The sequence below is a fragment of the Chlorocebus sabaeus genome, chromosome 4, assembly GCF_047675955.1.
Source record: "Chlorocebus sabaeus isolate Y175 chromosome 4, mChlSab1.0.hap1, whole genome shotgun sequence".
NCBI classification, from domain to species: Eukaryota; Metazoa; Chordata; class Mammalia; order Primates; family Cercopithecidae; genus Chlorocebus; species Chlorocebus sabaeus.
Window position 1 is genome coordinate 5,112,951 of NC_132907.1, and position 144,179 is coordinate 5,257,129.

At 34.8% G+C, this 144,179-nt stretch overlaps 1 non-coding gene and 1 pseudogene across 1 annotated transcript; one reads left to right on the forward strand and one right to left on the reverse strand.

Moving 5' to 3' along the window:
• Positions 1–55,756: 55,756 nt before the first annotated feature.
• LOC119618367 (U6 spliceosomal RNA) lies at positions 55,757–55,863 on the forward strand. Its single transcript, XR_005234682.1, has one exon. It is a non-coding gene; the product is annotated as a U6 spliceosomal RNA (small nuclear RNA).
• Positions 55,864–61,802: 5,939 nt separating this feature from the next.
• Positions 61,803–108,276, reverse strand: LOC140711610 (uncharacterized; annotated as a pseudogene).
• Positions 108,277–144,179: the final 35,903 nt, after the last annotated feature.

Here is a 144,179-nt window from a genome sequence, read left to right on the forward strand (position 1 = left end):
CTGTCATTACCTTACAAACACACTTTGAAAACTGTATTTAATATTTACATGGTCCTGGTACTTTTATCTTTTTTTAAGAGTAATAGCTGCCTATTAAAATACAAGAGTATAAACATACTAACAACCCCGGGAAAAGTAAGTGGAAAAAAAAAAAAAAAACAGATAAAGACTTTGATAGTATGACTAAAGAAAGAAGGAAAATGTATACTTCATTTTAAGAAAAATCTTTAAGTAAGAAAATGTTTAAAGCTAGGAATTAAAATGGATGGGTATACTCTATGCTTTAAGTTTTAAATTGTTAACTAAAACTGAGACTTTAAAAACACTATATACAGATAGGCCAGACCCGTGTCTTAGCTTTCTCAAAGAACTCTGATGAACTCGTGGCTTCTTGAAGAATAAGCTGATCTGGATCTAAAACAGATATTTCATAACAGAAATATTATGGACCACTATGTGAGGAGACCCACAAACCTCACTCACAGACCTCAGCTATTATTCTGGACCAAAAAGTGCTTGTCCAATATGGAAAGAAAGTGTTAAGAAGAGCCGTGTGAATTGTCCCTGACTTCTCCTTATCCTGTACCTCCTGGGTACTTGAAACCTTGATTCCTAAGTAAGATATGTAACTCTTCCGAGGTGATTTGAACAATCTGAACCTCTTGCTTAATTCAACCCTAACAAATCCTTGTCCTTATTTCTGTTTCCTTCCCCTTTTAATACAAAGTTAACGAACGTCTATTGAATAAATTAATGTAATTTGCTTTATTCATGGGATAAAAATATCATCTGTCATTTATTAATCTTTTAAATTAATGAGCACAAGAAGGCAAATTTTTCAAAATATTTTCCAATTGTGTTTACATTTGAGCCAGCTCACATATTTTTTAAATGCTTAACATGTTCAAAGATTTCAGGACTCTCTTAATAAATTGATTTCTTTATTCAACTTCTAAGCCTTTAAAGGATATTTATGAGAAGAATAAAATATTCAGTAACAAATACATGATGCAATTCAGGAATCTGAAACCATAAACAAGTTCTTCCATATTCAGAGGTGAATTGAATCAAACAGTTCTCATTATTCCAAAATGGGATTTCTCTTCTCTCTCTCAGACTTGATACTACTTAAGATGACTTTTTGTAGGTTTGTGGAAAAACAGAGTGCACTAGTATGGGCTAAGACAAAAGTAAATGCATTATTCTTCTGTGGAGCGCCACAGATTTACATTTTAAAACTGGCTCTATCCCTTCCTTTATAGACTATTCAGTGAAGCTTAAAGGCAAAATAAAAATTCTCCTTTCTTCATAGTGATGTTGCTAAAAATGCTGGAACCTCAAGAAGAAGTGTCAAAAGAGGCCCTTTTCACCCTAGCACAATACATACAGTTCATTTGCCCCTGGCGTTGCAAGGAGTACCTGAGGTACATGAACAAAGAGAAGTGATAGCTTGGAAAAGTAAGTAAAGCAATGAGAAAAATGTGGATAATATTTTATTAAACTAATATAAAGTCATAAAAATCTCAGCATCTCAGGTCTAGAAGGAACTTTCAAGCCAAAATGATCCAATCTACCATCAAAGCTTAAATCCCTTTTGTACCATTCTTTCTCAGCAGCTATCCAGAGCATATTTATCCAGAAATTAGTTGTGATAATGCATTTATTTCATTCATATTAACTCTTTATCTCTTTGAATAATTTTATTAGAAATTCTTCCTTTAAGTATATACATTCCTCAATCCTCCACTAATGAAAGTGTGATTGTTACACTAAGATTTCTGAAATTGCTCTCTGGGCTGAAACACTGGTTCTTCTGCTCTCTAGCTAAGCATCACTGAGCAAGTTACCAATGAGTAAAATGGGAAAATAATAGCATTTACCACTTAGAGATCTTGCTTTTCTTCTCTTTAAATGGAGATAATAACACCTTCTTTTTAAGACTGTAGGGAAGAATGAATAAATTTGATAAAGTATCTGTTACAAGTTAGTACTCAATATGACACCTATTTTTATTATCAAATTATTTCATTATATTATCTTCATTTTTCTGACTTCAGAAAAATGACAAACCATTTCGAAGTATACCTAGTTTATTCTTCTAATGAGTGTGCTGAGTATTGGACACAAAGCTTCATGTATTGACAGACCATCCCAGTGCAAAGTAAAACAAAATGATATCACTCTCTTTATGTGAAATATAAAAATTATATTAACACCCACAAATTTATGTTTGTTGCTTGAGTTGTTATTTATACCATTATCACATTTCTTGCTGAAAACTGTTTTGAAGACTTTAAGTAAACTTTTTATTTGATGTGTCATTTGTCCACCCTCTGATGAAGTCTCACACATCTTCCAAAATACCTATTATGACCCAGCAAACTTTGTGAAACATATGACTAGAAACAAGAACTAGAAACAGAGCTGATGTCCAATCTACCAGAATTTCAGATGTTCACAAAGATTTCCATTAATTATGAACAAAATAAAATTCATTTATGTTTGGACCCACTGAACAAAAATAGAAATATCCTTTCTCCCTGCCGCAACACCCTTTGGTTCAGAAGTACAAAATAATTGTCAACCAGAATACGATGTCTCTATCGTATTGTTGCAATGTTTTTTGGAAAAAAAACAAAAAACAAAAAAACTGCTGACAGTTACTCGTAGTCTAAATTATACAATGTCCCTTTATTAGAGGTATCTCTATTTCAATATAAGTTTGAAGATTAGGACACACGAATATTATTAGATCCAATGTGGATACTTGTACTGATGGTATCATAAGAAGTGTTACCCACTCAAGTAAAGATATATGAGCACTGTGAGCAGTAGTCAGACTTGGGACTGTAGCCGTTTTATTGCCATTGTTTCCCATTGGTAGGAAGAAATTGCCTAGCAAAACATTACCTGATGAAAGCCCATTAGAAGCTGGGAATTGAACATGAAACTTCTAATCAAACTGACAGAGAAAAACCAAGAAAAATTATTATATTACCCTGTGCTTATCTGAGTGTGAATATAGATTAATATAGATGGTTACGTGGCCCACATTAAGAAACAAACACAACTTTCAGAAAAAGGAAAAAAGAAGACTCTGTGAAAGATGAATTTTTGAAGAAGAGTTATAGGAACTGAAAAAAAATTTAGAAAATTATTTTGCATTTTCAGTAGGATGAGGAAAGTATGCCATCTTTGAAATAGAAGCAAAAATCCATTAGGAGATAGAAGATTAAGAAGAAAATGCAATAGGATATTATTTTTAAAAGAGGGAGATAAAATACAAAAGAATCTGAAAAAAATTAAAAACAATAATAAAAATTTTAAAACACAACCAAGATTTACAAATGACTCTGCAAAGAATTAAATCAGTACTGCACATGAAACATATTCATCTTCTCAGAATGCAAAGGAAAAGCAACAATGACTAAACAATAATGAAGAAATAGGTCAGGCCTGGAGGATCAAAAATAGAAATGCAATTTAAAAATTATTTCCATTCTGAAAAGAATTTAAATATTACAGAAGATAATATTCCTGAACTGCAACTATACATATTTAATGCAATTTCTGAATGACAGCCAAAATTAATGAAGAGTAACTTATTCTATGAATCCTACTGGTAATCTAGCTTGAATTACAAAACTAAAGGAGAATCTATCACACATTCAGGAAACAATAGTAGTCCTAAGTTTCAAGCATGTGAATAAAATCTATCTGGTATTAGATTTGTCTCTTGTAGTATACAATTCCAGAAGTCAATTAAGAAATCTATAATGAATTTTGAAATGATTTTCATAAAGATTGTGAACTAAGAATTTTACTCCACCAAAATTTTATTTCATGTGTGATGTTCACAGAAATATAAACAACTAGAAAAATGTAACATACATGTAAACAATGTTGGCACATGATGTAATTTGCCCTGAATACATAAGTGAAAATTAAGAACCTGATGTTTCATAAGTTATATTATAAAAGTAGTATTAAGAATAAAATATTTTATCAATTAAATAATACTCAAGTACCATAAAAATATTAAATATTACCATTAGTTCAGCAAACCACATCTTACTATTCTAATATACTTATAGAAATTCAGAGAATATTGTATCTTTTCTAATGGTACTTCTCTGTTGTTAAAAAAACAATTATTATCCCTTATGATGGAAGCTAATATTCAATAATTCTACTGATGAAATTCTCCTGTAAGCATACATAAACATTCAGAGTTTAGTATTGTTCAGTATCACACATAGTATTCTTCTGGGGAACTATAAATATTTATACACACACATGCATATACATATAAAAATTATAATTTATAATTTAATTCCTCAGGGGAACTATATGTATATATAATTTATATTCTACAAATTATACATACTATACCATGTATATGATATATCATATATCATAATTATTATATATAATAATAATATATGATTTGATATATAATAATATAATACTTACTATAATAATCATATAGTTTACATAAAATTTTAAACAACTGAGAAAATGCATTCCACACATAAAAATGAAAATGTTAATGGATGATGGAGGAAAATATAAATTTGTATGTAAAGCCAGAAAATAAAATGCATGAAAATGTTTGAGTCATTTTTATTGGTTTCTTTTTAACATTTGCTAAATTTTCTTTTATAAACATGTACTAATTTAAAATCAAAAAATATAATAATTTATAACGAATTGGTTTTGACTAGTCACTTTTGTTAATCCATACAACCTTATCCTTGCCTATTTTGTTTTTAAGAACTAATGTATGACATGTTGATTTTTATTCTATTAAATTGATTCACTGCTCTAATCAGTGCAACTCTTTTCAAAATGGACCTTGTTATTTAATGTGTATACTACTTGATCCAGCTTTGCATCATACACTAATTTAATGAACACGTCCTCAATATTTTCATACAACTCCTACTTTGGAGCCAAGGACATAGCTGAGACAATTACTTTCTAACTTGATATATATCCTTTCATTAGTATCCTTTGGTTTTCATGTACAACCAGTGACTTATTCACCTAATTGCCCTTGGTTCACAGTCATATTTTTTCCTCTTGCTCACAAGGCAATCATTAATTTAATATGATACATCTTGCTGAATTTCACATAGGTCCTGAGGATTGCTTTGCTCCGATCTACTTAGCTGATAATTTTGATAGCCTATCAAGAAAAAGACTAGGGAATACTCAGATATCTTGTTCAGACCTGAATATCTAAATGAAAACTTTGCTGATGGTTGTAACAAAATTTCAAAAATATGTTAAACTATCAGCTTATTCTTAATACTCATTATCGTTAAAATATAAACATTTTAATTATGTCAAAATATTGAAAACGTCAGCATATTACTGGTTGACTAAATATTAGGGGACAGATAAGGATATGAAATAAAACTATAATTAGCCCACAAAATACTTAACTTTTAAAATTTCAATATAGTGGAAAATTATGATGAAAAGGCATTTCAAAAAGTTCAGAGTAAACCTACAGAACCACAGAAATATGTAAATTATTGCCACTATGAACATATTCTGGAAAACACTTCTTTAAAAAAAGCCAAAGGGTTTGGTTTTAAATTGACACAAGAAATGGCAACATACAAGTATGAGAGCCAGCAGAAAATGAGTGAGGGAGTTGGAACCTTAAAGCAAGGAAGCGTGTCAAATCAGTTTAGTAAAAGACATTTAATTGTAATAAGCTGACTTGTCAAGGGACTCACAAAAAATGTTAGCAATAAACAAATACCACAGGCTGTAGTCTCATTAAAGAACATAAAACGTAAAGTGACCACTGCATGCATCATTCCTATTATTTTATTGCACATATTATAAACCTTAAATAAATAGAAATTATCATAATTTGAAAACAAAGTTTTAAGAATAAAATTGTGATCTCATTTTTGATATATTTTAACACTATCATCAAATAACTCCCCACTAAATATATACATGATAGCAGTAATTGTGTTTCCATAAGACTAAAGAATAGCAAATCAATTCTACTTTTTTAGTTTTACAATGTTTAGTGTTGCCCAAACTTAATGTTTTCCTGTGATGAATTTCAAGAGAAGAGCTAAATTTTTTGATCCCTGGATAACTTACAAATATGTACAGTCTTATCTCTGCCTGATGAGTTATAGAAATTAATGGAAAATAAGTGAATGATAAATTTCTCATTAAGAGTTAAGGAAAAAGATGAAGAGTAAAAGTGGGAGAAGTATACTATTCTAGAAAAAAATGTTTAAATCAACTGTTTATTAATATTGCAACTATAATTAATATAGCTAGGTAAGTTCCTGAGTAGATTTATCCGCCCTTAGATTAAAAAAATATGAAAATCCTGAGGCAAAAATGCAAGTGATATCTGTTTGGTCTAATCTTGAGCTATTTGCAATGGTTCAATTAAAAAGAAAACAAAAAAAGCTAAAATAGTCACAGCTAATCCTGCTGTAGCATCACCTCTGTGACAAATGAAGAGCTGTGACACTCCAGGAATTCTAACATTCAAAATCATCCTATCCAACTTAATCTTCAATCTGCGTATGTGGTTTGGATTGCCTTGGTGTCATTCCTGAACTATGTCACCTCTAACTGCAGGAAAAGTAGATTGTCTATCCATAAATTTCACTTGGTTATTTAAATAAAGTCCTTTGGTTCTGCTTTTCATTTGTCTTTACAAGGGAAGGAGAATAGGATTAGATCCAGGTGACTTCTGATTTTATCAAGCAAACAGTTCTTAATCAGGGGTGATTTTGCCACATTCTTTCCTCCTGGTAATATCTGGCAATGTATGGATAAATCTTTGCTTATCACAACCTGGAGAAGGGGGTGCTACTGACATGAAAAGGCAGAGACCACGGATGCTGCTAAAGATCCTGCAACACACAGGACAGCCCTCTCACCCAAACAAAGTTTTATCCAGCTCAAAATGTCAACAGTGTTGAAGTTTAAATATATATATTTATATGTATATATACTGAGAGTCATCAAGTACTATTCTAGGTGGTAACAACAGAGTGAACAAGACAGAGAAAGTCCTTGTTCTCTTGTAACTTAAATTTTAATAAGAATATTGAAAATAAACAGAAACAAACACCTAATTTGGTTTTAGAAGAGAAAAGTGCCATAAAAATAGAGGAAATAAATAAAATGGAAATGGTGGAAGAGGTAGGGGTGGACATAGGAGCTAGAACATTATTTTTTGTAGAAGACAAACAATTGACCATGTGATTTCTTTCCCATCCATCTTTTCTCACTGACCTTACTTGCCTTCATACAATTACTTTAGTCATAATTTAAGCCCTAAAAAAGTCTAAGGAAAAAATAAAACAAAACAAAGACAGCAAAGAATAATATTCACTGAACTTGTGCAGCTGTTGGCCTCCAGGCTATGATTTGGTAAATTTTGATCATATAATGCTTGATTTCATAAAGATTGAAAATAATATTTTTTAATTTAAACAGTTATCTATGTAGATTAAAACATCGAGCTTTTCTTTAAAGGGTCTTATTTTCTTGAAATTTCAAATGTAAGTATTATGCAAAAAGTATGTCATTGAATGTAAACAAAGAATAAAAACTGAAAAGAAATGTTATCTAAAAAACTTAGGATAAAACACAGTTAAAACAAGGGTGAGGAAAATATAGAAACACTCAGGGCAAAATGGTCCAATCCAGGTAATCATTGTTGATCAAAATCCACATAATAGAGATGGAGCGAGAAAACCTTTCATAAAGTAACTCAGCCTGCATTGTGATTTAGAAACAGGTAATTCATAAGATTAAGGTGCCCTTTATATATCATCAGGAAGCAGTCAACCTAAAATGTAATCAATGTAAGATAAGCTATAAATTTAGAAAAGTTATGAAAGTGTATTGAAAAAGAATGAATGAGGCTGTAAAGATGAGTTCAAATGGACAATGGTCAGCAAGGAGTCTGCCCAGAGATATGCTGGGGGGAAAGGATATGTCAGTGTGTCTCCCTCACTGTGGAGATGTATCTCCTACCTCTCTGTGGAGTAGGGTATCAACTCAGCCAGCAGATCCTTTACAAACTTTCCCCCAGCATTTACTAAAAAGAGAAGAAATAGCTCTTTTTGCACAATCCTGCCTGCACTGCACCTCTTTGTCTGGCTTGAAGCTTCCTACAAAATAATTTGTGTGCGTGTTTCATCTAAAAATGCCTACTTGCATTTTGCGTTCCTCTGCATATTCTATAGCATAATTGTGTTTGTTTTAATATAAATATCCTTAAATGTCAACAATTCCCGATAAAAATAAATACAATCTTGTAGTAAAATTGGCACTCTAAGGCAATGCACCATGTTTATCTCATGGTTTTGCCACATACTGACACATACTCCCAAAGTACTCTGGTTTGGAAATCCTACTTTAGGCTGCCAGCTGTAGTAAAAATAGATGTTCTCCTAGTGCCACATATGCTGAGTATGTTTTTCACTATTAATTAAGTTTTTCAGTTGCCTCAATTCTTGGAACAGGATCCCCTGTCCACTGGACACCAATGTTTTATCATTATAGCAGGCTGATTACCAATACAAATCAGTAAATTGGCATTTTCATTTACACACCAATCTGAGAATTTTGTTTATATGAATTGCATATTTGCCTGTATTAATTGTAACAATTTCAGTCTTTTGAGCCTCTGAAGTACCAGATGCTATATCCCACAGTTCTGATTTAAGAACACCATGTCGTGCCGTTCATCTTAACAGGTTAATAGGTTGCATACGCCTTTGTTAGTTTCAGCCTCACGTGGAAAAGGAAATCCAGTGAAAGATAAAAAGAAAAGGGAGTTAATGCATTTTCGCCTCTTCCTGACAACCCTCACTTCATAACTTTACATTCTAAACTACTTCATTTCTTCCCTTATCCAAACAAAATTGTATTTATCTAATCTCAGCACCTCATGCTTAATGTTGGAAAGTATAGTCTATAACCAAAAGATGTTAATAAAATATCAATCCTGTGTGTGAAAACCAAATGAATGCATAAAGCAATGTGTAATTATGGGCTTGTATCATGACTTCCAAGCTATAAAGTCACATTAAGTAAAGATCTAGGGGTAGTGTCTCAATTGCATTCCATGGACTCTCTCTGCTCTCCCTCCCTCCCTCTCTCACTTCTCTGAAGAGTAATCCATTCCTTTACCTCTATTCACTCCCTTTCCTTTCATCTTACCCTCAGGCACAGTGATTTTATTTCATTGTATGCATGGTTCTCAGAATAGGCGGATGTCCTTCAAGGCCTTAGGTTTTGTTGCTAGAGGAGAGAATAGGGCTCTGAATCCTAGCGGCAGAGACAAATTTAAAAAAAGTCCTGTCTTTATTATCTTTAACAAAGGTCTCTTTCTAGAATGGTTTTTAATGTTTACATGTGCCAAGGAAGTTCAGGAATGGGTTGGAAATGAGTAAGTATCCAATTACATACCTTCATAAGGTAGACTTTTAAAAATATTTATTTTTTAAGACCAGCCTGACCAACATGGAGAAACCCCGTCTCTACTAAAAAAATACAAAATTAGCCAGGCATGGTGGCGAGCGCCTGTAATCCCAGCTACTCTGGAGGCTGAGGCAGGAGAATCCCTTGAACCCGGGAGGCGGAGGTTGCAGTGAGCTGAGCTCGTGCCATTGCACTCCAGCCTGGGCAACAAGAGTAAAACTCCATCTTAAAAAAAAATTATTTGACTGATAATCTTTAAAACCAAAAAGCAAACAAATAAAAAATCTGAGACAGGAGCACTAGAATTAGCCTCTATGAATACAGAGAAAATATTTGTTAATGTGTTTTATTTTTACTCCATCATCTGCAATGCATTTTAAGATGTATAGCCAGCAACCATTTCAAGATGCAATACTTCCATTGCTAAAAAAAAAATTCCAGAACCAAGGTTGACTGTTTTATTTTAAATCAAGGAACTCAGTAGAAAGGTGGTTGAGGGAAGCTTGTTTTCTGGCTAGAAGATGAATGGGGAAACTTCCAGTTTTATGATTTGCTGGCATCTCATCTTGAACATCCCAGTAATGCACAGGTTGCTTACTTCACTGCTATTGGATACCTCTCACCTGCCTGAAACTCAATACTAGCATGTCTGGTGACTAAATAGCATTCTGTTTATCATAAGATTAAAAACTAGAATGGTGGCTTAAAAATGAAGTATGGCTTGGAATCTATTCTAATAGAACACAGTATTCCCTATATAGATAGATATGTTTGGCTTTGTTGGAGCAACCAGAATTCAAGTATAATATTCCATGTTAGGAGTTTAACATTTCCCAACTATAAATGAACAGTATTCAATACAACATAAAGTCTTCCATTTAATTCACCAGATTGACTTTGTTTATAATTACATTAGTGTCTTATTTGATAGCAAACATATTTGATTATTTATTTATAACTGATAGTGTGATAACACAAAAAAGGAAAGATATGGACCTATAATGCATGCTTTATATAAGATGGTCAAATTGCACCAAGGCAAAAGATCATTTAAGGCAATCATCTTCTTCACTGACGAGCATTAGATTCTTATGCTCTGCAAGCAGATTATCTCTTGATACCTCATCAATAGCTAACCACATGGCTGTTTATCCCAGAAAGTCTTGCTTTCATGTTTTCCGATTATTTGTAGATACTTTTCTTAATTACTTGCATCTAGGACGCATGGAAAAAACTATTAACAGCACATACTTCAATTGATCACTTTGCTTTGTTTTCACTTCAGTGGTTTTTCATTTCCTTGGCATAAAATCTGTAAGACTCTCTTGACATACGAATACTTAATCAACTTTCCAAAGTGTGAGGAAAAAGAGATCACTCTGCCTGTTCTCACCACTGAGGAGGCCATGAGCAAAGGTGTCTTAGGAGCCCCCAGAACTGCTCTGCTGAGTCAGGTCTTTAAAATGGATCATTCCACAACTATGCAAAAGCCCCAAACAGGAGCTCCTCATTTCTTATTAGTTAATTTACAATGAATTCTAAAGACACAGGATACATATGTATCATGTATTAATCAGTTAATATGTTAAAGTTAAAAAACAGCCCAAACCAAGTTTTGATATCTTACCTTTGCTGGTCTCCATTAGAATATGATGTCACTTATTTCTCCCTTTTAAAATGGGTCCTTCTCCCTACCTCTTCCCTTCCTTCTCTCTATACAAATATGTATTTATGTCTGAATTTCCTTATATGATCACATTTTTCTTAAGAGCTTTTGAAGACAGTGAAGGTAATCTAGTGAAACTATGCCTCTTTATATTCTAAAATGTTAATGATAATAAAGAAAATAATTATACTACATAATGGAAAATAAAAAATTTGTCTAACTGTATCTAAATTTCAGAAAATAAGACAGCACCTGAAAATTGAAATATCACTGTTAGTTTTCCATATCCATTTTAAAATAAATGTATAATTTACACTGCTACTTAAAGGCATTACTTTTTTTAATTAAATTTTATCCTAATAAAATTTTAGTTAAATGTAACCAGCAGTTATAAGTTTCCAAAAAAAATTTAAAAATAGAATTATCTGTTGGTATTCTGTTCAATTTGACGTCCTGAATAACTGAGCATTGCCACAGGCTTCTAAATTTCATAACTTAGAAGAAAATAAAACAAAATAAATTAATATTCTTTAATTATTAGCAAGGAACTTCAGGACGCTGAACCTTAGCCTTTTTCTTATATGCTAATTTTCTGATGGTTCTTTAACTTTGGTAGTTTAGGTACTAGACAAATAAGTTACTATGACACCAATTTGAAAGAGGTATGCAAACTGTTTTATATATAGATATATATATGTATATATACACACACACGCATATATATATACACACACACACATACCAGTTTTCTTAAAATTAGGGGAATATCTTCATTAGCTACAATAGGGAGGAGGAGACTGTTAAGGTTAATTGGAAGATTTTTCTTTAATAAATGGAAGAAATGTCAACTTGGTTCAAACTGTCATTTAAAAAAAATTTGCACTTCTGCATATCATTTTTGGAACCTCCTAAATTGTCTTTTGAAAAATATTCTGGCTGGCATACAGCATCTTTTATTTTTATGTTATCTCACGTGATTTTTTTGTTAAGAGACACTTCAGGATATTTTTCATAAAGTATGTTCAGTTTGGAGCCTCAGGTTTATTGTATTTTTTACACTAATGCAGCATTATGCTGCTCTCCTTATAAGAACAAAAATATCTCAAAAGAGGAAAGCTTCCCAAGGTCACTGGCCTGTGTCTTTCTGACTCCTCAACCAGGTATTCATTTTTCTTAGTTTCTTGTCAGTGCGCCGTGATATCCTTCACATCTGTCTGTGCCTTTGCTTTTATTAGCAGAAAATACAGCTATAGCTTTAGTGTCATGTGTACTATAAAGACAGGATTTTCAAGACATTTGACAACTCTCATATTTCCCGAAGTATTCTCCATGTAACACAGAAACAGTTTATTACTGTTAAGTAGTGACTGTCTCTCCAGCTTGAATAATGAAGTTCTCTAGGTCAATATTTTATACAATGATACATTTAAGGAAGCATTCCTCTTCCGCTTGGCACTAAAACAATGGCTGTCATAACACAGATCTATGTATTATCAATCTCACATGCCACCATAATCAATCTAATCCGTGGGGCAGGGAAAGTATCATATGTTATTGAGTTAAACCAAGAATTTTCTTCTACCAAAATGTTTATAAAGGAACATAATAAAATTATTTACAGAGATGAGCTTGTACTCTACAATGTGGAATAAATTTAACCTTCTGTGCGGAGTGTTCATAGCTGCAGGTGATTTACCTATGTTACTAGAAAAACACAGTCCTATTAGGAATGAAAGCCCCAAGCCTGAGCTTCACAAAGCCACTCAGAGTAGTGAGACAGGAAAAAGAGAGACATGAATTAGAAGGTCTAGCTCTTGAAGGCAACGACTACAACACAAAAAAATACAAAACACAGCACCAAGTGTGCTTTATAGAATCGTTAAAAATCAAAACCTTGCCCGTCTTTTGTTTGAATATTTCATGACAAGAGACCATTTCTAAGGGAGAAATGCTTTTCTTGCTGGTCAGATAACAGTAGGCTTTAACATGGAATAAATTCACAAACTTTTCTCAAGAAAGAGAATTTAGGCCATTTCAGTCTAAACAAGCCAAAGCGTACATCTGCATCGATCCTCTTGGCAGCCAAAAGCAAGCCCCTTTGAAGCGTTACGTTTGTACCGACACCTGTTAAGACTCTGCCTGCCCTCGATTCCATTTTGTATCTGGCAGTATTGCAAGTGTACTCAACTGAAGATGATTCCACAGAATAAAGAAAATGTACCTTGGCTAGAGATGTACATTTATTTTTTCTTTCTCATATTTTTCTTCTTCCCACATACTCTGCTCTTATTGCTGTGAATGAGGAAAACCTCACTGGGGTAAGTTTTTTAAGCTCTATGAATTGGTTGGTAAATTCATCTCAATGGAAAAACCATTTTGATTTAGGTTTTGACCTGTATTTTCTAATGCAGCTTTACGCTTGATCAAGCTGACTTCTGCATATCTTTTTCATTTGATTGAGAACTGGTAGGAGGAGAGTTTGGATTGGCACCGCAGGGTAAAGCACAATGATCATCTCTTCATTTCTCATCATTATCTTTAGTTCTCTTATGTGGTAGATTGCATTGAACCAAGATGGGTGCACCTATACATATTTTATCCCACGTACTTTTTTAATGTGACAGTAGTAACACATTTTCATCAAGGGATGGGGTTCACGTTCTTTCCTCTTGAACTTGTGGGAATCTTTGTAACTGGCTTAAGTAGAATTTGGTAGAAGTAACTCTCCATAACTTTCATGGCTAGATTATAAAAGGTGATATGGTTCTCTCTCTTTCTCTCTCAGTGCTGGCCTTTGTAGTCAAGCTATCATATTGTGAGGACAACCACACCACATGGTAAAAACATTAATGAGTTCTAGGCAATAGTTCCAGCTAAGGTCTCAGCTGACAGCCATCATCAACTACCAAATATGTAAGTGATCTGTCTTCAGATTATTCCAACTTTTCCAGCTGAAGCCAACAAAGTTCTGAAAGAAACAAGCCATCTTTACTATGACCTATACAAATTTTTGACCCACGGAAACCATGAGAGATAAGACATGAAAAAAAAAAAAATATATATATATATATATATATTTTTTTTTTTTTTTTTTTTTTGAGACGGAGTCTCGCTGTGTCACCCAGGCTGGAGTGCAGTGGCGCAATCTCGGCTCACTGCAAGCTCTGCCTCCCGGGTTCACTCCACTGCCTCACTCCTGGTTCACTCCTGCCTCAGCCTCCTGAGTAGCTGGGACTACAGGCGCCCATCACCATGCCTGGCTAATTTTTTATATTTTTAGTAGGGACGGGGTTTCACCATGTTAGCCAGGATGGTCTCGATCTCCTGACCTCGAAAAGTATTGTGTTTTAAGCCACTAAATGTTAGGGTAATTTGTTATGTAGCAATAGATAACTAATATAGAACATCACTTCTTTTAATATCTTATCTCAAAGTCATTCAGGTATTTATTAGAAACTGTAAAATTGTAACTACTGAAGTGTTACACCAGTCTCTATACTCTACATCTTTTTCACAACCACGGAACGTTTTTCCTTGACAAAATCTTTCTCAGGACTGACCATCTCAATGTCAAAGGAAAATGTCTCTTATTCCTGAATTTTCCCATTGCAGTGTTTCCAGAAACTGTAATGAAGTAATGGTGTGCTTCAAGATACACTGGCTTGAGACCTGAGAGAATAAAGATATGCCTCAGATGCTTCCAGAACAATCAAGTCTATGGAAATGCCATGGGCCAATTGACCTTGCCCAGAGCATAAGTAACTCACCAAAGCAGAAGCCTGGGGAATTTGGAGGCTTGATGAGACCTCCTACTTTTCCATTTGCTTTGGTTTCTGGAAGCCTGAATCCAATTGTCCCCACACACCATTAAATCCAAATACCATTCAAATCAATATCCAAATGAAGTTATTTGCAGAAATTTCTATAAAACGAAATAACTCATGCTAGGAGAAGGATTATTGTTATATAGTTAACGTTAACATAAATTGTATGCAAGAATTACAGATACCAAAAAGCCATCATTTCTTATTCTTTAGTCAGGAGACTATTTCTTCAAACAGAAACTTACAATGGAGACCCTTCAAAATAAAACAGATGAATGGCTTAGCTCTACAGAGGCAATTAGCAATCTAGAGCCCTACCTGTTCGTCCCTAACCTAGTCCCACTTCAGAGGTCTCGAGGAATAGATGCAGAAACCCCACTGAGATCTAAAAGAGGCTTGAAAACCAATCCTATTAGTCCTCTTTGACACAAAACTAACACAAAAATATACAAGTTTAGTGCAACTGGGTATGAATATTGTCTGTCAGACCTTGGGGGGATTTCTCCTATGTTCTTCAAATTCTCCCCACTTTTTGGGTTTTCACACAGGCATAAGATGAGGAACTCACATGGTAATACTAAGGACCTTATTATTAATTTCATAGAACTCTTTTCATCTCTGTAATTGCTCAAACTATGAAGTTTAAATCAGAATTATCTGCATAGCTGAGAATGCATTGATGTGCCTTTAGTAAGCTCTCCAAAAATGCTTGCTTGTCTTTGTTACTGGAAAAAGTATTCTATCTCATGTTTGACCACCCTCATTTCTTTGTCTCAACTATTCAATCATTTTTCCCAATTCCTATCAGTTTCATCTCATCATATTTACCACCTTCTCCTTACTCTTATAAAACTTCCATAAACTAGTCTTTCGTTACTTCAGACCCAGTCTTTTACATACTAACTGGTCTCTCTGCTTCCAGTCCCTTGCCCTTTCTACTTCTTACATATAATGCCAGAATAATTTTCCAAAATCATTATGACCACCTGCTCTTCAGATATTTTCACTAGCACTTAACCCCATTGTGTTTGTTTCTTTTGCTTGATTGGCAAAGCTTTTTAATTTTCTCAAGTTCTGTCTCTAATACCTAAGTATGTTTTCACTGTGACCACTACCAACCTTATACACCAGCCAAAACCAATATGACCTTATTCCCCAAAAATTCTTTGAAGAAGCTTAAAGAAATGAATTATCTAACAGGAAGACTATATCAGTGAAGAATGCAGTGAAGAAATATAAGAATTATAATTTAAAATGAGTAATTGTATTAAGAATATGTTGTATCAATTCCAATAAATATTCCCTGAGATTCCCAAACTCAAAATCAAAATAGAAACATGATCAATATTGATATTCATAGCATCCACGTGATAAAAATAGATCTGTACTAAAGGGTGTATATCTACCCATTTCATGTTTTATTCCTTCTGGAGAAGTGGCCTTTATAATAAAAGTAGTATGAGTACCTGCAGCACATACTACTTATTATATACCCAGCAGTGTGTTGATGTTATTTAATAATCACACCAACCTAGGGGATAGGTACCACTTTATTATCATCATTTAATAGATAAGGGGATTGATGCAGAGCAAATTTAATTAACTCGCCCCAAGGCCCCACAGCTGGTTAGTGGTTCGGGGATATCAAACCAGGCAACCTGCCTTCAGAGCCAAAATTCTGAACTATTACTCCAAACCACATTAATAGGCTCTATAGATATGTGCTGAAATAATGGACAAGTAAACCATACATCACTTTTCTTCCAGCTCTCCCACATAGAATGCTCTAAATGGGATGACATGTGTCCACATTACCCTCTCGTTTGTCACTGATTCCTTTTGTTCCCTCTTCTTTCTCCTTTGCTGTGACTCCTGTGTCTGTCTCTGAACATTTTTGCTAAATCTGGTGAAGTATTGTGAACAATTGAGGTGGGTTCGTGCTGCCCTAACTAGCCGACCCTAACCCCATTCTCTATTGTGCTACCTCCCTCAATTCCAGTGGTACCCAGGAGCTCTGATAAGAAGGCCTCATACAGACTTCCTCAGCCAAACCCAAACATTCATCCCTCATCCTACCTTAGCCTCTCTGACTCCATCTTTTCACAAAGCCTTTCAGCTATGGAGAGTTTCTATGTCTCCGTCACTACACGCTACTTCACTTAGGCCCTCAGACATTCATTGACCCGAGGAGATCTGGGAAGGCGGGAAGTGAGTTTTTGCCCCTGACCCTCAATAGCCATCCCTGATTCTCTTTACAAATAAAAAGTTTTCCAAATCAATATGAACATTCTCATGTCTTCGGTTTGATGATCATGTTAAAATGAAAACCAGATTTTAATCATCTTTCTACTCAGAAGGAAAAGAATCACTAATTTTATGTAAAACTTCTAAATGTGTGAAATCTCACAAATGTTCCATGTTCAATTTTTTTTTTTTTTTTTTTTTTGCTCTATTTCCAAAGTCCCCGAGGGCACAAAAGTGTTGAACCCCATATTTTTCTAGATATTTTTCTAATTCTATTTTACACAATTCCCCTATTCCAATTTATACAAATTTTAATTTTCTCAGGTTCTGTCTTCCTTCATGTACTATAACTGAGCCCAATAATATAATGTCTGAGATAGAGCCCTGATACCATATGTGCACAGGCTTCATATTTTAACATTATTTTGTGAATTATTTCCATGTAGGGATTTAATATTAAAGTGCAACTAGGAGGCATGCAATATATGGGTACTTAAATTAAGCCATCTAGATAGAAAGTACTAAAAAGCATATGTGTTTATATTAAAGTAATAATGCTGTGTAGCTTTATATGTAGGATAATGATCTTATTGAGAATTTGCTATAGCGCTCAGTTTCTGGGTTTAGTGTCAAAAACTCAAGAGTAAAACTCTGGGGAAAGCTTCATTACTGAAAAGAAAACACTGAGATAACATCATGTTTCCCATCTTTAGTTTTATAGGTATGTTGCTGCAAAAGAATACAGTAATTGCTGGTGAGAAGGAGTTACTTTGGTTTGAAAACAGCTATATTAATATGAGAATTGTACTTAATAGAAATATGAGAACAAGGTAATAAAAATATACTGAGTGAAATGAATACTAAATATTATAAAATGCAGGTGAAGATAACCCCAAAAATTCTCTAAATCAATATAATTTTATACATTTCATATAAAGCATATATAAAATATATAGAAGTATATTGTGTAACACAATCACACTTTAATTCTGGGGCCTCATTTTTTAAAATTTTACTTTAAGTTCTGGGATACATGTGCTGAACGTGCAGGTTTGTTACATAGGTATACATGTGCCATGGTGGTTGGCTGCACCTATCAATGCATCATCTAGATTTTAAGCCCTGCGTGCATTAGGTATTTGTCCTAATGCTCGCCCTCCCCTTCCCCCCAACCCCTGACATGGGGCTTCATTTTTAAAAATAAAAAAAAACATAACATTGTATTAATGGATAGTGTTAAAATAGTATCAATAATGTTGCAAGTGTATGAGTCAGGATATGCTACTGTATGCTGTAATCAGAACCCAAAATCGCCGGGCGCGGTGGCTCACGCCTGTAATCCCAGCACTTTGGGAGGCCGAGGCGGGCGGATCACAAGGTCAGGAGATCGAGACCATGGTGAAACCCCGTCTCTACTAAAAAAATAGAAAAAATTAGCCGGGCGCAGTGGCAGGCGCCTGTAGTCCCAGCTACTCGGGAGGCTGAGGCAGGAGAATGGCGTGAACCCGGGAGGCGGAGCTTGCAGTGAGCCGAGATTGCGCCACTGCACTCCAGCCTGGGCGACAGAGCGAGACTCCGTCTCAAAAAAAAAAAAATAAATAAAAAAATAAAACAGAACCCAAAATCTCAGTGGCATATCATAAGAGTTCATTTCTCACATAAATTCCAACATGGTCTAGGTATCTCTCCAAGTCAGCATCTAGCATTCCAGGCCACTCTAAACTTATGGCACTTTCCATATCAACACATGCTTTCCCCAATTGCCTTAGCTAAATGCAAATCATATATCACTTCGACTCAAATTTAACTGGCCAAAGCAAGCCACATGACTGTTTGTAACATCAAAGGAGGCAGAGAAGTACAATTCTTTCTGTATCCGGAAAGAAATTTTGCTGAGTGGCCATAATATCTACCATACTAGTCAATTGGATTTTCATCATTGCTGCCAATGAACTTTTTGTATCTATTAGCAAAGTCAAATTGTAATCAAGTTACTTTGTTCATATAGAATGAGAACGACGACGGTAGTTAGATGACTTTCTAATGTCATCAAGTAATTATTGGCTTAATCAAGTATACATGCAACATAGATCAAATATTCATATAAAGAATATGTGTTTATAAGCAGCTTCTAAAAACATTGAATAAATTGCATTAGCCAATCAAAAAAGCTTATCTGACAGCTCATATAAAATTTAGCTGTTTTTAACATGCTTGGGACATGAAGAAAACCAAAAACCAAACTATTATAGGCCAGGAATGAAAATCTGGGCACAGATTACATAGTAAACCAGAAATGGGTTAACAGTGGAAAGAAATGTAGACAGCATCTTGTCCAATTTCTTCATTTGAACAAAACGTTGTTACATAATTAAAGGAAACCCCAACAGTAATGTGTTAAATGTAGTCCAAAAATCTCAATTGTATAATATATAGACTTGCTTTATTTCAAGTTTACCAAAATGCGTCAACACAACTAACCAGCTGGGTGTTGGTAGGGTCAACCTGGGCCTACTATTTCTGTCCTGATCCAAAATCCAACTTTGCACTACATAGCAGTCGTGCATTTTAATTCAAGACATGGAGACAAATGAAGTCCTGTGACTCTGTGATTTCTAGGACAGTGAACATCATTTTAAAAAATCTTATGGCTAGTATGTGTACATTTTCTACATCCCTGGAGTTTGATCCAAGGGAACATGAGGGTTAAGGAGAACTGCCATTTTCTTCTTCCTTCCCCAAAAGGGGCTGCTTGCTGTTTTCCTATCTGGAGTCACTTTCCATGCACTTATTTCCCACATTTAATAGTTAAAAAATTTAGCCCACTCTTATTTGAGAAAGGGGACAGGTGATTAATGGAAACCCATGGAAAAAAATCACATGATTATCATTCTAAATTTTTAATATTGCTGGGGTTTGCTATATTTGCTATGTTGTTCGAGCAATTCTGAAAGTTGTAAAGTAAAAGTAAAATCTCTCTTGTTTTTACCCTAATCATACTCCCCAGAGTAAATACTTCATTCTAGAAATTCAGATATGGTGGCATGGAGGGTTTAAATGTGCCATTCAAAGGTATAAAAGTATTAGGAGACGAAAACAGAATCTGTTACCTTTGCATGGTGTAGTACTAAAGATAGAGGGAATTTTGCTTTAATGTTTTGAAACTATAATATATGAAAACTATGATATAAAGCATATAAAGTTTGGAAAATGGTGTGTTAACATAATTAATGATAATCAACATTAATTCAGAATGAAAATACCTTAATAAAATACATTTGAATACCCAGACTTCCACTTTAATATTCTAAAATAACCAATTGCCAAAACTTCATTGTCCTTTGAACTTTAATATTTTTTTTAACTTGATGAAGATTTTATTACTACAGATCTCACTAGACTGCTATTAATTTAGCAACTCAATTGGGCTTAATCATTCCTAATTTTAATACTCTTAAAGTTGGACACCACCCATAGGAGTTTCCAGAGAATTAGTCCCAGTAGCTTAACCAGTGATTTTATAGGTATAACTAGCTTTAAGCAATTATTGCAGTTTTATAACCCACAGGCATTTTATTAGATTTTTCTCCTGCTCAATAAATTTAGTTCTACTAGTTTGTCATGCATTTTTCAAAGGGTTAAATTCAGCAGCCCGGTATTAAAACTTGATTCCTCTTTACTTGTCCACTTTGCATTATTGATTCTGTATTGCAGAAAGATGAATCCTCCAAATCCAATTCAGTCATGTTATTCCACCAATAAAATCATTTTTTTTTTTTGCTTCTCTTTATATGTAGAATAAGGCCCACTCTCCTCATCATTGTCTATAAAGCCTTTTTTGCCTCCTCACCAGCTAGATCCAGCCCCACTTTCCCACTCTTTTCACAGACTCTACCCACAGTGATACTCTTTCAAACAAAATATATGGGACACGCCAACATATCGTACTACATGGAACAGATATTTTCTAAATAGTACTCCAGTGGCTACATATAGCTCTTGTCACTTCAAAAGCTACACATCTTATTCTTCACTGTTTACTACATGAAGCATCAGCAGCAACTTAATACTGGACATTACAGCATCATATATTTTAGTCATTTTTATGGTCTTTCTAGAGGCATCTGCTATAATGCTTAAGTGGAAAAGGATTCAGTTTCTACCCTACAGCTTATACTATAAGCATATGTAGGCATTTATTTAATATCAAGAAGAAATTTAAAATATCCATTTCTCAGATTACCAGCTTTTAAAGTTTAGAGTTCACAGATATAAGGCTATACAAATAGAATTGATTTGAGTTCTGTAAAACTAGAAATCTGTACCATTATTTTGCAATTAACTATTCGGAGATATTAGCCTTAATTATTTAAACCAATTTACTTGTTAACCCTATATCCTTTTAATAATGTTCTTTATATGAGAGAAAGCTGTAACCCAGAATGATAGTTAACTGATACTCTCACTTCTCCTCAGGGCCCCAAGAGATTTAATGTGTCAGTCTAGCTCTTGTAAATGCCCTAGCTACAGCTCTTTTTATTATGTTCTCATATAATCTTCTCATGTCAAGGGTCTTCACTCACTTGGAGCGTACTTTTGGGCTTAGACGGAGACTCTACAAACTCAGCACATTTCTGTATTGTGTCTTTGAGACCTATTACTGGGAGAGACTTGAAGAACTGACACAAAACAGCTATTAGATGGCACACAAAGGATTTCATGAAATGGTTTGATGCCCTTTCAAGTAAATTTTTAAAATCAGAATTCAAACTCTACTTGTAAATGAATTAGGGAAATATAGGTTCTCTTTTTAATGCTTTTATTACATTATATATTTGTTTGATTTCAATAGGTCCTGACGAGACCTGAGTAGTAACATTTTCTACCATGATTTAAATCTATTTGTAGGTGACATGATTGTATATACAGAAAATCTGAAAGAATGCTTAAAAGCAAAACAAAACTAAAATCTACTAGATAAATAGGTGAATTCAGCAGTAGCTCCCAGAAAAAGGGTCAATATAGAAAACTAAATCTAACAACCATAGAGTAGCAACAAATAGAAAATTATCAAATATTAATGCTAGAGTTTTCCAAAATTAAAACTCTATCCATAAAAAGACACTGTTAAATTCAAAACACAAGCCACTAAATAGGAGAAAATCTTTTACATTACACATATTAGAGAAAAATATGTCAACCTAGACATGTATTGTCCCTGTAGCCACTAGCAATGTACTAATTTATATTAAAATTTAAATAAATTAAAATTAAATAAAATTAAAAATTTAGTTCCTCAGTCATACTACCCTCATCTCCAGTGCTGAATAATCGTGTGTGACTAGTGGCCACCATATTGGACAACATATAAAGTTCTATTGGACAGAGTTAATCTAGATACAATAAAGAACTCCTACGAAGAAATTGTTGTAAACATAATGGCCACAAATTGGGAACAACACAAATTTATAATCAATAGGTGAATAGATAAATAATGGTAACAAGTAATAGGTAAACAAATAATGGACATACTAAAATACTCCTCACCAATAAAAATGAACACATTTCTCACAAATATCAACATGAAAGAATTGCAAGAGTCATATGTTGAGCCAAATAAGTCAAATATATATACCATACGATTCTTTTTAGAGCAAGGTTAAGAATTTATAAAAGTAACCTATGGAGATAAAAATCAGAATGGTTACCTCTAAGAGAGCTAGGGAGGAATCAACTGGAACAAGGTATGGGGGAACTTTTGAGGACCTTAATAACCACCACACACACACACTACACACACACACACACACTACACACACACACACAGACAATATATAAGAGAAGGTGATCAACTTCATATAATATCAAAGAATTGCACATTAATAACACAAATAAATACAAGTACGTACTAACACAAATGACTAAAGTAAAAAATATGAATATTACCAAATATTAATGAAGAATCAGGAGCAACTAGAACATACACACACAGTTTCGAGGATTGTAAATTGGTACAACCACTTTGGAAAATAGTTTAGCAGTATCTAATAAAATTGAATATAGTCATACATTGTGAACTGGCAATTCCACTCACAGGTATATGCCCCAGAGAGATTCACACATTATTTCTCCAACAGACATGTATAAGAAAGTTCATAGCAGCACTATTTATATTAGTTCTAACCTGGAACCAACCTAAATGTTATTTGACAATATAGGGGGTAGAAAATATAATATTGACATAAATGTTTATAAAATAAAAATGAATAAAAGTAACGAAGTGAACAATCAAGCCATAAAACTGAATAAATTACAAGTACATGCATCAAAATGTTTGAAACACAAAAATATTGAGTGAAAGAATACAGGCAGAAAATAAGTACCTATATTATGATGTCATTTACATAAAGTTTAAAATCAGATAAAACTGTTTTATGATGTTAGGATTCAGGATAATGATTATGTTTTGAGGGCAGTGAGAGCAAGAAGTGGAATGAGGGGTCCGCGTTCAGGCCTGTAATCCCAGAACTTTGGGAGGCTGAGGCAGGCAGATCACGAGGTCAGGAGTTTGAGCCCAGCCTGGCCAACATGGTGAATCCCCGTCTCTACTGAAAATACAAAAATTAGCTGGGCTTGGTGGTGCACGCCTATAGTCCCAGCTACTAGGGAGGCTGAGACAGGAGAATCGCTTGAACCTAGGAGGTGGAGGTTGCAGTGAGCAAGGCTCCATCTAAAAAAGAAAAAGTGGAATGAGGGAGACTTTGAGGTGCTGATTATATTCTATTTTTAGATCTAAATGCAAGTTATGTGATGAGTTCCTTTTAAGAAAACTCTTTGTTCCTGTAAAGTTCTGGTATGTGTTCTTTTCTCGGTATGAATTATTGGACACTAGCTCTTGCTCTGTTGCCCAGGTTGGAGTGCAGTGGCACAATAGCTCACTGCAGCCTCCAACTCCTGGGCTCAGGTGATACTCCCTTCTCAGCCTCCCAGGTAGAATAGCTGAGACTACAGGTGCACACCACCATGCCTTACAGCTTTGTAATTGTTTTGTAGAGACTAGGTTTCACTATGTTCGCCCAGGCTCATTCTGAACTGGCCTCAATCGATCCTCCCACTTTGGCCTCACCTGGGATTACAGGTGTGAGCAATCATGCCCAGCCCCTCTATATGTTTCATACTCAAAATGTCTTTTTAAAAAATTAAGAGGCGTTGTTTATCAAAAAAAGACCATTAAGAAAGTAAAAACAAAAAGAACGAGAGAATATATTTACAGCACATATAACAGACAATTTGTAACAGAGATCATTTATTAAAAATGTTTAGGTGTTATTAAATGGCTCCTTTAACATTCGTTATCTCAGATAATCTTCACAACAACTCCATGACTAAGCTCATTTTAACTTAAGAAGAAACCAAGGCTTAGAGAGTTGGACTCTCCTCAGGTCACAAAGACAGGATGACTCCAAATCAATTCTCTTATGCTTTTAAACGGTGTAGTAAACTGTTATAAGAATTTGACAAGTCACTCCTCCAGCAATGTACATATTTTTGTTTCCCAAAACTTTATAATATACATAAAAAACAAGAAATATTGCTTTAATATTTTATTTTTATTTTTCCAACTTTTATTTTAGATCAGGGAGTAAAGTGCAGGTTTTTTACCTGGATATATTGTATGATGCTGAGGCTTTGGATATGAACGATCCCATCTGAACTCAGTACCCAGGTACTGAGCATAGTATCCAATAGTTAATTTTTCAACCCTTGTCTCCCTCCCACCTCCCCACCTAGTAGTCCCCAGTTTCTACTGTTGCCATCTTTATGTCCATGAGTACCCCCTGTTTAGTACACACTTTTAAGTGAGAACACATGGTAGTTTTCTGTTCCCAAGTTAATTTGCTTAGGATAATGGCTTCCAGTTGCATCCATTTTACTGCAATGGACATTATTTCATTCTTTTTATGGCTGCATAGTATTCCATGGTCCCAAACAGACTTAAAAGTACAAATGTGCATACAAGTAATATACTCATTGAAGTACATAGACAATGTGGTATATCAGAAAGCACAAGCTTTGGAATCCTGGGTCCGTCATTTACTGTGTAGTCTTAGAAAGGAACCCCAAATCTTGACTTCCTTGTTGGTAAGATGGCAGTACTTTAGTATATAACAAGAACAGTGCCTGGTAATGTGGAATGAATGAATGCTTTTTAATATGGCAAAAATTGGTAAGTTCTTACAATGAATATTCTTTCAAATATGTTAAAACATCTAAAATGTTTATAATTATTTTACCTTTATAGTCACAATTTACTATGTAATATTATCTGATATAATCAGTTAATTGTAGTCTGGTACACAATTTAAGTTGAAACTGAGGAATAGTCTTGTGCTTTAATACATTCCATAATATATGGAAAAGGTCTACTGTACAAAAATAACTGAAATGCACCATGGGTAAGAAAAACAACTGCTGGCAATATAAACAAATCTTAGTTTAATTAAACGATTACATAAATGTGTATCATAGTGTATAAATTGTTTTAATTGAATATTGTATTTTCATTTCAAAATAAAAACTATAACATTTAAAAGGAATAAATATCCCTGTCATGGCTTATATTTCACTTTGATATGCAACTGATCCTGGTATCCTTTAACCATAAAGGCAAATTGAAAAGTGTCAGTTCATGTCCATAGTATTTAAAATAGAAGTTAAAAATTATATTTTATATATATATAGAGAGAGAGATAGGAGTTCCTTATTCAAAGCTTCGACGTTTGGAAAGTAATTCAGGCCATCACTCTCATTTCTGGAATCTGGTTTCAGTGTAGAAATTTGGACAGGCTATTCCTTTCCAAATGAATTAAAGTACATATTTGTGTAACTACTTTTGAATGCATTCGCAGAGAATTATTCAAAGTGTTTATTCAGATGAATTATAATGCCAATAAAAAAAGCCAATTTTTGATCCAGTTTTTTCTAGTGAGCTGAGACGTGGATTTTCTCTCAAATGGTATTAACAGGTTGGTGTCTTTCATTACATAAAAGCATCTTTTGTTGTACCATGCCAACACTGTCATCACACCTTCTAAGACTACACCAGACTACTACCTTCTCCAAGCAAAGGCTTGAACTCACTATGACCTACATCATAGAAGGCTATTTGGTTCATGATGATAATGACCATGTGCCCATTACGTATTCCATTTTTAATATCTAGCTCCCAAAAGTGATACCTGGTGAACAATGCAATAAAGACACCTGTATTCAAAATATAGCACCATGAATTTAATTGCAATAACCAGACCAACCACAATAGCAACCAATGACAAGTAACCATCTGTTGTAGTTGTGCTTCTTAATTTTGACTGGCCTACATTGACTTTTCAATGCATTTCTTAACACATAAGAATAAATGGTTTCATTTAGTATACTCATGAGAGTCACTAGATCAAAAACGTTCTTCAATCACATTATTACCAGTTGGATCATGTACCCCAAATTTATATGTTGAAGTCCTAGCCACTAGTATCTCAGAATTAGTCCTTGTTTAGAAATAGGGTCACAGCTGAAATAACTAGTTAATTTGAGATGAGGTCATACTGGAATAGGAGAGGACCCAAATTCAATATGGCTGGTGACCTTATAAAGAGAAATTTGGACACAGAAAACCATACAAAGAGAACACCATGTAAAGATTGGAGTTATGCTGTCACAAGCCAAGGAACTACCAGAAGTTAGGAGACAGATTTGAAACAGACCCCTCCCTAGTGCCTTCAGAGTAAGTATGGCCCTGTTGACTTTCAAACTTTTGGCCTCCAGAACTGTGGTACAGTAAACTTCTGTTTTTTAAGCCATCCAATTTGAAGTACTTTGTTAGAGCAGCCCTAGCAAACTATTACACACATAATATACTTACTGACACTATTAGTAAAATTAGATAACAAGAATTACTGAAATGGGAGGCATCAAAAAATGTTTGTCTTTTTTCCTTAACTTCTCTAAGTTCATCTGTAAAAGCAAAATTAAGTGCCCCAATAATAGTTGTTAGATTATTTTTGGAATTGTTTCTTTATGTTTGGGATACACAATTCTTTGTTGTAAAGGATTTTTACATTGCTAACTAGACAATATTTCTCAAATTTCCCACCTAAAAATATGGTGTTGTTTATGTTTTCAATTATTAAATAATTTTATTTCACAGTATTGTCATTGTTTCATTTGTATTCTAAAATAAACACTGTTGAAATATTATTTGTTCAATTATCATATATCTTTTCTGAAGTGCAGTTAGCATTTTTACCATAAATTTGTTCTTCACAATGACATATTTTCAATAAAGATACACTCTGCACATTAAACAAGTAGGAATATTCTACACTCCCATTGAGAAAACACTTACTCCAATTTTTCTCGAAACATGTAGCCCACTTGGACTATCTATTATATACCAAGTGTTGTCAAATATAATTTTTAAGATTTATATAAGAAAGTGAAAACATGTAATGAAAAAGATATCCAGCCCCAGTGTTGGGAGAATATAGGGTATGATAGAGGCTCCAGACATCATGTCCTGTATAAAAAAAATGTCAGACATTGAAATCCAATGACTTCTTCCTAGCATGTTGCCAGATGTGCCAACTTTTAAATAATGGCATATATCTTTGGTTCACTTTTGGCTTCTGGTTAGACACTTTGATTTGTTGACCAGTTCTACCAGGTACTAATTCAAACTAAAAATAACCAAGAGTTTGTTTTGTTTTCTTTGTTTGAGCCCGTGGCATTTACTCATGCCTCTCAGCAACCACAGTCAGAAAGAAGGACCTTGCTTTAAACAGAAAAACCAAAGGCTGGAATTCTGGATTATATCCTCCCAGTCCTTTCCCAGAAACATCTTCAGATGTGTATAAAGTGTCTGTGGATGATGATGCTCTGGGGAGGGACAAAAGGTGCAAAAGCACCACACCTGGACCAAGGCAGCAGGAGAAAGGCCTCTGCTCAGGAAGAGCAAGGCCCAAGCCTAAGACCTGGGGTACTAGAGGGGAAGAAGAGCCCCTCCACCACCACCATTTGACTTGGGGAGTCTCTATGCAGTCCTAGACTAGAAGGAACTAAAAAGGGAAGCCTTCAGCATGAAATCCCAGAAGGTAGGAAAGGGAGGGTGGGTAAATTTTGCACCCCTATGCAAAGAAGTGGCAAGGGGGAGATATATTGGAGACCTTAGATAATGGAAGACCTCTCCAGTGATGATTCTGGTGCACCTGGAGGCCCACCCAAGTGGTCATCTCAAATACCTCCTGTTTTCCACACCATGGTCTTAACTGAGCATAGGTGGTAGCCAAGGTACTGATCCCAAGGCTTCTTTTGATACAACTGGTTCTTACTTCATCTTAGCCAGCCCTCTCCGGGTATGTTAATCTTTCATCAGGTCCTTCTCTGAGCCACTAGAATTATGAGCATGTGGGAGCATACATGTCCACTAAACTAGGGCTTGTTTTTATCATTTCTGCCTCAGTGATTGAATGGCGCCATCATTATTTTACCTAGATACCCACAGCAGAAATCCTGCCATCATTATAATTTTACACATCCAAAATCTATTTTTCTGTTCCTATAATACTTCTTCAAACTTTTAAATCTCCCCCTCCTTGAAATCCTCTAACCTTTCTACAGATTATCATGAATTTTCATTCCGGACTATTTTTCAAAGTATTTTTAATTTACTTCCCTTAGAACATGTGTTAGAACACAAGAGTCTCCTTTCTGAAACACAGATTTTATGTGTGTGTGTGTGTGTGTGTGTGTGTGTGTGTGTGTAACATATAGAATGCATAATATATAAAAATAGTTTTAACTAGAGATATTTTAATTCCAAAACAAAATGCATAAAATAAAAAAAAATTAAACCAATAAATCAAAGAATAATAGCAGGTAATTTTTTTTTGTACTGGTTTGACTTAGTACCAGATTCTGATACTTTTTTCATTTATTTCAAGATTTCAGTGTCAGAGCTTGCATTTTTCAAGACCTACAGTATATGAAGGTCATTGCAAAATGGTGACTGAGTTAAATTAGGTGGATAACACTGATAAGCCTTCTAAAAGCTTATATTTTGTTACAATAAATTTGTTTATTTAGATAGGAGATATATGTACTATTAAGAGGCATAGGGCTGGGTGCAGCGGCTCACGCCTGTAATCCCAGCCCATTGGGGAGGCTGAGGCAGGCAGATCACGAGGTCAGGAGTTCAAGACCAGCCTGGCCAACATGGTTAAACCCAGTCTCTACTAAAAATACAAAAAATTATGTGGGCGTGGTGGCAGGCACCTGTAATCCCAGCGACTTGGGAGGCTGAGGCAGGAGAGTCGCTTGAACCCGGGAGGTGGAGGTTGCAGTGAGCAGAGATGATGCCACTGCATTGTATCCTGGGCAACAGTGCAAAACTCCGTCTCAAAAAAAAAAAAAAAAAAAGGTTCATGATTGGTACAGAAACTCTAAATTCCTAAGCTTTCTTTGTCTTTTATGGTTTGGCACCTACTGTGCCTTTCAAACATTATTTTGTCTCCTCGCATAACTACACTGTGAGTTCCTTGAGGGTAGAGTTTGCATTCTTCTTTGTATCCCCACTTTCTTGAATAAGCCTGAGACATTATCAGTAGTCAAAATTGATCAAAAATGATTACATTTATTATTGTTCTTTAATCATTTTTATCCCGACCCATAAATTCCTAAGAATGAGGACTGTACCATCTTCTTGGTTTATGGTTTGTGGCTTATTTAATAACCACATTGACTACAATAAATGACTAATTTGCAAAATTATGTACAAGGTACAAAACAAGGAAGATGGATAAATTATCCCCAAATGGTCAATATTAATATAGTCATATACTAAGTAACTTTTATATGAGAAGAATTTGATTTAGTTTATGACTTGAATCATCTACCCCTTCATTTAAAAAACTCTGCAAAGACATAGTCCCTGACAACAATTTCATGTTGAAGATGCCAAAAGCAATGGCAAAAAAAAGGGACCTAACTAAAATAAAGAGCTTCTGCACAGCAAAATAAACTATCAACAGAGTGAGCAGACAGTCTACAGAATAAGAGAAAATATTTGCAAACTATGCATCTTACAAAGGTCTAATATCCAGAATCTATAAGCAGCATAAAAAATTAACAAGCAAAAAACAAACCACCCCATTAAAAAGTGGGCAAAGATCAGAGACACTTTTGAAAAGAAGACATACACATGGCTATCAAGCACATAAAAAAAAAAAAAACTCAACATTACTAATCATCAGAGAAGTGCAAATTAAAATCACAATGAAATACCATTTTACATCAGTTAGTATGGCTACTGTTAAAAGTCAAAAAGTAGCAGATGCTAGCAAGGTTGCAGAGAAAAGAGAATGCTTATACACTGCTGGTAGTAGCGTAAATTAGCTCAGCCATTATGGAAAGCAATATAACAATTTTGCAAAAACATCACACCTATATACCATTTGACCCAGAAATACCATTGTTGGGTATATACCCAATGGAATATAAATCATTTTACATAAAGACATGTGCACGTGTAATTTCACTGCAGTATTATTCACAATTACAAAGACATGGAATAACCTAAATGCTCATCAAAAGTTGATTGGATAAAGAAAATATGGTACATACACACCATGGAATACTACACATCCATTAAAAAGAATGAGATTATGTCTTTTGTGGGAACATGGATGGAGCTAGTGGCCGTTATCCTAAGCAAACTAACACAGGAACAGACAACCAAATACTGCATATTCTCACTTATAAGTGGAAGTTAAGCATGAAATAGACATGGACGCCAAGAAAAGAACAGCAAACACTGGGGCCTACACGAGGACAGAGGGTGGGAGGAGGAAGAGAATCAAAAATCTATCTATCAGGTACTGTGGGCAGTACCTGGGTGACAAAATGACCTGTGCAATCAACTCCCATGACACACAATTTACCTACATAACAAACCTGCACATGTACGCCTGAACATAAAATAATATGTTAATGTGGTTGAAATTTAATCAATTCAAATAAAGTAAAAGCTGGTATACCCACTGGGAAATCAGTCTGTAATTCATCCTCTCCCAAGAGGTAACCTCTGTTAAGAGTTTGATTTATAACCTACCAGAATTTTTACTTATATTTATCATGTTGGTCTTGTATGTGTTTCAAAATAAGTTATGTCAACAGCATCCTTGTAGGATTTAATGTTTTAACCTATAATATTCGAGTCAGTTTGTGCAGATTGACCTCATTTGTACAACAGATATTCCATAGTTTTAATAACTATTTGATAATTCCCCTTGCTGTCATTATTAAAGTCCAAACAGTGCAAAAAAAAAACCTCTGCATATTTACTATAACAAGAATATTGGGTATTTTTTTCTACATTTTTAATTCAAATAATTCATGTTCCTAATTTCCAAGTGAGAGAAATAACCTAAGTTATATAAAAAGTCTGTTTGTATTATCAAGTGTAAAACTGGAATGAGATTAAGACATTCTTAGATCTGTCCCACATCTTTTCTTACACTATTATGTTACATAAACTTCAGAAATATCTTCATTTCTATTATCAATTAAAATTTGGTATTGTACTTTGACAGATAGATAGTAGATTGATACGTACTAAAATGCAATGAATTTGTAAGACAAAATACTACGTAACATCGGTAATATAGCACATTGGCTTATATAAAGTTATATTACAGGCCTTTTAGAAATTACAGATTTAGAATAAGTGTGCACCAAAAGGAAATAATGAGAAAAATGATAGTCTCCTATTGATCTTCTTGATAAAATTTATATATTTTTATAAATCTAAGGAGTATCTCTCTCTATATTATATTCTATAAATAATTATGCTCAAGTTTCATATCTTTTTCTATTATTTTTAATAGTATTGCTGGTTTATATTTATTTAATCAGAAACAGAACTGACATGAATTTAAACCCACTTAAAACATTTAGTATTTTTTGAAGGAGAATTAGAGAAAATATCAACACAATTAAATGATATGGACATTTTAACAATGCTGTCATTATATATCATAAGAAGAAAGAAAAAGCAACCAAATAATATCACAGAAAGTAAGCCATTTTACAGGAACATTCTAGATATAGCACATACTAGCAAATTGCAAGAGTTCTAGAGATGTACCTACTTCCCCAAACCACCTAGAAATATGCAAATAGTGTTATCTACTAAAAGTTTAACTTGAAAATCAACATATTGTATCTGTTCAAAAACTTGACCACACCCTGACTGAAATTCTTAACATAAAGGAAGAAAGTGACAGTTAAAAGGAGAATGTGACATAAATGGAAGCATAGATATAACCTGTAACTCCTTTTATAAGCATTTTCCAGAAAGAAGGTATCTTAAAGCAAATGTGAACGTATCTCTAAAAGAGGTTGATACCTCAGGATGACAGAGCTTAGTGCCGTTATATATCCAAACAAATGCTTGTTTTGAATACAGTCTATAAATAATACCCTAATTATAATTTAGCTGACCTAAATTACAATTGGCCTACAAAGACAGAGTACACCAAGACGAAATAAATATATGTTTGTAGGTAACATCATATTGTATTTAACAAATTGGAATTTTAAGATATAATAATAAGTGCCAAATAGTATTCCTGAGGCCAGTTCACACTGAGTGATCGTAAGTACTAATGACGGTACTAGGAGGATCATGAAAAACTAAAATTAATTGAATGTTTATCATGGACCAGGCACAATATTAAGCATTTTAACAGCTTAAATGTGCTGCCACATTTAATCTACAAACACACCAACCCTGTAAAGTAGGTCGTATTATTATATCCATTTTACTGATGGGCAAATCAAGTTCCAAAGTGGTTAGGCCAATTGCTCAGGGTTCCCAGGAAGCAGTATGGCACAAATGCAATTACAGGTCTGTCTGGCTTTAGACTCTGTGCTTTCAGACTTTACGGTACTCCTCCCAGAGCAAGGCTACTATAGGGATGACATCTTGGCCTGACTGACCAAGGCTGTTTTAGAGTTCTACAACTCATATATTTGAGAAAATGAAGTATGGCAGAAATTATATTTGGAATTTGGTGTGCCAATAAATTTTCAGTATAAAACAACTAAATCATAGTGCTATTGATAAGCATCTTAGCAAAGAGATTGAAAAATCAAAAGGGACAAGAACATTGATAAATCTTTCGTTAGGTATTAGTGTAGTAAAATACCAAAGGCTCTGACTGCCCCTTCTGAGTTGTAGTTACTTTCTGTAACTGAAGCACTTTAGTCTTCATGGATGTCAGTCTTCACAAGCATTAATTCAGCTTAAAAGAAAAATGTGGCAGCTTCATTTGTCTCCTGAGACACTGTATCATGACTTGCTACAGAAACACTTTGCATTTAAAATGTTGAAAATGTTCAGAAACATTATACTTTGAATATAAGAGTTAAAGGCTTCAAATACTAGGCTATGGTAAGTAAGGTAAGTCATTGAACATAGAAATATAGTAGCAGTACCATATGCAATGTTGAAGGATGATCCCTGAATCACAATATTTTGCTAACAAATGTACTACACAAAATCCTATTTTGAGAATCTACTAATAAATACCCAGTAAAGAACAGTGGTAAATGAATAAATGCATGTCATTAGTCTCCTATTCTCTCAAACTCATAGCTCATTGGATGTCATTATTCACATCAGCTATAACTCCACCATAGATTTTCAAAATATTTCAATGGTCTCCTACTATTTGAGCAGAAGTATTGAAAGAAATAATTGTAGGTAAACTGTGTCTTCTCATTTAACCATTGGTAGGTAACAATATATCTTTCTTTTTTTTTTTTTTTTTTTTTTTTTTTTGGAGACGGAGTCTCGCTCTGTCGCCCAGGCTGGAGTGCAGTGGCCGGATCTCAGCTCACTGCAAGCTCCGCCTCCTGGGTTTTCGCCATTCTCCTGCCTCAGCCTCCCGAGTAGCTGGGACTATAGGCGCCCGCCACCTCGCCCGGCTATTTTTTTTGTATTTTTTAGTAGAGACGGGGTTTCACTGTGTTAGCCAGGATGGTCTCGATCTCCTGACCTCGTGATCCACCCGTCTCGGCCTCCCAAAGTGCTGGGATTACAGGCTTGAGCCACCGCGCCCGGCCAACAATATATCTTTCAATAGACAAAAATCAGAACAAAAAATGTTAAATAAATATTATTTTAAAGTAGAGAACAGAGAAATATTAAAAGTCAAGAGCTACTTCCCTACACACCTGACAGAACCTGTTTCCTAAATTCACTGATGTACTTTGAGCTGCGTTACGAAACTGCCACAATCATGCAGCAAGGAACAGTAGTGACTTGACATTAATGACGTGTCATGTTAGCATATTCAGGATTCCAAGAGTAACAGTGTTTGATAAATATGATGTAACATAAATGATATATTTCCACTAGCAGATCCAAACAGAATCTACTTATTTATAAAAATCAGCAGCAGCATCAGATAGACTTACGACGAATGAAGAAATGCAGATGTGCTAGGTCCTGTCTTAGGAAATTCAGAAATTCCTTGGAAATAAGGCACATGTATGTAACAGAAAATTAAAACACATATATTAAGCAAAATAATATCAGTATTCAAATAAAGGTCAACAAATGGTTTAGAAGAAACAGAATTTGAGACAGGACTAAAAATCAGTAATACAGTTGTCCCCACTTATCCATGATCCACATTGGACACCTGAAATCATGGATAGTACCAAACACTATATACACTATGTTTTTTCTATATGTAAATAACTCTGACAAAGTTTAATACATACATTAGGTATGTATTAAACTTAGTAAGAGATTAAACTTAGAGATTAATGTATGTTTAATACATACATTAGGTATGTATTAAACTTAGTAAGATCTTAAACTATTAAACATAGTAAGAGATTAACAACTAATAATAAAGCAGAACAATAACAATATAATGAAACAAAATCATGTGAATATGGCCTCTCTCTCTTTTCCTCTCTTTATACCCATCTCAAAATATCTTATTGTAGTGTACTTACTTTATTTCAGACCACAGTTGACTGTGGCTAATTGAAACGCAGAAAACAAAACCACAGATAAGGTGGAGACTACTATCAATTTTATAACCAAAGAGATTCAGAAAGGTCAATCTGAGAATAATGATTGAAGTGAAGTATAAAGGAAAACATCAGTTAACGTTTCTCAATTGCCACTATGCATCAGGAACTAAACTAGGTATGTATGTTTGCATTACTGTACTTAGTTCTTATAAACAGCTGTGAAGCAGACAGTATTAGGCTCATTGTATAACTGAGGAAACTGAGGTTCCTAGAGAATAAGTTAACTTGCCTAAGTCACTTAAGTAGCATGTAATCAATGGTAATAAATTGTATTCATAGAGATACAATGATTATTAGAATAAGAAGATATATAAGGCAAAGTAGTAAAGAGTCTCAAAAGAAGGTGGTGTAGCAAGGACGGCAAAGTTGTGGGTCTGTGCTCAGACACACTTGATCTCAAATTTTGGCTGCAGTAAATATCAGCTGTGTGAGTTCAAGATGGTTTATTGATTTTATATATATATATAAAGTTACATATATAAATTTTAAAATTTATCTTAGATATATAAATTTTATATATTTAATATGCATTTTAATATAAATAAATGAGTTTCATATATTTATATATACTTTATATATAAATTTTAATGTACTGTTTTATTGAGATGAAGAAAATATGAAATTTTATTAAAATATTTCAATTGAAGATATTTAATAAAATATTATCTCAGAAGAAGCTGAGGATAATTATACAGTATAAGAATTATAGTGAAAAGACTGGCACTACACAATTCTTCCTCTGACATTGATAAAAACAAAGAGAAAGTAGCTGGGAATACAGGCGCCCACCACCACACCTGGCTAATTTTTGTGTTTTTAGTAGAGACGGGGTTTCACCATGTTGACCAGGCTGGTCTCAAATTCCTGACCTCAGATGGTCCACTCGCCTCGGCCTCCCAAAGTACTGGTATTACATGCATGAACCACTGCGCCTGGCCAGAAATATTTTTATTTTAAAATGTATAAATACCATTATATTATGGTAGGAACACAATGTGTTGGATTTTCTCAAAGCTCTCAGTATCAGGGAAAACAAACTCATCTCCTAAATGTAAAGATGTCAGGACATCTTTGGATAGTCTGGAAAATAAACATCCCCAACATCTCAGCTGGCTTGAAACTATTGTTCATGAAAATTTGACCTGCTGACTCTCCATGGCAACTGCCTCCACACCTCCATGACTATTCGAGTTGACAGACGCCCCCACCACCTTGTAGCTTCGTAATTTCAATCATAAGGTCTCTGGTTCAAAAGGCAGGGAAGAAAAATACAAGATGTCTTCCACTGAGAGTCATTCAGAATCCATTTCTACTCAGAACCTTCTGGTCCTATATAACACTAAGGACATCAGGAGTAAAATCTTCTTAATGGGGGAAAGGAGAACCCAATGGTAACTGGCACTAGAAGTCTACCACAGAACATGAGGAGGTGGGATTTTAAATTTGGTAAGTGTAGACAATGTTTGAAATAGTCACTGAGGAATATGAAAGAGTCATGAAAAGTTTAATGAAAGCATGGCCAAGCATCACTGAAAGTTCATCCAGAAATTATAGATTTATGATAGTTTGAGTCCTCATACTATTTTGATTTTCTGAGACTATAAGGAGAAAGACTATAGATTGATATAGTTGGAAGTCAATGGGGGGAAATTATATTGCAATCATGGAGAGAATTTGAATAATTTTATTATAAAATATTAAGTCTGGGCAAAAAGCCAAGTGAAGCCAAAAGGGGCTAAAAGCCTGAGCCAAATATATTTCAGATGTGACTGATGCTGAAGGTGCCTAGACATATGAGTAGGTAAATTACAATAAGGCAATAAGAAGAGCCATCGTTAGCATCAGCATCTTTTCTGACCAAGGGTCAATAGCATCTCTGATCTCTTAAATTTAGAAATAAAATTGTTCCATTGAATGAATGGACAGTGATAAAGAAACTGTGTACTCATTGCCTACTCATATGAACCTAACAATGACCTTTTGTAAAAACGACCCCTCTTGACTAATGCCTTACTTTTTGCTTGACAGGCTGCCTCAAATTTCACTGCTGATGCTTTTCATATTGGGGATGAATTTATGGTACTATTTCACAGGCCACTAAAAAGGAACAGATCACACTTGAAGTTGATGTTCCTATGAACAGAGTATTGCGCCAGAAAAAAATATATATATCTTCTAAGTTAATGTATATAATAGTATATCTAAAATTATTTTCTCTGGTGTATTTCTGGCCTGTAATGTACAGCAATAACAATCACATAGGCGGGAAAAAAAAAAAGAGCAAGACTAACTTGACAGCCTCACACTCAATTATGAGGACGTTAAGGAACAGCAGTAAATTAGAATCAGTAATGGGGTTGTTTTGCCTCCATTTTATTGAAAGGAGTGGCATCCATATTTTCCCTGAATTTCTATCTACAGTTAATTATGTGAACCATTTATAATGTTGACTGCCTGTTGTCAGCTGATTATCACTGCCATTTGTTGACAAATAAATAAATAGGAGAGAGTACTCATCAAAAATACTGACTCGTCCTGACGCAAGGGCTCAACCCTGTAATCCCAGCACTTTGGGAGGCCAAGGTGGGTGGATCACCTGAGGTCAGGCATTCAAGACCAGCCTGACCAACATGATGAAATGCCATCTCTTCTAAAAATACAAAAAAAAAAAAAAAATTAGCTGGGTATGGTGACCAGCACCTGTAGTCCCAGCTGCTCACGAGGCTGAGGGAGGGAGAACTGCTTGAACCTGGGGAGGCAGAGGTTGCAGTGAGCCAAGATCCCACCACTGCATTCCATACTGGGTGACAGAGCAAGACCCTGTCTCAAAAAAAAAAAAAAATACTGACTCATGTTCATTTATACTTTCAGATGAAAGAAAAACTACTCAGAAAGCCATTTACTTTAAAATGTTAAGCATTTAAAGAAAACATTCATGGTGCCAAATCACAAATATATCATTGAAAATGTACTTTTGTGATTTCATAAGTCAGAAACATTTAATCTTGAATTTTTAAGCTTTGATTTTTGGGTGCCTATCCTACTTAAAACTTCCCCAACAGATGTCTCATCAGTATCTATCTTGGCAGTTAAGCAGCTATGCCTATTGTAGGCATGTTTCAGAATTGGTATCTAATTTCACTTGTAGGTATTTGGTGATGTAAGGCAAATGCAGTGTCACTAATTTGTTAGTGTCTCCGGTTGCTCTCTGAACTAGCCTTAACCTGTTCAATATTTATCATTATTAAAACTAGTAGAAGCCTCTAGATCATATCTACAACATTTTATCTAGGTGATACCTATGTGAACCTACCTGTAACATGTAAAAATATCTATAACATGTAAAATGTCTTATGTACAACATTTTACATAGGTGATACCAAAAATAAAATAAATCAAAATTATCACATTATTCTCACTATTTAATATTGAACTGAATATCAGTTCTCATTATTTGATTGTGAACATGATAGATATAGATATAGAAAGTAAAACTTTCCCTTTGATGGTTGACTAAAAAGTCTACAGTGAAGAGACATTTTAAGGACTGAGTGCACTTTTAGACTTTGTATGTCTTCTTCTGTAATCTGTTAGCGTGCAAGAGCTAGAAATTCACCTTGTTTTCTCTATCTTTCTAGCTCCTATCATAAAATTGATACTAAGTAAATGTTGGTTGAATAAGTAATCATATAAATTGAGAAATTCTGCTGGACATGGTTATACATATTACAAATCAAAAGGTACTTTTTAAACATTAAAATTATACTGAAAATTAGTTTCTTTGAATTTCATATTTTAGTGTATCCTCATAATATGGGAAATTATTTTTACTTCTAACGTAAAATAAATTTGCTTTATCCTGACTTTGTGTTCAATTCCTACTATAATTAAGCTTTTATAAAATCAAAGACTTGGACTCCTTCTTTTCCTCTTTTTTATATTTCTATTATGAATCTTTTAAAAAATATTTTTAGCATCTAGTACACTTAACACATAATAGACAATATATTTCTATTTAGTGAAAAACATGACTGAATAAAGGAATTTACTAAGGGCACTTATGTAAGGGTTCCTCTGGAGCAGTTGCAAATAGGAGATAATTAGAACTGGTGAATTTCAAACTAAAATATGATGCTAAAGAGGGAGAAAAACAAATGTCATATATCCTTTTCATTCCATACAATAGTCCTTGAACAAATTAGGGTAACAAGAATTTTTTTGACAAATATTTCGTATTGGGTTGCCAATTGTTTTCATGTGATATGACTGTTGGCAATATAATCCCCTTTCATTATTTAAGTTGATTAATTTCAAATTAGAAATAGATTTTGCTCTTTTACATTTGTTATTAAATAAAAAAATAAATAAAAAATAGGAAATAAAAAATAAAAATCCATTTTAAAAACTGGCCTTTACCTTAAATAAACAAAGCAAAATAATTTTCTAAATGTTTCCAATTACTTTGGCTGTGTAGAAATACTATTTCTCTGAAAATAATGGAGGCATCTGAAGGAAAAAAAAGAACGAGGTTTTGAGAAATTGTGTGCAATTAAGCCTTAGCGATAAACATGAGGGCATGGAAAGGTGATTGCTGGGGAGCCCACAAAGAGTGTGTCTTTGTAACACTGTCAGTCTTATGGGAACACCAATGTCAATAATGGGTTCTCAGGGTCCCCTCAGTCAAGAGATCATGCACCCTAGAATGCCACATAAGCCTGGACTTCATTTTGAATTTTAGATTCCTCCAGGTGAAGAGCTTCCCCATACATTTTTATGTTCTTTTATTTTTTAACAGTCCTAAGGCTGCTTCAAGAAACTGCCTATGGACAATGTTCAAGAAAAATAAATTAAAAATCACTAAGATTCCCTCTGCGCAAAAAACACACACATTGCATATTATATGCCATACACACTTGGGTACGTGCTTAGGATATTTTTAAGGGTACAAGTAAATGTTCTTCTCTTATTTCCATTTTTAAGACATCAGAAAATTACAAATATGACTAAAGCTAAGTTCAGATTCTAATAACATACAGCAAGATCATTTGGGTACTCAATGTTTAGACATGCTGTACAGATACTGATAAATATTTATTGTGAACACAGTATAATTTATTATTGAAATCACAAAATACGTAACATGTTAACACATACAATATTCAGACCATTAGGAGTTAATAGCTCTAGGCCAGGTCTAAGTTAGTATTATATTCACACATCTTAGCTTTTCTTTTTTCCAAAATCAATATCTGCAAATAATAAATGAGATCCCAGAGGGTTGAGTTAAGCTCCAACCACCACAGAGCAACTCTGCAATTGGTCATTGACTCAATAATGCAGGTGAGTGCCACACTATAGAACATCTGTAGCACACTGTGATAGAAAATTAATAGCTTTCAAATCAGCAGTAGAGTTACTCTAAGGATTACATAATAACTTGGGTTAGAACAATCACCCAAGTCCAAGTATACAAGTCATAAAACCTGAGTAAGATACAGAAGCTCCAACATTTTGCTCAATTTGTTCCATGTATTCTGTATTCTGCTCAGACAACAAAAGGCGCATGATATAAAAGCATCATACAGACAACAACGTGCTAAAAGCCGCATTGCAGCAGTATCCATGGTGTTCATACAATGTTTATATATGACAGCACAGTGATTTACATATCAGAATCAGAAACCTGTGCATAGGGAATATTTTTCCTTCAAATTAGTAATAAGTTAAACATCCTCTACAGATCTGCATGCTATGTTAACATTTATCAAGGTCACAACATTTCTCCATGAGAAACACAAGCTTTGTTTATTTCCTCTGTCATGTGAACCTCCTTTCAACCATGGACTCTCAGATGATAGCCTGACTGTAGAATCTCAAACTAAATTCCAGAATGAGAACGTAAAAAGTAAAGAAAGGATAACTTATTTATAAATAGATTAGCTTACAGAGCTGGGAGCCAATGGCACCAATAACTTATAAGCACATCAGAGTCAAGAAACTGGATCCCTACCATCCTAAAGTGAGGTCAGAAAACTTGCAAGCTGCCCAGCATAAAATATCTATCGGTAAAGAGACAATAGCATGTGACAGAATATCAATTATTCATTTATCCATTTTTCAATGCCAGACAAATCTGTGGATACAGAAGGGCCCAAAAATAAAACTTGGAGGGTTTTCATTTTTACAATGAACATGTTAAAGACAGGCAGGGAGAAAACAAAGTATTTCTAAGCTGTACAAAGTTATCCTATTGCTTTCTATTACTTGACACCTTAGATCCATTCACATCTTTACAAAAACATTTCTTTTCACCTCAAAGAAGAGCCACAAATCAGTCAGATTGTTAAAGCAGCAAATGTATCTCCTAATGCTTCTTGTGAAGACATGTGGCTTAAATGCATATTTCTAAGTGTTGGATTCAGAATCCAAATTATAACTATTTCGCAAACGCTAAGATTAACAATTTAACAATTAGCCTTAAGTAAAAAATTAAACCAAAAAAACCCACAAAAATCATAATAACAAATATTCCTTTGAAAGCATAGATGCTGAAGGATAGTAGACACTTACCCACAGGCTGCCAACATCCAGTCATTTGCCAAAGCTAAAAGCATATGGCATTTTCCCGCAGGCTACTTGTCTTTTACTTTTCAAAGGAGTTTCATCACCTAATGTAGCACTATCTGCAAAGATTTGGGATAGCAAATAAAATCGTCCGTCCTGTTTTTTTTTTCTTTTTTTTTTTTTCTTTTGGTTCTTTCTTCTAGTGGCTTGTGCCATGCACGCAAAATGGCACCTCTCTTTCAATGCAGAAGCAGGCTTTATATACCAAGCATGTGCATGTGAGTATACCACAAAACACCGGTTCCTTATCATGCGCTTGTTAGCTTGTCCAATCTATGGCAATCACTTCAGTCCCAGGGGTTGAAAGACACAAGACGCAGGGAAAAGGGGAAGCAAAAGCTGAAGAAAGATCAATACTGCACTGTGAAACAAGAAGTGTAGGCTATTTACTTTTCATTGATCTGATGATGCAGGAGAAACACCTCAAACTGGCATTAAATTGAAGGAATACATCTTCTGTGTTTTTTCACCTCAAGGTCAGGAAGGGGCTAAAAAGAAATTAGAACAAACAGAAACTAATCACAGGCATACAATAAAACTATTAATCCACATTACAAACCCTCATGGTAACCTAATTAAATTTCAGGTTGAATGAGGTTCACAACAAAACAGATACTGCCAAGGTTTTTGTTTTGTTTGGTTTTGTTTGGTAAGTTGTTTTCACTTGTACCTGGAACAACTACAAAACAATGGCATATGAAGTCTGAATTGAACCAACATTTAATGCCTTGCTAGAGGCCTGGCATTATTTTGCAAAAATCCTCAAGCAAAGTAAAGTCCCAGAAAATAATTAGATGTAGATTTTATTCCAGCCACCGAGAAAAGTACCCCACCCCAAGAGATTGGAAATAGTTTTCTAAAGAATTTGTCATAGAATTCTGTGTCATTTTTCCTTCAAATTAGAAAATCCTAATGTGTTTAGATAAAAGAGATTTAAATATTTTCAATAGAATAAGGCATTTGAGACCCCGTACAATGACATATGACTGGATTTTTCAAAAAATTATATACCTCTTTGACATCAATATTATACAAAGAAAGTTTTTGTTCATTTATCTATTCATTCATTCATTCACATGAGTTTCTATGGGCATTTCTGCATGCATATATATAAATATATATATATATATATATATATATATCCAGACACATAGTTTTAATATGATTTTCAAATAGATAGTGGTTTTATTTGGGTCAGAATTTCAAAATTCAAGAAACCAAAGCCTTGAAATTAAATTTAAAGTTTATTAAGTGCACCAAAATTATCCAAGAGAGATATTTGTTCTCTGTATTCTGAATTTATGAATATTTAGTCACAATTATGACTCATTCTATTTAAAAGACTTGCTTTGAATTTGTTAAATGAGGATCTTCACCATTTTAGGAAAAATCAACGACAAGAGTACACCCAGCTAGCCATGACCACTGTAAAACTTTGCCAATAAGACATAAGCATTTTTTCCTGCTACAACAGTCTTGCTCTTTTCCCGTTACGTTTGCCTCAAAATTCAAAACAAAAAAGCCCAACATTTTTAAATACAATGGCCTTTTCTTTTCCTTTGATCCATAACTAAAGATACTACATTCCTTACAGTTGATTTTATAAAACAAAACTATAGTTATATATAGACAATTTAATTTCCCAGTTCATTTATTTTACGGATATTACGTGTGTCTATTTTAAACATGAATCAAATGAATTTTTTAAAAAATTTAAATAATTTTTGTTATTGTTGAGTATTCAAAATCTGAGCAAGTCTAGAATCGTATAATTTTATATATATATATGTATATGAAAAACACATTTTGTAAACGCTCAAAACTCTTTAAACTGGCTATTAATTAAATTTAATTTAAATTTTTAAAATGTATACAAATTTATAGAAATAATTAAACTAATCTGAAGATAAACCTTTATGAAAATTTTTTATTGAAGCTATGAAAATTAAATTCATTCTAAAGCTCCAATTACCTGTAAACTAATTATGAACTGACCTTTTAAACAAACAGCACTCAATTTTATTTTTTTACACAACATCATTTGGAATTGAGTGGCTTCATGCACATCACCATTTTGCCTATTTGGCAGAAGTCCAGAAGCTTCTCTGCTAGGTCAATCTGCTAAGAGCATGCCTGGCCAGGAAGCAATTTTTGGTATGGAGCAAACCTGATTCGGGAAGTGAAACAAGGATGATACTGTCAGAAGAAGCTAAGTCCAGACTCATCCAAAGAAATTAATGCCAATCATGGTTGCAGAAAGGGCAAAGTGGCAGTACAGTGTTTACAATGATTTCTTAGGTGAAATGTGATAAGAAGTTGGTGTTTCACCATATATTCTACATGTTATTATAATCCACTTGAAAGGGTGATAACTGACAAGATTTTATTTGGTTGCATAATCAAAAATTGTTCAGTGAGAGTCACAAGAGAGATGAGGGAAAAATTATCATTTAATCTATGCATTCTAGATCACTCATTCCCATCTTTATTTCTGAAATATTATTCCTACAATTTGAAGACTTTTAAAGAATCTGCATAACTTATATAGTTTTCCTATAAAACATTTAAAAAGTTTAAGCATTTGATTTTGAATACATTTTTTAAAAATATAATAAGCCTCTTATTTAAAAATGATCTAGATTCATTTGTAAATCCAAATATTTAAATATTTTAGGGTATGTTTATTAATCTCAATACACACATGCTTTTTAAGGTTTCTTGATTAATGGTGACCTGCTTTGGGTTACTAAAATATTTAAAAACCTGTAAGAATTTAATTATTTCTTTTAACAAAGTTACGGGAAATATAAGTTGAAATTAATTATAGATTAGTATTTTGGGCCAAGATGAGTATCATTTCTATATTACATTTCCTAACATGACATAGACTATAATACTGACTCTTGGTCAAATTTAATCACCTAACTGAAGTACTGTATATATAAATTAATTTCACATCCATTGCATGATCTTTAGACAGTAGGAGTTACTGCAGGTCACTTTGCTGATGGTCAGATACTCCAGGCAATAAAGACTCAGGAGGCATCTTAGAGAAAGGACAATTAGGAAACAACTTTATTAAATTTAACATTTTGCCTCATAGTATATATTATCTGTTTGTCAGTCTTATCCTCCTTTGGACACTAACAATATCTTTAATGGAGTACTTTTCTATAAATTTCTGCTTTTTATTTTTAATCCACTGCCCTAAACTCCCTAAGCCTTATCTACATCTGCCCATAATCGTGTCATAAATTGCTGTTTATGATATTCGTTAAGCACTTACAAGCAATATGTATTTAAACAAACGAGACATTCTGTGGTATTAAAATGCGGAATGACATAATGAAAACAAGAAGCTATATTTTTGAAAGATGAGAAAAAAAGCAAAAAGAATCCATATAGCTACAGAGAAGTTAAATGTTATGTAATTATTTTTTATTTATTATACAGTTTTCAAAGTGTTTATAGCCTCCTCGCTTAACCTGTCTATATAAGTTCATCCAAATCTACTAGTCAGATTGTTGGGGAAAGGGAAAATGGTACTCATAACTCATCACTAGATTGCTGTTCAAATTTCAGAAAATTTCTCCTTGTCTTTCATTGCCTAAAATCTCTGTGTAAAGAATAAAGATGCACTTTTTGTAATTTAGTATTTCCATGATTTTTTTTTTATTTCAACGTTGACATGTTATCTTTTTGAGGGATTCATCTTGACATGCCTGTCAGCTTGCCTTTTCCATTTTTAATAGGGTGAATAATAGGTGATAAAGGTTGATTAGAAATGAACTTGGAAATGCATTTTTATTAAGATTTTTGCTTCCATTTATACATAAGCATGCAATCTAAATTTTTTCCTGAAGAAGTCTCATGAAAGAAATATATTTCCTTTAGAATTTTAAATATACTTTAAAATTTGTCACATTTGATCAAATATAGAATGATCATGAAAGTAAGGTGGTCTTCCTTTTAAAAATAATACATATTGAAAATTGTAAAATTATTCTCTGTTAAACATTTCTTTCTTTACAATTAGGAAATTGATTCTGCCTTTGAGGTAAATGTCTTAATTTTAACTGTTCTCATATAACAAGCTGGGTGTGTATAAACCCTGAAGACTCATTCTATTCCATGATTTCAGAATATATCATAATTTATAATTTACTTATAATTCTTGGGTATTTATTAATAAAACCCTATGTGTTTATTGATAAAATATTTAAATTGTCTTAAGAACAGAATTTTTTAAGTATATCAGTGAAATTCAATTCCTCCTCCTATAAGCTTTCTATCTAATCTTTTTATTGAAACAGGCTTTGTTATTTCTAGAAGCCAAGTCTACGTGATGTCTTCCTTAGTACCTAAGTGGAAAACAGTAATCAAGTTGGTGAGGGCTAAATGTCAACTCCACAAGAAATGTTTCTTTATTCTGGTATAAATCAAACAGTAGAACTCTACTCCTACTACCAGAGAATGAGGAATAACATGGTCCTAAATTTGGAGTTAGGTACTGCAGAGGCTAATTGTATTGTACAAGAAAATAAAAGACAGAGAGAGAATGTTCTTGCTCCTGAGAGAAAAGGCCAGCAATGCGAAAGATGTAATAGAATGATGGTAGGAGAAGGAGAGAGCAGAAAAATGAGCAAACCGAAGAACTTATTAAAAGAGACTGTTTTTAATAGAGATAACAAATATTAAAATTGAGTTGAGGTTTGTACTGTTGCAATATATAATTCCATTGTGTCCCCCATATAATGTTCAACAAGAATGCACAAGAAGGATAGAAAAATAAAACAAAAAATAAATTCATAAAGAAATTCTAGGCCAGGTGCAGTGGCTCACTCCTGTAATCCCAACACTTTGGGAGGTCAAGGTGGGTAGATCACCTGAGGTCAGGAGTTTGAGACCAGCCTGAACAGTATGGTGAAACCCTGATTCTACTAAAAATATACAAAATAGCTGGGCATGGTGGTGCATGCCTGTAATTCCCGCTATTCGGGAGGCTGAGACAGGAGAATCGCTTGAACCTGGGAGGCAGAGGTTGTAGTGAGCCGAGATTGCACCACCGCACTTCAGGCTGGGCGACAAAGTGAGACTTCAACTCAAAAAAATTAAAAAAATTTAAAAAGAAAGAAATTCTAAAGAAGTTCTACTGCAGGAGTTCAGAACCTTAGGCACAAAGTTTCAAGACTATCAAGACTTAATAAGCTAACTGATAGCAACTAACATCTAAATTATAAACAAATAACTTGAATCTCTATAGATCAAGAGGCATAGATATAATTGGCTGTATTTGATTTTAATTTAATTCATATGAGAAGAATATACTTACAGTGTGACCTCTGCCGCTGCTTTCCCATGATTTCACTTTCTAGGTTAAGAGGCAGAAATCTGTAGAGGTAGGACTTGGGAGTATAGGAGAGATTTCTAGTGCCCATTCACATCTGATTCTTCTCCCTTGTGGGTACAAGAGAGAACTATACTTTCTTGTGCCTTACAGACAGTCTGATCTGTGACACGTGATCTATTCTGGCCAATGGGCTGTGAGAGGAAGTTGTGTGCTTCAGCTAAGAGGAGAAGCATTTAATGGCTGAGTGAGATCCTTCAGTTCTGTCTTTCCTGCAGTGGACTCTGCAGAAACAAACAAGGATGGATTTTTGTTCTCTTAGACCACTAATATTTTAGGGTGGTTTGTTATAATGACATATTTCAGCTTCTTCTATTACAAAAATAATTATCCCAGAAGTTGGGAGTTTCTGAAACATAAAACATAAAGTATGTATTCTTGCTTTATTGATATGCTGAGGAAGCCATTAATTATTGTAATCTTGAAAGATGGTAATCTGTCTATTGCTTGCAGTAAGGAAGCATGGTTTTGAAAATAGATCATTAATCTTATAAATCTGCAGTACTAGGAAGAGTTTGAAAAACTGAACGTTAGTCTTCTGAGTTGATTGCTGTTACCTGCTTTTGACAGAATGTTACTAAAAACCTGGTAACCTCAGATAAGAATTGGCAAATTTGCAGACTCAAATTAAAGAAAACGGAGAGATTCAAGAAATTTCAGAATTTGCAAAGTGGGGCAAATCAACTACTCTGAGATCACAAATACTAGGAAATATGATTGAGAAAGTATTTTAAGTGACAAAGGTAATTAAAACTCTGCTTTCTAATAAAAAGAAAAATAAAGATATGGCTTTTATATCTATTACTAAAACTTTCAAAAAATTAAGGAAACTCAGAATAAAATTGACTTTGAGAAAACATTCCTCAAGGTTCAATATTTATTAAACAAGAAGTCTACTGAGTTTTTGAAAGCGCCGAGTAGCCAAACGAACTATAAGACTGAACTAAAATTGTCTGGACTTAAAGTTTGATCACCCAAACTTTTTTTTTTTTTCTTTTTTTTTTTCTGAAACAGGGTCTCACTCTGTCACTCAGGCTGGAGTGCACTGACATGAACATGCTCACTGCAGCCTTGATCTCCCTGGCTCAAGCTTAGCTGGGCCCACCACAGTCTTCCTTAACCCTACCTGAGAACTCAGGTGTATACCACCATGCTTGGATATTTTTTTTATAATTTTTGGAGAGACAGGGTATCCCTAATGTTGCCTAGGCTGGTATTGAACTCCTGGGCTTAAGCGATCCTCCCTCCTTGGCCTCCCCAAATGTTGGGGTTACAGGCATGAGCCATCATGCCTGGCCATGGCCCAAACTTCTAAGGGTAGGAACAGTTTGAGAAAGTTGCTCAACCCCGGAGTACATGTTCTTGATCCTCAACTTGAAGATGTGGCAAAAAAGTATGATGGAAAAGGAAAATATCAGAGGAAGATAATGGTCATAGACAAAAATAGACAAGGGAGTTAATCACAGAAGAATTATGATTGTTTTGAGTATGCCCAACCTGCAACATCCAACTTTTTTTCACACCCTAATCCCCACCCTAGTCACTGAATTCCTGCAGAGTAAAAGTGAAGCTATCTAGATAATTGATAATGAATATTAGGGTTTTCATAAAGGTGAGCCCTTTGAAAAATGACCAAAGGGGTTATGGAGATTGAGGGCAAAGAGGGGAAGGGCAGAAAAAAAGCAGAAACGTTTCAACAAGTTGAGTGACTCCAAGACCGTAGATAAAACAAAACAAAACTAAAACTAAAACAGTGGAAAAGTTTGACTTGTGTTGCGTGCAATTAAAGAAAATTCCTGGAATCCTAATTCTATGAGCACTCTGTATGGTATGGAATTTCTAAATTTCTTATGGATTCTCAGTGGATGTAATAAGAATTTTCAATATACATTACAGTTTGTTTCCAATGTAAGGACAAAATACTTGTGTAACAAAAGCAGAGGAAAGCAATAGAAAGGCATTCTGTGATGTGATTTGGAAATTTAAGATTAGATGACAAATGAAGCTGCTGATTTGAAATAATGAGTCATAATTCTCAGGTTAGTTTTAGCTTTAAAGTTACGAAGCTTATGGAATGGTGGGGAAAATGGCTGTTGAAGTTTGTTTTCTCTCCTTATACTCTATGGTTGAGCATAGAAGCCACATTCATATTCCAGACTTTTGTAAGTGGCCCATTTCCTCTTCTAGCTTCCCACTCTTTTTCAATCTAGTCATCCACTTTGACTAAACTCTTATTTCTATTTCCTGCACTAAGCCCTACCAAGATTCATGCTAGCTTTGATATGCAAAAATACTCTCTTAAAATTGAGAAATAAAATTACACTTAAAATAATGCTATTTAATTTACATGCACAAAGATTTGGCTCCTGTTGTTTATTTTGTAACAGTCAAAATTTGAATTGTTCAACTTGTTCCAGTGTATTCAATCTACAAAATAGCAAGGTTTCCATAACAAACGGTGCTTATCTAAATAGCACTTATTATATGCAGCGTAATTCTCTGTGTTCTTCTGAGTCTTCCACTAAGTTTGAAGACCGGAACTAATTTGTCTTCCTCTCTCAAGAGTCTAGCCCAGCACCTAGCAAATTGCAGTAAGTTGGTAAGTTTTTGAGATTTTTTTAAAGTAATGAATCCTTAAATTTACAGATATGATATCTGTCATTTAACTTTGGTTGGGCTGTAGAACACAACTTCAGTCAGCCATCTTGTTCATTATACGTAACCGTGTTCATTAAAAAAGACAAGAAATTGATTTAAAATGTTTAGAAGACAATTAGCAACGTATATTATATTGATAATAGATACTTTGGTATTAAAATGCACATAACTTGACAAAGTGAAGATTGGTTTACTAATCTGAGTCAGTAAATTTTAAAAAGACTGCAATTAACCCTTATTAGCCTTCTATCCATTGCAATAATTTCTGTATTTGGTATTAGGGTATTTTCAAACCAATATACTATTAAATATTTTTCTCTAAGAAAATTGAAAACAACACTCAAATTAAAAATCAAGGCAAAAATATTTGGCAGGGAGTGAGTTTTTAAACCAGAACTAGTTATGATATCCATCAGCTCACTTTCCCATTCAGTTAGTGGGCTTTTAGTGCTTTTAGTTACTGTGAACTGCTAATTTAATATATATTTATAAGAGAAAAGTTAGCATGTTTATTTTTAAGAAGTTAATAAGATATGAACTGACTGGATACTTATAAAAACTTTCTATTTTCAATATGTGACTAATTCTATAGGTAATATCTGAATATATCATTATTAATCAACTAATAAAATATTTTGCTTGATTATGCAACGCAGTTAAGGAAACACAGATATCAAATATTTTACATTTTTGTCTCCTTCTTGGTGATTGGGCAGCCATAAAACAAAGAAAACTGGAACCATTACTTTGAAATTAAATTTATCACAAGGAGGGCATAAATGCAGACAGAATGATAAACAACTTACTTCAAGTATGGTCCAGACTAGAATACAATTATCTCTAGCCCTAGAAAGCAAGGAATTGATTTAGAAGCTGTGTAGCAGATAAAATTGTGTGGAAAACCAAGGCTCAAAGCTTTAAAAGAATTTTAAGGTAGGCTTAGAGAATACTGAGCGTGGTTTGTATGAATACTTACCTACATAATATACATTTTAATGTGCCTTAATAATAAAACCACATTTTTGAGTATCTGTTTGCCCAGTGAAATAATACTTGCTTCCCCAGATTCTCTTTCAGCTAGGTTATCCATTGATACATTTTTGGATTCTGTGACACAGAATTTTCCCTTTGGTCTTCCCTTTCAATTTGATTTCCACTTTGCCTATGGATAGAATGCTTAGACATGAAGCAGCCATCTTTTGCCCAACCTAACAGAGGCCCCAGTTCTATAAACCACCAAATTTGTGAGTAGAAAGGTCTTCAGACACTTTTAACAGTCTTTGAGACGTCCAGCTGAGGCTAGAGACATTATGAAGCAGAGATAAGCCTGACTTTCTATGCCCTGTCTGATTTCCTGGCCCACAAAAGACATGATCAAAACCCATTGATGTTTTTTACAATGAAGTTTTGGAATAACGTTTCATGCAGCCACAGTAACTGGAACGATAAGTCATTGAATTAAATATTGGGTAAATAGAAATAATGTAGGTTCAGAAGAAATCAATAAACAAATTCCAAATATTTAATATGTCTTTAGAAAACTTGTTCAGAAGAAAAATTCTTATCCAGATTAAACTACATTTGAAAGTTTTGTCTTAGTACATTAGAAACAGTTATTGGAGGCATAGTTAAATTTCCTTGAAATTTCATGATATTATCTAGATTTAAAACCTACAATTTTGGAAAAGAGCCTGATTTCATTAAATTAAAAGTGTTTCCAGGTAGTCACTCATTTGAACACACCCTTTTGAGAACAAAAGAGAAAACCTGCAGAACTGTGTAAACATATAAAACCTATGAAACAAGTTTATACAAATACCTTCCCAATATCATTGGGAAATATTTGGGGAAAAAATGATTTTTGTTACACAGTTTGAAAATAAATCTCCATATGAGATCTTATAATTAACTTGCCAAGTAAGATGGATAAAGAAGTAGCATTTTCAAAAGCTTTGAAGAGTGCAGTTTTGCTACATTGAATATTACCACCAATTAAGAATGATACAGAAAAGAAACCGAAGATAGGAAAGGGTGTTCCTGGGTAGGTACTTCTTCCCTGAGGAGATCACTTGTTATCCTTTTGCCCTCACTTTTCCTATGAGAACCTGTTCCCTCTAGTTAGTAGCCAAGTGCATCTTTCAAAGATGTTTCTGGACCATCTCTACTATATAATCATGTAAAAACCCACATGAAGTAAACTTGAAAGTTTTTAACCCCATAAGGGAGAAAAACCTTATTTCCTAAATAAAGATAAACATAAACCTTTTCTAAAAATAATCACTTAAATCTGTAGATTATTTGATTTACTTTTTCACTAAAGAAATCTAAACAAAACAATGAAAACACCACATTTTGAAAAGAAACGAAGCATAAATCAATTAAGCATGCTACTTTTAAATAAATCTTTGAATGATATGAATACACACAAAAATTAAGAAAAAGTCAAAATTTTATCTCTAAACACCAAATGTGGCTGGCACCAATGATCAATAAGGACCACTTTTTATAATAATAAGAAAGGATACAAAACTTAAATGATCATCACATTGGGCTTATATATAAAAAACTAACAACATTATATAAATTTAATTTTACAAAAGATTTTAACTTGAATAATATATTCCCTGCTTAATAATGCTTTCAACTCATGAGTAATGAATATGACAAAGTTTAGAAATTTAAGACTGAAATGTTTGTCCCCTGCTATGTCTTAACTATTAGAGTAACACTCTATTAGAGGGGAAAGAAAGAAAACAGAACAATAGTCTAACCTCCTGATGAAAGGTAACTTCTAGTTTTCTTGTTTCCTACAAATGAATATTACCAGGGATCTCAAACATATCTAATTTCTAATGTCATAATCCATATTTAAATGGTGACACTAAGCAACACAGAAAAGCAGATTGCATTTGGTAAGGCAGTATTAAAATATTAATCTAGGAACACGAGTTAAAATTTCACTGGGTTAGGATATAGAGATTCTTATCTTTGTAGTAACTTTCAGAGGCACTTAAAAAAGGAAAGACTCACTCAGTAACTTTGACTTCTATAACTTTCAATTTTATTAGTTTCATTAACTCAGATATAAGTCAGAATCACTGAGAATTTCTTGAAAATATATCATTACGTGGAGAAATGCTTGTTGAAATGGAAATAAGTGCACAAAATACTAATGAGGCTGGAACAAAATTTTGTGTTTTTCTTTTCAGAAAAGCAAAACAAAAAAGACAGAATAATACAAAAATAGAGATAATGAAATTACTACAATAAGGTAAAACTAAATGTTATTACTTTCTGCCTCCAAAACACTATTATAAATAAAGGAATAATATATTTGAAACTTTAGGCAGAAATAAAAAAGCCAAATAACTTCAACCACCAGGATTTAGGAAATTTGACTGGCAAGATTCACAATGACAATTTACTGAAAATAAGAGATGAAAACTTTCTTCATTCACTGTGAAGTGGTTCTGACAAACGATCCAATACTATTTAATCTGTACAGAAAACAATGAGCCAAAAAGCTTAGCTGTAGCAAAAATTAATGAAGTGACTATTGGCTGTTTCCACCCATATTTAAATGTTATTTACTTCAACTCTGGCATTCTTTTGTTCATCATTATACTTGACATGGGTTGATCAACATGATGGTATGTGGAATATAAGCAGTTTGAAAATCTATGCCATATATTCTTAAAAATCTGAGATTCACTTGGACAAACTGATAAGGAATAAAATTGGAAGTTATGCATTGGACATAATTAGTGTCTGAAGATACTCTAGGCACTTTAGTGAAGAGTCTTGTGTGTCCTTAGGATTTCGATTGGAATGGCTAACCCAGAAAGATTTAGAAGCATTTTTCAGATAGAAAATAAAATGAGTCAACTCAATGGGAAAAAGTACCCACCTGGAAAAGACATTGGTTAGATACAATTTTAAAAGTATATATATATACTTTTAATATGTATATTTCCAAATATACATATATGTGTGTGTGTGTGTGTGTGTGTGTGTGTTATGTATACATAACTCTGTTACCCAAGCTGGAGTACAATGGCACAATCTTGCTCACTGCAACCTCCGCCTCCTAGGTTCAAGCAATTCTCCTGCCTTGGCATCCCAAGTAGCTGGGATTACAGGTGCCCACCACCGTGCCTGTCTAATTTTTTTCTGTATTTTTGGTAGAGATGAGGTTTTACCATGTTGGCCAGGCTGGTCTCAAACTCTTGACCTCAGGTGATCCAGCCACCTCAGCCTCCCAAAGTGCTAGGATTACAGGCATAAGCCACCACACTTGGCGTTAAAAGTATATTTCTTAGTCAAATTCACCTTCATGAACTTAAAATGGAGGGATTAGTGCATTATTTGATTAATTAATGGATTTATTCTGTCTTTTGTTGTATTAAATCGTTTACTTTTGAGACTTCTGGTTTCTGGACCAGCATGAAAGGAGCTTAGAAGTGTACTCTAAAAATAAAAAAAAAATTAAAAATTAGGAAAAAAAGTTAAATGAGCTGAAAAATCAACAACTCCTTCTCTTTTTGAAGTGAGATCACAGGGCAAGCCCCTGCTCCCAAAATTGGAGAGACAGGCAAATATAGAGAATCCCATCTTTCTAGAGCAGAAATATCTGTGAGATTCAGTGCCAGGTTAGGAAAATATAAACTGTAACTGATGAAATGCTGGAGGCTCAGTGTAGACAATTTTGAGAGTTAAAAATTCCAGGGGACCCAGTCATGGGGAAGCCCTCACACATGTGTAGGTGTTACTTCCAGGAGCTCTACCAGGTGCTCACAGTGAATATCTGAGAAAAATCCCTTCCCACCTCAGGCAAGGAGTGTGCAACACTGAACATTTTGAAATATGCTGGGCCAGAAACCAGAAATCAACATGAGATTTGAAGAAGACAAATATGTAAACCATGTAATTCTGCCTCTATCTCCTAAAAATCTTATGTCTTTCTCACATTGCAAAATATAATTATCCTGTGCCAATAGTCTTTAAAAAGCTTTAACTCATTCCAACATCAAGGACAAAGTTCTAACTCTCATCTGAGACTCATCTCTTTCCACTTATGAGCCTGTAAAATTAAAACAAATTATTTACTTTCAAGATACAATGGAGGTATAGGCATTGGGTAGACATTCCAATTCCAAAAGGGAGAGGTCAGCAAAAAGAAAGAGGCTACAGTTTCCATGCAAGTCTGAAACACAGGAGCTAGTCATTATATCTCAGAGCTCCAAAATAATCTCCTTTTACTCCATGTACCACATCCAGAGCACACTGGTACAAAGGGTGGACTTCCAAGGCCTTGGATGACTCTGCCCCTGTGGCACTGCAGGGAGCAGCCCCTGTGACTGCTTTTACAAGTTGGAGTTGAGCAGCTGTGTCTTTTCCAGGTTCAGAATATAAGCTCGTGGTGGATCTACCATTATAGTTTCTGGAAGGTGGCAGCCCTATTCCCACAGCTGCAATAGGCAGTGCCCTGGTGTGGACTTTATGTGGGGGCTCCACATCCACATTCCCCTCCTCACTGCACTAGTACAGCTTCTCCGCAGAGGCTGTGCCCCTACAGCAATGTTTTGCATCCTCCAAAATCTAGGGGGAAGTTGCCAAGTCTCCTTCCTTTTTGCACTCTTGCATGCCTGTGGGCTTAACGACAAGTAGAAATTACCAAGTCTTGTGCTCACTTCGGCAGCACATATACTAAAATTGGAATGATACAGAGAAGATTAGCACGGCCCCTGCGCAAGGATGACACACAAATTCGTGAAGCGTTCCATATTTTTAAACCATCAGAGATCAAAAGAGACAAAGAAGGCCATTACATAATGGTAAAGGGATCAATTCATCAGGAAGAGCTAACTATCCTAAATATATATGCACCCAATACAGGAGCACCCAGATTCATAATGCAAGTCCTCAGAGATTTACAAAGAGATGTAGACTCCCATACAATAATAAAGGGAGACTTTAACACCCCACTGTCAACATTAGACAGGTCTATGAGACAGAATGTTAACAAGGATATCCAGGAATTGAACTCAACTCTGCACTGAGCAGACCTAACAGACATCTACAGAACTCTCCACCCCGAATCAACAGAATATACATTCTTCTCAGCACCACATCGCACTTATTCCAAGAGTGACACATAGTTGGAAGTAAAGCACACCTCAGCAAATGTAAAAGAACAGAAATTATAACAAACTGTCTCTCAGGCCACAGTACAATCAAACTAGAACTCAGGATTAAGAAATTCAATCAAAATTGCTCAACTACATGGAAACTGAACAACCTGCTCCTGAATGGCTACTGGGTACATAAGGAAATGAAGGCAGAAGTAAAGATGTTCTTTGAAACCAATGAGAACAAAGATACAACATACTAGAATCCCTGGGACACATTTAAAGCAGTATGTAGAGGGAAATTTACAGTACTAAATGCCCACAAGAGAAAGCTAGAAAGATCTAAAATTGACACCCTAACATCACAATTAAAAGAACTAGAGAAGCAAGAGCAAACACATTCAAAAGCTAGCAGAAGGCAAGAAATAACTAAGACCAGAGCAGAACTGAAAGAGATAGAGACATAAAAAAAACCCTCCAAAAAATCAATTAATCCAGGAGCTGTCTTTTTGAAAAGATCAACAAAATTGATAGACTGCTAGCAAGACTAACAAAGAAGAAAAGAGAGAAGAATCAAATAGAAGCAATAAAAAATGATAAAGGGGATATCACCACCGACCCTACAGAAATACAAACTACCATCACAGAATACTATAAACACCTCTATGCAAATAAACTAGAAAACCTAGAAGAAACGGATAATTCCCTGGACGCTTACACTCTCCCAAGACTAAACCAGGAAGAAGTTGAATCCCTGAATACAACAATAGCAGGCTCTGATATTAAGGCAATAATTAATAGCCTATCAAACAAAAAAGTCCAGGACCAGACGGATTCACACTGAATTCTACCAGAGGTACAAGGAGGAGCTGGTACCATTGCTTCTGAAACTATTCCAATCAATAGAAAAAGAGGGACTCCTCCCTAACTCATTTTATGAGGCCAACATCATCCTGATACCAAAGCCTGGCAGAGACACAACAAAAAAAGAGAATTTTAGACCAATATCCCTGATGAACATCGATGCAAAAATCCTCAATAAAATACTGGCAAACCGAATCCAGCAGCACATCAAAAAGCTTATCCACCATGATCAAGTGGGCTTCATCCCTGGGATGCAAGGCTGGTTCAACATATGCAAATCAATAAACGTAATCCAGCATATAAACAGAAGCAAAGACAAAAACCACATGATTATCTCAATAGATGCAGAAAAGGCCTTTGACTAAATTCAGCAACCCTTCATGCTAAAAACTTTCAATAAATTCGGTATTGATAGAACGTATCTCAAAATAATAAGAGCTGTTTATGAGAAACCCACAGTGAATATCATACTGAATGGACAAAAACTGGAAGCATTCCCTTTGAAAACTGGCACGAGACATGGATGCCATCTCTCACCACTCCTATTCAACATAGTGTTGGAAGTTCTGGCTAGGGCAATCAGGCAAGAGAAAGAAATCAAGGGTATTCTGTTAGAAAAGCAGAAGTCAAATTGTCACTGTTTGCAGATGACATGATTGTAAATGTAGAAAACCCCATCATCTCAGCCCAAAATCTCCTTAAGCTGATAAGCAACTTCAGTAAAGTCTCAGGATACAAAATCAATGTGCAAAAATCACAAGTATTCTTATACACCAGTAACAAAAAAACAGAGAGCCAAATCATGAACGAACTTCCATTCACAATTGCTTCAAAGATAATAAAATACCTAGGAATCCAACTTACAAGGGATGTAAAGGACCTCTTCAAGGAGAACTACAAACCACCGCTCAGTGAAATAAAAGAGGACACAAACAAATGGAAGAACATACCGTGCTCATGGATAGAAAGAATCAATATTGTGAAAATGGCCATACTGCCCAAGGTTATTTATAGATTCAATGCCATCCCCATCAAGCTACCAATGACTTTCTTCATAGAATTGGAAAAAACTGCTTTAAAGTTCATATGGAACCAAAAAAGACCCCACATTGCCAAGACAATCCTAAGCCAAAAGAACAAAGCTGGAGGCATCATGCTATCTGACTTCAAACTATACTACAAGGCTACAGTAACCAAAATAGAATGGTACTGGTACCAAAACAGAGATATAGACCAATGGAACAGAACAGAGTCCTCAGAAATAATACCCCACATCTACAGCCATCTGATCTTTGACAAACCTGAGATAAACTAGATATGGGGAAAGGATTCCCTATTTAGTAAATGGTGCTGGGAAAATTGACTAGCCATAAGTAGAAAGCTGAAATTGGATCCTTTCCTTACTCCTTACAAAAATTAATTCAAGATGCATTAGAGACTTAAATGTTAGACCTAAACCATAAAAACCCTAGAAGAAAACCTAGGTAATACCATTCAGGACATAGGCATGGGCAAGGACTTCATGTCTAAAACACCAAAAGCAACGGCAACAAAAGCCAAAATTGACCAATGGGATCTAATTAAACTAAAGAGCTTCTGCACAGCAAAAGAAACTACCTTCAGAGTGAACAGGGAACCTACAGAATGGGAGAAAATGTTTGCAATCTAGTCATCTGACAAAGGGCTAATATCCAGAACCTACAAAGAACTCAACCTAATTTACAAGAAAAAAGCAAACAACCCCACCAAAAAGTGAGCAAAGGATATTAACAGACACTTCTCTAAAGAAGACATTCATACAGCCAACAGACACATGAAAAAATGCTCATCATCACTGGCCATCAGAGAAATGCAAATCAAAACCACAATGAGATACCATCTCACACCAGTTAGAATGGCAATCATTAAAAAATCAGCAAACAACAGGTGCTGGAGAGGATGTGGAGAAATAGGAACACTTTTACACTGTTGGTGGGACTGTAAACTAGTTCAACCATTGTGGAAAACAGTGTGGTGATTCCTCAAGGATCTAGAACTAGAAATACTATTTGACCCAGCCATCCCATTACTGGGTATATACCCAAAGGATTATAAATCATGCTGCTATAAAGACATATGAACATGTATGTTTATTGCAGGACTATTGACAATAGCAAAGACTTGGAATCAACCCAAATGTCCACCAGTGACAGACTGGATTAAGAAAATTTGGCACATATGCACCATGGAATACTATGCAGCCATAAAAAAGGATGAGTTTATGTCCTTTGTAGGGACATGGATGCAGCTGGAAACCATCATTCTCAGCAAACTATCGCAAGAACAGAAAACCAAACATTGCAAGTTCTCACTCATAGATGGTAACTGAACAATGAGATCACTTGGACATAGGAAGGGGAACATCACACACTGGGGCCTATTGTGGGGAGGGGACGGGGGTAGGGATAGCATTAGGAGATATACCTAATGTAAATGACGAGTTAATGGGTGCAGCACACCAACATGGCACATATATACACATGTAACAAACCTGCACGTTGTGCACATGTACCCTAGAACTTGAAGTATAATAATAAAAAAAATTAAAAAAAAAAAAAGAAATTACCAAGTCTTATGGCTTCCACCTTCCAAAGCTGTGGCCTGAGCTTGATCTGGGGCCCTTTGAGCTGAGGCTGGAGTCAAAGTAGCCTGGATTCAGGGTGCACTGTCCCAAGGCTGCACTGGGGAGCAGATCACTGAGCCTAGCCTCTGAAACCATTCTTTCCTCCTAAGCCTCTGAGCCTGCGATGAGAGGGGCTGCCTCAAAGATCTCTGAAATGTCTTTGAGGCCTCCTTTCACGGTCTTGGATATTAGCACTTTAATCCCTTTTAGTCGTGCTAATCTCTCAAGCAAGTGATTTCTCCACAGCCTGCTTGGATTCTTCACCAGAAAATGAGCTTTTCTTTTATACAACATGACTAGACTGTAACTTTTCCAAAGTTTTACACTCTCCTTTTAAATATAAGTTACAACTATAAGCCATTTCTTTGCTCCCACTATGAATTAGTTTGTTAGAAGCATCTAGGCAACATCTTGAACACTTTGCTGCTTAGAAATTTCTTCTGCCAGATACCCTAGGTCATCACTCTTAAGTTCAAACTTTCACAGATCCATAAGGCATGAACACAATGAAGCCAAGCTCTTTGCTAAGGCATAACATATGTGACCTTTGTTCCAGTTCCAATAAGTTAATTTTCATCTGAGACCTCATAAGCCTGAACTTCACTGTCTGTATCACTAACGGTGTTTTGGTCAAAACCATTTAACAAGTCTCAGAAGATCCAAACTTTCCCTTACCTTTCTGTCTTCTGAGACCTCCAAGCTCTTTCAACATCTGCCTACTGTCCAGTTCCAAATCTGCTTGCACATTTTCAGTTATCTGTGTAGCAACTCTCCACTGCCCAGTATCGATTTTCTGTATAAGGCCATTCTTACATTTCTATAAAGAAATAACAGAGGCTGTGTGATCTGTAAAGAAAAGAGGTTTAATTGGCTTACCATTCTGTAAGCTGTAACAACATGGTTTCAGTATTTGCTTCTGGGAAGGGCCTCAGGAATCTTACAATCACGGAGGAAGGCAAAGAGAGAATGGACAAATCACATAGTGAGAGTGGAAGCAAGAGAGGGAGCATGGAGGTGCCACACACTTTTAAATGATGTGATCTTTTATGAACTCATTCATCACCAAGGGGATGGTACTAAGCCATTAATGAGATATCTGCCCACATGATCTAAGCATCTCCACCAGGACCCACCTCCAACAATGGGAATTATATTTCAACATGAGATTTGGAGGGAACAAATATCCAAACTGTATTAGTCATGGTTCTCTAAAGGGACAATACTAATAGGATAGATGTATATGTAAAGAGGAGTTTATTAAGGAGTATTGACTCACACAATCACAAGGTGAAGTGTCACAATAGGTCGTCTGCAAGCAGAGTAACAAGGAAGCCAGTCTGAGTCCCAAAACCTCAAAAGCAGGGAAGTTGACAGTGCAGCCTCCAGTCTGTGACCAAAGGCACAAGAGCCCTTGGCAAGTCACTAGTGTATGTACAAGAGACAAAAGGCCTAAGAACTTGGAGTTCAATATTTGAGGGCACCAAACGTCCACCACAGGAGAGAGATGAAGGCCAGAAGACTCAACAAGTCTGCTCTTTCCATCTTCTGCTCGCTTTATTCTAGCTGCACAGGCAGCTTATTAGATGGTGCCCACCCAGATTGAGAGTGGGTCTGCCTCTCGCCGTCCACTCACTTAAATGTCAGTCTCCTTTGGCAACACCCTCATAGACACATGAAGGAACAATACATTGCATCTTTCAATCCAATCAACTTGACGCTTAATATTAATCATCACAAGTCCACCCATTGTCAACTTAAGCCCATACACATCTCCTGAAATCATATATAATCTTCAAATAAAGATAATAGTAAGGTCATAATTATGCCTAACATAATACAGCTTTCCCTTTTACTACTGGAAGCACACTGATCCTTAACTTAAATGCTATTACACAAAGTTAACACTTAAATGCTGATATGAAGTCAATAAATCTTAAGTCACATGATAAAGGAAAAAAAAGGAAATAAAATAAAGATGTTCTCTTAGTACAGGTGTTTACATGCACAAACATGTTCTTAACCAAAATAAGGAGGAAATAATCATGAAAATTACAGTCTTCATTTCTGCAACTGGTTACAGTTGTAGCTGGTATTGATGACTACCTTCTTCTACTACACATTCTGTATTTCCTTTGCCTACAGTAAACACCTCCTCAGCTGGTCATGGCTTTTTATCTGGTGGGGTGACCCAAACCTTCATTCCTGAAGGGTGTGGTCATTTTTAATTCTGCCTGGGTTGGGTTGTTTTAGTTTCTTATTGACCTTAATCCCAGGACGTGGTAATACTAAGAGATGCCCTAAGGCATCTCCTGTGTTCCGTACATACTCTTCCTTACCTCCATTGTGGAGTAGTAGATTCATTTTATCTTGATAGTCTAGGTCAATCATCTCAGCCAACACTGTAACTCTCTTCTTAGCCTGTTGACTTAGAGGTAAGAGGAGCCCAAAGTGACCAAGTGGCAATTTTAACTTCCAGTTAAATGGAATCATTGTTGTGTCTACTGGTGGCAGCATTCTTCCCTCTGGAACTAAGACTCTAGGTAAGTAGAATGTAATGTTGTGGGAACAGGAAGCAAAAATTTTGCTGGTGGGTCACTAGGGGTGATGATGAGTGGTGTCACTTCCACTACCATCCTTTGATTCCTGGATCCATGGTAGAAACAGTACCATATATTGGACACTGATTCAGAGCATACATGGTCTTCTGGAGAACTTAACCTTAGCCCTGCTAACTATTGTCAACTAGTTGGCATTGTAATTGTAACTTCAAGAAGCCATTTCACAAGTCTATCAATCCAGCTGCTTCAGGATGATGGGGAACATGGTAAGACCTGGGAATTCCATGAGCATGAGCTCACCACTGCACTTCTTTAGCCATAATGTGAGTGCCTTGGTCAGAGGTAATGCTATGTGGAATACCATGCTAATGGATAAGGCATTCTGTGCATCCACGGATGGTAGTCTTGGCAGAAGCATTGTGTGCAGGATAGACAAAACCATATCCAGAGTAAGTGTCTATTCCAGTGAAGACAAACCACTGCCCTTTCCATGATGGAAGCGGTCCAATATACCCAACCTGCCAGCAAGTATTTAGTTGATCACCCTGAGGAATGGTGTCATATTGAGGGCTCAGTGTTGGTTTCTGCTGCTGGTAAATTGGGCATTCAGATGTGGTCGTAGCCAGATCAGCCTTGGTGAGTGAAAGTCCATGTTGCTAAGCCCATGTGTAACCTCCATCCCTGCCACCATGGCCACTTTGTTCATGAGCCCATTAGGTGATGACAGGGTTGGCTGAGGAAAGAGGCTGAGTGGTGTCCACAGAATGAATCATTCTATCCACTTGATTATTAAAATCCTCCTCTGCTGAGGTTACTCTTTGGTGAGCACTCACAAGAGATACAAATATCTTCGCAGTTTTTGGACACTCAGAGAGGTCCACTCGTATAACTCTTCCCCAAATTTCTTTGTCACCAATTTTCAACTCATGGTTCTTCCATGTCCCTGACCATACAGCAAAACAATTGGCTCCAGTCCATGAATCAGTACGTAACCACACATCTGACCATTTCTCCTTCCAAGCAAAGTGTACAACCAGGTGCACAGCTCAAAGTTCTGCCCACTGAGAAGATTTTGCTTTGTCACTGTCCCTCAGGAATGCCCTAGAAAGGGACTGTAGTGCTACAGCTGTCCACTGTCACATGGTGCCTGCAGATCATGCAGAGCCATCTGTAAACCAGGCTCTAGTCTTCTCTTTTTCTGTCAGCTGATCCTAGGGAATTCTCCATGAGGCCATTCATGCAGACTGGAGGAGAGAAGGTATGATAGCAGGAGTGGGGACCATGGACATTTGAGTCACTTCCTTATGTAACTTACTAGTGCCCTCAGGACCTACTCGAGCCAGATAATATGTATACCACTTCCATTTGATGATGGAATGCTGCTGTGCTTGGCCAACGTTATGGCTGGGTGGGTCAGAAAGCACCAAGTTCATGACACGCAGTTCATGTCACATGGTCACTTGATGACCCGTAGTCAAACGTTCATTCCACCAAAGCCCAGTAACAAGTCAAAAGCTGAGAGTAGTTATCTGCAGAAGATGGCAGGGCCTTGCTCCCAATTCCTAGAGGCCCCCACTGTGATTCACCTATGGGGGCCTGTCAAAGGCTCCAAACAGCATCCCTATGTGCCACTGACACATCAAGCACCATTGGATCTGCTGAGTTATATGGCCCCAGTGGCAGAGCAGCTTGCACAGCAGCCTGGACCTGTTGCAGAGCCTTCTCCTGTTCTGGACCCCACTCAAAACTGGTAGCCTTTTGGGTCACTTGACATATGGGCTGGAGTAACACACCCAAATGAGGAATGTGTGGCCTCCAAAATCCACATAGGTCCACTCGGCATTGTGCCTCTTTCTTGGTTGTAGGAGGGGCCAAATGCAGCAATTTATCCTTCACCTTAGAAGGAATATCTTGACAGGTCCCACATCTCTGGACTCCCAGAAATTTTACTGAGGCAGAAGGTCCCTGAATTTTAGTTGAAATTATTTCCAGTCCCCTGGCGTGCAAATGTGTCACCAACAAGTCCAGTGTGTTTGCTACTTCTCACTTACTGGATCCAATGAGCATAATGTCATCAGTGTAATGAACCAGTGTGATATCTTGTGGGAAGGAAAAGTGATCAAAATCTCTGCAAACAAGATTATGAGGCAAAGTCAGAGAGTTGATATACCCCTAAGGTAGGACAGTGAAGGTATATTTCTGGCCTTGTCATCTGAAGGCAAATTGCTTATGGTGGGCCTTAGGGACAGGAATGGAGAAAAAGGCATTCACCAAATCGATGGTTATAAACCAGGTACCAGCAGATAATTTGCTCAAGCAATGAAACCGCATCTGGTACAGCAGCTACAATTGGAGTCACCACTTGGTTTGGCTTACAATAATCCAGTGTCATTCTCCAAGGTCTGTCTGTCTTCTGCACAGGCCAAATAGGAGAGTTGAACAGGGATGTGGTGGGAATCACCACCTGTGTGTCTTTCAAGTCTTTTATGGTGGCACTAATCTCTGCAATCCCTCCATAGATGTGATACTGTTTTTGATTTACTATTTTTCCAGGTACAGGCAGTACTGATGGCTTCCATTTGGCTTTTTCCACAATAATAACCATGACCTTACCAGTCACGGAGCCAATGTGGGATTCTGCCAGCTGCTAAGTATGTCTATGCCAATTATGCATTCTGGCACTAGAGGAAATGACCACAGCATGAGCCTAGGGACCCACTGGCCCCAGTGTAACTTGGACCTGAGTTGAAACTCAATTACCTTACTTCCAAAAGTCCCTACTTTAACTAGAGGACCACAGTGATGTTTTGAGTCCCTTAGAATCCAACATCACCTCAGAGTCAGTGTCCAGTAGTCCCTGAAAGGTCTGATTATTTCCCTTTCCCCAGTGCACAGTTACCCTGGTTGAGGCCAGAGGTCTCCTTTGGGAAGGATGAGGGGAGGATTAACAACACAAACTGTTGGTAGTGAGATCCTTCCTCAAGGGGACCTAGCCTCCCTTTGTTACAGGAAAGCAGTCCCAATTCAGACTTCAAGAGAGGGTTCTTGGGTCTCAAGCAAGAAAGAATTTAGGGTAAGTCCACTGTGCAAAGAAAAAGCAAGTTTATTAAGAAAGTAAAGGAATAAAAGAATGGCTACTCCATAGACAGAGCACCCCTGAAGCCTGCTGGTTGCCCATTTTTATGGTTATTTCTTGATATGCTAAACAAGGGGTAGATTATTCATGCCTCCCCTTTTTACACCATATAGGGTAACTTCTTGACATTGCTATGGCATTTGTAAACTGTCATGGCGCTGGTAGGACTGTAGCAGTGATGATGACCAGAGGTCACTCTTGTCACCCTTTTGGTTTTGGTGGGTTTTGGCTGTCCCCATTACTGCAAGCTGTTTTATCAGCAAGGTCTTCATGACCTTTACTTTGTGCTGACCTCCTATCTCATCCTGTTCCTTCGAATGCCTTAACCATCTGAGAATGCTGCCCAGTACGTTTCAGTCTCATTTTACCCAGATCCTATTTAAGATGGAGTTGCTCTGGTTCACACATCTCTGACACCTTCACGCAAGGGGTTCTGAGTCTGTAAACTGTAAACTGATTCAAGTATGGAAATTGATTGAGGGCTCATGATTCTATATTTTTATAATTCAAATTAGTATTTTGTCCACTCGACCTAGAAGTTTTCTGCTTATACAAATTAAGAATGCAGTAGGCTTCCTATCTATTTCAGTTCTAGAAATACCATGATTAATTTGCCAATGCCAGAGCTCTAGACAAAGAATCTATGCAATTCACAAAAATTCAAAAAATTGGTGTCTAAGAAAGCTAAAAACACAAAAAGAAAACAAAATAAAAATGGACAAATGAGATCATATTAAGGTAACAAATTTCTGTACCGCAAAGGAAAAAAATCAACAAAGTGAAGAGACAACCCACAGAAGAGACAACCCACAGAATGGGAGAAAATATTTACAAACTACCCATCTGACAAGGGATTAATAACCAGAATATATAAGAAGTTCAAACAACTCTGTAGGAAAAAATTGAATAATCCGATCCGAAAATGGGCAAAAGACTTGGACATTTCTCAAAAGATGATGTACAAATGGCAACCAGAGATATGAAAAGGTGCTCAACATCATTAATCATCAAAGAAATGCAAATCAAAACTACAATGACATATTATCTCACCCCAGTTAAAATGACTTTTATCCAAATGTCAGGCACTAGCAAATGTTGGTGAGGATGTGGAGAAAGCAGAATCTTCATACACTCTTGGTCAGAATGTAAATTAGTGCAGCCACTATGGAGAACAGTTTGGAGGTTCCTCCGAAAGCTAAAAATAGAGGTACCATATGATCCAGCAATACCATTCCTGGATATATACCCAAAAGTACAAAACTCAGTATATTGAAGAGATATCTGCACTCCATATTTGTTGTAGCACTGTTCACAATAGCCAAGATGTGGAAGCAACCTAAGTGTGCACCAACAGATAAATGGATAAATAAAATGTAGTACACATACACAGTGGAGTACTATTCAGCCATAAAAAAGAATGAGATATTGTCATTTGCAACAACATGGATGAAAATGGAAGACATTATGTTAAGTAAAATACCCCAGTCACAGAAAGACAGACATGTCATAGTTTCACTTATTTGTAGGAGATAAAAATCAAAACAATTGAACTCATGGAGATATAGAGTAAAAAGTTGGTTACCAAAGGCTACAAAGGGTGGGAATATCAGTAGAGGTGGGGATGGTTAATGGGAAAAAAAAAAGTTAGAAAGAATAAGACCTAGTATTTGATAGCATAACAGTATGACTATAGTTAATAATAACTGTACATTTTAAAGTAACTGAAAGAGTATAATTTGATTGTAACACAAAGCATAAATTCTTGAGAAGATGGATACCCAACTTTCCATGATTTGATTATTGCATATTGCATGCCTGTGCCAAAATATCTAATATATCCCATAAATAAATACACCTACTATGTGCCCACAAAAATTAAAGATTAAAACAAAACAAAAAAACCTACAAACCATTCCTCTCTGAAATTCATCACCTCCAAAGGGTTTGAATATCAACAGGGAATTAGCATTTATTTTTTAATTTAACAAAAGTATCTTGTTAAAATGCTAATATCCAGTTTTGAGCTAAAAGTGATTGTTTAAAGTCAATTAATGTAATCTACCATGTCCACAGATTAAGAGAAAAATCACATGACTATATCAATAGATGCAGAAAAAGCATTTGATAAAATCTAACACCAATTTATTATCATAACCAGGAATAGAAGGGAACTTCCTCAACTTGGAGAATATCTTCAAATTACCTATAGCTAGCATCATATTTAATGGTGAAAACTTGGAGCTTTCCCACTAATATCAGGATCAAGGTATCTCCTCTCATCTAACTAATTCAATAAGACCTAACTAATTCAATAAGACCAAAAAGGAAAGTTATACTGATTGGGAAGGAAGAAATCATTATCTTTTTCTCTCACATGACATGAACATGAATGTAAAAATTCAAAATAATCAACAAAACACCTTCTGAAACTAATAAGTCATTATAGCAAGTTTGCAAAATACACACTTAATATATAAAAGCCAATCACTTTCCTACATGTCAGTAATGGCCAAGTGCAAATTGAAATTAAAAACACTATACTATTTACATTAGCACCCAAAATATGTAATAATTTGATATCAATCTAAAAATATAGTATAAGAGCTATACGAGGAAAACTACAAAATCTGATGAAAATGGTAGAACTAAATAAATAGAAATTATTCCATGTTGAAGGACAATAAGACTCAAAATTGTCCAGATGTCAGTGTTTTCCATCTATCTCTCTTGATTCTATTCAATTCCAATCAAACTCTTAGCAGGTTATTTTGTGGATATCAAAAGCTGATTCTAAAATGTATATAAAGAGGCAAACGATCAGAATAGCATATTCAATGTTGAAAGAGACGAACAGATGACTGACTGACTTCAATACATAGTGTAAAACTACAGTATTCAAGGAAATGGCGTTCTGGCAAATAAATGAACACATAGATCCATGAAGAGTAGAGACCTCAGAAATACACCCACATGTAGTCTACTGATCTTTGACAAAAGAGCAAAGGCAGTATGATGGAGCAAAGGTAATCTTTTCAATAAATGGTGCTAAAACAACTTAAAATTTACATTCACAAAAATGTAGACAAAGGAGCTACACCATTCACAAATATTAATTCAAAATGGGTTACAGATCAAAATGTAAAATGCAAAGCTGTAAAACTCCTAGAATATAATATAGGAGACAATCTATATGATCTCAGGTATGACTATGACATTTTAGATATACATTAAAGGCACAATCCATGAAAGAAAGAAGAAGTTGGACCTTCTTAAAACTGAAAACGTCTGCTGTGCAAAAGGTATTTTGAAGAGAATTGAAGGATAAACCAGACTGAGAAAATATTTTCAAGAGACCCACAAAAGACTATTATCCAAAATATGCAAAAAAAAAAAACACTTAAAACTTAATAAGAAAATGAGCAACTTATTAATAAAATAACCAAAGACCTGAACAGACAGCTCACCAAAGAAGGTATAGAGATGGCAAATAAGTATATAAAAAGATGTTCCACATCTTATGTCATCTGGGAAATGCAAATTAAAACAATAATGAAATGTCACTATTCACCTTTTAGAATGGCCAAAATCCAGAAGGCTGACAAGACCAAATGCTGGAAAGGATGTGGTACAGCAAGAACCCTCATTTACTTCTTGTGGGAATGCAAAATGATACGACCACTTTGGAAAAGAGTTTGGCAGTTTCTTACAAAACTAAACATAGTCTTACAGTATGATTCAACAATTGCACTCTTTGCTGTTTACCCAAATGAATTGAAAATTTATGGCCCATAAAAACTTGCACATGAATGTTTATAGCAGCCTTATGTATAATTGACAAAACTTGGAAGGAATCAGAATGTTCTTCAGAAGGTGAAAGGATAAACTGTGGTACATCTGACAATGGAATATTATTCAGTACTAAAAAACTATGAGCTATGAAGCTATGGAAGACATGAAAGAAACTTAAATGCATCTTGTAAGTGAAAGAAGCCGAAGTGAAAAACTTACATATATATGATTCCACCTATATGAGCTTATGGAAAAGGAAAAATTACGGAGACAGTAAAAAGGTCAGTGGTTTTTAGCAATTAGCAGGGAAGGAATGATGAACAGGGAAACCACAGAGGATTTAAAGCAGTGAATCTATTCTGTATGCTATCACAGTGGTGAACACATGTTATTATACATTTATCACAACCCACAGGATTTATAGCACCAACAGTGAACTCTAATGTAATGTATGGAGATGAATCAATGTAGGTTCGTCTATTACAAAATATGTACCACTGTGGTGCAGGATGTTGATATGCACAACTGGGGAGGCTGTGCATGTGTGGGGACAGGAGCTATATTTGCCTCCATGTGTTTCCTGCCCAATTTTACTGTGAACCTTAAACTTCTTTTTACAAAGTTTATTAATTTAAAAATTGTAGTTTTAAAATTCTTGATCTATTATCGTGTGGCTGCTTATGCTTCTATAGTGCAAAAATTCAGAAGTCAACAGATACAGATTTAATTTCTGCCTGTGTGACTTTAGGCAAGTTATTTCACCTCTTTTATACTCAGATTTCTGATCTATTAAATGGGGTTAAAAAGTCTGTTTCTGGGCTCTTTGTAAGTTGTCAGTTGAAATATTATCACTGTAATAACATTATTCTTACTGAAAATAATCCCTCTTATTTAAATCGAATTCATTCTAATTAAATAATGTTGGACTACAAGAAAATTGTGTGAGTTGTCATTGTTTTTAAAATTTCATTTTTCTTTTGCAATGTATTATGCAGCTATTTTTTAGAAATACTATATAGTTGCTTAAAAGTAATATACTGTCTCAGTTTGGTGAAGAGTTTTCCATTTTTTTCTCCTCTTTCTGTTTCTAATGGTTTTGCTCAAATATTCTCTACTTTTTAATTTTTTAATTTTTTTAGACGTGGGATCTTGCTATGTTGTCCAGACTGGCCTTGAAGTCCTGTGCTAAAGTGATCCTCCTACCTTGGCTGGCCTCCAAAACTGCTGGGATTATAGGTGTGAGTTACCATGCCCACATCTCTAGCCTTTCTGGTTTTATATGCTTGATCTGTCCATTTCTAATATATGTAAGTTAAAGTTATCCTTTTTATTTTGAATGCATTTTTTACTGTTAATTCTGTTTTCTTTTTTAATCTGTAATTCTGCTTATGGTTTTGTTTGATAGATACTGAGCATTTCTAATTTGAAAATCAAAAGGCCAAAATGCTCCACAGTCTGAAACATTTTGAGCACTGACATCACATAACAAATAGAAAATTCCACACCTGACTTCATGTTACAGGTGGCAGTCAGAATGCATGCACACAACAAACAGTTTATTCAACATTCCCAAGGGGAAAAAAGACTTTTCTCAGACCCCTTAAGCTGTGATGTATCTTTTACTTGAATGCCAAGATTCCTCCACATGAGCACTCTCACAAAAGGTAATAATAGGGCAGATGTCCAGGGTAGATATGCCAACAGATGGTTCCCATGATGCCCTCCGTGGGGCTAAGTCCTACACGAGTTGTTTAATGCATTTTTTTTTTTTTTTTGCTTGTGATGTAAAGATATTGTTGAAAATATCAAAAAGGCCCACAGATACCCTTATGGGTAACAATGATAAGAAAAAGAGGAAGCATTTATATTCATCTATAGCACAGAAAATCAAGGTGTTGGAGACACTGGACTGGGGTGTAAGTATGAAATGTTGTAAGGAAAAGTATTGTGTTAGAATGACCAACATGTATGACCAGAAGAAACAGAAGGATAAATTCTTGAAGTTCTATCATGACAGTGATAATCAGAAGTTAGTTAAAAAAAAGAAAAAAAAAGAAAAAAAAAAAGAAAAACACTGCATAATGCTAAAAATGAAGACTTTGATTGTGTATTAAAATAGTGAATCTCTTACTGTCACAGTGAACACATGACACTTAATGGTATGCAGATTATAAAAAAAGCAAACATTTATCACAACAAACCAAAAGTTGAAAAGAACTGTGAATATTCAACAGAATAGTTGTAGAAATTTAAGAAATAATAGCATTACATTTTTTAAAATTTGTGGTGATAATGCATCTGCTGATCATAAAGGAGCAGATTCATTGACAAGTTTGCCCAGGTCATCGCTGATAAAAGCCTGATGCCATAACAAGTTTATACAGTTGAAAAAGCATCTTTGTTTCTGTATTATTGCCCCTGAAAGACACTGACTAGCAGCTTATGAGAGAGCCTTTTTAGGAATTAAGAATGCCAAGATTAGAATAATTGCTGGGATGTGCTAATGCAACAGACATGCATAAGCATAAACTTGCTGTAATAGGAATAAGCTTGTGTCCTCATTGTGTTAAAGGAGTAAATTTTTTACCAGTTTATAATTATGCTAAAAAAGGCATGAATCTCCACAGCCATCTTTTCTGATAGGTTTCACAAATGTGTTGTACCAACAGCTCATGCTCGCTGCAGGGAAGCCAGACTGGATGATGACTATAAGATTTTATAATTCCTTGACAACTGTTCTGCTCATTCTCCAGGTAAAATTTTTATCAAAAATAATATTTATGCCATGTACCTTCACCAAATATGACTTCATTAATTCCATGTCACCAGGATATCCTTAGACTAATGAAAGGTAAATTTAAAAATACTTTCTTGAATGCCTGCTAGCAGCAGTAAACAAAGGCATGGGTGTGAAAGGTTCTCAAAGGAGTTTAGCATGAAGGATGCTATATATGCTGTTGCCAATGCTTGGAACACAGTGACTAAAAACAGAGTTGTGCATGCCTGGCACAATCTCAAGCCTGTGACTATGTTCAGTGATAATGATAAACAAGGTGGTGACTTTAGAGGATTCCATATGTCAAGTGAGAAAAAAATGATGTCTAACATCCTTAAATATGTAAAAATGTATCTTTGGAGTCTCTCAATAAACTGGAAGAAGTGAATACCAAAAAAATGTGGAGTGGATACATAATATTTGTACACTTATGTACATTTAATAGCTACATGTCCTATTTTGATAAAAGCATTCGATATGTAATGATAAAATCAGGATATTTTTGTTTCTAAAAGTAATCAGATGGCTGCCCCTTGCAAACCAAATTATATCAGATAGCCAACTGTATTCCTACCAGTAAGGGTCTCTTTAAGTAGTAAATAATTTGACTTACGAAATTAAATTTTTGTAAACATTGTTGAAAGAGTAAAGATATATGTTTAAGTCTATAAATGATTTCTAAAATAATACTCAACTGACCCACTCTTGATAAGAGCTATTATCTCTGGGGGTATGTTGGAATGGAAAAGCTATCATACGCAGGGGGGGCCTTTAATCTCCACATCCAGGCAGATCTCTAAGCAGCTGGAGCTCCCACTCACCTGGATCAATGGCCTTAGCTGCCCTACTCTTTTTTTTTTTTTTTTTTTTTTTTGAGACGGAGTCTCGCTCTGTCACCCAGGCTGGAGTGCAGTGGTTGGATCTTGGCTCACTGCAAGCTCCGCCTCCCGGGTTCACGCCATTCTCCTGCCTCAGCCTCCCGAGTAGCTGGGACTATAGGCGCCCGCCACTGCGCCCGGCTAATTTTTTTCTATTTTTTAGTAGAGATGGGGTTTCACCATGGTCTCGATCTCCTGACCTTGTGATCCGCCCACCTCGGCCTCCCAAAGTGCTGGGATTACAGGCGTGAGCCACTGCGCCCGGCCCAGCCCTACTCTTTGTATGAAGTGACCATGGTGAAGCCGGGCCATCTCAGCTCCTAACACAGGCATAACTCTAGGCATTCGGGTCACTCACTCAACTGAATCAGCAGCCTGAGCCACACCATCATGTTTGTGCAGAGACTGTGATGCAGTGGTGCTCCCTATGCTCCATGCCCAGAAAGCTCTCTGGGCATCTAGAACACCCATTGCCCAGAAGCAGGAATTTAGACCACCTCCCCTCCTCATGCAGAGAACTTGAGGCTAAGGTGGTTTCCCATCTCTACACCTAGGAACGCTTCTGGGTGCTTGGGCCACCAGGTGGGATCCACTCAACATTGGTGCTTGTACTTGCCACTGGGGGACCCATAGGTGGGTCTGCCCTGTGTGGCCCCACCTATCGTGTTCCCTTCCTTCCAGGCCTGACTAGGGAGCTCAGATCACTGTGTGCTCCACAGATTAGCCCATTAGCTGAGGCAACAGAGAGCTCCTTCCAGTAAACAAGGATGAAGTAGATATCCATCTGTGTTGGTCTCAGCTTGCTCTTTCCCATAAGTGCCATCTACGCCACTTGAAAAGGTTCAAACACATAGCCTGATAACAGAAGGACATAGGACAATAGAAGTGAAGCCAAAGACCCTACCTAATATTCTCTACAGTCAAAGACCCTATTGAGGTGGGAAAGGAAAAGAAAAAAACATGCTATCCACATGAAAATTAGTACAAAAATTAGAAGTGCCAGTGTCTTAAGCCAAAAAGGAACCAGAACAGGAATTCTGGCACCATGAAAAATCTGATGTGACACCAACAAGGATCACACTAACTCTCCAGCAATGGTCCCTAACAAAAATGGAAGCTAAGAAATGACAGATAAAGAATGTAAAATATGGATGGCAAACAAGCCAAACAAGATCCAAGACAAGTTTGAAAATCAACAAACAAAAAACTTCTAAATCAATCCAGAAAATGAGAGAAGAGATAAGCATCTTAAAAAGAAATCAATCAGGGCTTCCGGAATTGAAAAACACACTTAAAGAATTTTAAAATACAATTCAAAGCTTTTATTTATTTATTTATTTAGTGCATTCTCAAAGAAAAGACATCCCCATGAAGAATTTCATATCCCAAGCAAAGCACTAGCAAAGGAGAAATAAAATATTTTCCAGACAAGCAATTACTAAGCGAATTTGTTACCATTAGACCAGACCTACAACAGATCATTATGGGTCTTCTAAACTTGAAAATGAAAGAAAAATACCTGCTACTAAAAAAACACACTTAAGTACATAGCCCATAGACCCTATAAAGCAACTATGCAATAGAAACTACAAAGCAACAGGCTAACAACTTCATGATAGGATCAAAACCTCACATATCAATAGTAATATTCTATGTAAATAGTCTAAACCTCCCACTTAAAAGGCATAGAGTGGCAAGTGGAATAAAAAAAAAGCAAGATCCTTCTACTCCTATCTTCAGGAGACCCATCTCACTTTTAATGACACTCATAGACTCAATGTAAGGGGTTGTAGAATAATCTTCATGCAAATGGAAAACAGAAAAGAGCAGGATTACTATTTTTATATCAGATAGAACAGATGTTAAACCAACAAGAGTAAAAAGGGACAAAGAAGGGCATTACATAATGATAAAAGGATCACTTCAACTAGACCACTTAGCTATTTTAAATATATATCCACCCAACATTGGAGCACTCAGATTCCTAAAACAAGCATTTCCAGATGTACAAAAAGAATTAGCCACACAATAATAGTGGGTGACTTCAACACCTCACTGATGTAGCTTTAGACAGACCATGAAGGTAGAAAACTAACAAAGAAATTCTGAACTTAAATTCACCACTTGACCAATTGGACCTAATAGACGTCTGCAGAATACCCAACAAACAACAGAATATATTTTCTTCTCATGTGCACACAGAACATACTCTAAGATTGACCACACGCTTGGGCATAAAGCGAGTCTCAATAAACTAAAAAAATTGAAATCATGCCAACCATACTCTTGGACCACAGTAGAATGAAAATAGAGATCAATACCAAAAGATCTCCTCAAACCATACAATTACATGGAAATCGAACAACTTGCCCCTGAATCACTTTTGCATAAACAATAAAATTTAGGAGGAAATAAAAAAACTCCTTGAAACAAATGAAAATAGAGACACAACATACCAAAAGCCAGAGGTGTTGGTGTGCGGCAAAAGCAGTGTTAAAAGGAAAGTTTATAGTGATAAACATCTACATCAAGAAGTTAGAAAGGTTGTAAATTAAAGATAAAACACCACATCTAGAAAATAAACAACTAAAATCAGAAGAGAATTAACAAAATTAAAACTGAAAATTTCATACAAAGAATCAACAAACTTTAAAGGGATAAAAAAGATCAATAGACTAAACAAAGAGAAATAGATAAACAAAGAGAAAAAGGGAGAAGATCCAAATGAGCATAATCCAAACAACAAAGGTGACATTACAAGTGATATCACAGAAATACAAAAGATCCTCAGAGAATGATATGAACACATTTATGCATACAAAGTAGAAAATCTAGAGAAAATTGATAAATTACTGGAAACACGCAACCTCACAAGATTGAATCAGGAAGAAATTGAAACCCTGAAAAGACAGATATTGAGTTCTGAAATTAAATAAAAAGAAAAAAAGCTTACCAACCAAATAGCCCAAACAAACAAAACAAACAAACAAACAAAAACCCAAAGCCTGGATCACAGGGATTCAAATTCTACCAGCTGTACAAAGAAGAACTGCAACCACTTCTAATGAAACTATTCCAAAAGGTTGAAAAACGGATTCTCCCTAATTCCTTCCACAAAGTCAACATCACCTTGATACCAAAACCTGGCAAAGACACAGCAACAAAAAAAAAACTACAGGCCAATACTCCTAATGAATATAGATGCAAAAGTCGTCAACGAAATTCAAGCCAACGAAACCCAATAGCACATCTACGAGGTAATCAGGCTAGGCACAGTGGCTCACACCTGTAATCCCAACATTTTGGGAGGCTGAGGCAGGTGGATCACCTGAGGTCAGGAGTTGGAGACCAGCCTGGCCAACATGGCAATACCTTGTCTCTATCAAAAATACAAAAATTAATCATTCATCTGTAAACCCAGCTACATGGGAGGCTGAGACATGAGAATTGCTTGAACCTGGGAAGTGGGGGTTGCAGTGAACTGAAATAGCACTGCTGCACTCCAGCCTGGGCAACAGAGTGAGACTCTGTCTCTAAATAAATAAAGAGTAATTCATCACAATCAAGTAGGCTTTATTCCTGGGATGCAATGTTGGTTCAACATATGCAAATCAATAAATGTGATTCACCACATAAACCAAAAGAAAAACAAAATCCATATGATCATCTTAAGAGACACAGATAAAGCTTTCAATAAAATCAAACATCCTTTTATGATAAAAACCCTCAACAAACTAAGCATTGAAGGAACACACTTCAGAATAATAAAAGCCATCTATGACAAGCCTAACAGCCAACATCATGCTGAATAAGCAAAAACTGGAGGAATTCCTCTTAAAAACAGGAACAAGACAAAGATGTCTATGATTGTAACTCCTATTCAGCATGGTACTGGAAGTCTCAGAGTAATCAGGCAAGAGAAAGAAATAAAAGGCATCCAATTAGAAAAAGAAGTCAAATTATCTCTCTTTACTGACAATATGACTCTACCGATACAATATCCTAGACACTCTGCCAAAAGACTTTTAGAACTGATGAATTATTTCAGTAAAGTTTCAGGATACAAAATCAATGTACAAAAATCAGTAGCATTTCTATAAACCAAAACTGTTCAAATTGAGAGACAAATCAAGAATGAAATCCAATTCAAAATAGCCACACAACAAAATAAAATACCTGGAAATACATCTAACCAAGGAGGTAAAAGATCTCTACAAGGAGATCCACAAAATAGTGCTAAGAGAAGTCATAGATGACACAAATAGAAAAACATTCCATGCTCATGGATCAAAAGAATCAATAGCATTAAAGTGATCATACTGCCCAAAGCAATTTACAGATTCAGCACTGTTCCTATACAACTACTAAGGTCATTTTTCATATTCTAAAATTCATATGGAATCCAAAAAGAACCCCAAATAGCCAAAGCAATCCTAGGCAAAAAGAACAAAGCCAGAGACATGACATTACTCACATTACCTGACTTCAAACTGTACTGTAAGGCTGCAGCAACCAAAGCAGCTTGCTACTGGCACAAAAGCAGACACACAGACTGATGAAACAGAATAGATAACCCAGACATAAAGCTTCACACAACAAATTGATCTTTGAAAAGGTCAACGAAGATAAACAATGGGGAAAAGAGTTCCTATTCAATAAATGGTGCTTGGATAACTGGTTAGCCATATGCAGAAGAATAAAACTGGACCCCTACTTTTCATGACATACAAAAATTGACTCAAGATATGTTAAGGGTTTAAATGTAAGACCTCAAACTATAAAAATTATACAAGAAAACCTGGGAAATACCCTTCTCGCCATCAGCCTTGACCAAGAATTTATGGCTAATTCCTGAAAAGCAACTGCAACAAAGAAAAATTGACAAATGGAACCTAATTAAACTTAGGAGCTTTTGCACAGCAAAAGAACCCATCAACAGAGTAAACAGACAATCTACAGAATAGGAAAGAATATTCCCAAACTATGCATCTGACAAAGGTCTAATATGCAGAATATATAAGAAAGTTAAATCAACAAGTGAGAAACAAACAACGCCATTAAAAATAGACAAAGGATATGAACAGAAGCTGCTCAAAAGAAAGCATATAAGCAGCCAACAAGCCTATGAAAAAATGCTCCACATCACTAATTATCAGGAAGATGCAAATCAAAACCACAATGAGATACCTACCATCTCACACTATTCACAATGGCTATTATTAAGAAGTCAAAAAGTAACAGATGTTTACAGGGCTGCAGAGAAAGGGCAATCCTTATACACTGTTGATGGGAATGTAAATTAGTTCAGCCATTGTGGAAACCAGTGTGGAGATTTTTCAAGGGATGTAAAACAGACCTACTATTTGACCCAGCAATCACGTTACTGCATATATACCCAAAGGAAAGTAAATCATTCTACCAAAAAGACACACGCACTTGTATGTTCATTCACAATAGCAGAGACTTGGAATCAATCTAGATTCTCATCAACAGTGGACTGGACAAGGAAAAATGTGGTACATATATACCATGGAATACTATGCAGCTATAAAAAGAATATAAAATCATGCCCTTTGTAGCAACGTGGATGCAGCTAAAGGCCATTATCCTAAGCAAGTGATGAAGGAACAGAAAACCAAACACCATGTGTTCTCACTTATAAGCAGGAGCTAAACATTTAGTATACATGGGCATAAAGATGGGAGCAATGGACATTGGAGACTGCTAGAGAGAGGAAGGAGGAGGGAGAGGGCTGAGGGTCTGCCTATTGGGTGCTAGGCTCATTGCCTGGGTGACTGGATCATCTGGACCCCAAACCTCAGTGTCATGTGTTGTTCCCATATGACAGAACTGCACATGTACCCTCAGATTTAAAGTAAAATTTGAAATTATTAGAAAAAAAAGACCCATATGGATATGAAGCTGAATTTTTTAATTCAGGAAGAGCAAAATAGTAGGGCTAATAAATAAATTCAAAATCTTGTGCTTTCTTATGATTAGAAGGTATTCACTCTGATATTTTTTCCAAAGCCTATACTCCCAGTCTAATTAAGTGAAAAGATCAGATAAATCCAAATTGACGGTCATTTTATAAAGTATTTATAAAGTCAGTGCTTTTCAAAATTGTCAAGATCATGAACAAGGAAAGATAGTCAACTGTTCTACATCAGAGGACACTTGGGAGACATGCTGACTAAATGCAATGGAGAATCCTGGAATGGATCCTAGAATAGAAAAGGGATATTAGTGGAAAAATAGACAAAATTCCAACATAGTTTGTGGTTTAGTTAATAAAACTGTACTAATGTTAGTTTCTTAGTTTTGAAAAATGTACCTTGGTTATCTAAGATGTTAGTTGACATTGAGGGGAACTAGAGAATATATGAGAATTTTCTGTACTGTCTTTGCAGCTTTCCTGTAGATCAAAAATTATTTCAAAATAAAAAGATTGTATTAAAAAAATAAAGAAGATCTAGAAAATCTAAATAGAGCAATTAAAATGGAAGGAATAAAATAACTATCATAGGGCTACCTTTCCCAAAAAGAAAACAGAAAAGCAACCACAACTTCCGTCAGTGTAACTCCTTCTGGATACCTAGAAAGTTGGGGGAAAAAAATCTTTTATCCTGGAATGCCAGATCAGAATTATTTCTCTGCTATTGCTGCTGCCTTAATGATGTCTCAAATTCTTGGAAGCTAAAGAATTGGTAACGGAACGCTGTTGTGAAGAAAGTTCATGTTCTTCAACTATTCTAGTTTTATTGCTACTTGTATTGCTTTCTAATTCCTTAGGGGAAAAAAATGTGTGCAGATAGATAGATAGATAGATAGATAGATAGATAGATAGATGATACATACATAGTTTAGATGGATTCCCATACACTTTTCAATTTTTAGTTTCTTCCACATTTTTATTTTTTCTGTAGCTATTAACCTCTCAATTATTGATTGCCTATAATAATTTTCCTAGAGATTTACTAATATGTTTTTTTAATTTTGATTTAGAGGCTTCTTTTGAGCCAGGCATGTACTTTTAAGTTTTGTTCCTCCCTCGTCTTTTCTTCTGTGTTCACTTATCTCTGTGGAAGGACTTTTCATTTTTCCTTCACACGTACTTTTCGTCTCCTTGTCCAGAAGTAGGTCAGCTTGGTTCTTAGGGGCTTCTACCCTGAGTGGATATTGAGAACATACTCAGTATCTATTTCCCACAGAGTAGTAGAATATCTTGATGCCCTCTGCTGCTGTACTATGAGCTCAGCAGATTTAAAGCTTTAGCCCCATTCATTGCATTTTGTATTTTTAATTTTGATTCACAGCAATTCATGTGTTTTTTAATTGCTATCACTTTTTAATAGTATTAATATTTTGCATTTTTCTTTTGATTCGCAGCAATTCATGTGTTTTTTAAATTGCTATCACTTTTTAATAGTATTAATACTTTAAACATATTTTCCTTATCACTGCTGACTTTGATATTGTGGAATGGCCTCACATGTAAACTTTTATTGACATCTTTTGGATGTCTTTATTTTCATATCTTCTAGATATGTAGAATCTGTAAATTGTAAACTGCCACTTAAAAGTTTGGTAGGAAATGATCAGAGGCTGACCCCTTTATGTGACATGTGAGCACTCATGAGTGTCGGCTAGAGATGGAAGTTTTTCTCATACTACATGTGGGAGTCACAGAACAGGCATTGAAAATACATTATTTCAAGTGTAGCAAAGCCACAGTGGGCAATTGCTTGCTAGATACTGACAGTCAGGAAAGGGTTTATACATAATAATGTAATCTTTAGATAAAGATCTAACTATTACCCCATTAGATAGTGTATGTAGTTAAGGGAAAGTCAGGCACACTTTTTAAACTCTGTGTGTACTGAATGCTTTTCATTTTAAAATGAGGAAAGGGACAAATGGAATGAAGGAGGAAAGGAAGTAACCAGGGAAGAAATGAGGCAGAGAGGGAGGGAAAAAAGAAAAGAAGAAAGGGAGACAAACACAAGATTTATGTATACAGGATTATTGCAGAAGACCTAATGAAGTTCTACTCCATGATCTAGAAGAAGAAAATATCTCCAAACATTATTTGCTGTTGGAAAGAGAAAAAAGGTTTAGAAAACACTTGGAGGCTTTAGAGTTAAAATGGTGGTAGATAACATATGTATGATATTGTTCCTTCCAATCACCAATTAGAGAACTCATGGAGATTCAGCAATAACCTGAAGTGAACCAAACAAAAGACTACAGACCTAAATCTGGGTAAGCATTCTGCTTGATAAGTCATGACACATTCTTATAATATATACAAAACAATCCACATTCTGGACCAAAATAAATCCCCTAAATAAGGTAGGACATAAAAAAAAAAAAAATCAGAACACAGTGAACAGCCTTATCTCCAACATGCATTGGCTTCTCTCCCTCTTATACCTAAGCAGAATAAGGTTGATCCAAATGTTATGTTCAGAAGTATAGAATTGAAAAAGCAAGCAGCAGCACTGGGGAAGAAGTAAAGGAATTAGATAGGATATAGCTTTTTATGTTCTAAGAAAATTCCAACAGTAAGTGAATGTTGGAACAAAAGAATCTTAGCGTTGAGGCAGCAGATGATCCAAGTACAGTTTACAGAACTACTCTACGAATTGCAAATCAAGCTTAGGCTGGTGCTTCAGGCTGAGATTTAAGAGGATAAACCACCTACTACTCAAATAGTGACAGGAGCTGTGAGACCTGGTATCTACCCTAAGGGCAAATACTCTACCCATTCAAGGCAAATAAAAATACATCTGTGAATTACCAAAAGAACATAAAGAAAAAGAAAATTATACCTAATAGTCATAAGAAAAATATAACTTTCAAAATAACCTTCATAAGAAAAATAGATAGACTTTTTAAAGCAAGCAGCAGCTTGTTGTCTTCGAAATAATGCAAGAGGAAATGAGTTACGTGAAGCAGAAACAAGAAGCCTTAAGGAGAAAACTGACTGAGTTAAGACGAAAGGCGGAGTGGAGGGGCCTGGCACCATCAGAGTGGCATAATAAAAATCCACATTGGAGGTAGTCCCAATTGGATTTGATTATAGAAAATCAAGTTAGTCGTATGGAGTATAAATTTGAGAGGCTTACCCAGAATGCAGAGAAAGGGGAATGATTAAAAACTAGTTAAATAACATGTGAAAAGATAAAGAACAGAAATCCAATCCAGTAATTAAGAATTATTAATTTTCCGGAGAAGAAACAAAAGCAAGTATAAACAGAATTATTTCTTGATCTAAAAACAAATGAACAAGCAAATAAACAACACCTGAAATCATATAAATAAGCTAATCAATTTAAGAGCGGGGTAGGCTAAATAATGCCCCCCCCCAACATATTTACATCCCAATCTCTGAAATCTACGAATGTCACCCTGTACAGAAAAGGGACTTTGCAGATATTATTAAATTAAGGATTTTAACATGGAAAGATGATCCTGGATTATCTGGGTGGGCTCTAAATGTAATGACAAGTGTCCTTAGGAAAGGAGAGTGCGGGATATTTTACCACAGAGGTGGGGAAGTCAGTTTGACCAGGAAAGCAGAGATTGGAGTGATGCAGCCACAACCCAAGAAATGCCAGCAGCCGCCAGAAACTGGAAGAGGCAAAGAACAGATTCTCCCCTGGAGCTTCCAAGAAGGAGCCAAGCCCTCCCAACAAACCTTTATTTCAGCCCAGTGAGATTTATTTTGGATTTCTGCTTTCCAGAATTGTAAAAGAAAACATATGTGTTGTTTCAAGCTGTTATATTTTTGGCAATTCATGACAGTAATAGGAAACAAATACAGATTAAGATATTAATCTATTTAGGATTCTTGAAAAATATTTGTAACTCAAGAGAGAAATTAGGTCTAAAAACATCCAAGAAGAAAAGCAAACAAAAATTAGCAAATAAACTTTTAAAAAAATATGTGACTGATCCCATGATTCTCCTGCACAAACTAAACTTCAGAATACAATTAACAAAGTTTCAAAGAACTCAAAGAATTTCACTTATAGCCAAGTCAACATTCAAATTGTTCATATGAAAACTTTAACTGAGACTTGGTAGATCTCAAAAGATATATTTCCAAAAATAATTAAAAACTACCCTGTCTTTACTAAAACAAACAAACAAAGAAACAGCCTGGCATGGTGGCAGGAGCCTGAAATCCCAGCTAGTCAGGAGGCTGAGGCAGGAGAATCGCTTGAACCCGAGAGGTGGAAGTTGCAGTGAGTTGACTTCGCGCCACTGCACTCCAGCCTGGGCGACATTGCAAGACTCCGTCTCAAAAAAAAAAAAAAAACTACTCAAAACCTGAAACCATAGTATAAAGTGCTTTCACAAGATCATTGAAACTGGTAAACCAAACAATGTATATAAATAATCACAATTGAGATTATTGACAATAGGAATGAAAATATAAAACTTAATGTAAATTTTAATCTAAATAAAAATCTAAGATCCAAAATTTACATTATGGTTTTATGATTGGGAAAACAAAGGCAGATTATAAACACATGCTAAATTTTTTATCTTGAATGTGCAAAAACCAAATGCCATCCTTACCACATTTGTTTTTTTCCCTTTTTTGATTTATGGAAATTTTCAAATATAGAAACAGCAGAAGACAAATACAATGTATATCTACATTTATACCACCCAGATTGATAACATTTTCTCATATTTGCTTTACCTTAAATTTGTTTCACGTTTTCAGAGACACACACCACAAAAGCACAGTTATGTGTCATATGTTTCAGTCAAGACTGGAGTGCATACACAACAGTGGTCTCATAAGATCATAATAATCCATTTTCACTGCACCTCTTCTATGTTTAGATATGCAAATACCATTTTGTTACAATTGTCTACAGTGTTCAGTACAGTAACGTGCTGCACAGGTTTGTAGCCTAGGAGCAATAGGCTAGACCACATAGCCCAGGTGTGTAGTAGTATAGCATCTAGGTTTGTATAAGTATACACTATGATGTTTGTATAATGGTATTGCCTAATGATACATTTCTCAGAACATATCCACATCATTAAGCAACATACCTGTGTGTGTAACGTATAAAATTTGCTTCCTTCATATTTTTTACCCAAAAAGTAAAATTCCACTATCTTTTGAAAAGAAAAAGTATTTAATGGCCAATTGGTAGTACTACAGAGGAACTTCCAACTACATCACACAAAATGAAACACTGTAATACTTCATTTTGTACCTTGCTTGCTCCTGTTGATGGGCATTTAGCTGGTGTTTTGCTCTTATAAATAAGCTACATAAAAAACCTTGTGCATATGTTGTTTTATATTTGTGGAGGTCTATCTTAAAGGTGGATTTCATGAAGTGAAATTCCTAGGTTAAAGGGAGAATGTATAGGTAATTTTTCTTGATAGTGCCAAGTAATTCTCCAGTGGATTTGCACAATTTTTCATGCTTATCAGCAATACATAATAACTATTCTCCAAACCTTTGCCAGCTAAGTGTGTGAACAAACTTTTGAATTTTTGCCAACCTGCTAGTAAGAAGTGGTATTTCAGGGTAATTTTGATTTACACTTCTGTTTGTGTAAGTGACACTGAGCATGTGTTCATGTTTTTAAGGATCATTTGTCTTTTTTTTCTTTGAATTATTCTCATATTTATTATCATTTTATTTAATTTTTATGAGCTCTTTATTTACTTGGGGATTATTCCTTTGTTTATGTGAGAAGTTGGAAATATTTTCTCCTAGTTGATCATATCAATTTTGCTTACAGAACTTCTCCTCCAACCCTGACCTAAGCATCCCCCACCACACAGGCTTTTTATTCTTCAGGTATTTGAATTTATCAGGCCTCTTACTACTTCTGAGTTTTGAGTCAGCAATTATCAGAAAGGTCTTCCATGTTCCCAGATTACAAAGGAATTAATGCATGCTTCACTCCAGTGAATCTATGGTTTCATTTATCTTACACATAGATTTCTGACCCACTTATGTTTTTCTAAATGCTTATCTAGTTATCTCAACAAATGTTTTAAAGTCTCTATTTTCCCCCACATATTTTAGGAGTCAATTTTACCATATACTACATTTTATTTTATATTTACCCTTTGCCTGCTTTTTCTCCTTTTAGGAAGTTTTTACCTGCCTGTTCTGCATTACTTGTTTTTCACACACACACAAAACAATTATTCAGATTGCATTTAATTTATATATTCACATGGATGAATTGGCATATTTATGTTGAATTATGCTGCCTAAAAATAAAAATGTCTTTCCATGTATTCAAACCTCTCATTGTGATATTCATGTTTAGTCTAATTCTTTCTAAATTTTGTACTTTTCTTCTTTGTGTTTCTGGGCATTTTATCTTTTCCTCCTGCCTAAATCCTCTCCTCCATTATATCTTCTAATGGGTTATCATTTGTTAAATGAAATTTATTTTTGTATATTAATTCTTATTCTGCCACCCCACTGAATATTCTTACAGTTATTTATTATATTGATTTTCTTAGGTACATTATTCTATCATATGGCAATAGACATAATCTTATCTATTCTTTTCCAGTGCTTACATGTCTCAATATCTCTTACCTAATAGCATTTACCAGCACTTAAAATAAACCTCCAAAAAAATCACATGGGTAATAGTATTCAAATCTTCAATCTTTTTGACCTTGGTGCTAAAGTGTCCACTGTTTATACAATTTTTTTTAAAACAAAAGCTGACTTTTGAAATAAGGTATATGTATTTTACAATATTAATAAAGTATCCATTGATTTTTCTTACATTAACCGTTTTGGTCTGTTTATATTAAATGAGTAGTTGGTATTGAATTTTATTGAATGCCTTTTCAACATTAGTAGAGGTGATCGGAACAGTGCTTTCATGAATATGTGAAGTATATTAATATTGAATTATCCTCATATTACTATAATAAATTTGGTCATGATTTATTCTTTAATATGCTAAAATTATGTTTGCTAATATTTTATTTAGGATTTTTCTCTAATTTTTATTCTTTGTGCAATATAAACATTGTACCTAGCTATCAATGTTTCCTTTATTCAAACTATATTTGGAGGTGGCTTTTTTCTCATGTGCTAAAAAGGTAGTATTGGAATTATGTGTTTTGGGTTAAATGTGTAGAATTTGCCTTGATGATATTTTACTATATTGCTTTTTTTGTGGGATGTGGGGCTGCGATAACATGTCATACATTTTAGATAAATTTATCTGTTGATTCAATGGAAGTTCGTCAATTTAGTTTTCTTTGTCCACTTGAGTTGATTTGGGTTATCACATTTTTGCTAGGATGTTATGTAATTATTTTATTATTTAAAGGTATTTATAAAATATGTGCAAAATAGCCTGATTTTTTTAAATTTTCTGAATTTAAATGTTTGTTTTCTTGTAATATCTCATTTTGTGTATTTTTACTTTTATCCTTTTAATTTTCTTGGTTAAATTAGCTAATAATTGTTCTATTTTGTCTATTCTTTTTAAATAATCCATATTTGATTCATTTATTTCTGTTATTTTTCTGTTTTCTATATTTTTGTTTTAACCTTTGTTGTATTCTTTCTTTTCACAATATTTTATTATCAAAAATGTGATGACCAGCCGGGCGTGGTGGCTCACGCCTGTAATCCCAGCACTTTGGGAAGCCAAGGTGGGCAGATCACGAGGTCAGGAGATGGAGACCATCCCGGCTAACACGGTGAAATCCTGTCTCTACTAAAAAAAAGTACCAAAAAATTAGCCAGGCGTGGTGTCGGGCACCTGTAGTCCCAGCTACTGGGGCGGCTGAGGCAGAAGAATGGCGTGAACCCGGAGGGGGAGCTTGCAGTGAGCCAAGATGTCACCACTGAACTCCAGCCTGGAGACGGAGCAAGACTCTGTCTCTCAAAAAAAAAAAAAAAAAAAAAAAAAAGAGATGGCCTTATTGCAGTCTTCTACTTATATTAATTTAGCATTTACTTACAAATAATATTCCTGTTAGTATTTTAATTGTATTGCACAGGGGCTAATATGTAGTGCTTTTCTTATCTTTTTTTAAAGAAATACTGCAATATCATATTCAAAAGCTTTTTAACTGTGTGTTTTAAAATTTGTATTATGCATTTTTAACTTTAATATTTTATAGTGAATAGACATCATTTTTAATAATTTTATCTTATTGAACCTACTGAGATTTTCCTTTGTGAGCTAATATTCACTCATTTAAAAATTTCTGTGTGCACTCTCATTGGTGCAAGATCAATATATATTTTTAATTTTTTTTACTCATTATATGTCTTAGATTTTCAATATTTTTACTTACATTTTAGTTACTTAATTTTTCCATAAAAGCTGTGTTCAATTTTTGGTATCTGTTTAAGTCCATTTCTTTTGTATCTTCTGAAGTTCCTGCTTCATGACGATTACCGTATCTGGATGCATAGATGTTTATAATTATTTATCTTCATTTTAAATTGTGACATTCAGCATTATAAATCTTTCTTTGTGTTAGTCAAAGTCGTTTATATTTTCTCTGAATTCTATCTTGGCAAATGTCAATCACAAGCTATGCTTTCTTGGTTTGTATTTTTTTTTTTTTTTTTTCCATTTCCCTAGTGTAGCTTTGCTTATTCCTTTACTTTTATTTATGTTGAAACTTGTGTTTGGCTTATAGTTTGGCTTTGCTCTGGAAACCAATCTGAAACATGTTTATCATACTAGATGAGTTTAATTCTACTTAATAATTTTAAATATTTAAGAAACACAGTTATAAGAATGTTTAAAAAATAGAGTAACAGTTAATAAAATAAACAAAAAAATAGCTTATTAGTCATGGGAGAGTCTGCAATAAATCAATCCACAATCTCTGTGTAACAACAACAAAAAAAATTTAAGCTCCTAAATTTAAACAGACTAGAATTCCAATCTACTGCTTACTGTCCAAGTACTTAGTAACTTAATTATGTCTTAAAATCCTTATCTCTAAATGAAGGCAACAATAGCATACACATTAATGTTGTGTAAAGGTTTAAATGAGATAATAATGTAATAGTGTTTGGCACATAGTATTTGTTATTATTTCTAGCAAAGTATAATAATAAATGTAGAGAACAGAATAACAGATACACAAATTAATCAGTTGTAATAAATGAAAATGAGTACTACATGAGTATTTAGACTGATACATGAGTATTTAGACTGAATTAAAAAGTACTATGTAATTATATGCTGTTTACATCATATCCAAATAATGTAATAGACAAAGAAAGCATAATAGCGATTACCCACAAATTTATTACTTATTCTAAAAAACCGTTTAAGCCTATAAGAAGATAATCACAAGAAACTCCACTAATATAAGTGAGATTAACAGTCTTCTTGTTCTTTAGTACACTAGATAGATATGAATATGGAAATAGAGGGATTGAGACTAAAATTAACAAATGGCAAAATGACAAAACTCTTCATTTAAAAATAATACTGTTTTACAATGTGTACTTGTGTAAAAAGTGGGGCATATAAGATGTAAAAGAAAAACTTTAAGAAATTCTCCAAACCAACACTTTACAAGTATTTTTTGATATAATGCTTTAAATTTTAATAATGGAATTTCAAATAAGCCAAAACATCTGAACTACTTTTTAATTTTTATAAAAATATCCTAATCACCCTTAAATCCACAGTTAAATCATGAAAATATTTTTTTCTCAATATAGTAAACATTGGGAAGTGTTTAGCCAAACCTGAAGTATGAGAGACATTCATAACATTTATGAATAAATGTGAAAGTCAAAATAAAAACACCACATAACTATACACTAGAAATTAGGAAAGAGGTAGGAGGTACTGAGAAAGAACAGGGAAAACTTTTAAAAATTAAAAAAATATAGAGTAAGCACAATGTATTAGTCTGTTCTCATGCTGCTAATAAAGACATACTGAAGACTGGGTAATTTATAAAGAAAAAGAGGTTTAATGGACTCACAGTTCCACATGGCTGAGGGTGCCTCACAATCACAAAGGAGAAGCAAAGTCACTTCTTACATGGCAGCAGGTAAAAGAGCTTGTTCAGGGGAACTCTCATTTATAAAACCATCAGATCTCATGAGACTCACTCACTTTTACGAGAACAGTATGGGAGAAACCGCCCCCATGATTCAATTATCTCCACCTGGCCCCATCCTTGACACGTGGGGATTATTACAATTCAAGGTGAGAGTTGTGTGGGGAAACAGAGCCAAGCCATATCACACAACAGTACTTTTTATCACTAAATCTTTTACTTTTAGATAAAACAAAATAAAATATAAACCAGTGCAAGTAACTTTTTCAGGAGCAAATTAAGTTAAGAATAAAAGATGGAAAGCAATCTAAAAAGGAACTTGAAAGGAAAAATAACCACATGTTGAGTGGATTTATAATGTTTTAAGAATATGTTAGCTATAAGTCTTTTCTAATAAACTTGGCCCTTTCAAAAGAATGGAAAAATATAAATTATCTTCATTGAAGCTTGTTGTTTCTATTTTAATCTTTAGTGTTTAATTTTGTTTCAATTTTAATCTTTAACGTGTAAATATTAGGTTTAAAGATATGATTAATCATGAAAAAACTTTGAAAGTTAACAAAATCTATCTAAAAGGGTGCAGCAGGCAGTATTATGCCCTACTCAAGATGTCCACATCGGAATCCTCAGAGCCTGTGAATATGTCATGCTACATAACAAGGTGAAATTTAGGTTACAAATGGAAGTAAGGTTGCTAATCGCTGACTTGAGATAATGTTATATTACTCTCTGGACCTCCTGTAACATAAAGACCCTTGTAAGTGACAAAGGAAGGCAGGAGCATCAAAAATCAGAAAAGGAGATGTGTTAACAATGGAAGCAGAGGTCTGATGTGTTCCTTGCTTGGAGCATGAAAAGGGATTGTCACAAGCTAAAGAATGTGGGCAGTCTCTATAAGCTGGAAAAATCAAGAAAAGGGATTCTCCCTTAGAGACTCCAGATGGAATGAAGCACTGCCAATATCTTGATTGTAGCTGAGTGAGACCTATTTCAGACTTCTAACCTCTGGGAGAATAAGATAATACATGCATGTGGTTTGCAACCACTAAGATTATAATAATTTGTTACAGCAGCAGTATGAAACTAGTACAAATGAAGAGACAATACATTTGTGTTGTTTGCAACCACTGTCTATGATAACTTGTTACAAGAGCAATATGAAAGTAGTACAAATGACTTCAAGTCCAGATGTCAGACAGATAGATGATAGAAAAGTAGATAGATAAATGAAAAAATCTAGTAACAATATTAGTAATACATACATAAAACAAAACATCAACAAACATATGTATACCTATTAATTGAGAACATGCTAAATGTAGCATGTAAAACAAATGGGAAAGGAGAAAGGGCATTGCACTATACTGTACTGTGTTATTTTATATGTGTTTATAGAGTCTGAAACTTTTTACAATGTAGTGAAATTTTTCCTACCTACACGATACTTGAAATTAAATCCCAGAAGGATTAAAAATGTGAAAGTTTTTTTAAAAATCGAACCATAAAAATACTAAGAGAAAAATATTTGTAAATATACGTGAAGTTGGAGGTGAAGAGAGGCTTTTCACTTTGAACAATGTATTACAAGCCATTGAAAATTTTCTATATATGAAAAGACAAGTTAGAAGCAAGAAAAAAATACTTCCTTCATAGGTAATGTTACTAAATATAAAGCTCTCTTACAAGTCCATTTATTTGCTCAAAAATTTAAAATAAAGTAGTTTTAAAAGGACAACTTTCAACAAATTAAATTTAGCAGAGTTTAATTGAGCAAAGCACAATTCATGAATCAGAGCCCTTAGAACCAGGGGAGGTTCAGAGAACTCCAGTATCCAATAATGGGTAGGGAGTATTTACAGACAGAAAATAAAAGTGAAGTACAGCTTAATTGGTACAGCTTAGAGTTTGATTTATTAGACATAATCTGATCTGTTGGCAGCCTGTGATTGGCTCGGACTCGGCTATTTGTTATGTTACTAAAATAGGTTTTCAGTTCGTTTATATAGTAAGGTAGGTTGCAGCTCGTTATGTAGGAACTCAAAGTGTGAAGACTGCCTCAGTCCAATGGCTTCCTGCTTATTTAATTTTATAATAGCAATTCACAAATGAAGTATATGCATGTTTAATAAATGCATACTTGAATTTTTTAATGTTACTTCGTAGTAAGAGAGGTGCCAATTTAAGACACAATAAAGCATACTTTTTCTCTACTAAACTAGCAATGATTATAACATAGGAAATTGGGCATTGTTGACTAGAAAACGAGAATCTCATAAAACTGCTGGTGGAGGTATACATTCATATGAGCAATCTTGACAAGAAATGGCAGTATTTAAATATGTAAACATATACCTATGCTTTGACTTGAAAATTAGCATTTACGAATTTATCTCAAGACAGTTATGGATACGAACAGTTCATCTGTGATCTATGGTAAAACTAAGTCAAGATTTTCAAAATAGCAAAAACTGGAAAAGAAGGAAAATAATAAGAGGGGATAACTACAATAAGTTATGGTACAATATTTCTTGGTATACTATATAGTCATAAAAATACGTTACAGAGAAGTGTTTAATAACACTTGGATATCTCTGAATATGTGGGGAAATTAATTTTTATTTAAAAAATCTTAAAAACTACACGCCGGGCCGGGCACGGTGGCTCAAGCCTGTAATCCCAGCACTTTGGGAGGCCGAGATGGGTGGATCACGAGGTCAGGAGATCGAGACCATCCTGGCTAACACGGTGAAACCCCATCTCTACCAAAAAATACAAAAAAACTAGCCGGGCGAGGTGGCGGGTGCCTGTAGTCCCAGCTACTCGGGAGGCTGAGGCAGGAGAATGGCGTGAACCCTGGAGGCGGAGCTTGCAGTGAGCTGAGATCCGGCCACTGCACCCCAGCCTGGGCGACAGAGCGAGACTCCGTCTCAAACAAACAAACAAACAAACAAACAAAAAAACTACACGCCAAAGTGGCCATGCTCCAAAGTGTTAGCAATGGTTATCTCTGGCTTATGGGTCACTTTATTTTCTTCTTATTGTTTACTCCTCATTTTTTTTTTTTTTTTTTTTTTTTTTTTTTTTTTTTTTTTTTTTGAGACGGAGTCTCACTCTGTCACCCAGGCTGGAGTGCAGTGGCCGGATCTCAGCTCACTGCAAGCTCCGCCTCCCGGGTTCACGCCATTCTCCCGCCTCAGCCTCCCCAGTAGCTGGTCTCCACCTCCTGACCTCATGATCCGCCCGCCTCGGCCTCCCAAACTGCTGGGATTGCAGGCGTGAGCCACTGCGCCTGGTCTGATTTCTACTTTTAAAAAGATGTATGCCTAAGTTTATAATGAAAGCAAAACATGATGAAGAAATAAAGACCTAAGGCAGTAATAGCTAAAAACACTTTATTGAGATGGAAATAAATGGCTGATTTTAGAATAAACTGGGAGAGTAACATTCTGGTTCTGCATTGCTACTCATGTGGGGAAAAAATAATACCATCCAATGATGAAATGTGTAACACAGAGTGCTTTGCCTTGGCGATTAATTGTTAAGAGACAAACTCCACACTTTACATTACACTTTCAAGTAAATTGTTTTGAACCTGCCATACATAGATATTTCTTAGAAATATGAGGCAGCCTTGTAACTATTCCCATAACCTGTTTTACTACCACACAGCCTCTTTCAACAGTTTGAACTATTCTGTTCTAAAAGTTCTTAGAGAGACCCTAGAGCTTTCTTTTGGATTCATGGTACCCAAAATTGGGTTGTCATTTCAAGTCAAATGAGCTAAGCAATATTTGCTTCAAGTGTGTGTTTTACTTTATATATATGTAATTCTCATATTAGAAAGTTATTTTCCCAGTAACAGAAGTAGCAGAACTGGTGCCAATTACCTTTGAGCTGATCAGTGACAGTCTAGTGTGTTTCCAGTCCAATGAATGAAAGACACACATCCAATAGGATTAAGGTTCAAATTATTTTGAGATCAGTGTGTTATTAAATCATTGGAGAGTAGTTATCTTTCTGGATGTGCATGCTTTACAAATAAATATTCTGTCAGAAAGCACTTACTAAATTTGTCCTAAATGTTAAATAATGAACAATTTATGTTTTTCCCTCCTGTAGAACATATTGTTCCATTGGCAGTGATATTTAGGCTCTATGCACAGAACTTGTCACGTGCAAATTTGTCATGTGAATTTTGCTGTTTCTTCATCATTGCTTCACCAATTCTTCTGAGTCTTTTTATGTCCATGCCCTCTTTCTCTTGTGCCTTTATATTTTTGTTGCCCACTTACCCAGTTGCCAAAATCTCATTCTACATCATTTTCTTTGGATCTCAGCTAATTGGAGCCTTTGAAAAATGCAGTCCAGCTGCCAATGATTAATCAGGTAAACTGCCAAAGCCTGGTACAACCTGATTTGGCTTCAAAGCCTCTGCCTTCACTGCCTTCTTTCAGCTCTAAATTGTGATTTTAAAACATGTTGTAGTCTGCATCTATCCTCAAATTATTTTAGTCTGAGGTAGACATTTTAAATAAATTTAATTCAGTTGTAATTACATAAAGGAAGCTCTCACAATGTGTTAACACATTTATTCATCATTCTATAGGTAAGAAATGTGTTAATCATTCTATGGGTAAAAAATTGGTCCATCCAGGAAAGGGTAACAAATTATTCAAGTAAGACATTAACAAGGATTAATGCCTCAACCAAGCAACAAGGGATACCAGGAGTGATGCTTGTCTTACGAAATTCAGTAATGAAAAGGATCAATGCAAAGCAAATTGTGGAAGGGTTTACTTGTTCATTTTAATGAAGAGGAGACTATTGGAGACCCTTAACTCATATTAAATAAGCAGCTTCATAGAATGTCTATATCTAATATTAGTCTGATGTGGGCTAGCTCTACATTTTTTGGTTTTTTGTTTCCCTCCACTTACTTTCTAGTTAAAATTCTGAGCTTTCAAGTCTCTCACAATGAAAATACATTAGTTGAATCGTCTGTCTTCTAATAGTATTATTTTGTAGTTTCTATAATCCAAATAATTATAAAATCATATTTTTTCAAAATATAAACATAGAAGACTTAGCTTTTTAACTTTCATAGTATAAATTTATTTTAGATTTTATTAACTATTCATTTACTAGAGGTTATACTTACAAAAAGTTAGATAATCAATACCTCATCACTAATTTACTTAGTCTATTTAAAATGTTCTCTACAATTGTAAGAAAAAAATGTCATTTTTATAAAGCTAGTAAATAGCAAATGCAGATAAGAGTAATGATTACTTTAGTAATTGATTTTTCATTAACAAACGTGAATATGTTTAGATTCAACATAAGATACTAGTGAACTGAAGTAGCAATTTTTTAAATTGACTCCCTAAATATTAGTAACTAATGATTTACTTGTCCAGATGTTTCTATACTTGCGCGTTATATATGTTCCAAGGCTATGGTGTTCCTTTAAATTAACCAGATTTATTTATTTATTTATTTATTTATTTATTTATTTATTATACTTTAATATCTGGGATTCATGGGCTGAAAGTACAGGTTTGTCACACAGGTATACGTGTGCCATGGTGGTTTGCTGCACCCATCAGCCTGTCATCTACATTAGGTATTTCTCCTAATGCTATCCCTCCCCTTGCCCCCAACCCTCTGACAGGCCCCAGTGTGTGATGTTTCCCTCTAGTCCCCATGTGTTCTCATTGTTCAACTCCCACTCATGAGTGAGAACATGTGGTGTTTGGTTTTCTGTTCCTGTGTTAGTTTGCTGAGTATGATGGTTTCCAGCTTCATCCATGTCCCTGCAAAGGACATGAACTCATCCTTTTTTATGGCTGCACAGTATTCCATGGTGTATATGTGCCACATTTTCTTTATCCAGTCTATCATTGATGTGCATTTGAGTTGGTTCCAAGTCTTTGCTATTGTGAATAGTGCTGCAATAAATATACCTGTGCATGTGTCTTAATAGTAGAATGATTTATAATCCTTTGGATATAGACTCGGTAATGGGATTGCTAGGTCAAATGGTATTTCTAGTTCTAGATCCGTGAGGAATCGCCACACTGTCTTTCACAATGGTTGAACTAATTTATACTCCCACCAACAGTGTAAAAGCATTCCCATTTCTCCACATCCTCTTCAACATCTGTTGTTTCCTGACTTTTAAGTGATTGCCACTCTAACTGGCGTGAGATGTTCTCATTGTGGTTTTGATTTGCATTTCCCTAATGACGAGTGGTGATGAGCTTTTTTTCATGTGATTGGTGGCCACATAAATGTCTTCTTTTGAAAAGTGTCTGTTAATATCCTTTGCCCATTTTTTGTTGGGGTTGTTTGTTTTTTTCTTGTAAATTTGTTTAAATTGCTTATAGATTCTGGATATTAGCCCTTTGTCAGATAGATAGATTGCAAAAATTTTCTCCCATTCTGTAGGTTGGCTATTCACCCTGATGATAGTTTCTTTTACTGTGCAGAAGCTCTTTAGTTTATCTAGATCCCATTTGTTAATTTGGCTTTTCTTGCAATTGCTTTTTGTGTTTTAGTCATTACGTCTTGCCCGTGCATATGTCCTGAATGATATTGCCTAGGTTTTCTTCTAGAGTTTTTATGGTTTTAGATCTTATGTTAAATTAACAAGATTTTTTACAGTATAATATGAAGTTTGAAAATTTTCAAACCATTTTGTGAACAGAACCAGTGTTCATTAAAAGTTGAGTCAATTGAATTTTAAAATAGTAATGATAATGTGATTACATGTTATAAGAGTTTCAAAGTACAGTTTCAAAGTACCAGATATAGAATGGAATTTAGAAATTGCTTGAAAATTCATATTAAGTGAATTTTAAGGGTATATAATTTTTATTTTCAAAATCACTTAGACATTTTAAGTTTTATATGAATTGGCATACAATAGATTTGTCTAAATTAAAAATAATTCCTACTTCATTTTTGAATAACGTCTTATTGAATATTATTACTATTTAGAATATATCTCCAATCATGACAATGGCAGCAAAAACTCACATCAAAGTATATTTGGTTGCATTTTGGCATTAACACTGAACATGGTTTGAATGATGATCCCTTTTAAAGTAATACTTATAAATATGCATATATTACAGATATGTAAATGATTGGATGGATAGGATAGAGATAGACCGAGATTTGATAAGTTCTGATTTAACAATCACTATGCTAAATGTTTCATGCATTATCTTACTTATTCATATGTTTAGTAAAGATACAATTTATAAAACTTATTAACATTATTGGCAAAACTGTAGGCATATTAACACTTAATACTCCTAGCATATAATAGTATATTCTTCATCTGAGTATAGGAAAACTCTACAACTGGTACATCATGGTTTCGGTTTTATGTTTGATTTTGTTATGATTTGATTAGCATCTATATTTCCTGCTAGACCATAAACTCCATGAGGGTAGCAGAGACTATGTCTGATTTTGTTTAGCATCGTAGCACGTGTGCCTTGCCTAGTTATTTAGCAGATGGTAGGAAATCAGTAAATTCTGATTTCATAAATGAATAAATCAACACATGAATAATCAATAGCTATAGTGTGCTCTCATTATCAAAACATTTTTAATTTTATTTAAAATACATATAGTTTTTCATGTATATGTTCTTTAAATATTTGTTATCCTTATTTTTTGTTAATTACTTAATAAAGATAAAACATTAAAAGAAATACAGAAAATAAAATCCAAGTTAAGAATATATTACTTTAAAGGAAATTTGGTTATGTAAGAATAGCTATAATTTATTGAGTGACTTTTATAATCTAGGCATTGCGTTGACTGTTTTTCATAGGTTGTTCATTTTATCTGCACAAAAATTACTGCTAATATATTACTCCTTGTATAATAGATATTGTTATCATTCCTATTTTACCAGTGACTACAGAGTCTTAGAGAAGTTGTCACTTTCTAAAAAACATTCCCTAGCTACAAAAAATCCCTAAGCAATAAAAACAGAATTCAACCCATGAAGTTTAACTCTAGTCCTAGATTAGGCTCTATAATATAAATCTTTTTTATTTTTCCATGCAAAACTATAAAACATGTAACCACATATGCCTGCCATTTGTTTGATTAAATATCTAGAAGCTTTCAGTTTCTCCTGAAGAATATAAAGAAGGAAATATCTCAATGTTTAATAACTAGTATATTTCAGATTTTTACAATTTTCTTAGTCTATGGTGTGATTGAAGACTTTTTGTGAATTCAATGTAAATATGCAGATAATTGCTAGATTAATTGTTAAGCTGATCCTATTAGTCTGCATATCATTTTCAATATGCATGTTAAAAAGCTGCTTTAGTAATATACTTCAAAACCAAAGGTTTAACAGTTCTGGGTTGATATAGGGTTATCATTTAAAATATTTTTTGTAGGAAGATAATACATCCTTCTTTGAGGGTTACATTCTCCGATATCTAACAGAGAATGTTAGTAAAATGCCAAAATATTCTGAAAAATATACAAAACAATGGATGTGTGTTCTTATAAAGGAACAAAGGTTGGAGATCAATTTGGTTATTAGCCTTACTTGACAATATAGCCTCACTTTGCTGTAACTCTATTACAGGCACTATTTAAGGTTAAGATATACTGACTAAAGGCACAATTTAACAATGAATTTAGTAATTGCCTGGATATGTCTATTATATGTGTTATTTCTAGATTTGGATAACCTAAGTTAACACAACCTAGTTGGGTGTGTTTTGGTTTCTCTCAATCCAAGATTCTTTATGTGTGCTTGAATCTTTTAATCAGAGTTACCAACATTTGAGACCTGGATGCTCGTCCAAGGTTAAGGTCCTTGGAATCCTGCCTGATCCTTTCACATTTATATTTTCATATTATGAACTTGGCTAAATTTACTATATTTTCTATAGATCACAGGAATATAAAGATGTGTAAAGAATACAAAATGTACCCACTGTTTAACATTGTTTAGAATAAGAGTGTGCATTGTACTGATTATCCAGCTTCTGATACCTTAGTATTAATAGAAGCTTATCTTTATAGTAGAAAATGTTTTACTATACATTTGTCCTTTCATGACCTTTTGCAATATTTAGGCTTCTTTTTTTGTGAACATCCAAGCGCTAAGCCATGATAACTATATTAATTAAACACTGTATCGGCCGGTGCGGTGGCTCAAGCCTGTGATCCCAGCACTTTGGGAGGCCGAGACGGGCGGATCACGAGGTCAGGAAATCGCAACCATCCTGGCTAACACGGTGAAACCCCGTCTCTACTAAAAAATACAAAAAACTAGCCGGGCGAGGGGGCGGGCGCCTGTAGTCCCAGCTACTTGGGAGGCTGAGGCAGGAGAATGGCCTAAACCCGGGAGGCAGCCTGGGCGACAGAGCGAGACTCCGTCTCAAAAAAAAAAAAAAAATTAAACACTGTATCAAATAATCATAATTTTACTTTCTTTTTCTAATACTCAAATCCTTTCTCTGAACATACCACATTACTATGTCTTATTACCGACACGTTCCCTGGATCTCTCCCTCCTGCTTCCTATGCAATCAGTAGTGTTGCTTTTGTTTACCTTCCTACTTGCTGCATTTCATGTCCTCCTCTTTATTACTACTACTATAGCCTTAGTTCATTTTCATCACTTCTCTCCTCTACAATAGTCTTCTAACCAGTCCCTATACCTCCAATTTATGTTCTGCATTGTTGCCAAAGGCGTCTTTCTAAATACAAAGTTGATCAGGCTTATAATTATCAACGCAGTCCCAAATTTTAGGATGAAGTTCAAACTCCAAGTTTTACTTGTAAAATTGTTGGCTTACCAGTAAAAGTTCAAGTTTTACTTGTAAGATTATTACTACCTATACAAGCATCAATTCCCACTATTGGCTACTACCTATATAAGCATCAATTCCCACCCTTTCTCAGATTATAGACTCTCTTCTAGCTATAGCAACTTATAGTTTACTTCCAAGTCCTCCACAGCTGTTCACATATCCACTCTAACCGAATTGCTTTTGTCTGTCACTCCTACATATCCTGCTGACTACCACTACACTTTTTTGGATCATCCTTTCTACTGGAAAGCCTACCTGAAACACTGTGTTGATATCCATTGCCCTCATTTGAGCATATTCTATGCACAATTTAATTGTGATTATGACATGACATCTGTTATCTGTTATAATAGTTGTTCATTTGTCTCTTTGATGGGCCATAAGCTTGGTGGTAGGCAGCCCCTAAAAGGGCCCACAACAACCTCTGCCTCCAGCTGTGCATAACATTGTGAATCTTCTCCCCTGGGTGTGTCTGAACTTAACTGTCTTACTCCTAACAAAAGAATACAGTAAAGTAATGGGATGTCATTTCTGACAATAGGTTATAAAAAGACTTCCATATTGAGTTTTCTCTCGCTTTCTTGGTTTGAGGGAAGCCAGATGCCACTTTGTGAGTTACTTTTTGGAGAGGTTCATGTGGCAAGAAACTGAGGGAGTCCTGTGATCAACAGCCAAGAAAAATAAGACCCTGGTAACAGTCACATGAATGCAACCCCATGAATGAGTTAGAAAAGGACACTCGCCCATCCAGCGCTTTGAATGAAAATCCTAACCTTTGCTGACAGCTTGACTAAAACTTCAAGAGATTATTTGAGCCAGAGAAAACCCAACTAATCTGTGCCCAGATTCCTGACCCAAATGCATTTTGAGATCATAAATCTTTGCTATTTTAACTTGCTAAGTTCTGGTCTAATTTTTAATGCAGCGATAGGTAACTAGTACAAGTAAAAATTTAAAAAAAAAAACACACAACTTATTTGACTTTGAATCATACACACATATAATGGATAAGATTCTCAAAAATTATTTTTTGCTAATTGAATTAATAATATTCTCTTAAACTTTTACTTCTAACCCTTACCAAAATATTTGAGGCATTCAAGCTAACTTTAAGCGTTCTGAAAAATAGTTTACAACATTGTTCACTAGATAAGAGTAAATCTTTTCTTCAAAATGGAAAACAAAGTCCTCCAATAATGCAAATGCATTATAAATCAATATTTAAATAAGTATACCTAGGGGCATATATGCAGACTTACAAAGATAAAATTAAGGAAAATTCTTGGACTGCTTTTCTCTAGGATCATACTTTGAATTTAGTCATATAATTACATTATGTAAAGCATAAGTTTTATTTTAGGTTTTAAAAATCAAATGACTATCACGTAGGTGGCACCATGTCTACATATAATAAGGGTGCCCTATTTCCCTAGGCATTAATTTGACTTCTTAAGCTGAGTAAACCATCTTTGTTCCTAGAAAGAGAACCCCACCAATTATCCTTTTATTATATTTTCATAATAACAAATATTGCCTCGTGCAAGATTCCCCATTAGTGTTTTATATTTAAGTGCACAGTCTGTTTAATCCTTCAACTTTATCATACTTCACTGATTAATCTAGTTTAAATACCATAAAAGTCCATAACCATTGCTATAAAAAACTTACGCTTGCTTATTAAACTAGCTACTTTGCCACTGTCAAATACAAGCAATAAAATTGTGCATAAATATAATGGAAGCAAACATTTTTGCGATTTGCTAGATTCTATTCTGTGCATCTGAATGCCTTCAATTTAATTCAAACTCATGCAATGAAACACCTAAAATATATTTTGTATAAATATACTTTAATATTTAAACTGTGCCTCTGGGTATCTGGTATGGATGCCTCTTCACTGAAGGGTCCTTGACACTATTGTTCTAAGACAGAAGGAAGACTGTTCTTGAAATGTTCTCCAAGATTTTCGTGGTGAAGACTTCAAATCAAAGAAGTATAGACAGGTAAAATGTACCAGATTTCTTCTGCATAAAACCGAAGTATCTGTGTTTTATCTGACCCATAAATAATCATGGTTGGTACAGTACAAGAGATTTTTATTGGAGGCCTGAAAATAAAGATGAGAAAGAAAAATACTTGAAACTTGGCACCAAATAACACCACCTTGTACTTAACTTGTAATTAACTTGTCATTGTTTCTTAGAATTGTTGCCGAGATCTTTGTTGATGTAAAAATGAGCTTTAACAACTTTTCCAAAAATCCTTACTTATGGCGTGTTGTCAGTAAATCTTTGAAGACAGAGCACTTCAGGGAAGAAATCGCATAACTGAAGGATTGAGCCAGATCCCCTCAAAATCCACTCAAAGACATACTCTTAACAAATAACAGCAATGGGTTGTACAGTTAGCTTAAACTGCAGCTTGCTCATCACCATAATGACAAATTGCTTTTAAATTTGCCCAGCGCCTGATTGAGATTAATGGGTTGTTTGGCTTCTTACTCAGCAGTACTACATATATATGTATATATTCAACCCCTTTCTTGGTTTATCACTACATACTTTTCACATCCATAAGAGAGATTAGTGTTTTTTGGGAAATGGAATTTGTTAATACACATCCATCAACAGAAAACAGAATGAGCAGAGATATACACAAAGAAGAACACATTTCATTTTTCATCAGATTCAGAGGGAAAATGATCTATTTTTCATTCAATCAATGAATAGCTAAAAATAGCCTGGACTTCCTATTCCTACTTGTGTCTAAACACAATTCATAAGTCTTAATTCATTAGACTAATGTGTTTATAAGGCAGTTGAAATGTCAAAGCTCTGCTGGATTTAGTATAAACTTAAATTCCATTACCTGGCAGGCATTAATTGCTTATGGAGCATAGGGATTCTTCCCAAGGGTCTTATATGTTTCCTTTTGTCATTTTGCTAACTATTCTGTCTAGACGAACTTAAAGCCCTTAATCCACCATAGGGATCAATAAACTGCACAATAATTCAGTCCTAATAATTAGCTTTCACTTAAACACAAATGGTCATTTCATTGTGAACTGCAGTACAAAATGATAATGAAATAATTAAAAAGACAGATGAAAGAGTGACTTAATAGGAAAGAGGCCTTACTGTTCAATTAGAGGCATTACCATTCAACCTTTTTATTACTGCCACAACCTTTCAATTTTTTAAAAAAATAATACTTCAAGCTCTGCTCATTTAACCCGTGGCAGTATCACTATTATACGCATGGTCTTATAATGCGAACCTTATGCTACAGTCTTCTGTGAAGCAGTTGTCTCCCTGAAATTATTAAAATGGTGAATGTTTGATTCAAAAGTCTATAAATTGTATATAAATCGTAGTACTATATTGTCCCGATTTTTCACATAAGGGATTTTCTTAAGACTTCCCAATTTCTTTTTAAACAGGATTAGCTCTACATACTTCCTTTGAACCAGCTGCAAAATTGTGTAGAACAGTTTGAAGATACTGATGTTCTGAAATAAATTGTAAAGGCATCTCATTTTCCCCCAAGAGAATTTCCTAGGATAGTCCACAGTACAAAAATTCTTCATATTTGCTGACCTGACAATTTAGTTATAAGTCCAAAAAGGTACAAAACTTCATTAACCTTTTAATACACTCTCACAGATGTAGAGTGATAGATATGTTTGAATCTTTATGATCAAAGCACTAGCCTAATAGCAAAATCTTTCACTTTACCTTTGCCATGTCTTGCTTTCATTTTAATTCTTACTTTATCCTCACATGGATATAGACAGGCCGTACTTCAGCTTTGCCAGTAGCTAGAGACATTCATAATCAATTTCAGCAAAACTTGCTCCTGTTCTTGCTGTTGGCACAGGGGATAGAGCCCTTGAGCTTCCCCAGTCTCTTTGACCCTAAGGTAAAAGTCTCCATGAAAAGTCTCAGCTCATTAATCCTGATCAAACTTGGGAAGACTCACCATAAGCCAGCCATCCCAGGTGAAACATACCTGTATTCTTCAAATACTAAGGGGATCTCCCTGTAAGTTAAAAACACAAATGTAAGTCAGATTATGTCAGTATTAAAAATAAGACTATATGACCATATAGAATCACAGTACTTGCCAAAGTGGAGATAAAGACTCAATAAATTTTTTGTGAACGAATAAATGAAAACGTTTTGAAGATTTAAAGGCATGCTTTTCATTTCTCTTATCCCTTTTGTTGCTGTTACAGTTCTGCAATCTCTCAGCTGTTATTTCAAGAAAGAAAAAAAAAGAATGAACACAAGATTCTTCTCCACTATCCCAAGTCTGACACAGACACACTTGGTAAAAACTTGGTCTGAACTTTTTAAATGTTTGTAAAAAATAAAATATCTTATAGTATTTTAATATTTTTATGGATATCCCTTATTTCTTTTTAAAAATCTGAATCATTATGAATTTTAAAACATCCAGTGTCATTATTTATCTAGTGAATAGTACTGTGGATACACAGTTTACTAATAGTAGCCTGTACTTAGGGATAGGTCAGACAAAATTTGCCATTGAAATTGGAGTAGTTTTTGTTGTTGTTGTTTTTGTTTGTTTGTTTTTGCTTTTGTTTTTGAAACAGAGTTTTGCTTTTGTTGTCCAGGCTGGAATGCAATGGTGTGATCTCAGCTCACCGCAAACTCCGCCTCCTGGGTTCAAGCGATTCTCCTGCCCCAGGCTCCTGAGTAGCTGGTATTACAGGCATGCGCCACCACGTCTGGCTAATTTTGTATTTTTAGTACAGACAGGGTTTCTCCATGTTGGTCAGGCTGGTCTCGAATTCCCGACCTCAGGTGATCCACCCACCTCAGCCTCCTAAAGTGCTGGGGTTAATAGACAATATGAATCATCTGCAAAACAACCTCTCAGTAAAGGGTTTATAGATGTAGTACTACGGACACTATGGTACTTCCCAGGTTTCTATGAATCAAAATTTATACTGATTTCTCAGATAAATCATAGGCACTAAAAATATTATCAGTGATGAACTATCATTAAAATAAAATTTTAGCCTTGGCAACCTGGTAACAGAAGTCAGAATCTGTGTGAACTATTTTTGAAAAGAAGAATCAAGGAGTAAGAGCTGACTCATCATGCCAGTGTTTCCAAAGCTTATCATTTATGTCATACAAAGAATCATCAGAGACACCGTTAAAAGATTTTTGGTTCCATCCCTGATAATCCTGATCCACTGCATTTGGAATGGGCTCTAGAAATTCAGCCAATATTGGGTATATAGGTAAAATTATCTTTAGACTACAGAATGATATCTTGTGCAGTTCAGCTAGTTTGATAGCAATTCAGAATCTCATTTTACTTATTTTAACTTGATGCTCAGCACACAGTATTCTCCCTGTGTAGTTCTGAGCACAAGGAAGGGTCATCTTATGTAAATGACTCATATTTTGTGAATAAATCAATGGACATCATGGTTTACTGAATTGTGTCATATAAGTTCAAGTGCTCAAAACTAAAGTCAGACATTAAGAAGTTATCAATAATTGAATAAATTTTCAAATTGTATTTCTGTAAATGTTAAACTGAGTCTGACTCTAAAGTGTAGTAAACCCATTAGGACCTTGCTGACCTGCTCATTTCTATCCAAACTAGCCATCTGGCTTTCTCATCTTACAGTATATCAAACAATATTTTTCTTTATAAAATTTTATTGTTTCTTATGTTAGCATGATATGAGAATGGTATATGATATTTATAGTATTAATTTGACCAGTCATATCAACTAAATCAAACATGAAATGATTCACATAATCAGGAGAGCTAATTTAATACAGAGACTCAGCACTTATCAAATACTAATATCTATTTGTGACTATTTCTACATTTCTAAAATAAATACAATTAGCATTTGAAAAAAATCCATGAATATGGAATATATTTCTATTTACTTGTGTCTTCTTCATCTACCTTGTATCCCTATATCAAAGCATCATAGTGTACCCTATAAACATGTACAATTCTGATGTGTCAATTAAAAATAAAATAAAACAACAAGAAAACAAAACTAAGGACGGTATTCAAAGAGTTACATTCAAAAACTAGAAATCGAAACTTTAAATTCATAGAATTAAAACTATTTCCTTCTGAACATGTTGTCATTCGCAGGACTCATAAATATAACTTGATTTTCACGTGGTCTTTAACTTTTCATTTTAATCAATTAGTAAAGACTTTTTATATCTTGTTCTTTTTATTGTATTTATGTCCTATTCAGTCTATATGCACTGTTACACTCTGAGATAGAAAACTAAGGAAAATGGTCCAGAACCCTAAGATTCAAACATACTTGACCACTTCAGTATTTTGTTCTTTGATTATAATGATAGATTTTGTGAAAAAGTCACACAGCTACCATAGTCCTCCCTTATCTTCAGTTTCACTTTCCATGGTTTCAGTTACCTGAAGTCAACTGGGATCTGAAAATATTATATGAAATATTTCAGAGATAAAAATTCATACATTTTAAATTGTGTGCCATTCTAAGTAGCCATATGAAACCTCATGCCCTCCTGCTCATCCCATCCAGGAAGTGACCCTCCTCTTTGTCTAGCATACCTACACTGTTCATTCTACCCACCCATTAGTCACTTAACAGATGGAAAAAATGTAGGATATATAGGGCTTGATACTACCTACAATTCCAGGCATCCACTGGGGGCCTTGGAACATATTCCTGGCGAATAAGGTGAGACTACAGTGTTCATTAAGTAATATTCAGTTTCTTGATGGGATGTTGCAAAAGCTAAATGGGATATTATAAATCTAACAATATATGTGCTCCAACAATTTACCTGTTCACAGATGACTTCCTCATTTGTGTGTGTGAACATAGCTATATTTCTAAAATAAATATGATACATTCTTCATTTTTCAAAATATTTTAAAAGACAGCATAATTGTATTTTATATGTACCTGGAAGTCAGAAAGTTTGAAAAATCCCATGCTTTACAAGAAATGTAAGGTCAGGGAATTGAGACTACTATTGCCTTGTAATTAAAAATGTACTCGAGGAAATATCTTAACATTAAGAGAGTGCTAAAAATGAAACCATAATTTAATTTACTTAAATGGGTGTAGATACCACTTTTTCTGGTTGTACAAATGCAGTTTTTAGCACATAGTTTTGCATATTGTAAAAGGAACTATAGCAACATATATGTGAGAGGCAAAAAAGCATTAACTTATTTAGTTGACTGAAAATAGTCTAAAATTGCTTAAAGAATCATTTCTTTGTATTTTCTCTCCTACTAAAGTATGAACTCTCTCTTTTTCACTACCCAGATATTTTGCAGGTAATTAAAGGAATATGTTATCTATGAAAGTTAAAGAGTTGAGTAAGTTAAATCAATGGTTTTCTGCCCCTATGACCTCATACTGAGAGGGAGTTGTAAGGTACAACTTTTCAATAGAAATTTCATACATCTTATACCATACTATTAATTCACTTCGTAGAACATCGAACACTTCTGTTGTAAAAAGGTAACCACAATTATAAATATCTCTTAACCTCTATTCTTTATCCAAAAGGGAGGCTGTTTAGCAGTCATATTGATGTTTATGAGAATTATAGGATACATGTGTAAGATATTTACAATAAAACTGTATATACAAATTTATATGAAAGCTATGAATCTACTCGAATACATTTAGCTTTTCTTCCTCAATCCTTAGAAGAAGACACATGAAACAGAAGTAATAGTTTTAAGTGGTCACCCTAAATTTATTTAATTTATTTCTATGCAAATCCCCTCTTCTGCATTACTCCCATAAATAATTCATAATTGCATAGAAAGAGAAAGTATAACCTTAACACAGATATAATTAACAGTGGAAAAAATGAGTTGTTCTGAAAAAAACTTTTGATGAAAGTCAATTGCTATCACTGGAATTTTCTGCTTTTTCATCCAAGGACCATTGGAAGACAGATTCTGTATTTCTCTGTCAGCCCATGTTTGACTTCTGCCATTTACATAAATACAAAGTAAAAAGTCATAGAGGAGGTAATGGGTGCTTCCAGCTTTTCTACTAACATAAGAAAGATGCAAGGGCTATAATATTCTTAGTCATTGACATTTACAACTATGGGTTTGTTTTTAATACAGGGCAGTGAGCAATGTACTTAAGGCCTCAGAAAATGCTTTATGGCATACGCTAAAGGTGAATCACTTTTTTACTAGATTTATTAGCTGGAGGAATTGCAATCTCAAGAGGAAATTTAGCCAGTTTTAACCCAAGTAGTGCTTCTTATAGTTATTTCCTCTCAAATTCTCAGCAGGACTCAAGCATTCTAAATGTCCTATTCAGGGATCCTGATTTCCTTCCCCCAGCTGGTTTCCGGCACCTTGGGTACTGACAGAGTACTCATTAACAAACTAATTGATTTTTATTAATTATCTGTGGTATAATCTTTCCAGTGTTTTCCCCCCTAGTATCTAAGCTTATTAACTCCAAACACATACACGCGCGCGCACACACACATACACACACACACACACCATCATTAGTCCTAAAGAAACTTTGGAAATGAGAGTGAACTCAAATATACAGACAGATTGCACAACTCAAAATGCGACTGTAAAAAGGTTAGATTTATAGAATTATAAATATTGAGATAAAAAGAAAAAGAATTAGGGATAATATCCATTAAAGTAGCTTTAAAAAGCAATTCAAATATTAAGATAGACAATGCAGTGCTGTACTTAAACTGTTTTTATAAGGAAAAACTATTCAAATGAAAATGTAGCAGTGGAGAACAAACTCTCAGCAATGCAAGAGAATAGATACTGTTTCATACTGTCTGAACTATTGGACACAATCTTTAATAAACTCTCAAGTAAATCCTTTACTAAAATGTTATTAAAACCTTAAAAACACATACAAGTAAATCTAGAATTGTTTATTCAATAGCCTAAGAGGGAAGAAAATAATTCTATTAATTGGAAACATGGAAGGGGGAATAAAAGTTCCCATATTCATGTTCCTACTCTGCTTCATTCCAGCTGTGTGACTTTGGGCAAGTTTCTTAATGTCTCTAAGCCTCAGTTTCCTTACTTGTAATACTGAGATAATAAAAATACCTTCCTCATAGGGTTGTTGGGAAATTAAAAGAGATGATGTTCAGTACCATGCCTAGCACATAAATAAAGACTCAGTAAATGATATATATATAATGACTACCACATCATCCTTTTAATTAATCATTCTTGCATTTATTGATAGGCCTGTATCTTATAGCTTATTTTATATTGACTTTAAAGCAAAGTTACTCTAAATCAACTCATTCGTTTATATAGTATTTTAAGCTGAGCCCTTCATAGGGGCCAATAAAGATTTCATTATGCTACTCCTTACCTTCCTCCACCACTCAAACACACTTTCTTCATCATTCTGAATACCACAAGCAGCACAGCTGACTTCCATCTGGTTATCATCTTTACTTTGTCTTTTGATCAGTTTTCACATTCAGCCACCACTGGATCTCAGTGAATTTTCCCTGTAAATGTCTAAGCACTGTGCTATTCTCATTATCTCCATGGCTTTACTCTGAGCTATAACCCTTACTCCTGTACTGTTACAGTATCTTCTTTATTGGCTTTAAAAACATTTAGGATTAAATTTCAAAAAATTATTTTCTTTAGCACTTAGTATGAAGTACCTTTACAAAAATATATTAGGGACTGGCAGATGAGAAAAATAAATGGCACAGAATCCAACCCGTAAACAATTATCTCCCTCCAACATTTTATTGAGGGTTAACATTTCTTTTCTCAGAAGCTCCTAATACACGCTGGAATCAAGCTGGACCTCATATTTATACTCATAAGAGTTTTATTTCTTTATTTCAAACACATAATTTATTGCTAAAATTGCAGATGCTTTACTTTTTACCTCATCTCACCAGAATTAATGTCAGAAACATAGTCTTGCCCAAAAAATAGCCTCTGCATTTCTTTTGCATTTATTAATTCATTCAACTAACTTGTATTGAGCAACTTTCATGCATCAGGCAATGTACTAAGCACTAAGGATTTTTTTTAAGCAACTGAGATGTGCTAGTCCCTTATCAGAAAACAGGATCAATGAGAATTTTATGACAGTTATAGAGGATTAAAATATATCATATGTGGACTAAATTATATCATTTGATAACTACAACTTATCAAAATTGGACAAAAGTATTGTTAAACAGGGAGGTTTTAGTGACAAACACTCCTGAGGCTTCTTATTGAAATACTCTAATTAGTCCTGAATCCATAGACACATGTTCTGGTGATTGATAGACAATTCCCTTCTAAGTTATGTAACAGCAGCTAAAAAATCAGAAAAGCATTAAAAGGTCAAGAGTATCTGGGAAATGTTTGCTGTACCTGGGAATAGGATTGATTTAATGGGGAGAAGAAAGAAAAGGAGCTGGATAAGTAAAACATGAGTAAAACATACAATTGAATGTATAGACCACAGGAGCTTGTGTTTTATATTGTTGGTTGGTGGTGTTTAATTTTTGGTGGTTCAGCATGTGTTGACCTTGTCCCAGAAATACACATGTATATATCCACAATTTGTTATTCATTCTCACGGGATTTCATAGAAATCTAAAACCCAGATTACAAATTCCTGCTTAGGCAATGGAAACCCCAAAGAGATTTTTAATAAGTGAAGCTAAATCATGCAGTTTCTGTGGAAGAATACTCTGGATGCAATATGAAAGAAGGTTGGAGCATGGATGAGGACGAAATTTTGCTGACCAGGAGAGAAGTGAGGAGTCTATTGCAGTAGCCAAGATCACGGAAGAAAGGCATATCGGATAAATGTCCTCATCCAGCCTTCCAAAGGTCCTTGTGCTTACCTTGACACACATTGTTACTCATTAGTAGGTATGTCTCCTTAATTCAAATGCAAGATCCTCCATCCCAGACAAGTAATAGTATCTCTACCTGGAATGCTTTAATGAGGCTAAGGACATCTACAATCAATGAGAGGAAAAATCAGATATTGTGAACATTTCTGTAACAGAAGCAATAGAATTTGGCCATTATTAAAAATAGGATGTGAAGGAGAATAATTAGCCAAGGTTGATTCCACTGTTTCTATCTTGGAGACAGAGAGTGCAATATGAAGATTTAATTTTGTTAGGTAATATTAACTTTGTTTTCAAATGCAAGTTATGCATCTCTTTTGGTATAAATACAGATAATACATTCAGGAGAGAGGTCAATATAAGAGAATTGGATGGCATCTGTAGTAAGTGGATGGTACTTGATATCCACCAGTGGATGAAATACCGGAGGGAGACTATACACAATAAGATGAAAATCTAGATATGATCTGTATTTAAACTCTCCATGGAAAAGAAGGAGCCAGAAAAGAAGACTCGGAAAGGATGGCCAGGTTAATAGAGAAGCAAGAGAAAAAGTCAAAGAAAGTGAGAATCCCTAGTGGAAAGTGGTTAAGACCACAGAGAAGTCAGGGCAGGTAAGATCCAAAAACTATGCTAATTGGACATATGTGTATTTCAGGAAAGTATTTTCAAAAGAGTAGTAGCAGCAGCATAAGCTTAGTAGAATACTGAACGTCGTTCGGTGATGGGAAATTAAAATTAGAGAATATACACAAATTTTTCAATCAAGGATGACTGAATAGTCGTCATTTGATGGGAGGGGGAGGGACAAGAAACTGTGATTTGTAAAGTTGTCTTTTTTTTATAGAAACTGTTGGAGACTTAGAGGAAGGAGGAGAAGAAGGCCTGAAGACACAGGAAAAATTAATGTATAAAGCAATTCTGAGTCAGTGGAGCATGGGGAATCCAGTGCACAGCATCTCCGTGAAGAATGAAGGAAAGAAACACACCTCTAAGGAAATGTCTATCCCTAAACTAAACACTAATATATGATAAAACATGCATAGTAGTCTATATTCCTGTGTAGACCTGTGGGATTTGGTGACATTTGCATTTATTGCAAATGATTCCTATTAGAAAATGATTACCATGAAAGCAGACAATAATACCTTCTTTGTGTCTTTTTAGATATTTATCTTGGACAAATAGAAGTAAACCTCAACAAGATAGAAATAGATTATATTTTTCTGGTTGTTGTTGACCTGCTTACTTTACGCATATGAAAACTCTAATTTCTGGACTCATCTCCAGAATTTTCCCTTTTAAATAATTATAGAATCTTCATGTTATCCTCATTTTGACCAAAGTTCAACAAAGTCAAGTGACTTCTGTATCCATACCTAGAAACAGGCTCAAGAGAGAACAGAATTTGTTCGCTTCTGTCCACTCCCTATCTTTTCCCATCTCTTCTCTCGTTCATTTCTCACCAGAATTCTTTTTTTTTTCCTTCAGGAAAACAATCAACCAAATAAAGATAAATCAAACTCATATGAACCAATGCAAATGCCCAGTGGATGTAGTTGGCCAGTTAGCAGGATGAAGGACATGCAGTAAACCCCTTGGCCCACTGGTCATGGCTCATCAGGTTTGCCCACAGCCAGTCTTTGAATCCCAATTTAACTAATGGGGGTACTTCAAGTCCTCCTTAAATGCAAATGTAATCACATTTTTTTCATTCCTTCATATATGTCAGTGACTTCTCATTGTTTTCTGATTAAGTTAAAACCCCTAAAGATGTTGACAAATTTTTTCATTAACCACTTTCAGTTTTTTCTAGAAACGGAAATTGTCCTCTCTACTCTATAAAATATCTGTTTCCTCAGTGCTTTGATTTATACCTGTTGTCAACTAAAAAAAAAAACACACACACACACAAAAACACACACAAAAAAAACTCAACAAATTGATGGATTAGTCTATTCTCACAATGCTTTGAAGAAATACCAAAAAGCAGGTAATTTATAAAGAAAAGAGTTTTAATTGACTCACAGTTCCACATTACTGGAAAGGCCTCAGGAAACTTAAAATCATGACAGAAGGTGAAGGGGAAGAAAGGCACCTTCTTCACAGAGTGGCAGGAAGGAGAAGTGCAAGCAGGGGAAATGCCAGACACTTATAAAACCATCAGATCTCATGAGAGCTCACTCACTGTCCCACAAAAATAGCATGGGAGAAACTGCCCCCATGATGCAATTACCTCCACCCTTGGTCTCACCCTTGACCCGTGGGGGTTATGGAGATTATAATTCAAGATGAGATTTTTGTGCAGGGACACAGCCAAACCATATCATTCCACCCCAGCCCCTCCCAAATCTCATGTCCTCACATTTCAAAACACAATCATGCCTTTCCAACAGTCTCCCAACGTCTTAACTCTTTCCAGCATTAACTCAAAAGTCCACAGTCCAATGTCTCATCTGAGACAAGGCAAGACTCTTCTGCCTTTGAGCCTGTAACATCAAAATCAAGTTAGTTGCTTCCTAGATACAATGGTGATAGAAGTGTTGGGAAAATATACCCACTACAAATGAGAGAAATTGGTCAAAATAAAGGGGCTACAGGCCCCATGCAAGTTTGAAATCCAATAAGGCAGTCATTAAAACTTAAAGTTCCAAAATGATCTCCTTTGACTCCTTGTCTCACATTCAGAACATGCTGATACAAGAGGTGGGCTCCTACGGCCTTGGGCCACTCTGTCCCTGTGGCTTTTCAGGGTACAGACCCCCGACAAACTGCTTTCATGAGCTGACATTGAGTGCCTGTGGCTTTTCCAGGTGCACAGTGCAAGCTGTTGATGGATCTACCATTCTGGGATCGGGAGGACAGTAACCCTCTTCTCACAGCTTCACTACACAGTGCCCCAGTGAGGATTCTGTTGGGGGGAGGGGGGTGTCCAACCCCACATTTCCCTTCTGCACTGCCCTAGCAGAGGTTCTCGATGACGGTTCCACTCCTGCAGCAAACTTCTGTCTGGACATCCGGCCATTTCCATATATCATCTGAAATCTAGACAGAGGTTCCCAAACTTCAATTATTGACTTCTGTGCAACCACAGACTCAACACCATGTGGAATTTGGGGCTTGCACCCTCTAAAGCAGTGGCCCAAGCTGTACCTTGTCCCCTTTTAGCCATGACTGGAGGTGAAGCAGCTGGGACACAGGGTACCAAGTCCCTAGGCTGCACACAGCAGGAAGGCCCTGGCCCTGGCCCAGGAAACCATTTTTCCCTCCCAGGTCTCTGGGCCTGTAATGGGAGGAACTGCTGTGAAGGTCTCTGACATGTCCTGGAGACATTTTCCCCATTGTCTTAGTGATTAACATTCGATTCCTCACTATTTATGCAAATTTCTACAACCAGCTTGAATTTCTCCTCAGAAAATTGGTTTTTCTTTTCTATTCCCATTGACAGGCTGCAAGTTTTACAAACTTTTATGCTCTGCTTCCTCTTGAACCCTTTGCCACTTCGAAATTTCTTCCACCAGATACACTAAATCATCTCTCTCAAGTTCAAAGTTCCACAGATCTCTAGGGCAGGGGCAAAGTGCTACCAGTCTCTTTGTTAAAGCATAGCAAGAGCGACCTTTATTCCAGTTCCCAAGAAGTTCCTCACCTCCATCTAAGACTACCTCAGCCTGGACTTCATTGCCCATATTATCAGCATTATGGTCAAAGTAATTCAAAAAGTCTCTAGGAAGTTCCAAACTTTCCCAAATAGTTCTTGTCTTCTTCAGAGTCCTCCAAACTGTTCCAGTGTCTGCCCATTACCCAGTTCCAAAGTCACTTCCATATTTTTGGGTATCTTTATAACAGCACCTCACTCCCAGTACCGATTTACTGTGTTACTCCATTCTCACCCTACTATGAAGAAATAGCCAAGACTGGGTAATTTATAAATAAAAGAGGTTTAATTGACTGACAGTTCCACGTGGCTGCAAAAGCCTCAGGAAACTTACAATCATGGCAGAGGACAGAGGGGAAGAAAGGCACCTTCTTCAGAGGCCTGCAAGAAGGAGAAGTGTAAGCAGGGGAAATGCCAGATGGTTATAAAGCCATCAGATCTCATGAGACTCACTCACTATCACCAGAACAGTATGAGAGAAACCACTTCATGATCCTATTACCTCCACCTTTGGTCCCACCCTTGACATGTGGTGATTATGGGGATTATAATTGAAGATGAAATTTTGGGTGGGGACACAGCCAAACCATACTCATTGACTTTTACTAACAGAACACGGATTGATTATAATTTAATGAGACACCTGTAGGGAGCAGTATTTTAACTTAGAAAGTGATTCTTTAGTGATGGAGTTGCAGGTAGTATGTGATAATGAAAATAACAAGCAGTCCCCATGTTTCACAAAGAGAAGTTGCTAGTCTATTTACAACGAAATTCAGGCCTGAATGCAATTACACTTAGATTTAAATCTTTAAAATACCATATAAGAGTATTTTGCATTGGAGTATAAATATTTATAACTTCTTTATGAAAAAAATCAACAAAAAATAAAGTAAGAGATCAGGAATACATGTACAATAATGCAATGTGTGCCATACCATTTGTAATAGTATAAATCTAAAATTAGGTCAAATTTCTGATATAGTTAGAAAATTTAAAAATTACTTTCCTATGATGAATATTGTACTTTCATGAAGTCAGTCTATTTAGTTATTTTCAAGAATCTGCCCTTTATGTATCTTCAAGATCCTGTGGAATAAATGTATGAAATACAAGATGTTTTAAACACAAGGTGCTTATTTAAAATGTCTTCAAGGGAGTGAGTATCAACAGTCAAGACTTCTCAATTTCAGAATATTTTACCCTCTGTCTACAGATCTCTAGCAAAAAAAGGGCACCAATAAATGTCATTAACATGCTTTCCCATGTACATATAGCCTCTATCTATGCTAATCAAAATTATTTGCCTTCTTTTACTTCTATTTTAGCTGGAATTTAATACATAATCTTCCATGGTACACTTCACCAAAATGGTTTGTGCCAAGTTACTTTATTTATTACTTCACGCAAAAGAAAAAAATTTTTATTTATTTTTCTATTATGGTAGAAATATTTCACATGGGGTCTAGCATGTTAACACTTTTTTAAGTGCACAATACTGTATTATTAACCATAGGCACAGTGTTGTGCAGCAGATCTCTACAACTTTTTCATCTTGCAAAACTGATTATTTATACACAGTGAATAGCAAATCTCCATTTTCCCTATCCCCTCAAGCCACTGACAACGAGTATTCTTCTCTGTTTCTGTATTTGACTCTTTTAGATACCTCATATGTTTAGCCATGTAGCATGCGCCCTTCAGTGACGCTTATTTCACTTAGCATAATATCCTCCAGATTCATCCATGCTGTCCCATATAACTGGATTTCCTTCTTTTTTGAGGCTGAATAATATTTCACTGTAAGCATATGCCACATTGTCTTTATTTTTCTTTTGATGGGAATTTAGATTGTTTCCATATTCCATATCTTGGCTATTGTAAATAATGCTACAATGAACACAGAAGTGCAGTTAGCTCTTTGAGATCCTGATTTAATTATTTTGAGTAAATAACCAGAAGTAAGATTGCCAGATCATATGATAGTTCTATTTTTAATTTTTTGAAGAACCTCCATAATTGCTTTCCATAGTGCCTACACCCTTTTACATTCCTACCAGCAGTACATGAGAGTTCCAATTTCTATTGGCCAAATAATGAGAATAATTTTGATAAAAAGGTAGAGTGAAAGACATGTCTGTAATGTCTCTAAATGTTATCTGTTTCTTAAGACCTTCTATTTGTCCTTCAAATTTTGTGCAATATATAAGAAGAAATCATACATGATTTTCACGTATTTTCCACTAAAATTATCCCTTGGAAAATGTATTCTTAACATCTTTTAGCTGTAGTTTTTGGTGGACAAGTGAATTTCTTTGATTAGCATAGCTTACACTGAGGGACATGAAAATAGGCTCTTCATGGATGTCATTGCTTTCTCTAGTTAAGCTGAAAACAGCACATACACACAAGATACAGCCAACTCATAGAATCCAAAGAACATGAGTTGAAATAATTCAACTTGAGAAAATCCAAAATACATCCCATCTATTGGCCAGTTCAAATATTTATTATTGATTTTTCATTTGATGCTAAATGACTATTTTTAAGGGTGAGAGATTACAAACACTGGCAAGTTTTAAAACAAAATACCTGTTTTCCCTATTGCTAAGTAAGCAAAGATGTGTCATCTAAAAATAATAAAAACTATTCATAGTTTATTCCATTTTTAACTCCTTCTAAATGTTGGCACTTCTTACTTTTGGTAGTTCTGGAAGAGGAAGCAGAAGCAAATGAAACAAAACACTAACAAAAAACAAACTACGAAGAAACTAGAGAGAGTGTGAAGAATGTGCCTAACAGTTTAAAAGATTCAACTTTGTAAACCAATCAACGCATTTTCTTTAGTATGTAAATAGACCACATTGTATGATTTTTTCAATCAATAGCGTGGTAGGAAATTAAAACTCGACAACTGCAGAGGAGATATAAACAGGAAGCACAAGTCCCAGAGTTCTGACGAGCTGGATTGCGGTTTTGCTTTTGTTTTCATTTTTTTCGGATCATCAAAGACAAATTTAAAGGCAATAATTTTATTTCAAACAAATACACACACAAACGACTGTTCAACTAGATTATGTAAAATGTCCACTGATAGGAAAAGGAAGGAAAAGTCTTCGGTGGTAGGGAAACAAACAAAATAGATTTAGAAAAATATTCTACATCTAACATCAAAGTTCTAAGATAATTTTGTCAGACATAACAAATTAGATAACTACAGAAATGGCAAGTTATGATCTGTGGTATTCCTGAACTTCTATTTACTTCTTTACCAAGCATGTTACTCTTTGCTAGATGATAAGATTTAATGGAGTCATGCTAATAGAAATAAGCTAGTATCTTGGTGAGAATAGAATAGCGGAGAGGAAAATCAATGATTCTAACTAGTTAGCTCTTTTGAAAAATGTTCACTTGGGCAAGGAGCAAAGGAATTAGATATCTACCTTTGTGCTTTTATTCTTGTATGTCAGTTAATAGTCCTATCGCAGGGCCAATAGAATCTCCTGATTCTATTTTATGCATGACAACCAGTCAGGTGATATATTGTTATTCAAATTCCAGCATAATATTCTTTTTCTTTGCTGTGCTTAATTTGTAGGTAAATTGACTACTCACAAAAACATGCTATCGACAGTGATTAAATGCCCCATAGAAAGAGTGTTGTTTACCTGTTTCTGTCTGCAGTCTCATTTTCAAGCACCAACATTAAATGAAAAAGTGTTCCAGAATTTGTGTAGGTGTTTGTGTGCATATGCACATATACATATGTATTAGGTATATAACAGGTTATATAACACACTTGTATGTATGTAAGCCTATAACATAAAATATACTTTCACTCAGAAGAAAATAATTGTTAAACAGTAGCTTCATTTTTCTTCTTTACTGTAATATGTCAGCCATGTCCTGAACATTCTGCTTATGGTAGCATACATAAGAATGAGAGTCTATAAAAGAAAGTAGCCATGAAAAAAATGAGTGCATTTGTTAAAGCAAAATTGTGTGTGGGTGTTTGTTTAACTAATGCAGACATTTGCTTAACCCACATTTACTGATCTCTTTTTACTGTGTTTCATGCTCATATTTTAAAACATAAAATAGAAAAAAATTAAATTTGTATAATTGAGGGAAAGTCATTCTTACTAGTTTGGTGGAACATTTGGAATCAATAAATACCAAAATGCTCTGGAAAGGGGAACTCTTAATAAGATAAGAATATTTATACAATTCCCAGAGTTATTTAATAAATGTGAAGAGAATTATGGGTCTGAGTAGAAAGTATGTTTATTGAGATCTAAAGAATGGAAGTAGACTAAACTCAATGCTGTACAGGAAAGTTGACTGGAAGTCAGAGATCTACATCCTAATTTTTTTCTAGCTACATGATCTTGGATAAATAACTTAACCTGCCTGAAGAAAACATGAAATTTTAAATTGTGTCTAAGTATTTTTTTCTAGGAATATATTTTCATATATGCTGAAACAACATTTTGAGTAAAAAAAAGTCTATTTGTTAAAGTACTGACTTTTTGGACCTAGTTTATAAATCTATATTCTATTTATGAAAATTTATGGTTTTTTCTGATAATATCAAACTATTGTTAAGGGCATATTTACCTCATTTAGGGAAATCTGCAAAAACAGTTTGCCAAAAAGGCATTTTCAAAGTTATAGAAATGTCACTTTTTACATAGGACTGGTAGAAATGTGAAAAGTGATTATTTTTGCAGGCTCTAAGGCTTAGTTTTTACTAAGACTAACTACTGATAAACTATTTGTATGATAAGCTGTATTTTTGCAATTCTGAATTAATGATAAGATAATTTCCGGAAGTGGATTGGCATTCAGAGTATCATTGTTGACAAGCTAAAATAAAGGCTGACTGAATTTTTTCTTTTTTATAGGCTTTACAATATTCAAATGCTTTAGTGTTTGATGAAAGAGAAGGAATATCAAATCTGATACACTGAATCCAAGCACCTGAATATGATCTTTGTTGCACACCAACTGTGTAGAGCCAAGTGAAATAGGATATGGGAGATATCTGGAGGTATGGAGAATGGAAAAAAAAAATGCAAAAAGGGCACCTCAGAGGAAAAATCCCTTTATTATGAACCTTCATGAAATACCATCTTGATACATTAAACAGAAATGCCCTTTTATTTATGAAATTCTGTTATAATAATAAAACTAAATTAATTTGAATGGTTTCTATTCATTCACAAATTCCAAGTAACACTTTCAGCAATTGAGCCACTGCCCTTCCAACCTTGGCTCATTTTTGTTTTGTTTTGTTTGTTTTGTTTTGTTTTTAATCTGGTAGCAAATCTACCAAAAATTTGCCTTTAATATCAAGAAGCAGATCAATTTCATAAAGGGCTCCATGTAGAGTGGATTGATTCTAGGGCTTTGAGCCACTGTCCCTCTTAATTTGAGACTATTGGATTGATTCTGCTTTGCTTACACATATGTGTGTGTGTGTATATATGCATGTTTACACATGTGTGTATGTATGTACATACACACACCCATAGGTATAAAAAAAAGCAGGATACACACACACATACACACACACACACGCCTTAATTTCCAATTAATTTGCTCTTATCAAACCTTGGGAAACATATTGACCCAAAAGTGAAATAAACCTCTTGAGAATACTATCAGTATTCTTTTTCAAGAATTATGTAACTAGACTTCACCTTAATAAGGATTTGGTCAGAAACAGATTTGTCCCTTACACAATGCCTCTGCTTACTTAATTTTTTGTGCAATTTGTAAAATATACTACAGTGTCTATATCCTCCTTCGATTGGTATGTTTTCTCCCAAACACCACAGATGAAAAAGTAACAAGATATCTATTTTAGGACCATTCATCTTTTTAAACTGTTTATAATTGAATGTGTTAGAGATTATAAAATACTTTTATTAAATGCTCACATTCAACTTTTCAGAGTAACTTTCTTTTTTCAATCGTATACCGGTATATTAGCTTTCATTTTTAAAGAATAGCATATTATTTTGAAGGCATTAATACATTTTGATTTCTTAGTCAATTACAAAATAAATATAAACATGAAATATTCTTTGTAAAATATTCTGTTTAAGAAAGTCATCGGTTACCTCAAATGGAGTAGTCTAAGAGGAAAAAAGATAAAGCACCTGAGTTCAAAGAATATGTTTTAGAAATTTTAAAATGCCATTTAAAATGTTTTAAAGAATTTCTGGTATTTCCTAGGGATCACTTTACTAAGCAGTTTAAATTAAAAACTGGACAATTAATATTTTTGAAAATAAAAACTAGATTACATAAGGAAGTTGAAAGAGTCCTATTTAATGAAAATAATGGGTAAGAACAATAAAATCTACAGAAAAAGAGAAAGGAAAGAAAAGTCTCTTAGGAAATATCCTGGTCAAGTAGATTATACTTATATCTTGTTTTTAGTATAAGCCAGACTGAAGTTTTATAATGAAATGACCCTGACCTGAAGCCTCCTTTGCAAATGACTAGTGCCTTAATTATTTGCATCTGTGAACTCAAATGAACATACTTAAGGATATATCAATATGCTCATAAATCATCTGCAGGCGATAAGTAGTCCAACATAGATAATTAGAGAATTTACGGAAGGCTTACTCCCTCTGTTTATCTGCTTATGACATTTGCGGTACAGCCCTAACAGCAGGATAATTACTAGATTTATTCATCAAACAAAATCACGCCTTCTGGGAATGCACAGTGACTCCGGTTTTAGGACTAATAAAGACATTTTTCACCAAAACTCAAGTACTAATTTGCTCAATAACTAGCTGCAATAAGCTTTTATGGAAGCACTCAAAGAAAAGACTTGGCACCAGAGGGCAGATAATTAAAGGTGCAGTATCCCTATACAAAAGGATCTGAACAATTCCCTGACCATATTAAAATTTAATTGTTGAATGTTAATTGAAAAAAATATAAGTTGCTTCTGTTCTGAGTTACAGTAATTATTCTCCTCAGATCAAAAACATATCCGTATGTCTAAGTTAGCAACAAAAGAAAACAACTTTAAAAAATGCTCTAAAAACTTATCATAGAATTAATACCCAAGTAAATATAAATTAAAATTTAAAAATACTTCTGCAACAGTGATCTCATTTAAAGTCAGCACGCATTTGATTTGAATTTTTTCTCCCTGTCTCTCTCTCTCTCTTTACCTCCATGCAACCTTTCCTTCCTCCCTACAAATAGAAGAATTATGGTTGGTTAACTTGTTTTTCTTTAAAAGTTTCAAGAATTTTTGTAAGTGATAATGGCCCAAAATATTGTAGTGATTTGTAAATGTAAGTATTTTTTAACTGGATTTTTCCCTTCACAATTTTTTGAAAGTCTGATATCTTTAATTCATTAGGACTTCTCTTTTGTATTCACAAAAGGCAGCTACTTCAAATAAAAAAAGCATTATTGATCAAACTCATTGAGCGTTAGTTACAGTTATCCCAGTCCAGTTTGCTTTTTGCTTTTCCAAACAGAATCTCAAGAAATTATTGAGTAATCACAGTTAAATTCTAAATGTTTACATCACTGTTCTGCTCAAAGAAATAAGAATAATGAAGTGTTGTTATTTTTTAAATGTTTCCACATGGGATAGTTAGGGTGTTCCTCTGGAATCTAAGCTTTTACTACACCAGAGTCAGAAATCTTCAGGCCCTTGGGCTCACTTTCTGCTGCAGAGGAATGATGAACTACACAAAATGCAGACTTTTAAACTCATATTTAATTGTTTAATGTCATGGCTCTTGGTAGAGCATTGTTGCTTGAAAAATAAATTGGGTAATTCAATTAAATGGCTACAGAAGATACATCATATCAGATGTAGAAAGGCACTAACCCCAGCTTGAACTTGACGTCCCACATCGCTTCACTTATTTGACAAATGGATTCTTGAAAATAATTGAAACACATGACTGCCAGCATAGGTCAATAATACTTTTTTGCCATTCAGCCTCTTAACAGCTTCCATTTTTTCTTGCACTGTGCCATTCAGGGCAAAGATTGCATTTGCCTGGTAAATCATGCAAGCATTATTACTAAAATGGGACTAAATGCAATGAAAATGGACTACATAAAAGTAATGGCACTTAAGTAAAAGGAAGACCATCTACTAGGGCAAACACTAAATGTCAGAGTTAAATACTATATGACATTACTTCCATTACAAGCTCATATTATGCACATAAGAAAGCAAACTCACTAACTACAGCTGCATACTACATTTTCATATTGTTAACTTTACCAGTTTTCAAGACACTACTGTTAATCCAGATTTAAAGCAGAACTGCATATTGCTGTTTCAAGTTTTCTCTCCCATATCTCCATGGGCAGAACAGATACACTTAGGCAAAAACAGAATCACTGCCTAAATCTTCAAAGGATCATCATTAACAGATTTAAAGACTAATATTTATTCTCTTGGAAAACACTAAGGAAAGAAACAATCACAAACAGCAAAGAAACTTAAAAGCGTTGTCCAGATAAAAAGGTTTTGAAAGAAAAAAAAGAAAATGTGTTTTAACCTATGTTACACGGATTAGGAAGTATATTGAAAAAAAGTATTAGTTATTTCTTTAATCTCAATTTGATTGTACTAACATGTTCTAAATGGTTAAGAGGGAACTAGTAGATAAAGCAAAATTTGAAGATCCAAACAGAAACTGATCTTTTCTTGTTTTCCATTTGTAAACAGAGACTGCCAATTTAATGTTTTTGGTTTGGTGTGGTGAGGGTTTTGAAAATAAAAAATAAAAGATGTCCTAGTTTTGTAATGTTCAAGCTTTCAACATTTACTTCACAATTAGGCAATACTGTGTAGAGATAAGAATGCAATCAAAATGCCTGGGATTGACTCCTGCCTTCTGCCATCAGCAAGTTACTTAACCTCTTTATGCCTCAGTTTTCACATCTGTAAAATGAAGATAAAGATAGTGTCTACCCTCATAAGTTTCTTAAGAGGATTAATTTTAAAAGTGCTTAATGGAGTGCCTAACAATAAAGGCTCACTAAATGTCTGCAGGCATTGTAAATAAAAAAGCCTGAATCAATCACAAGGTATTTTTTATAAGGAGACATTCTGAAATGAGCACATGTGCATTTTGACACTGGGAGTCCCTCTTAAATGTTCTCATCTCATTTTTGATTTTTGACCCTTTCTGGAACATAAAGCTCTTTTAGCTTTCAATGCATTGATCAAAATGTCTTTCCATAAAGAAAGAAACTTTTAAAATAATTCCTTAAAGTTATACTGCAACCTTCAGCATTCATTGATCTTAAACTTCAAATGAACCCGTTTACCTTCCTTTAGGAGTTAATTGACCTACTTCAGGTTTCCAAAGTTTATTAGACAACTCTTTTCTCCAATCAAGATAAGTAATAGAAAAGCAACTACTTAGACTCCTTAAAGAGTGTGATTATTGCTAACAAGGCTCTCCATTTTTTAGCAAGTCTTCATTTCTTATTATTTTTCCCATTCAGGCAGTGACACTTCCCTTTTCCCCATATCCCGTTATTCAGCTCCAATAGAGCCACTCCTTGAGTCCACATGTCTGTATTTGGGGAAGAGAGGGTTGATGGGAGAGACTTCAGTTGGCTCTACTATAGTTCTGCTGTTTTATGTTTCACAAGATTTTGTTTATTAAATAAAATAATTCAGTCAAGAAAAATTTACTAGATCTGTGGAAGGAAGTTTCAAAACTTTAGGTTTGTCTTGGGCTTTCAGTGAGCTAAAGCTTTGTTAAAAAATGATGTTGAAAACCCTCAAAACACTGGAGTAGTTAACAGACTAATCTTATTTGTCAGAACTGTTCTTCTGCAATACAAAGAAAAAAGAGGTAAAAATAGCTAAATCTGCAGAAAGAAAGGATAAATCACAGATGAGACACAACTGCAAGTTTCAAGCACGAGGATAATATTTTTAATGTGTCATGAAGTCCAATAAAAACAACAGATTCACGGATTCATATGTACTATTCAAGTGTTTAATGAAATTACTTAGTTATTAAAATAACAGAATTATTTGTCTTCGTATATAAAATGTAGTAATTGAAGAATTGTTAGCCTTGCATTGAAATGTTGCTATTTCTCTGCTATTCACTGCATACTAAGATGTATTATTTTACATATTCTTTTTTCAAAATATTCATTCCTCAAATATGAAAATCAAGGACCAAAAGCAAGAACATTTTTATGTATACTCACAGAAATAACTGTATTTCATTTAATTACAAAGTGACACTCATTTAAAAAATAGATTGTATATATTAAAAAATAAGGTTTGTTCTTTACAAAAGAAAAATTCTAAAGGGAAAATGTGCTGGCCCAGGAGCTTGATTTAGACCGCGTATTTCAAAATTCTCGAGGCTTACTTTTCTCAATTAAGGATTATGGAAGCAATCCTGGTAAGCCTAAAGGGTTTTGAATTGTGCTTGTAGAACATTAAGCAAACATGGGTATCTCCAGATTCACAAAGCTCCAATAAAACCATGTGTATATAATTAGATCAATCAACAGGAACCATTATGAGATATATGTCAGAGGAAGTCTCATAACAAGCAGCCATATAGAAAGAATTAACTCTATCCACCTAAGGCCTTATCCACTGAATACACAGCCATCACATAAATTTATAATGGTATTAAATCTATTAATGGCATGAGGAATAAATATTTATTAAATCAGGCAAAGTACATTTTAGTGTACTTTGAATTAATAATTGACAAAAGCAATGCATTTTTTCACCAAATAAATTAGGTGTTTTCTAATGTAGTCTTTCTTTTCTGAACACAATACCAAATGCTATTACTGTAACTTGGAAAAGCAGACAAACCAAGAGGATGAGAGGCATGGACATAAGCTTTTATCTTAAAATTAGACAAAATGAAAGAAAAAAATAAAAGGCTAACTGCATTCACAAGCCAACAGCTCCTAGCACTGCTCTAAATTTTCCTTTCACTCTTGTGACTGATACAGCCCAGGATATAATTAAACAATTGCAATTGCAATAATGCTTTGTGTAATTGACTCCAAAGCGTTACAAGATTTGTGAGTTTTTATGTGAATACGTTTCAGAGTAAACATAGTACTTTATAGTTGGAAAGGCGCGCCTTGAATAGATTTGACTCTAAGTCGTAGAATTCAGTGATTTATATATACACCTGCATTAGTTTGCTAGGGCTGCCATAACAAATACCTTAGACTGAGTGGCTTTAGAAAATTATTTTCTCACAGTTCTAGGAGATAAAAATCCAGGATCAAGGTGTCTGAGGTTTGGTTTCTTCTTAGGCTTCTCCTTGGCTTGCAGATGGCCGATTTCATTCTACATCCCCAAATGGCCTTTCCTCTGGGTACACACAGTGTATACTAATATCCTCTTCTTAAAATATACCAGTCATAGTGAATGAAGGCTCACTCACATGCCCTATTTTTAGCTTAATTTAAGGATACTGTCTCAAAATATAATCACATTACAAGGTCTTGGGGGTTAGGAATTCAACATATGAATTTTGGTGGCACACAGTTTAATCTGTAATAACAAAACCTTTAATGTATTATTATTTTGTAAATGACATTTTTAATTTGAGTCCCATTAAAACTATTTGTACTAATTATTGTGCTCAATCTTACACATCTCTAACATAGTGGTTTTCAGACCATCGCATTTATCAGAATGGCCTGGAGAGCTTGTTATACCACAGATTCCTGGGCCCCACCTCCAGAGTTTCTGATTCTTTGGGTCTGAGATGGGGCCTGAAAATTTGCATTCTGACAAGTTCCCAGGTGATGCTGATGCTGCTGGTCAGGAAACTATACTCCGAGAAACCGTGATCTAGTACAAAGTTTCCAAGACAGAATTTTCGTGACAGTGTTTCATGAAATGTTGGCATGGATTCTTACAGAAAAGCAATTAATAGTCAAATTATTCTGGATTGTGCTACATATGGTAGTATCCTCTTAGAGATTTTGACATATTGAAATACTAATAACAGCCATATTTAACACATTAAAATTTCTAAGGATTCTTGCAATAAGAGAAAAATTAGTTAACAGTTTCTACACTTATCTGACTATGTAACTCAGTTTTTTAAGTAACAGCTTTTAACATATCATGCATATCTATGGAAACATTGGTTTAACATCTTAAATTGTCTCACGTCAAACCAACATTTTCCAAACTGTTTCATGGAAGGCAAATAGGTATTTCATGCAAGCATTAATATTGTATGTGTTTCAAAGAGGAAGAAAGGTCACATAATTTGGGAAATTCTTCAGCAGCAATGTTTTACTTTAACTCTGAATTGTGAAAACTTACAGGGATAAGAACTACTTTTGTAATACACATTCTGTGTTTCACAAAACACTAGCAGTGCCCTGAAACTGAGATTTACGATCAATATATTGAATTATGACTAAACAAAATTTCCAATTTAGATATTTTACCTTATTCCATAATTAATCCTACACACAGTGTCTTTTAAGACTAGGAGTATAAACACATGTATGTACATGTGAACATACACACATATGTACACACAATAGCCCATCTTCTATTATTCCCAATTTGTGTTTGAGTCCCACAGATTTTTAATCAGTAAATGAAAAGTGTAGATGATCAGTGTAGATAGGAACAGTATTAGTGTTGCCATATGAGAAAGATCTAGGAAATGCATTCAACAATTGATTACACATCAAATACAGGCCATTTTGGTTAAAATATTTTTACAAGTTAGAAGGATGTGTTCTTATGGTCATTTTTCTACACAGATAAACACTCTTTCTCAAATACTAAATTAGAGGTGATTAAAGGAAAAATAGAACTAATATTCATTAGGCAATGATTATATTTTAGGAAATATGTCAGTTATTTTGCATGCTCTGCCTTGATTGGCACCCTCATTAACCTTGAATATTGGCATTATCATTTCCATTTGACGGAGGAAAAAATTAAAGTTCATGAATGAAAGTTAGTTGCAGTAAGATAAAGGGATGATAAACACACTGCCCCTGACATCAATGCATTCAATGTCTTGTGAACGAAGATTTGAAAAAATAACATATGAAAAATTATATACAAGATTCAAGCCATTAGAAGGGGCTCATGAAGATATTTTTTTAAAGTGGTGTGAATCTCCTAATAAAAATCAAGGAAGACTACCGAGTGGATATGGAAGCACTGAGGTTTAGTGGCTAAGCGCTACACTTCATGGGTTCAAATCTCTGCTCTGCTGTTAACCAGTTTCATCATCTTAATCACATTACTTAAACTCTTCAAACATGTCTTTCTTCATCTATTATATGTAGATCATAATTGTATGTACTCCATAAAGTAAGTGTAAAGATTTAATAAGTTAATATAGAAAGCCTGGCTCATATCGATTACCAAAGAAGCTTTTTATTATTATATTTTATCAATAATATGAGATCTAAATGAAAACATAATAGTAGCATTATTTTATAGTTTATATAAAATGTAGACTTTAAGAATAAATGAAATTAATTATGACAATACCAATAATTCTACTGAAATGTGAAATATATATATAACATAAATGGTGAATCATGATCATGAATTGATTCATTAGAAAACATATCTGAGTATTTTTAGCTGGAACTTTAAACCCATTTTCTCCATGTTTAGACATTTCTCAAGAAGAGTTTTTTTTAAAAGCAATGTTACTATTAAAAAGACTAAAGATTATTTACTAATCAAGAGAGGAGTCCATTACAACAATTCTTTAAACATAACTAACAATCTATTTTTAAAAAAACACAGTAACCTAATAAAGGAGGACAATAAAACCTCATTCTTCACTTAATCATTACAGATTTTCTACTGTGTTGAAAGCTCACACCACGGAAACCATAGACGTGACAGATCGGAAGATGAATAATTCCTCCATCTATAATCTTACACTTCATAGTAGAGAATGAACAATCAATTCATGAAGAGCTATAATGTTAAGTTCCAAAAGAAAGTGGTGAATTTTATTTCCCTTAAAACAAGAAAAAGGTAAAAAAATAAAAATAAAAGTAAATCAGTCAGCTTAGAGTTGGGGTTTGAGAGAGATAAAGATGGGAGGAGAGAGAATTACACATAAAAGGATCAGCATAGGCAATTGCATAGACAAAAGAAATCACAGAGGAAAGTGTTGCTTAGAGGGAAAAAATATTATATTATTTAAGTAGAAAATAGAATTATCTGAACATGTTACAGGAAACTGTTTTGAATATACTTCAAGTCAATTTGGGCAACTCTAAACACAGCAGTTACATGCCAAAAACCTAGTTAACTTTATCTCTCAAAGTCTGTATTTTAATCTTTTGGAATAAATTTAATTTGCATTTGTGAGGATAGAGTGTATAATTTACTAATCATTAGCTTCAATAGTCTGAGGAAGAAAGTATATATAGGATTAGCATAGTATATCATATAAAGGCAAACCTTATTTCACTTGATTTAAATTATTTACAAATTATAATAATGATTAATAATATGTAGCAATAAGAAAAGTCTGAATTAATAAATGGGTAGGAGAACAGAATTCTGTTTCATTATTAATATCAAACCACCTTTTATTGATTACTTTGATTGCAAACACTTGAACTTTTCTTTAAACTAAGCTGATTCTCCTAAGGTATTATGTCATTTTGAAAGACATTGAGAAGTTTTACATTTTGCCACTCTGATGTTTCTGCAGTGGAATTAGTCAGGGATTATTATGAAAACCAATAGCAAGTGAAAATGATTGTGGTTTGATAGTTTGGATAGTGTCATGGCTCCTCATTATATTGCAGAAATTTATTTTCTACCAGTTTTTTAAGAAACAACTGGACCACACTATTATTATAATGACACTCTGAACAGAGATTTCTTTTAAATATACAAAAATAACATGGGGAAGGGATTTGCATATATAAAATTAAATGTCTGTAGAGGAGAGTATACAAACATTACAAGTACACAAATATAAAATTGTCCAACAGTATACCTGTCAACTCTGCTTCTTTAGTCCTTGACAAATGTGTATGACAAGAACTGAGTAAAATCATAATAATAGACTGGTTACTGCTTATATAATTGCATATAATTAAAACATCCCAATAAATAGATTCCAATCTACCATCCTGCCATATTACGGAATTGTCATGGAGGCAGTCTGAAGGATCCGTGATGATAATGATTTTATATACATACAATATACAATATATAAATAATATGTAATATGTAATATATATACACAAAAACACACACATATTTAACACATACACATGTACACAAATACATATGTATGTATGAACACACATGCATATATACACATATACATATTGTGTAAACATACATATATATGTTATGAGTGCATTTGTGTATATATACACAAACACATGCATGTATCTATTATGCACACACATACATACACATTATACACACACTCGTGTGTGTCTTTGTGTGTATTTTCTGTGTTCTCATCTGTCTTCCTATCTCTCCCATTCTCCCCTTCTATAGAAAAGTAGCATATTAATTTCTTGGCCTGCTGCGGTGGCTCACACCTGTAATCCCAGCACTTTGGGGGGCCAAGGCGAGCAGATCACAAGGTCAGGAGATCCAGACCATCTTGGCTAATACGGTGAAACTGTTTCTCTATTAAAAATACAAAAAATTAGCTGGGCATGATGGCACATGCCTGTAGTTCCAGCTACCCGGGAGACTGAGGCAGAAGAATCCCTTGAACCTGGGAGGTTTAGGTTGCAGTGAGCCAAGATCGCACCACTGCATTACAGCCTGGACAACAAAGTGAGACTCCATCTCAAAAAAAAAAAGTAACATATTAATTTCTTATTGTTTATATAACAAATTACCACAAACTTAGTGATTGCTATGGTCTGAGTATGTTCCTCAAAATTTTTATGTTGGAGATTTAATCCCCAATGCAACAATGCTGGAAAACAGGGCATAATGAGAAGTGTTTAGGTCATGTATTAATGCTGCCATAAAAAAGGTCTTATGGGAGTGAGCCCTCTTGCTTTTGCTCTTCTACCACGTGACGACACAGAATTCAATCCTTTTCCACCCTTCCTCTTGCCACCATGTAAGGACACAGCAAGAAGATGACCTGATCTTGGGCTTCTCAGCTTCTGTAACTGTGAGAGAATAAATTTCTGTTCTCCATAAATTATCCAGTCTCAGGCATTTTGTTATAGCAGCACACAATGGACTAAGACAGTGGCTAAAATTAATATAAATTAACAAATACTTAATGCATGCAGAGCTTAAAACGTAAATGATGGGTTGATAGGTGCATCAAACCACCACGGCACATGTATACCTATGTAACAAACCTGCATGTTCAGCACATGTATCACAGAACTTAAAGTAAAATAAATAAATAAATAATCTTAAAATTCTGGAGGTCAGAATTCCAAAATGGGTTTTAACTTGGCTAAAATCAAGGTGTCAGCAGAACTATCTTTCTTCTGCAGGCTCTAGGGATTCATCTCCTTGCTTTACTCAGCTTTCAGGTGGCTTCCTGAATTCTTTGACTCATGGTTCCTCTCTTTCTTCAAAGCCAGTTATTGTATCCCTCCGACCTCTGCTTCCATTATCACATCTCCTTCGCTGACTTTTCTACCTTGCCTGACTCTTCTACCTTCCCCTCTCCTATATAAAAACCTTGAAATCAGATTGAGTCCACCCACATGATTCAGAATACTTTCTCCATCAAAAGATTCTTAATTTACGGCCGGGCGTGGTGGCTCAAGCCTGTAATCCCAGCACTTTGGGAGGCCGAGACGGGTGGATCTCGAGGTCAGGAGATCGAGACCATCCTGGCTAACATGGTGAAACCCCGTTTCTACTAAAAAAAATACAAAAAAATTAGCCGGGCGTGGTGGTGGGCGCCTGTAGCCCCAGTTACTCGGGAGGCTGAGGCAGGAGAATGGCGTGAACTCGGGAGGCGGAGCTTGCAGTGAGCTGAGATCCGACCACTGCACCCCAGCCTGGGAGACAGAGCGAGACTTAATTTAATCACATCTGCAATGTTAAGTAACGTACTCACAGATGCTGCAAATTAGGATGTGGATGTCTTTGAAGGTTATTACTGTGGGTAGTATAAGTAATACCATGCTTTCCCTTCCTTCCCTCTATTTTCTCAACTCTTGATACATTCCTCAAACTACTTCCATTGAATGTTTGTCCCAGCCATTGGTCTGATATGTTCCTATCAAGATCATAAGAATATCCTGCTGCCAAATGTTACAAGCATGGTCTTACCTTCACTAACTACTGTCTTTCATTTTTAGGTGTTGACTCCTCCTTTTTGTTTTAAACATTTTTTTCCCCTGGGCTTCTATGCTGCTCTCTTCTTTCTCCCCATGAACTTTCCATTGTTTCACTGTTCCTTCATAGTTTCTTTCATGGATGCCTTTTTCTTCTCCTTTTATATGGCTGTTGTCCTTTACTTTGTCCTACTCTACTAATTTTCATCAAGTCCCATGATAGCATCTATGTCTAAGGCTTCTACGGGGATTGGTCCCAAATCTCTGTCTCATTTAGACCAATCCCTTTAACTCTGTACTAAAGCTATGTGTCCCTTTTGATGGACAAAGGAAACTTTAAAACCAATATGTCCAAATGTAGAAAAACATTTACAGAAGCCCAAATTTATACCTTTCTCTTTCCCTTCCTTCCTTCCCTCCTTGCTTCTTCTCTCTTTTCCTCTTTCTTTCTTTCTCTTTTTTTCTTTCTTTTTTTTTCTTTCTTTCTTTTTCTTTCTTTCTCTCTCTCTCTCTCTCTCTCTTTCTTTCTTTAAACAGAAATATCCTTTTCCTGGTCACCAATTCAAAAAGTAAAGAGTTTTTATCTGTCTCTCTTCATTCAAATCTCACATCTAATGTTGCCACGTAATCACCAAATTCTCTTGTTTTGAATTTCTCAATGTTTCTTGAATCTATTCCATTCTTAGCATCTTCTTAGTTACTGCCCTACTTCAGGTCATACTAATTTTTTGTGTTTACTGATTCAGCCTCCTCCTAATTAGTCCTTTTTTTGTTGTTCCAGCCTTAGCTTTCTATAATCCTAGCCTCCACACTGCTACCAACATGACCTAATATGCAAATATGGTAGTCACAACATTACTTAAAATTCTTCAGTAACTTCATTATGAAAGCATTAATTTCCTCACCAATCATTCAATTTCTTGCAGCATAGAACTAGTCGCTTTTCCAGGTCTCCTTGCTGCTTTACCTTCAATGCTAAGTAGTTTCCTAATTGCCTTCCTTTTAATTTCATTTTCTGGAGTATTTTGAGGTTTAAATGAGACAACATAAGAAAAACTCACAGCACAGTTTCTAGAATATAGTAAGCATTCAGTAAACATTAATTACCTCTTCTCTCCCTCTCTTCCTTCTCTCACTAAGATTTGGTATGTAATTCTCTTTTCATTGCTAAGTATTATTGTCTCAACTAGTCAAATATTGATCTTTTGGACATCCATTTGTCAAGGCCAATGTCAATATACTTTTCCTCCTTTGAACTTTATGAATATAGTCTATTCTTAATTATAGAATTTCAATTAAGCATTCTACCAACCATTTGACAATGAAGTCCTAAGCTATTAACCTATTATAATCCTTAGCTAATTCTTTAGCTTCTTCAATTTACATAAACATTTTTCTCTTATTTTAATTTCAGTCAAGCAATCTATAACAGAACCACTGACATATTATATAACAATACTATATGAATATGTTTATTATATATCCATGTGAAAAGGGAATTTCTACTCACAGAAGTTTTCCTATTTCTGAATTTTTAAATAGACTCTTACAGTTTCCACCACCTTTAAGTCAGGGCATGTTAGGCCTTCCTAATGAACTCGCACTTTTGAATCTTTACAATCCACAGAACTTCCAAATCATCTCCCTTCCAATCATTTCTCACCACCACCATCATCTCCAGCCTGATCTATTCACCCTCATCTTTAGCCTGACTTATTGCCAAAAGGCTCTTAACTGACCAACTCGTACAGCCTATCATCTTTTCCCAACCCAGCATCCAGAACCATTCTTTAATAATATAAATCAGATTTCATCATTTCACCACTTCCTATCTGTCTCCCTCTGAATAAAGCATTTATTTTACACAAGCTTACCATAACTGACAAGATTCAACCTCTGGTTGTTTCTACTCCTTCTGCTGCTGTTCTCATTCTTTTTGCTCCAGTACCTCTGGCCTTCTTGCTCCTCCTCAAATTACCAGGTGTTCCCTAAATGGGGCCATTCACCCTCTCTTCTGCCTGAGGGATTGCTTCCTCTCCATCTTTAGGTCTTAGCTCAACTGTCACCTTTTCAGTCAGTCCTTTCCTAACCACCTTACAGATGATACTTCATGTGTTTCCTTTCCTACTTCATCCTTTTCCATAGCCTGGAAAACCACTATTTTAATTTTACTTTTTAAAATATGTCTTAACCTCCTTCTTGTTAGAATGTAATGGCAATGAGGACAGGGGTCTTTTCCATTTTTGTTCAATGAAGTGTTGATGAGAATCCCCCCAAAATGTCTGTTGTATAGTAGATGCTTACTTAGTAAGTATTTGGAAAATAAATTAGTTTCTGTGAGATTCTGAGAAGACTAAGTAGTCTTCACTTTCACTTGCCATCCAGTTTTTCAGCTTATTTTGGTTATTTTGAGAAGCATGGGTGTTTTATTAGGTTGACCAGAAAAAATCGAATGAAATAGGAAATAAAATAATATTTTTGCCCAAAGCTGATCCTAGATGCCATGGACCTGAAAATGTAATATGGGAATTTAGCACTGGAGTTTTAAAATAAAGGTAAAACTCATCAAATCAGTTTCAAGTGTGCATTAACATTTGTAGAACAAAGCCCACAAACAAGAAGATATTTCACATTCCTTGTTCATCAGAGGATGAACATGTATTTTTCAGAGCTAAGTAGTATATGAGTTACAATATTTTTAACCAATGTGGTAGTTAAAACTTGCTACAGGGATTTCCCATAGAATAAAGGAAGGTAATCATGTTACAGATTTAAGACATTTGGCAAATTATGTTACATCTGCATGCAAAGGAAAAAGAAGAGCATTCTTGAATATTAAACCTCTCTGTGACGCATGTATTCTTTTTCCTATAAAACTATCTTCGGATTTTCAGTAGGAGATTTCTGTGTGCCTATACTATATCAAATATTCTTATATTATCACCATAGTCAAATTCTGTGTAAGTTCCCTTGTAGCACCCTCTCTATATAGCATTTGAAGGTTTCACTCAAATGTAATATAAGTTATATTAACAACTGGTCAATCATAATTATTCTTGTGTGCCTTTCCTTCAAGATTTAATGGCATATATTTTTATTTCCTATATAAAAGCTGAACCATACCAGGTAAACTAATATCCTAACAAATTGAAACTTCTACCCTTGAAAGTATGGTCACTCAGCAAAATGTAATCCAATAGTTAATATCTGAATTTTTCTATAAGTAAAGAGCCAGTTTCAAATGAGCTAGAAGCCCCTACCCCTAAAAAAACTATAGTAATGATGAGTGTGGCTTTAATAGGTCACTTAACAGGATATAGAGAGTTTTCAATCCTCTTCAACTTTTAAGGAAAACAAAATTAATTATATCTCTCTAGGCAGTCAAGATTACATACTATCTCCTAAATGCAGTGGATAACACAACTTACATATATTTGCCCTTCTTCTGCCTTCATTTTCTTCTTCTAAAACTGTAACATAAGTAATCGCATGTACATAACAAAGCTCTTCTGTAAAATGATGGCGAATCGGAGGATTCCTCTTCTCATGAGGACACACCAACCTAAATGTTTGATTCTAATTAGATATTTACAGAGGATTCTTATATTACTTAACTTTTTCATAATTATCCAAAATACAACCTAAAACTTTTCTTGAATTCAAACCCTAGTGCTTAGAAATCTAAGATGAAGCATCTTCATGGAAAAGATTGTGTGATAAAGTAAATGTTCTCCCAGCTCTATTTCCTTGACTCACAAAATATATTTAGAATCAAGGAGTAGAGTTGTGTTCAATCAAATTCATAGGTAAATCATAGATAAATCAAATTCATAGATAAATCAATATATATTATGTGCTCATAATCTCATCTCCAGCTTTTTTATACAGGTGTAGCTTTAGGGTTTAAACAGGTTTAAGGACTACAACTGGACTTACCTACTACCTTCAGTTCTTCACTGATCCAATTTTGCAATTCTGTAGATTGTTAATAAGTAAGTTATATAGATGCCCTAGAAATTATGTGGATGCAATACTTTGCAAAAGACAATCATTACAAAATATTCACATTCTTGAGAAAATATACAGTTCATGAAACTCTAGGCAAAAACACATCTACTAATTAATGATGTTGAATATAGTAGCAAATTTAAAACACACTCTATATTGATCGCATAGATCTTTAAAAAGACTCTATTCTTTTTAGAGTAGGTTTACAGCAAAATTGAAAGGAAGTTTCAGAGATTTCCTATACAACCCCTGCCCTCATACACGCATGCTTTCTCCCATTATCAACATCTTCACCAGAGTGGTACATTTGTTTTAGCTGATGAAAACCTGCATTGACACTATCATTGACATTATCACCCAAAATCCATAGTTTACATTAGGGTTCACTCTTGGTCTTGTACATCCATTGGGTTTTGACAAATGCATAATAACGTGCATCTACCATTATGGTGTCATACAGAATAGTTTCACGGCTCTACAAATCTCTGTGTTCCTCTATTCACTCTATTCATCCCTCACTTTTCACTACTATGTGGCAACCACTGATCTTTTTACTGTCTCCATACTTTTGCCTTTTCTAAAATGTCATTGGCTTAGTTCATTATCTGCTGCTGTAATAGAATACCTGAGACTGGGTAATTTATAATGAACAGAGATTTATTTGGATCATCATTCTCTAGTCTGGAAAGTCAAAGATCATGATGCCAGCATCTAGCAAATGCCATCATGCTGTGTCACCATCATCCAGTGACAAAAACAGAGGGCAAGAAAGGGCAAGAGCAAGAGGGCAAGAGAGGCTGAACTTGCTTTTATAACAGACCCACTCCTTTGATAATGGCATTCATCCATTTATGCAGGAAGAGCCTTTATACCTAATCACTTCTTATTAGGTCCCACCTTCCAACACTGTTGCATTGGGGATAAAGTTTCCAACACATGAATTTTGGGGAGCATATTCAATCAACAGCAGCCATATTGTTGAAATCATACAGTATGTAGCCTTTTCATATTGGCTTCTTTCATTTAGGAATATGTATTTATATTTCCTCCATGTCTTTTTGCAGATGGTTAGCTAATTTCTTTTTAACACCAAATAATATTCCGTTATCCGCATGTACCAGCTTATCTATTTACCAACTGAAAGACATTTTGGTTACTTCTAAGTTTTGGCAATCATAAGTAAAGCTGCTTTAAACATCCATGGGCTGGTTCTTTTGCATGGATACATTTTCAGCTCCTTTGGGTAAATACGAAGGAGCACAATTGCTGGATCATATGATAAGAGTATACTTAACCTTGTGAGAAACTGCCAAACTTTTTTTCAACGTCATTGTACTATTTTGCATTTTCACCAGCAATGAGTGAGAGTTCTGTTGCCCCACATGGTTTCCAGCATTTGGTTTTGTCATTCTAACAGGTGGGCAGTGGTATTTAATTGTTGTTTTAATTTGCGTTCTCTGATAACATATGATATGGAACATCTTCTCATATGTTTATTTGTCCTCTGTGTATCTTCCTAGGCAAGATGTCTGTTAAGAGGCAAGATGTCTGTTAAGGTGTTTGATCTATGTTTTAATCAGGCTGTTTGCTTTTTTATCTTTGAGTTTTAAGAGCTCTTTGTAGATTTTAGATAATAGTTGTTTGTTGGATATGTCTTTTAAAAATATTTTCTCCCAGTCTGTAGCTTCCCTTTTTATTTTCTTGACAATATTTCTCACGGAGTAGAAGTTTTTAATTTTAAGAAAGTCCAGCTTACCAAATCTTTCTTTCATGGATCATCCCTTTGATGTCATATCTAAAAAGTCATCATCAACCTTAAGGTCATCTAGGTTATCTCATATTTTACCTTCTAGAAGTTTTATATTTTTGCATTTTACATTTAGGTCTGCGTTATATTTTGAGTTAATTTTTGTGAAAAATGTAAGGTCTGTGTCTATATATTTGTACATGAACATCAATAGATATTTTTAGAAGCTATTCCTCTATGAAATTGACTGTAACATATGTATGTGTATATATATATGAATACACACACATATATTGAAATAAATATATTTGAAGACTATTTGATCATATATAACTCAATTTTTTTCACTCCCAAGAAATAGGTATCTCTGAAATATCTTAGTAAAACACCAATGCTGATCTTTTATTTATACTTTGACTCCATTGTATCTAAGAGTACTCTCACGAAAGGTGTTAAGCTGAGCTCAACAACATAGCAAAGTCATTGGCTTATACACCATGAAGTCTATATATATATATATAAAAATACATTTAAAAAAACTCTACTTTCTCTCCCTATCTGTATTCCTTCTCTAGCTGCTACAGTGTACTGGGGAGACAGCGGAATATTGTGGAATCCAGTGCTTTTATCAGTGAAACCCTGGAAACTTCCAGGTTCCCTCCATATCCTCCTGAAATCCGTTGGCCCTTGCCCAGCACATATCTTTACATTTTACCCAACTCAAAGCCTCAATTCCAGCACTGTTATCTAACCTACCCATTATTTCTATCCTAATACAGCCACAACCCGATGATTACAAAATAAGGTAAATTAAAATGTAACAAATTTTTGTTCTCAAAGGAATCACAATTCAAATAGTAATAAAAATACATTATAAATGTGAGTATTGTAAAAGTGTGGGAAGAATGGAAACAAACACAGAGTTAGTACTAGGTTAGGGGCTAGAAAAATATAAAAGTATCATTGTCGCTCCTATCCCTTGGCCTGAAAAGGCAGGGGAGACAACATTTTCCAGAACCAGACGAGACAAGGAGAAGTCTGAGTGGCAGGGCCATCTGGCATGAGCTGTAACTTGTGATGGAGAGACGCAGCCAGCCTCAGACAAACCTGCAGGGAGGGATGTGGAGGAATAAACCCCAACCTCAATTTCTTTCTTCCCTCCCATCTCTGTTGAATTCCCCATGCTAAATCCAACAGGAAGCTAGAGGGCCAAGAACCCTGTTGTTATAATCCATTCAGAAACACTTCTTAGGGCACAGAGAAAGGTGAAGGATGGAGTATTTGGAGAAGCAAATGGAAGAAAGATATCCAGCACACATATTTAAAAATCTATACTACTATGTTTTATTCAAAACATATACAGGCCAAAAAAGAGGATACATGGACAAGAGCTTATCTTTCTAAGCTCTATTAAGGTATGGAGTTGCTTGAAAATATAAGCATACAGAAAAACTTCTGTAGAGAAGAGGTTAGTTGCACATTCTCCAAGCCAGTGCAATCAGGAAAACACTAGTCTGAGAGAATGCACAATCTCTAAACTGAGGAAGGATTTAATCAGATGAATATAGACTTTTCAAGAAAAAAAACTTTGTATACATTGAATGTCTCAAAACTTGAATGAAAAGAAGTAAAGAAGAAAAGAGAAACTTTTCAAAATCAGTTAAATAAGAAGTATTGCACAAACCTAAAACAAACAGCTAATATTTATTGAGAACTTTTCTCAATAAGCAATTTGTTAGGGAAAGTTAATATGTAGTTTCACATAATACAGCATTACTAAGAGATAGAGGATTATTAACCCCATTTTACAGATGAAGAAGTGAGTTTGGGGAGTTTAAGTCATGGTCTAGCTAGCCCATACAGCTAGAAAATTGAGTAGACAGAAACAAAATTTAACTCTGCTGGATACCAGAACCAACTCAATAGCAATATTGGTACATTACAATCTTTTAATTAAGAAAAGTCAAGAAAAGTTAACTCAGTATGGAAAATGTCTATATTTGTATCCAAAATGTATCTAAATGATAAATCTTCTGCATTTAAGAAATTTTAAGGTTTTCACCTTTTAATTCTGGCAAATTACAGTATTCCTGCCAGGCCTCTGAGCCCAAGCCAAGCCATCGCATCCCCTGTGACTTGCACGCATACGCCCAGCTGGCCTGAAGTAACTGAAGAATCACAAAACAAATGCAAATGCCCTGCCTCTACTTAACTGATGACATTCCACCACAAAAGAAGTGAAAATGGCCGGTCCTCGCCTTAAGCGATGATATTATCTTGTGAAATTCCTTTTCCTGGCTCATCCTGGCTCAAAAAGCTCCCCGACAGAGCACCTTGTGACCCCCCACTCCTGCCAGCCAGAGAACCCCCCTTTGACTGTAATTTTCCTTTATCTACCCAAATCCTATAAAACGGCCCCACCCTTATCTCCCTTCGCTGACTCTCTTTTCGGACTCAGCCCGCCTGCACCCAGGTGAAATAAACAGCCATGTTGCTCACACAAAGCCTGTTTGGTGGTCTCTTCTCATGGAAGCACATGACAATTCCTACTTTATTCAAATTTATAGTTAACATCATATGAATTATGTTATTAATCAGATTAAAGACAGACAATTTTTCTGTCAAAGTTACCTTTTTTTTCCACAATTCAACTAAGAACTATCTTTGTTGATTCATTGGGTAGATTCTTTATGCTGACAATAAAAGTTAAGTAGGCTAGTAGGCAAAATACTTTGGTACTTTGAAAAAACAGGATTATATTTCCAAGAACATGGCTGATATAATACTACAACATAAGAGTAGAAAAACATATATAATGCGAATAATTTATAAAATGTCTTAATTTTTGTTTCTCATATGGTGCAATCAGCTATTTAAATTATATGTTCAAGAGTAATGAACTTTTTTTGTATCATGGAATTTGTATATCTAATTATCTTAAAAATTATATGTATCAAAACATGACATGCTATAATTCATCAAGTGATATAATACAGGACAGTAAATCATGATGTAATAGATCATTTGCCATGGCTCAGTGCTTTTAATAATGATGTAATATAAATTTATATGAAAGTATGTTAAATACACATAAATTTCAAATTCAGGTCTCTTACTAGTTTAAGAATGGAAACACACTAAATATTAAGTATTGATCTTAATTTTTTAATAAAGGGCCACTATAATATTCTAAAGAAGAAAATTTATAATATAAAACAGTATTTTTATCATTACACTTCATAGAAATTTCATTCTTATGCCCTTCATACATCTTAATCTCCCACATATAATAATAAAAATCTTTATGATCTATGGATAATTGCGCTGGATACGTATAATCAACCCTCAATTATAATTTCAGAGGCAGGAGAGAAATCACATAGACAAATGAAATTCTCAGCTAAAACAAGAATCAGAAAATCATGGAATTTAGAGCTGAAAGAGACCTTAGAGATCAGCTACTCCAACCCCCTCATTTTACATATGAATAAATCCAGCTCTGTGAAATTAAGGAACTTTCCAAAGGTCACATAACAAGTTTTTGATGAAGCAAGGATGAGTGTTCTTTTGGTTCAGGCTTTTCCCTTAGTTCTACGCTGCCTGTGAAGAAGTCCATCCAGCTGAAATCGACCTAGTGACTTAAAAACATCTAGAGACACTCCATTGCAGTCTTCTCACTGTGCCGACCACATTACTTTAAACTCGTTCTTAGCAGATGAAAATGTTGTTCAAAACTACTCGTTGTTTGTAAGAGTTACAAGGTTGCTCCGAATATTATTTATTATTGCCTAATAAAAATAATTAATTTTTGCTGAGTTTAACACCCTTCTAACTAGAGTGTTCCAGTGGAGATGTGAGGGACAGGAAAGGCAGAAAAGCCAAAGAAAAATACACTCGAGTAAATGTTCTTGAGAAAACTCCAAAGAAACAAAAAGGAATTCGTTCATTCATTTATTTAACATCCTTTCACTAAGTACTTGAGTGTTAGTTATTTCCAAACTTTCCTTCTGATAAGATTCCCTACCACCACTCTTAAGGATCCTAATTCAGTAGCCAGGGTAAGCCCAGGAATCTGCATCCTTAACTTTGATTCTTATAGTTAGACAAATTTGCAGAAACTGTTTACTATGTAAAAGCAACCACTACTCCACAGAGAATATAATGATTTATAAGAGAGAGACTCTAGCTTTGTGGAATTTATAATCTAGAAGTAGAGATAAAGGTACAAACAAATGATAGGTGCATAGTGAGCCTGCATCTGATGAGAAAGGAAAACTTCACAGGATGAGAACAGTGAGTGAAATTGTTATAGACAGAAATGAAAAGAGCACTGCATATGGTGGGAATAGCATGTGCACAGTTAGACAATAGGCATACACATAGATGGGAGAAAAGGAGGAAGGAAAAGTATAGAGCCAGTTTGTCAATAAGTGGAATGAGGTTTTTCTACACTTATGATTCATGAAGAAATGGAGGTGGAGATTGGGCTAGAATGTCATTTGGGGATCAAATCAAGGATGTAAAGATCTACACTAAGAAATTCATGAATATCTTTGAGTATGGGACCAACCTGATCACAGTCAAATGTTTGACTCTTTCATCTGAACCACAGATTGTATGATTAATTGGACAGGGGAAAAAGTAAAAGATACAAAAACCATTTTGTGAGTTAGATGACTAACTGTTCATTTTCAGACTGAATTAAACCTTCAGAATGTTTCCAAGACTATTAATCTAAATTTCTTGTTTCAAATACCTTCAAGCAAATTTTCAGAGCTGTCATAAAATTATGAAGGATGCCTCAGGAGTACCTACTATATCCCTATGCAATTTCATGTGTCAGGATCTTGCAGGACTAGTGAAAATCTATCCAATTCTTAGAGACCTCCAAAGCAACTCATTGCAATGTTTAATAATTCTCACTGTCAGAAAATATTTTTTAATATATAATCACAATCTCTCTTTATCTGTCCCACACTTTTCTGTTCAGTAGTCACTGGATAAGATAAATCATTACTATTGTTGATCCTATCATGGCACATAGGCCATTAAGTTACGTCTTTCTCGCCTTCCCTAAAACTAATAGCTCAATTCTATTAAGTTCTCCTTATGGTTCTTATTTTTGCTGCTCTTGTTATTGCTAGTTTTGCTAAGCCACAGGCCTTACTATGTCTGCGTCTTGAATAAATGTTAGCCTTTTTTAAGCAACTAAATCACTATTTTTATAAAGCAGTAACATTTAAGTATCTGAAAAAAAATTTATGTAAAACAAAATATAAATATTTTGTTTATTTTGTTATTCTAATTTTATAGAGAAGAAACAGAGATGTAGTGGTGTGACTTATACCAACTCACATAGTGGCAGTGTGGCGTTCTAAGACCTATTGGCTCCAGGTAAAATATTATATACTGTGTTATCCTACATTTTCATGGAATTAAAAACCCACATGATAAGAAGCACATTTTAGGGAACAAGATGATGAGTTTAATTTGAAGTGAGTGTGGGACTTCTAGGAAAGATCTCCAGCTGGCAGTTGGATACACAGGTTTGTATTCAAGGAGTAAACAAGGCTGGAAGCTATATTTGAAAATATAATAAACACTGGGTGTTGAGGAGATCACCCCACTTTGTGAAACCAGCAAAAAGAACAGTATCTGAAGAATAGATTGAGTGAAACAAAAATGGTCAAAATGTAGGAGAAGGTAAGGAAAGAAGATATTTCTAGAAGAGAGTTGTTAGCCATGAGCTGGGAAGTAAATAGATTAGGAGTGGTGATAATGAGATGAGGCAAATCCTTTAATAAGTGTGCCAGGGAAAGGGTGAGAAGATGGGTCTCTAGAAAAAAGAAACATGGAAAAACGAGAAGAAATTTAACTATGGTTTTAATGCTGATATTAAGAAAGTGGAGAGAAAAAGAAATATATGGTTGGAATGGGGAATAATCAAGGAAATGAAGTCTTACAAAGAGGTACATCCAGAACACTGAAAATGGATTTGTTTTAAGAATGAGAACTTGCTCTTTCTTCTTGTTGGGGGTAAGGGTGAATATGATGGTAGAGAGTGTTTTATTTAATTTCTAGCATTTTCTCTGTAAAGCAGATATTAAAACCATTTGCAGAGTGATGAATGTTGTGGTTGCCTAGTAAATTTGAAAGATAAGTTTTAGAATAGGTACAGCAGGTAAAAAAAAAAAAAAAAAAAAAGCAACCGAAGAAAGGGCTGCTAGAGATAGCACGATGCACCCAGTTGAGATTGGAGGTCATAGATTGTGGTGTTATGCAGTGTGATTTTCTTTTCATCAGCACTCAGCAGACTGTGTATAGTTTAGGGAAAGAGGGATAATTGAATGTATTTAGAGTTAGAATTTTGAAGAGCAAACAGAAATCAGAAAGGAGATAATTGGCAAGAGACTGAGTGAAGTGATATGATGCACATTCTCCACTGGGTAGTAAAGCAGGTAGAGTCAGGAAGGTTTAATTATACGAAAGAAAAGTATGAGTCAAGGCATTACAAATCTTGACTTTGTTGAAGTACAAGTATAAAAAGAAATTTGTCTTTAATCAGAACTTTGACAACTATGGTTTATAAATAATTTTAATCTCTAAAAGCAACATCTGGTAAAAATACCCAGCTTTGCAGAATAAGTTTAGGATTTGGTGACATCAGCCTGAAGGCACAAACTGCCTGAGTCAAAAACATTAAGCATGCAGTTCATACGATACGAAGTAATGTAGTCTTTGGCAAACTATTAAGTCATATTTTTTTTTAGAAACCTCAACATGATATGATATATTCACTAGATTATAGGGTTCACAAGTGTAAGATGTAAAATATCTTTTAGATCAACTAACACAACAGTGGTTCTCAAACTCTTGTCTCCAGACCAGCAGAATCAGCATACCATAGGAATTTGTTAGAAAGACAAATTCTCTGCCACCCACTCTTCTGCCGAATTAGAAACTCTTGGAGTGGGGACCAGTGAACTGTGTTTTAATAAGCCCCCCAGGTGAGTCTGATGCTCACTGAAGTGTGAGAACCTCCACAGTACAGTAATCTCAACATGCAAGTTGATTGGTCAAAAAGGTCAGCCTGGATTTTTCTCTAATAATTATGATTTTAGCTTATATTATCTACCAAAATTTTTTCAAAAACCATAATTTCAAACCAATATCTTACTAACAAGGACAGATTAGCCAGGATTAAAATTCAGTGAAAGTACATCCCAAAATAAGAAGCACTCTACTGATCTGAATAAGGTTGTTAAAGTGGGGGAAACAGAACAAAACAGAACAGAACAAAAACACTTCAAATTTAGATAGAATCCTCTTGGTTCATGTACCTTTGGTGACTTTAGTTTCTTCAGTTTTGCTGTTGAAAGGTGTGTTAGAAATAAATATTGTTAGGCAGGAATCTAGACACGACATGGCGGCGCCACCTGGCGTAGCAGGCCCTTTATTGGAGACTTCCCTTCCTCTTTGAACACACCCTCAGACTTGCATACCTCAGAGGTTCCGGCTGGGCAACCACACTCCCCCATGACCTGCAGCTCACCTGCGTTCCACAAGTTCGTAAACAGCAGTTTTGGTTGACAGTTTCCAAAGACCCCTTCCTCATGACCCTTACTCAACTCCTGCCCTAGTAGTTTCAAGACCTCCCAGGCCCTGTTTGCACAACCAGCTTCCCTACCTCTCGGGCTATAAAAAGCCCCTACCCTCCTCCCTCAGCGCGACTTCCTCAGCCCACACCTTTGGACTG